General features: G+C 41.1%; 5 protein-coding genes and 4 pseudogenes across 5 annotated transcripts; 6 read left to right on the top strand and 3 right to left on the bottom strand.

The window, feature by feature from the left end:
- Positions 1–22,049: 22,049 nt before the first annotated feature.
- On the bottom strand, positions 22,050–33,266 carry LOC139022596 (protein broad-minded-like; annotated as a pseudogene).
- Positions 33,267–36,023: 2,757 nt separating this feature from the next.
- On the bottom strand, positions 36,024–70,105 carry LOC111954094 (protein broad-minded-like; annotated as a pseudogene).
- A 980-nt stretch (positions 70,106–71,085) lies between these two features.
- LOC111954391 (inactive hydroxysteroid dehydrogenase-like protein 1) lies at positions 71,086–73,551 on the top strand (annotated as a pseudogene).
- A 3,195-nt stretch (positions 73,552–76,746) lies between these two features.
- Positions 76,747–77,335, top strand: LOC111954093 (gap junction Cx32.7 protein-like; annotated as a pseudogene).
- A 540-nt stretch (positions 77,336–77,875) lies between these two features.
- On the top strand, positions 77,876–79,744 carry LOC111954423 (gap junction Cx32.2 protein). The gene is made up of 2 exons (XM_023974160.2): positions 77,876–77,965; positions 78,548–79,744. The coding sequence occupies exon 2, from the start codon at positions 78,571–78,573 to the stop codon at positions 79,447–79,449; it is 879 nt and encodes a 292-aa protein (XP_023829928.1). The 5' UTR covers positions 77,876–77,965; positions 78,548–78,570; the 3' UTR covers positions 79,450–79,744.
- Positions 79,745–80,520: 776 nt separating this feature from the next.
- LOC111954424 (gap junction Cx32.2 protein) lies at positions 80,521–83,889 on the top strand. The gene is made up of 2 exons (XM_023974161.2): positions 80,521–80,621; positions 82,065–83,889. The coding sequence occupies exon 2, from the start codon at positions 82,079–82,081 to the stop codon at positions 82,865–82,867; it is 789 nt and encodes a 262-aa protein (XP_023829929.1). The 5' UTR covers positions 80,521–80,621; positions 82,065–82,078; the 3' UTR covers positions 82,868–83,889.
- A 670-nt stretch (positions 83,890–84,559) lies between these two features.
- Positions 84,560–85,720, bottom strand: LOC111954425 (gap junction Cx32.2 protein-like). The gene has a single exon (XM_023974162.1). The coding sequence runs from the start codon at positions 85,718–85,720 to the stop codon at positions 84,965–84,967; it is 756 nt and encodes a 251-aa protein (XP_023829930.1). The 3' UTR covers positions 84,560–84,964.
- Positions 85,721–87,300: 1,580 nt separating this feature from the next.
- LOC111954090 (gap junction Cx32.2 protein-like) lies at positions 87,301–88,150 on the top strand. Its single transcript, XM_023973582.2, has one exon. It carries the CDS (start codon positions 87,305–87,307, stop codon positions 88,148–88,150), a length of 846 nt encoding a protein of 281 aa, XP_023829350.1. The 5' UTR covers positions 87,301–87,304.
- Positions 88,151–89,111: 961 nt separating this feature from the next.
- On the top strand, positions 89,112–92,923 carry LOC111954420 (gap junction alpha-1 protein-like). Its single transcript, XM_024134672.2, is given in 8 exon segments — positions 89,112–89,224; positions 91,672–92,302; positions 92,304–92,430; positions 92,433–92,543; positions 92,546–92,578; positions 92,581–92,784; positions 92,787–92,810; positions 92,813–92,923. Coding segments are annotated over 7 exon segments (1,137 nt in total). The 5' UTR covers positions 89,112–89,224; positions 91,672–91,687; the 3' UTR covers positions 92,836–92,923.
- The last annotated feature ends 51,256 nt before the right edge of the window (positions 92,924–144,179 follow it).

Here is a 144,179-nt window from a genome sequence, read left to right as displayed (position 1 = left end):
GGGCACCAGTTACATAAGAAAAGTATCCTCACAGGGGGCACCAGTTATGTAAGAAAAGTATCCTCACGTTGGGTACCAGCTATGAAGAGTACCTTATTTTTTATGGTTAATTTAGATTGGTGCATCCGGTGTTAGGATGATGTTAACAGCAGCATTTACCGATCTATCCATATCCCCACACCGGGTGCTGGAAATGAAGCACAACCCATGGAATGGCGGGAACAAAGTGTATAAACTGCTTTGAGGAGGTTTATATCTGTTTTCCTAAATGAGTTTGCGAGATTAAATAGATAGAAGGTTCTACTTTTTTCCTTAAATGCATATATTTGAGAAACCTTTCAAACCCTTTGACCATTCTTCTGTCTTTCATAACTGTTTTGTCCCGTATGGACTATATAACACAGTGTTATTGTGGCATATATGTTTAGAGAATGATTGACCAAAGTTGAGAGCTGCTCTCAGAGCTGAGATGGAAATGTAATAGAAATCATCATAATTTTCCATCTCAATAAGGATTAATTAATCAAGAGGTTGTGTGTTTTGCTCGTCAACCAGTTAATTTTCACAATAAAAATATGAATACGCTGCTGCTCTTGGCAACCGATCAGATCCGATGTTGCTCTTGAGAATATAGTCCAATGACTTGAGCCATCTTGGATTAATATTTAATTTGTGAGCAGATGCTTCAAAGGGGGAAAACAGATTAGACTGCGTACCCCTGGGATGACTTTCAAAGGAATCCCATAATGTATCTGCTCCAACAAGGTGCCCTTCTCCACTGGTCTGGGATCAGAAATGCCAACCCTTAGGATGCTGCTATAGTCTCTGTGGGTCACAGCAGGGTTACTCTGCATCAGTGTGGTGATGATCACAGGTAGAACCCCGTTGACGTTTTACACTATGTTTCTCCTCATCTTTTTTGTATTATTTTTTGGGCGGGTAATTTTCTCCAATGTCCCAAGCAAAGTTCATACAGAGTTTGTAGACTATTTGTGTTCATTGCTTCCAAAAGTCCAGAATCCAGAAAGATCTCAGATCTTATACTTGTAAGAGTGAGGAGTGAGCAGAGTGGGCAGACTGCAGTGGGTCTTGGGCCTTGTTATTCTGTGCTGTAGTCCATATCTCTGTGACTAACAGTAAGGTCTCCATTACCTCCGTGAGTTAGAGACTGAGTTAGTGACTGGACGAGGGTGAGTGCACTCAGGAGTGTAGTGTTGGAGTGGATGAGACTTCTTCTATGGCCGTGGCTTTGACTTAATCTGGCCTGAAGTTTGTCTCTCTCCTCTAACTCTTCCCGGGAGAGCTCCTCTTAAATCACACACACCATTGTGAAAATGATCCAAGGGAACCCAGGGAAGGGGAACCGACAGCCACATCTTCACTCTCCTATCCTTTGCCTGTCCATAATAGATTCCTTGTCCTGCATCCTGACTGCAGAACAATACATTACTGGATATATGAGATGGACAATTTTACATTCCCTGAATGTTTTGTTGCAGGTGATGAGGGCTGCTAAGATGCAGGCTGCGTTTTGAAAGCTTGATCTTAGTTATCAGGGCATTTTAACCTCTCTGGTACAAGTGGGACGGTAGCGTCCCACCTTGACAACAGCCAGTGAAATTGCAGGGCGCCAAATTCAAAACAACAAAAATCCCATAATTAAAATTCCTCAAACATACAAGTATTATCCACCATTTTAAAGATAAACGTCTTGTAAATCCACCACAGTGTCCGATTTCAAAAAGGCTTTACTGTGAAAGCACACCATGCAATTATGTTAGGTCAGCACCTAGTCACAGAAAACCATACAGCCATTTTTCCAGCCAAAGAGAGGAGTCACAAAAAGCAGAAATAGAGATAAAATGAATCACTAACCTTTGATGATCTTCATCAGATGGCACTCATAGGACTTCATGTTCGACAAAGTTTATATTTATATCCAAAAATCTCAGTTTACATTGGCGCGTTATGGTCAGAAATGCATTGTCTCAAACAAACATCTGGTGAAAGTGTAGAGCCACATCAAATTACAGAAATACTCATCATAAACATTGATAAACGATACAAGTGTTATTCATGGGGGTATAGATAAACTTCTCCTTAATGCAACCGCTGTGTCAGATTTCAAAAACGATTTACGGCGAAAGCACACTTTGCGATTATGTTAGGTCTGCACCTAGCCACAGAAACCCATACAGCCATTTTCCAGCCAAGGAGAGGGTCACAAAAGWCACAAAAGTCAGAAATAGCATTAAAATTAATCACTTGCCTTTGATGATCTTCATCTGGTGGCACTCCCAGGTCTCCATGTTAGACAATAAATGTTTGTTTTGTTCGATAATGTCCCTCTTCATGTCCAAATACCTCTTTTTTGTTTGCGCATTTTGCCCAGTAATCCAGTAATAAAAGGCACGTGCACTAATTCCAGATGAATTTTTTTTTTTTAAGTACAATAAAAGTTAGTAGAAACATGCCAAACGATGTTTAAAATCAATCCTCTGGTTGTTTTTGTCATAAATAATAAATAATATTTCAACCGGACAAAAGCTTCGTCAATAGGWAAGGAGAAACAAGAAAGGCGCGTTCCCAATCAGGGCGCATGGCTGATGAATGGAAATTTCCACTGGCCACTGATTGAAAGTGCTGTATCTCCCTCATTTTTCAGATTAAAAGTCTGAAACAATGCCTAAAGACTGGCCACATGTAGAGGAAGACACAGAGCTCATGAACTGGGTCCCAAGTCTTTGTATGGTGAATAGGCTTTCAATGGAAAAACAGCCTTTCAAAATAATAGTACTTCCTGGTTGGATTTTCCTCGGGTTTTCGCCTGCCATATCAGTTCTGTTATACTCACAGACATTATTTTAACAGTTTTGGAAACTTTAGAGTGTTTTCTATCTAAATATACTAATTATATGCATATCCTATCTTCTGGGTCTGAGTAGCAGGCAGTTTAATTTGGGCACACTTTTCATCTAAAATTCCGAATGCTGCCCCCTACCCTAGTGAAGTTAACATATTCTGAATGTTCCATGGTTATTTTACTTACTATGATTTTAAATGAGTTGGGAATTTTTTGATACATTTTTTATAGACACACACAGTAACCACTTTTTGAATATTGTCAGATTCACTGATGGAACTCATAAAACATAAACTTGCTGATGAATATGTACACTTACCTGGTGAAACCACGGCAAAGAAGATACAGGTAACTGCCAAAATAAAGGAAACACCAACATAAAGTGTAAATGGCGTTGGGCCACCATGAGCTGCCAGAACAGCTTCAATGCGCCTTGGCATAGATTTGACAAGTGTCTGGAACTTTATTGGAGGGATGCGACATCATTCTTCCACAATAAATTTCATTATTTGGTTGTCGATGGTGGTGGAAAACTCTGTCTCGGGCGCTGCTCCAGAATCTCACATACGTAAGTGTTTAATTGGGTTGAGATCTGGTGACACACACACACACTCTTTAAACCCCCTATGCTCATTTGAGACCCCTCTTTCAAAGTCACTGAGATTTCTTCTTCTAGCTGTGGTAGCCAAAATAATGGGCAACTGGGCATTTTATACATGACCCTAAGCATGATGAGGATGTGAATTGCTTAATTAACTAACCTGCTTTCAGTATACTTTGTATTTGGCTGTTACCTGTAATTTTTGTAAATGATTTTTTAAAAATCCAATTAGATGTGGGCAAATTCACAGGATATGCAATAAATAAAACTCTGCAATAGTCCTATTGATACTGCATTACATTAATTTGCTAGACATGAGGATGAATGACTCAAGGTTACACAATGTAGCTACAAGGAATACGCTTTGCCACTACAAGTGCAATAATATACAATCTAAATCAGTGCAGGACATCACAAAGTGATTGTTATAAAGGCATTGGGATATTATATGAACTGAAAATAGAATATTGACAACAATCTTACGCATACACATCTGTATCATAAGGCATGAATCATTTATGTTGTATTTGAACAATTCCCACAACTTCAAATATACATCTTGAAATTAAAACCTATTGGGCTGCAATTACTTTTTGTTGTTGCCTTAAAACAGTACATTTGATGCCTACATAAACAGCCTTTGGGGAAAATCCACCTTAGACGTCATTTCCCTAGTATTGGTTGCCTTAAAGACCTCTGGAGAATTCTCATACTTTCTAGAAAGTCTGTTACAAGAAATCCATGTCTATATTTAGATTACAAACTGGGTCAGTGTCCTTTGAGCAAGTTTGTTAGATTGGGGTCAGCATGTATAGGTGAGTATTTGATATATGTAGCTATGTGTCTTTTACATGAGTTTATATTGCATACTTCTACAGTTTATAGTATGCAGAGGATGGAATTTCCCCAGGGAGAGCAAAGAGTCAGAGGATGGCTTCAGTAAAACTCTCTCTCTCTTCTCCCCCCCTTCTCTCCCTCTATATCTCTTTCCTCCCTCTCTCTCTGTCCCTGGAGGATGTGGATCACTGGGATTTAGATGAGCTGGAAGCCTTAGTATGCTTTGTGATGCGTTCAGGCCGGGAAGGTACTCCGCTTTGTGCTAACTAGGGTTTCTTTATAAGCCTGTTGCTAAGCCACAAACTACTACATTCTTTAATAGTTACCCTCCAGTGTTTACTACTTTTGGATCATGATATTGCACATAACATGAGTATTACAGAGTATTGCAGTATTCAGTACAGGTTCAGTACATACAGACAAGCTGTATGCTTCAATTTAAATGCCTAAAAAACTATTTTGTAAGTTATTTTAGTACTGCTTGATCATACTTGATGTCAGACTGTGGACTCCACTGCTTATCTAGAACGTTCTTGTTCCCCTGACTGAAGGGAAAGTGTTGACTAAGATGGGTCCCTACTGTGAGAGTAGAGAAATCTCCTCTTTAAAGAGCTTCACTGGTAGAAAAACAATGCTCACCAAAAACGTAGCTTCTCAAAGTTTCGAAAGTTAGGATTTCTAAAATGGCATATCCTCCTTTGTGAACAGGATTGTTTGACACATTCCAGCACTCCATTAAAGGTCAAAATCCTGCAGTTTAACTGACGTTTATAACACGTCGTTATCATTTTATTGGGTCTGTCTGCTTCCTGTCCTCTAGTCCTAATCTTTGTATTTTAAATGAAAATGTTAAGAAAACAATCACAGCGACTCTAGCAGGAAATGAAGGCAACAATTATGCTGCTGTCCACTGTTGATATTTTTATGGCATGGTAGTCTGTGGTGTCAGAATTTCATCTTGTTGATTAAGCTGTGGATATATGCTGCACGAGCTGAATGAACAGTGGGCGCCAGCCTATCAGACTGTTTGAAGGAATCCATTAAAACAGGACAGACATTCCTCCTGGGAGTGTACTGTTTCAACAGCCTTCCACCATCACTCTCTTGCTCTGACATAAAGAAATTAAAGAGACAACAGACAAACAAAATAGATACACGTTTTTCAAACGGCCTCTGTCGTTGGAAAGGTATGATTTATTTAGAACCATTATTATTGATCAGTCAAATATGACCGTTGTATAATAAGTGGGGTGTCACTTTTCATGCTGAATATGGTTTGCGGGGACCCTGGTTATGTGTGACTGGCATTTGGAATACGAACTAGAGGGGAGAGCGGAAAAACAGCAAGCAACAGTCAGTTTACTGCCACATTTCTTTCCTGTTAATTCTTGATAGAGTGAATTAAATGTTAACCTTTTCCTGACCAGTGAATTAATCCACTTACTTTGACAGTTGACGTTTGAAAACACTGAAGTCGTTATGGAGGTGCTATTTCAGATTTCTCAGAAAATAATGAGGCAGAGATTGCTTCCATCTAATGATTTGACAGGACATTTATATGACTTTTAAAGCTGATTGAGCCTACAAATCCCCTCATGGTTTCTGCTTTACCTGGCGAGCAACAAGAGACCAGAAGAATAATTAACTGCTCAAGACAGGAAGCTTGAATAGCAAAACACCTGGCCTCTCATTATTACATAATGTCTCTCTTCAATTCTGTTGCAGAGGATTATATATATATTTTTAAACATAAACCATGTCTAGACTTGTTGACTAATAAGTCTACTGGTACATTTTCAAAAAATCGCCTGATGATCTATCATTTCCGCCTTACAATTTAATCTGTGAGAATAGGAACCTTTTCATGCCACACTTCCAGTATGAAGGGCCTTTTGTATTTGAGAAGGGATTTTGATGTCTAGACGGCCATCTTTAGCTAACAAATCCACAACCTATTCAGCTGAATACACAAATCTCTGCTCTGAGCTGCCATTTTTATATTACAGAGAACTCTGTGTGAAACGACTCACACCAATGGAAATAATGGCGTCTGTTATGCTTCCTGTGGATACTGAAATAGCTGTTGTGTTTGTGATTATTGCTCTCTATTTCAGAACGGTGATGCGACAAGTTCAAGCGGGGCTGTCAGCCGAAGACAAAAGCTGTCGGAATTATGCCAGTGCAAACGCCCGACGCGCGCACGCGCACACACACACACACGCCTTCCCTCTCAGAGTACCAGACACATCAGAGGAGACAGAGTGGTGGTGCTAGGGGCCCGAGGCCCTTCAATGACTGTTTTAGCCTGGGCTGGCTGGGACCCTGTCTTCCGCCTGTCACTGGACTCTGGTCTCAGGCACTTTTATTGGTCCATTACTGTCACCCAGATAAATGGGAGTAATGGAGATATTCTACTCCGCCACAATAACCAAGGAACAGGGACCACCGTGTCCCCATAACTGTCACTAGGAATATATATGGTGTCCAGAAAGCCCCAGACAATCAAAAAGTTGTTCTATTTCGGCCAGCTATATACACATTTATTAGGAGAGGGGAAAACTTTCCAAATAGAGGTTTGAGTGTGACAACAGCTATGTCAGAAACAAAGGTAGTTGACTCTTGCTCTAACCCCATTAAATGATACCCTTTCAAATGACACCCATTGTTCAGAAATAAAAACAGGTGTTAAAAACATCCTCACAGGTCCAATACTGTTTGCGCATCCTTTGGCAGATATGACTGTTCTACTGCTGAGCAGAAGGACCCTAGGTACAGTAAGCTAAATCAAAGCCTCAAGGTGATATAAATGCGGCCGTCAGAAGCAGCTCAGCCTTCACAAACCGGCCATCTAATCCAATGGACAGGCATGAGTGCACAAGATCGCCCCTCCATCTACAAAGACAAGTACCACTGTCAGATTAGGTGTTGAGGTGATCTATCTCCTACAGAGCCTCCAGAGGAGAGAGATAGACAGAGAGGAGAGAGGGAGGATATCATAACCTGAGCTGTTCATGATGACCCCAAGTGATGGAGTCAAGGCAGATCAATTGTGGGTGTGAAAGAAACATCACCTCCTGATCTTTACTGTGCCCATAAACCACAAACACAAATCCACTGTCCTCTCTCAGGACGATCATATTGTCATCATCAGCGGAGTCAATCACCACCTTCCGGAGACACCTGAAACCCCACCTCTTTAAGGAATACCTAGGATAGGATAAAGTAATCCTTCTAACCCCCCCTTAAAAGAGTTAGATGCACTATTGTAAAGTGGTTGTTCCACTGGATATCATAAGGTGAATGCACCAATTTGTAAGTCGCTCTGGATAAGAGCTTCTGCTAAATGACTTACATGTAAATGTAAAATCATGAGCATGGTACCGTGTTGAATTGCTCAGAGACCATGGAGACCATCTGTGCCCGTCTGCTTTTTCTACATTTGGACACAAGGCTTTCTGAAGTGACAATGAAAGTTCAAGAACAGGATGCGTTGATGAAAAGCTGAAGGTAAATGGATGAGATAAATAGATACAGTATCCTTTGCTGTTAATGGGCTCCCGAGTGGCGCAGTGGTCTAAGGCACTGCATCTCAGTGCTAGAGGCGTCACCTACAGACCCTGGTTTGATTCCAGGCTGTATCACAACTGGCTGTGATTGGGAGTCCCATAGGACGGTGCACAATTGGCCCATCGTCGTTAGGGTTTGGCCGGGGTAGGCCATCATTGTAAATGAGAATTTGTTCTTAAATGACTTGCCTAATTAAATATAAATAAATAATATAGTTCATTTCTGTTAACAATACAGCTACTGTTAACCATAAACATACATCTACAGTAGCATGACTCAGGGAAATTCACTAGCTCTACAGGGTTTCATCAAACTTTCAATCTACGTGTGCTTGGATATAATCTCTGCTCTTGTATATTTCTAAAGAGAAACACAGTGGTTCTGTGAATGTGCTGAAAGGATGCTCGGGTGGAAGTCTGAATCTCTGACTGTGTGTGTCATTCCGCATGGGAAAGGCTGAAATTATTACTGGCTTGCCGTACTCGCTCTCTCTGTAATTACTGATATTGTGCAGATGCAAATTTTGGGTGATGAATATGGAATTTAAATCAGATGAATTGCATAGTTCTCAACAGGATGCTTGTTGAGGCCTTCTGTCTTTTTATGGGATGATAATGTGTTGCAATCAATCCATAGTTTGGTGACGAACCCTCTTGAAAGGCTACTTTTGTTATATTCTTCTGCAGTATCTATTTACTGTGATCTGTCTGGAAGGTAGGAATCATATTCAAATTGTAGTGGCTGAGGTTATGCAAATTCTTATCTACAAAAAGCTCAGGTGGTAGGATCTATAAAATCGTTACGTTTGTGTGATTGCACTCAATAATGAACATGAATTCCGCTTCACTTATCCAAGTGTATATGGGGGTAATGAAGGCATACTGTGTGTGTGTGTGTGTGTGTGTGTGTGTGTGTGTGTGTGTGTGTGTGTGTGTGTGTGTGTGTGTGTGTGGTGTGTGTGTGTGTGTGTGTGTGTGTGTGTGTGTGTGTGTGTGTGTATATATACAGGGTGTGTGTGTGTGCATACAGAGTGTGTGCGTGCTTGTATGTGCACTCTGTCTGTAAATATGTGAGCTCAGAGGTTGTGGAGGGTCCAGGTCCACATCATTAATTAGAGCTGGTATAATCTGTGCCCCACTCTGAACTTTGCAGGGATTCCAGGGCTAGTGCAGCTGCCACCAAATTAATGTCAATGTCTTTGGATGGAAATGAGGGTCTTCTATTTTTGTAGTGCTCTCACAGATGGCAGTGGCTCTAATGCTCATTTCACGGTTATTTAAGAAGTAAAGCAACACTGATTGGGTAACCAATAGCACAACTATGTAAATACTTTGTAACTACATAAGTAGAAACACACTGTATACAAGGCATAGATTTAGCATCATATGAATATGGTTATGGTTATTGATTTGATATAGTATAAAAACAAGGACAGACTTTTACTATGACAACAGATGGGTTACAAGTCTACCTACAGCTAATGAATCCGTCCAGAAAATGTAGCTTTATGCTAGCTAGCTCCTCTGTGTGTTGTGTGAGGGCAACACCTCCCCTCTTCTGTCTCGTTAATGCTGGTCGTGCCGATGAGATCAATAGCGGCAGGACGAGTGTGAACTTTCCAGGGCCTAGTTAATTATGAGGAAATGGACAGGCTGCAATTACCATGCATGTCAGCATCTCTACTAAATAATGAATCCCTCCATCTCCTCGCCTCTATCGCCTCCTTCACTTCAAACCCACGTGTCATCCTGACTGACTGACCAGGAGACCTCTGCACGCAACATTATTGGATGATTTAGGTAAAGTATGTTACAATATACAGCTCTGGAAAAAATKAAGAGACCACTGCAGAAGTATCAGTTTCTCTGGTTTTACTATTTATAGGTATGTGTTTGGGTAAAATGAACATGTTTGTTTTATTCTATAAACTACTGACAACATTTCTCCCAAATAAAAATATTGTCATTTAGAGCTGTAACGACTTTCCTCTTCTTCTGACGAGGAGTAAGAGATATCGGACCAATGTGCAGCGTGGTAAGTGTCCATTTTAATATATAAAACTGAACACTACAAAAATACTAAATAACAAAGTGAATGAACAAACGAAAATCGAAACAGTCCCGTATGGTACAAACACAGACACAGGAAACAACCACCCACAAAACACAATGCAAAACAGGCTACCTAAATATGGCTCCCAATCAGAGACAACGACTGACACCTGCCTCTGATTGGGAACCATACTAGGCCAAACACATAGAAATATAACCATAGAACAAAACATAGAAAAACAACATAGAATGCCCACCCCAACTCACGCCCTGACCAAACTAAAATAAAGACCTAAAAAAGGAACTAAGGTCAGAACGTGACAGTACCCCCCCCCCCCCAAAGGTGCGGACTCCGGCCGCAAAACCTGAACCTATAGGGGAGGGTCTGGGTGGGCATTTACCGCGGTGGCGGCCCTGGAGCGGGACGAGGACCCCACTCCACCATAGTCTCGGCCCACTTCTCTGATACCTTAAGAGCGGCGACCCTCGCCACCGACCCTGGATTTGAGACCCTAGTAAAGGGCACCACTGGACTGAGGGGCAGCTCCGGACAGGAGGGCGACTCTGGCAGCTCCGGACAGGAGGGCGGCTTGGGCGGCTCAGGACAGACGGGCGGCTCAGGCGGCTCAGGACAGACGGGCGGCTCAGGACAGACGGGCCAGAGAGACAACGACTGACACCTGCCTCTGATTGGGAACCATACTAGGTCAAACACATAGAAATATAACCATAGAACACAGAAAAACAACATAGAATGCCCACCCCAACTCACGCCCTGACCAAACTAAAATAAAGACCTAAAAAAGGAACTAAGGTCAGAACGCGACAAGAGCATTTATTTGCAGAAAATGACAACTGGTCAAAATAACAACAAAAGATGCAATGCTGTCAGACCTTAAATAATGCAAAGAAAATAAGTTAATATTCTTTAAAAAAAATTCAACGACACAATATCAATGTTTTAACTTAGGAAGAGGTCAGAAATCAATATTTGGTGGAATAACCCTAATTTTCAATCACAGCTTTCATGCGTCTTGGCATGCACTCCACCAGTCTTTCACATTGATGTTGGGTGATTATATGCCACTCCTGGTGCAAAAATTCAAGCAGCTCGGCTTTGTTTGATGGCTTGTGACCATCCATCTTCCTCTTGATCACATTCCAGAGGTTTTCAATGGGGTTCAGGTCTGGAGGTTGGGCTGGCCATGACAGGGTCTTGATCTGGTGGTCCTCCATCCACACCTTGATTGACCTGGCTGTGTGGCATGGAGCATTGTCCTGCTGGAAAAACCAATCGTCAGATTTGGGGAACATTGTCAGAGCAGAAGGAAGCAAGTTTTCTTCCAGGACAACCTTGTACGTGGCTTGATTCATGCGTCCAGATCATCACCGATCCTCCACCAAATTTCAGAGTAGGTGCGAAACCTGGAGAGGCCTACAAGCCACAGTGTCTCACACCCACTGTGAAATTTGGTGGAGGATCAAGAGGAAGACACAAGCCATCAAACAAAGCCGAGCTGCTTGAATTTTTGCGGCAGTTGTCATTTTCTGCAAATAAATGCTCTAAATTACAATATTTTTATTTGGAATTTGGGAGAAATGTTGTCAGTAGTTTATACAATATAACAAACATGTTAATTTTACCCAAACACATACCTATAAATAGTAAAACCAGAGAAACTGATAATTTTGCAGTGGTCTCTTAATTTTTTTCTAGAGCTGTATATTAGTTCAAATGCATTGTCTGCAGRATGGTACCAGGGGGTGATTACAGGACTTGCTTTTACAGGTATAGAGTTATCTCTTTTGTAATCAGCAGATGATATGCTGTTGGCCGTCCGTCTGTGGTGTAAGGTCTAGCTAATAAAGCTCATGTTAATTGCATCGCTGTCTGGCTCACACCAGCCCGGCTGATTTGATGACTCCCATCTCGCTCACTAACCTGTCATCTCCTCTGCCACAAGGAGAACTTCTGCACATCCCCAGGCCAAACTAATTTACTGCTGTAGTTTCATCACACCCACACACTCAAAGTAACTGCCAAACCTCACCGCTGCTCATATCCAAAGGTGAATTATCAAGCCAGGGGACAAGACGCCATGGGAAAACGCCCTGGGTTAGCCTTCATAGCTGTTAATATGATTACATAATTATCTGCTTTTCTTTAGCTTTAGAGATTCGCTGGCGAAGAGCTTTCAATTCAGACTTTTAGTGAGTCTGCAAAGCCTTGTCATTATCAATCTAATCTCTTTGCATGACTTGCAGAGTGGACCACTTTTGACTGGGAGCTTGCAGAGTGCACTCCCGTGACATATTATGATTAATATTTGACTGGAACTGTCCCCTGGTATATTGTCTCCAACCCCCTGAGGGGACTGTATTGATAAATGGAGAGCACTAAGTTTAGCTTGTTTAATCTGCTCAGTCAAGGCTATACAACAGAGTTGTATGCCATTTAATTTGTCTCATTTCTTTCACCCGATGTTGTTTGTTACATCCCCATCAAAACTTGTGTTTATTTCTACTGCCTTATTTCACTGGGGACCAGTAAGCAAAGGTTTCTCTGTGATCACAATGCTATTGTATGGACACACCTGTTGGAGGATAACACAATGTTCAGGGTACACAAAGGTTTAGTTTTTATTAAACAATGAGTGACATCTGGCCCTGACCTTTAAAGGACGCACACGTGGAGCCATCGTTAGCCATCTCCCCTGACGTATAGCAGCAGCCGTTGACTGGTCCTAGAGTGCTCCGTTCCAAACAGCGTCTCTGGAGTTGTGACATTCAACAGCACAGAGCAGATAGCACTGTTGTGAACACTCTGACACTAGCATGACATTTCCTCTCATCAGCACAAGCTGTCAGAGACGGGGCTTTCAGCTGTACACTCATTTGAACTCAAAACACCGGAGCAGCAGGTCCATAATACAGAGAGTTAAGACTATGCTTTCTGCAGAGTTAGTTAACCTATATCCACAAGTACTATAAGGTGCAAAAAAACTAAAAGCTGATTTACTTAACTCTGTACACTGAAGGAATTTCCAGAGTTATCCATCCCTGAGACCCTTGTACATCTAAAAGTTATTTTGATCTTAGGTACAGCAGGAGTTTTTGTAAAATAGCTTTATAAACAAAAAGAGAGCAATGCATCGATCTACGAGACTTCAACGGGCCAACCTTCTTTCTGATACATAGTGTATTGATCTGCTTCCTACTATTAAGCTAGAGGCATGACATATTTATTTATTTTCTATATAAAAATGTAATTTTTTGGGGGGGGATCTTGTCTCATCGCTGCAACTCTCCAACAGGCTCAGGAGAGGCGAAAACATGACCCACCTAACCGCGCTCCTTAAAACCTCTACGGGATCGGTGTCCCTCCATCGGGACGGTTGAGCTAATGTGTGCTAATGTGATTAGCATGACGTTGTAAGTAACAAGAACAATTCCCCGGACACAGACATGTCTTATATGGACAGAAAGCTTAAATTCTTGTTGTAAGTAATGGCCCTGTCCAATTTACAGTAGCTATTACGGTGAAAAAATACCATGCTATTGTTTGAGGAGAGTGCACAACAACAAAAAAWRTTTGTCGCGGCTACTGGTTTGATACGTTCACCTCTGAAGGTAAATAATGTACTTACATTCAGTAATCTTGTTCTGATTTGTCATCCTGACGGTCCTGGAGATAAAATATAGCATAGTTGTGTATGATAAAATAAATGTTTATATTAAAATGTAGGAACTGGGTTCTAAAGTTTGAACCCCTGCTGTTTCTGGGCTTCTTCTATAGAAATAGATAATGTAGGCCCTCCTGAATGGCGAAGCTGTCTAAGGTGTTACTACAGACCCGGGTTCATTCCCGAGCTGTGCCACAACCAGCCATGGCCGGGTATCCCATAAGACGGCGCATAATTGGCCCAACGTCGTCCGGATTAGGGGAGGGTTTGGCCGGTGGGGCTTTACTTGGCTCATTGCGCTCTAGTGACTCCTTGTGGTGGGCCGGGTGCCTGTGGGCTGATGCCGGTCACCAGTTGAACAGTGTTTCCTCTGACACGTTGTAGCGGCTGACTTCCGGGTTAAGCTGGCGGGTGTTATTAAACCAGGTTKCAATACTGACCATTAAAATGAAGGGTGAGGTGTTGAGAGCTCATGTCAAAATGAGCGCATCTAATCCTTATAGTCCAGTCCATGCACGCAATATGCGGAACAGCCTGCTGTAAGGCCCTTCTAATGATGTGTCTCAAATGACCTTTCTCCGCGGGTGTCTGAGACGTCAGGAAGCATGTCTGAGACGTCTGCTTGCTGTGATGTATGGTGGGGAGCTGCTCTGACTTATTACCCTTCACTCATGTAACACAGTGCCTGACAGTCAAGTACTGCCCCTTCATTTAACGGATGCCCCTGGCACAATACGCCCTCTCWAGCTTCTCTAACTCTGCCACCCTCTTTATGTGGCTGATTTGGAGCTTGATTTCCTGTTTCATTGTTTTGTATGGATCAGTGGTCCTTGAGTGTGTACTGGAGACCTAGTGTTTGCGAGTGTGTGTGTGCGTGCAGTAGAGTGAGAATGTGTGTGTGCTCTTACTAGTGTGAGTTCCTCTCTGTATTGCAGTCAGGTCTGTGTTTCTTTGCCATTCCTCATCCATTCTCTCAGGGCTCTTGTTCAGTATTCTAACAGGACACACAGACAGACAACACACCAGTGCACATTGTGTGTTCTTTGAAAAGATGTGCTTCAACTGCAGGAGTTGTATTCCAGGGGATATAACCATAGGTACTGAGAATGTTTTTGCAAGCGCTACAGATGGCTATCATTCCGCTAATACAAGATTAGTCAAGGCCCAGTCCACTACTTTTGTGGGAAATACAGTATATACTGTATACACTGTATATACAAAAGTATGTGGACACCCCTTCAAATGAGTGGATTCGGCTATTTTAGCCCCACCCATTGCTGACAGGTGTATAAAATCGAGCACACAGCCATGTCATCTCCATAGAAAAACATTGGAAGTAGAATTGCCTTACTGAAGAGCTCAGGCCCTTTCCTGTGTCAGCATGACAATGCCCCCGTGCACAAAGCGAAGTCCATACAGAAATGGTTTGTCGAGATCGGTGTGGAAGAACATGACTGGYCTGCACATAGCCCTGACCTTAACCCCATCGAACACCTTTGGGATGAATTGGAACGACTGYGAGCCAAGYCTAATCGCCCAACATCAGTTCCCGAACTCACTAAGGCTCTTGTGGCTGAATGGAAGCAAGTCCCCCAGCAATGTTCCAGTGTATATATACAGTATATTTTTTCCAATATGATTAAATTAGTAATATTTTTTTTTACCCTCAGCACCYCTACTTCCTGCGGCTATGCTTCCAGATACAACAGAGTGCAACACAAGGTGGTGTGGAATCTGGAATCGTGCGTTAAGAGTTTAAAAAATGTGCAGGTTCTGTGGCAGCGTGTTTTGTGTGTGAAAGGGGAGTAATAAGAGCAGGGTAGCATGGGCGATTAATGTGCTATCGATCCACTCACCTCTCCGCCCAAAGGCAAGGAGTCTCCAAGCAATCTACAGGTCAATTTACAGTTCTCCTCCACAARGTCTCCCAAAGGTTCAGAGTGCACCGACTTGGATGACACGCCATGCTGCACACAGAATGAAAACCCCCTTGCAAAGCTTATTTCTCTGCCAGCCAGGGGCCACAGTTGCGCCTCTGGTCCTATCTATTTCAGTCCTCCTCCACCGACCTGGGACTTGTGAGTGGAATAAGTCCAGCGCTGTGGGAGCGTGCATCGGTTACAACTCTGACAGACACTTAGAGGGGGTGTGTTCGGTTGGGTTATCATTTACCGTTCAATCATCAGCTTCTATTCTCAAACCATTCTCCTCTCCCATGAGCTCTCTGTGCAAATCTCTGTACAAATGTCTACAGCTGCCTTTCAAATGGCAACAAACAAAAATGTGGATTAATAACCTCTAACGAGTCACAAACCCGGATCCGGGACCCCCCCCCATCAAAAAAGCTGACTAGCATAGCCTAGCCTAAAGCCACAGGGATATCATATAATAAAATGTTCATGAAATCACAAGTCCAAGACACCAAATGAAAGATACACATCTTGTGAATCCAGCCATCATTTCTGTTTTTTAAAATGTTTTACAGGGAAGACACAATATGTATTTCTATTAGCTAACTACCATAGCAAAAGACACAACTTTTTTTTCCCACCATTTTTTTCCTGCATAGGTAGCTATCACAAATCGACAAAATAAAGATATAAATAGTCACTAACCAAGAAACAACTTCATCAGATGACAGTCTGATAACATATTTATTGTATAGCATATGTTTGTTCGAAAAATGTGCATATTTCAGGTATAAATCATAGTTTTACATTGCAGCCACCATCACAACTCTCACCAAAGCAACTAGAATATCTACAGAGAGCAACGTGATTTACCTAAATACTCATCATAAACATTTATGAAAAATACACAGCGTACAGCAAATGAAAGACAAAGATCTTGTAATCCAGCCAATATTTCAGATTCTTTAAGTGTTTTACAGCGAAAACACAATTTAGCATTATATTACCTTACTACAATAGCCAACCACACAGCAGCATTGATTCAAGCCAACAATAGCGATAACGAATAAACCAGCAAAAGATATTTATTTTTTCACTACCTCTCAATACTTCTTCAGATGACAGTCCTATAACATCATATTACACAATACATATATTGTTTGTTCGAAAATGTGCATATTTAGCGGCACAAATCGTGGTTATACAATGAGAATAGTAGCCAAGCTGCCAACAAAATGTCGGGAGAAATCTTGGGAGAGGCACCTAATCTAATCAATAACTAATCATAAACTTGACTAAAAAATACAGGTTGGACAGCAAATGAAAGATACATTAGTTCTTWATGCAACCGCTGTGTTAGATTTTTAAAATTAACGTTACTACGACATACAGCGTGCRTTACAGCGAGACCGTGCCGAAATCAATGGYGGAATTATTGTTTAACATTTTTCAAYATAAATACGAATTAACAGCATAAAGACTTCTTACTATTTGTTGAGCTTCCATCAGAATCTTGGGCAAGTTGTCCTTTGTCCATAATAATCGTTGCTCGGCTGTAGAATGTCGTCTTCAACCGTGTAATTAGCAGCAAACATTAGCTATGTGGCCCAGACATGCCCAACTCTTCAAAACGCAGCACTAAGAMATTTCCGAAAATCGCAATATACTCATATAAACTGATATAACTCGGTTTAAAATAACTACGTTATGATGTTTCTAACACCTATATCGAATAAAATCAGAGCCGGATATATCTAACGCCGATAACGTGAGCTTTTCAGAATGCCATCCTGAGGTCTGCTTTGCGCCATGACGAACGTTGAAAAGGGTGCACCCCTCGTTCCAAGACCATTTATACGGCCTCAGATCTACCTAGCAACACCATTCAAATCCTCTCTGCTTACTGACATCTAGGGGAAATCGTATGCAGTGCATGTCGACCAATCGAATAATTGCAAATTAATTAACTGACCCTGGAACATAGTGGCTGATTTCAGATTTCTCACTTCCCGACAGGAAGTTTGCTCCAACTTGAGTTTTGTTTTACTCACAGATATAATTCAAACGGTTTTAGAAACTAGAGAGTGTTTTCTATCCAATAGTAATAATAATATGCATATTGTACGAGCAAGAATTGAGTATGAGGCAGTTTAATTTGGGAACGTTTTTTTACAAAGTGAAAACAGCGCCCCCATATTAACAGTAATGAAATCGAAGTGACTGTGGACTAATACAATTATGAAAGGTTAGATCATGGAGGTATTAGATTAGATGTGGAGAAAAGCATAGAGCATCCAGAGCCAACCATTTAGCCACTAAGTTGGGGGCAGTAATGCCATTACAATCTTAAAAGGCCAAGCAAAATGTTGCCTCGTGAGTATCTACCAATTCAGAGGCTGTGCCCATRAAAAATAATGTAAAGAGCACCAACTAGAAACGTAAAATCTTTCTTCAATAGTTTTTTCACGTCTTCCTCCCTTCCACCTAATTGATCTCCCTATTATACTGTCCTTTACATCCTATTCCTTCTTCCACCTCTATCCAACGAAGGGAATGGATTGTATTATTCTCTCCGTCATTCTATTCTCTCACAGAAGAGAAAACTGCCAAGCTAGGGGTTAAAGCAAGCAGGGTTTAGGCAGAGTGACTGTGGGAGTCTACCTCTTGCATTTTAATCAACATCAGTCCATTTCAAATTAAAGGAGAAGCAGCAATGGAATGGAGACACAAGCTATGAAGTTTCTACTGCTGCTTGATGCACTTTGGATCATTAAACAATTCGGCATTTCCATAGTCATTTCTATAGTCAGCAAAGAGGTGGTTGTAAAATGCTAAGTTAAGATCACTTCTTCATCTGAGATGTATCCAATGACTATACTGTGAGCTGGCTGGCCATCAATGTTTATTGATGTAATGGTGTGAGGTATTGAGCCGTTATTCCCAAACCACAYTGCTCCACACGCATGCAAGGTCAACATTATACAGCACCAAAAGGACATTAGTGACCACTGACATGCTAGGGAGGAAAAAATACATCCACTACATGACCAAAAGGATGTGGACACCTGCTTGTCAAACATCTCATTCCAAAATCATGGGCATTCATATGTAGTTGGTCTCCCCCTTTAATGCTATAACTGCTTCCACTATTCTGAGAAGGGTTTCCACTAGATGTTGGAACATTGCTGCGGGACTTGCTTCCATTCAGCCACAAGAGAATTAGTGAGTCCGGGCACTGATGTTGGGCGATTAGGCCTGGCTCACAGTTGGCATTCCAATTCATCCCAAAGGTGTTCGATGGGGTTGAAGTCAGGGCTCTGTTCAGGCCAGTCAAGTTCATTCACACCGATCTCGACAAACAATTTCTGTATGGACCTTGCATTGTGCACAGGGGCATTGTCATGCTGACATAGTAAAGGACCTCCCCCAAACTGTACAGTGAGCACTATGCATTGGGGCAGGTATCGTTCTCCAGAGTCCAATGGCGGCAAGCTTTACACCACTCCAGCCGACGTTTGGCATTGTGCATGATGATCTTAGGCTTGTGCGTGGCTGCTCGGTCATTGAAACCCATTTCATAAAGCTCCCGATGAACAGCTCTTGTGCTGAAGTTGCTTGGAACTCGGTAGTGAGTGTTGCAACCGAGGACAAATTATTTTTACGTGCTATGCGCTTCAGCACTCGGCGGTCCCATTCTGTGAGCTTGTGTGGCCTACCACTTCGCGGCTGAGCCGTTGTTGCTCCTAGACATTTCCACTTTACAATAACAGCACTTACAGTTGACCAGGGCAGCTCTAGCAGGGCAGAAATTTGACAAACTGACTTGTTGGAAAGGTGGGATCGGTACCACGTTGAAAGTCACTAAGCTCTTCAGTAAGGCCATTCTACTGCCAATGTTTGTCTATGGAGATTGCATGGCTGTGTGGATGATTTTACACACCTGTCAGCAACGGGTGTGGCTGAAATAGCCAAATCCAATAATTTTAAGAGGTGTCCACATACTTTTGTATATAGTGTGTATATTTTTTGTATATTTATAATACAAAGCCTACACCGTCTACAGTATAGGGAATCTGCTCGCTTGGCAAGGATCATGTAGCGTTGCACAGTAGCTTTATTACCACATAATCTGTGTAATTATAAGTGATTAGCAATTGAAATGACTTCCTGTCATTTAAAGTCTATCATTCATATGAAATATTAGATTGATCATTACTGTAAAGGTTGCTGTTGTCATTTCTTAAATGTAATCTAACAGCAATCTCCAGAAGACGCAGCAGTGTTGGCTGATAATGCAATTTCTTACGTAATTGAAATAAACAGCTCATTAGACAAAAATGTAATGGTTTAGTACAATGACTGCACGAGTCATACCAATAAAGAAAAGGGACTGTCAGACACTCAAACTTAGAAGGTTCAATTTTATTTAACACATGGAGATCAAAGATAAAGAAATACAAGTCTAATGACTTTTAAACCTTGCTCGAAGTGCTTACCAGGTAAACATTTTGTGGCACTGATTTCTATCACTTCTATCCACCTCTGCCCTATGTAGATGGTAATCAGTATATAATATTTAACAGCTGTTGTGTTGGAGAAACCAAAGGCTTTAATGATCTCATGAATTATTCAGAGGTTTTCATATCAGATGGTTCAGCTGAAGGAGAGAGAGGGGGTGTTTATTAATGAAGGTTTTTCACAACAACAACGCTGCCTCTCCATGGTCATCATCAACCCTCTCTATGAGGAGAGTGGTCCTGCAAGATAGAGCTACTTGGTAAGCTACACTGGTGGCACATACACAGACCCTATACCGCTCATAACGATTTGGAGCTTAGCATTGATCTCAAGGAGAGGATGTGTAATGCATTGCTGAGTAGAATTGGAATTAAAAGGGCATGACCAAACAATCATCATATTGTCTAGTGTAGGTATTAGTAGTGGTCGTATCGGATAGGAGAGGTCAGTAGGTTTACAAGTAAATATTATATGCCCTTAGAGTTGTATTACTATAATGCATCATCATAACCCTACAGAAGATCCATGAAGATGTAAAAGACAGTACATCAAGTAGAAGTTCATTATTATGTACACTGAACAAAAATATAAACGCAACATGTAAAGTGTTGGACCCATGTTTTATGAACTGAAATAAAAAATCCCATAATTGTTACATACTGTACGCAGAAAAAGCTTATTTCTCTCAAATTTTGTGTACAAATTTGTTTACATCTCTCTTAGTGAACATTTCTCCTTTGCCAAAAAAATGCATCCACCTGACATGTGTGGCATATCAAGAAGCTGATTAAACAGCATGATCATTACACAGGTGCACCTTGTGCTGGGGACAATATAAGGACACTGATAAAATGTGTAGTTTTGTCACACAACACAATGCCACATATGTCTCATGCTTTGAAGGATTGTGGAATTGGCATGCTGACTGCAGGAATGTCCATCAGAGCTGGTGCCAGAAATTTGAATGTTAATTTCTCTACCATAAGCCAACTCCAATGTTGTTTTAAAGATTTGGCAGTACGTCCAACCGGCCTCACAACTGCAGACTACGTGTGGCGAGCGGTTTACTGATGTCAACGTTGTAAACAGAGTGCCCCATGGTGGCGGTTGGGTTATGGTATGGGTAGGCATAAGCTATGGACAAAGAACACAATTACATCTTATCGATGGCAATTTGAATGCACAGGGATATGGTGACGAGATCCTGAGGCCAATTGTTGTGCCATTCAACTGTCGCCATCACCTAATGTTTCAGCATGATAATGCACAGCCCCATGTCGCAAGGATCTGTACACAATTCCTGGGATCTTAAAAATGGTCCAGTTCTTTCATGACCTGCATATTTACCAGACKTGTCACACATTGAGCATGTTTGGGATGCTCTGGATCTACGTGTATGACAGCGTGTTCCAGTTCCCACCAATATACATTAACTTCGCACAGCCATTGAAGAGGAGTGGGACAACATTCCACAGGCCACAGTCAAAAACCTGATCAACTCTATGCGAAGAAGATGTGTCATGCTGCATGAAGAAAATGGTTGTCACACCAGATACTGACTGGTTTTCTGATCCACACCCCTACCTTTTTGTAAAGGTATCTGTGACCAACAGTCATTCTCAGTCGTGAAATCCATAGATTAGGGCCTAATTTATTTATTTCAATTGCCGGATTACCTTACATGAAATGTAAATCTTTGAAATTATTGTATGTTGTGTTTATATTTTTGTTCAGTATATTTCATAACATTATTCATATCTGTTATTTAATATTTAATACATCTCTAGCACTGTACATCTTTAAATATGTAGAACAATACTGACAGATCTTAGAGGTATAAACAACATTTACAGAGAGCATACACAGTATCAAACCTTTCCTCAATCCAAACAACAGGTAGTATGAGACTCCCCAGGTACACACACTGGTTAATCCTGTCACAAGAAGCCTTTACCTTGTTATTACCAGTCCCAGTCCCAGTGCAGCCTGGGGAGTGAGGGCTGTGGTGTGTCAGCACTGCTAGCTGATTCTCTGAGAGATATTTTTCATGTCTGTCAGTACCATTGTTCTGTAACTGTGCTCCAGACCCTCCATGTACTCCAGGTAATGACTCACTCTGAAGCTCCTCCTGATGGGAAATGAGAGGAGAGAACACAACAACTCTGGTTAGGCTTCCAGTCCAGCCCTCTATGGGCTTGTTGTGTGTGTGTGTGTTTGGTGAGGAGGTTGACATAGCAATATACAACCAACAGCAACGTGAACTTTAACAAMCTGTAATAGTACAGCCAGTGTGTGGGATGGCCTAATATGCAATGACATTTTAACAACTTCAATTGGATCGAGGCCAAATTGCAAGGACAAAATACAATTTAATTTGGGCAATTTGTACAGTCAGCAATTTAATTTAAGGCGTTATAATTACTCTCGGAGTGATACATATTTTATGGTGATTCTCAAGTACACAGACAATACAAAATGAAAAACAGAGGAAATAAACTTTTATGGGTTCATTGGAAAGTCGATGTGTGCAGTGCAAGCGTATTCTGTTTGCTACCTACAGTACACAGCACCCAAAGGAGCGATATCTTAGCCAATGACACAGAACAACCCTGAGCAAACAAGTGCAATGCAAATGCCCTTATATTCACACATTAAATTATGTAGTGGCAGGGGTTAAAGCCCCCAAAAATACCATGATTGAAACTTAAGTCGATCTCAGATCAATTGCCTGGGGCCTAGTTAACCTCCTTTTATTGTAAGAAAGTCATGACCATCATGCTTTTAGGGAAAGAGGATCGTTTTGTACATGTATTAAACTGTGAGTTTGACSAATTCCAGTCCCCTTGCTTAGGGGGTCCGGGTCCTCCCTGGGATCATTTTTATGTAGAAGGACTGAAAAGCTCAGTTCTGGTGACTTTGTACTTTCATTTTTTTCTCTTTTTTTTCTACCCAATTTTGTGGTATCCAATTGGTAGTTACAGTCTTGTCCCATCGCTGCAACTCCCGTACGGACTCGGGAGAGGCGAAGGTCGAGAGCCATGCGACCTCTGAAACACGACCCCGCCAAGCTGCACTGCTTCTTGACACACTGCTCGCTTAACCTGGAAGCCAGCCACACCAATGTGTCGGAGGAAWCACCGTACAACTGGCGACCGAAGTCAGCGTCCATGTGTCCGGCCCACCACAAGGACTCACTAGAGGGCGATGGGACAAGGACATCCCAGCCGGCCAAACCCTCCCCTAACCCGGATGACGCTGGGCCAATTGTGCGCCACCTCATGGGTCTCCCGGTCGCGGCAGGCTGCGACACAGCCCGGGATCGAACCCGGATCTGTAGTGAYGCCTCTAGCAATGCGATGCTATACCTTAGACCGCTGCACCACTCGGGAGGATGTTTACTTTTTAAAAGGACATTCTAAAAAAACATAATGAAAATAAAATTATGCTGACGCTATCTAAAATATAATTTCCACCTCCAGAAATGGGCGCAATAACATATTGGTAAAAATGATTGGACCATCAGTAGTGTAGTGCTATGTTTTATAGGCGAGGGATCGCATTTTTTTATTTAACTACTAAAAGTTTGTACCGACAGATTGAATATCATAAAAAAATAGGTGCATAAAATGCATCCTCCAATTGMAACGTCTGCCTATATGCCCACACATCTTGTCTCAAGAATTATTAATATTTTTAGTACGAATTAAAGCAGATGGTGTTAACAAACTATTAGCATTTCTTGTAGGCCTATTTTGTTTCAACTAAAGCATGCGGTGCCTACTGTTGAGTTTTGGCCGCATGAGGATTTWTTTTTGACTATTCAGCTTCAGATAAGAAATGACTGAGGAGGTGTTTTTGGTGTAACATATTATAGGCCTACTATGCTACAGTAGACTTATATGGTATTATATTCCAATCCTATATTCCAAAATGTAAAATACTAATGAATCATTATGTGATCTTGCGAGACATTTATTCAGCTTTATCTAACTTTACTTAACTAGCACCATTGTGAGAAGTGACATTTGTAATATAATAATAATAAGTGATGAGTAGGACTATTAGGCGTAGGCAACATCTTGATGAGGGTGATTATAAGCGTTTTGAGTGCCCTTCGTATCGTGGTGCTGAAAGGATAGCAGTGTTGTTCTGGGTTCACTGCAGGGTGTCCGTGGAGTTTTATGAACATCAAGGCAGACACAGGGTGAATTTGGATGCTAGATCTCATTGGTGTGATGATAAGGTTCATGCATGGATCAGTTTGTCTTCATATGCAATAGAGATGGTACGTTTCTGTAAGCTAAGCACTCGGACAGTAGGGCGAGTTCAAGTGGGTCGTATAAGACCGTTATGAGAACAGAAGTTTTAGCAACCCCTGGTAGAGTTTTCGGTCTGCGGCTGTTCTTGTTCCATCGGATTTGGCCCGCTCAAAGTGGTCAATTAAATATAATTTATTTACAATTCATCAGAATATATTTTCCAGAAATAATTTTACCATGCAGCTAGGTGTATTCTCAAATTGAAAAAGTGAGGGAGCGTTACATCACTGTGAACCATGTTTATAGCCTATGCATGGTCTATATTATCAGATGTGCTATTAGCAATAAGCATCATCACCTGTAGCCCAACTGATGCAGCATAGTGGCTATAAAATGGACCCAGGCTGAAGCCATCTGCATTTTCTATTATAAAGTATGTCATTGCCCTTTTAAAACGACAATGCCCCTTTAAAAGTTCTGTTGCAACTGAGCCTATACCATGCTTGAATCTCCGGTTGTAAAACTGCATTTGTAAAACAATGCCACACGCACACAACTGAAGTAGAGATTTCTTTTATAATTTAGATTTTTCATGGGGTTGTTTCAGCACCCTTACTTCCCGTGGCTATGAACGTGGTAGCAATGTAAAACTGGGATCCCCCTCTTTTTACAACAAAGGCCAAAACTGCTTTCAAAATAAATTTGAAATAAATTCAAAAGTATTTTCTGCTTTCAAATAAATTCAAAAGTATTGAATTAGGAATAGTTGTGCATTGAATGCTAGTTGTCAGAATACATGTTTCCCTCCTATGGCTCTCACAACTTGAACGCGCCTCGAGAGGAATATTTATCTCACATAGAAAAACCAGAGATGGAAACTCGAGTCTGAGCCTCGGACTTGAGTCGCAAAATGACTTGCGACTTGAGTTAGACTCGTGATCAATTGACTTGAGACTTGACTTGGACTCTAGATGAGAGACTCGTGAACAATGCAAGTCAGTACTGGGATAAGGTTTTGTTGTGCATTCTGTCAGATAACATGGAACAGGCGGCATTGTAACACAGAGATAGTAGTTTAACACAGAGGGCTGAAAAACGTTCTAGAACGTCTGCGTCATTTGTACGTCATTGTAGTACTACAACTGAACAAGCGTAATCAGCAACAATCTCATCAGGTGGTGAGGCTTTCGTTATTACATTTGGTTACAAGAACCTGCATTATAAAGCCAGTGGCAAAAAATGCAAAAAATGAAATGCTGTTTGCAAAATTTGTGGAATTAACATTAAAGATGCAGGCCCAACTACACCCGACATTTGAAAACTCACCGCAAAAGGTCAGTTAGGCTAGCTAGCTAACAACGTTCCAATGTGGTTAGACTAATAGCAGCCTGTTTAGCAGATGGCAGCTTGATATAGCTAGCTTTCTTGTGTGTCATCTCTTTTAGGTAACTGGAAATGTATTACTGTCGAATATTTCCTTGAAAGGTTAAGAGGAGCGTTGTCAGAAAGCTAGGCCTACTTGTTAGCAGAGATTAAATCTCTGCTAACTACATCTCGGCGATATGCATATCACTCTGAGATTTAACATACTTTCTGCTGTAGCCTGGTCCTAGGAAGTAACGTAGTATAAAACGAGAGTTCAAAGCATGCAACTTCTTTGACATTTCTGCTGAAAAATCCCATAGACTATATATATATATTTGTTTGTGTGCTTGTACTTCCATCTCAAGTCAGCAACAACTATCTATCGTGTTGCTCGTCTGCAGGTTCACTGAATTCTACAAAGCAAAGGTGCAGGGACAGAAGGACAGAGCAGCATTGACTCATTCTTGACCACCACAGGTGTCCATGTGTACAGCCAGGGCCACCCCAGGCAGAAGGCCATAACAGAGGCTGTACTGCAAGACCTGATCATTTCCAGCAGTCTGCCTATGTCCTTATTGGACAACCCTCACTTTAGGCCTTTCATGTCAGTGGTAGATGACAAATATAGAACAGTAAGTAGGCCCACGTTGAACGGGCGCCTGCATGACGTAACACTGAACAAAGAGGCTACAATAAAAAGTGCCCTAGAACAGACAGAATCAGTGTCTGTCACTGTAGATATATGGACTGACAGGACCATGAGGGGTTTCATGGGAGTAACGGTCCATTACATGGCCATGGAAGAGAAAAAAAACACCCAGACTGGAGTCAGTTCTGTTGAGCTGTGATAGATTCACAGTGTCACACACTGTGGAAAGAATCAGTGATACATTTGAAGTAATATGTGATAATTTTGGCATAAAGCATCAATTAGATTATATCATATGTGATAACGCTGCAAATATGAAAAAGGCCTTCACAGTTTGTTTCCCCAATGCAAGCAATGATCATGATGATGATTTTGATAACCCCAGCCTATGGGAAGAATTTGGTGAAGAGTACAATGCTGATGTAGAAGCTAAACCAACTGCAGGCAACAGCACTTACAGTGCTTTGCCCATTCATTACAACTGGTGATTAGAGATGGACTAAAGAAAACAAAAATCATAAACAGTGTGATGGCTAAGGTAACTAAACTTTGCAGCTTACTACATACTACCTGTGGTCTGCAAGAAGCATTTGAAGCTGAGATCGGAGCCAATCGTAGTATCCCTGCTGCTGTGTCTACCAGATGGAATTCCATCCTCCGGCTTGTTAAAGCAGTCACCAATCTGAATCAACAAAGCCTCAATACTCTACTTGAGGCCCAAGGACACAAGGAGCTCTGCTTATCACCAGGGGAATGGAGCCAGCTATTGGAGCTAGTGGACATTTTGGACTCTTTTGTCCAGGCCACCGACCTTACTCAGAGGGAGAAAGTGGTGACTCAGTGCTGCCCTTCCTTGTGTACTGTCACTCAACTATCATCTGCAAAGTATACTGAGCACAAGTCGTCACCTAGTCAGTCTAGTAAAAGCACTGCAGCAGTCACTCAAATGCTGATTCCAGGGGGTGTTTGTGAATGTCAGAATGGAGCACTCGGATGAACAGGCAACAAAACCTCCATTTGGTGACAATGTATACATAATGGCTGCACTGCTGGACCCATCTTTCTGCCTGCTCTGGCTTATTCAGGATGTCCTCAAACCACATGAAGATAAAGCTCAATTGAAGGAGATTCTGATTGGTAGATACAATGCATTGCAACATGCAATGTTTTCTATGTCACTTGCATTCAAATAATAACTGTTTTTTCATGTACAATATATACTGTTATATTCTTGATCATATGTTTTGGCTGAGGCATGGAAAGTCATCGTTACGAAGAGCAGTAGTGGAGAAGAAGAACAACCACCTGCCAAAACCTCCAGACTGTTCTCTGGCCTCCGCAACAAGATCAGCAAGAAGAAAGGAGACAAAGCCATGTCAGAGCAGAGATTATTCGCTACATTCAAGTATCTTCTGATGAAAATGAAGTTGATTGCTTGGATTTTTGGACAATCCAAGGCTGCCACCAGTGCCCCAGCGGAGAGAGTGTTTAGTCATGGAGGCCTCATCATGCGCCCTCATCGTGCCAGGCTCAGTGCAAGAACGCTGACAAACTTCATCTTTCTGATATGTAACCTGTCTGCAACATAAATGTTCTCTGTCTTAGGGCAGAGGATGTAATTTGCTACTTGTTACAGGAAATTGTATTTCTGTTGTTAAGTGTCCAGGTCAGTAAGTATATTCTAGGGATAAAGGTCATTACGTTTGATATATAGGATACTTTAGTAGTGCAGTTAACAGTTGTCAGTCATTTTGGTTTACATTCATACTTGTCATTTATCTTCCCTCACCTACAGATGTTTTGTTTGTGTGACAGAATGAAGTGAAATATAGACTGTCTGCCACAAAATACCATGCACTTTAAAATGTTATGTTTGCTTTTTTCCATTTCCGCTACAATTACTTTTATTCATGTAAACTGTCTACATTTTAAAAGGAAATGTATTTTGATTTAAATAGTGCCTGATGTGCTTTCTTTCATACAAGTATAGACTAATGAACAAGGGAGTCTCTTCAAATAATTTACAAGGTTTATAGACCTAACCCACAGCATGCAGAAAGCCATTGCCAAAAGCGATTTGAGACTTGACTTAGACTTGGCCCTAAAAGATTTGAGACTTGACTCTACCTCAAAGACTTGTGAACATCTCTGCATAGAACACACAAGTCGAGAAGGTAAATAGGTAAACTATTATAACATGGTGTTGTCTGATTTTGTTTTAATAACAAACATTACATGGAAAAAATAGTAGTTCTGGAAAGTTACATCCTGAGGGATGAAGTAAATGCTTTAAATTACTTTACCAGCATTATAGACTTATTATTTCATTCCTTTAATTTGAACATCGGAATGCCAGAAACCATCATGCATGTCAGTTTAGTGCATACAGCGTAACAGAGAAAATAAAATATTTGAGAATACATTTATTTTGGAATTTCATAGACCAGACATGCTTCTATCTGTAATGGGCTAGGTCATTTCCAAACCAGCACCCCCAGCACCCTGCTCTAAGGCAGACCTGTTATCTATGTTCACGAGCACATTCACTTACTTGCCCTGTCAAAACAAGGGAGGGCTGTGGTGATAAATGTGGGATTAGCATGAAGAACACTCTACTTAATGGAGTGACATTTCTTCCTGCTCCTTCATGTTCCAAGTTGATAATGGCAATCTTTGTATGAAAAGCCACCCAAATGACCAATATAATTTTCCTGAGTCTTTATCACTTGTCACCCAGAAAAGAGCTGTAAACACCATCAAATGTGCAAAAAGTGATCTATCTAACAGATAAGAATTCATACAGCAAGTTAGGTATACCAACTGTACTGTAGCCTTGCTCCTATTGTTACTGTTAGAGAGAAGCAGGGACGGGAGAAAACATTTAGGAATGCACTTTAGAAAATATCTCAGAGCAGATAGTTGGCTGAGAACCTATGGCAGCATTGTGTAGTGACAGGCAATTTCGTTTGAATAACAAAGAGAGGCTTTAGGGGGACCATTTGATTCATGTAGCATTTGAGTCACCGGCAATGCTTTTTTTACACTCTGTCTTCCACCGCATCGAGCTGCAGACTGACATCCAGAACAATTGTAACAAGTAATTTCCATTTAAATGTTTAATTGAGATGAAATATAGATGTACTAAGCAGCTGCGGATACGTACAAAACCCAACAAACCCATCTGACTGTCTGTCTAAAACGGATCCCCTATTGTTCAAAGCGTGAATCCTCAATGAACACTTACAAAGTAGCATGTTTCACACTGTCCAAGTTGAAGCAAGGACAATGAGGAAATTGTGTAAGCATGTTTCTGTCTAGCTGTATTTGAGGCAAAATGCATGCTACAATTTATCACAACAATATCTCCAGATAAGGCCATGATGTAATATTTTAGTCAAACTACTAACAATCTGTTGATGGAGCTGGGACTYAGTTGTTATCTCTTGTGGACAAATTCACTAGCTCTAGCTGTATGAATATGACTGTACTCTATGGAGAGTGTCTCAGTGTTTCAGGGCTTTGCGGTGCCGCAGGTAGTGTGACTGACAGCCAGCCAGCCTCACCTTAAGGAAGACCTGAATGTCCTGGGACTGCGTGTACTGCAGGTGTTCCAGCACGGCCACACACATGTACACCTGGTAGTTCAGCTGTATCACCACACAGGTGGACACGTATTGGCAGATCTCAGGCCAGCCCAGGTAGTTCCAGAAACACTGGCCCAGCCAGTGCAGACACATCTGGAAAAACACCTACCCACACTAAGAATGTAAACCAGAAAATGACACAGATGAAGGGATGATATTAAGGGTTATGAATGTTTTAATCTAATCCACATGACTTGGAGAAATAAGTACTGAGGCTTTGAGATAGTGGTGCTGTGGAGCATGCTGAGTGGTTGTATGATGTCTATCATGTGCTTTACCTACAAAATTAACTGGAGAGCTTGGCTCTAACAATAATTAACTGGAGAGCTTGGCTCTAACAATAATTAACTGGAGAGCTTGGCTCTAACAATAATTAATGGAGAGCTTGGCTTAACAATAATTAACTGGAGAGCTTGGCTCTAACAAAATTAACTGAGAGCTTGGTCTAACAATAATTAACTGGAGAGCTTGGCTCTAAACAATAATTAACTGGAGAGCTTGGCTCTAACAATAATTTACTGGAGAGCTTGGCTCTAACAATAATTAACTGGAGAGCTTGGCTCTAACAATAATTAACTGGAGAGCTTGGCTCTAACATAATTACTGGAGAGCTTGGCTCTAACAATAATTAACTGGAGAGCTTGGCTCTAAACAATAATTAACTGGAGAGCTTGGCCTCTACAATATTAACTGGAGACTTGGCTCTAACAATAATAACTGGAGAGCTTGGCTCTAACAATAATTAACTGGAGAGCTTGGCTCTAACAATAATTAACTGGAGAGCTTGGCTCTAACAATAATTAACTGAGAGCTTGGCTCTAACAATAATTAACTGGAGAGCTTGGCTCTAACAATATTAACTGGAGAGCTTGGCTCTAACAATAATTAACTGGAGAGCTTGGCTCTAACAATAATTAACTGGAGAGCTTGGCTCTAACAATAATGAACTGTCTTGTTTCTCTACCCAAGATACTGAACCACACAGAGGACAATCATTATTTTGAATGCATAATGTATTGTAATCAAACTCCTATCTTGCCTACATTAAAACAATGACAACTTCTAATTCATTTTTGTAAGAACAGATTCATCCGTAAAATCAACAGTACACTTGACATCCTTTATAGGTCTTTCTAACTGTCTTTTCAAGGTCTTCTCAATAACAGTATTTTGAAGGGAAAGAAGTGACATTCAACTTGAACTATTCAGCCAGACAGAGCTAACGCCAGTCCCAGACGGATCTGCTAGCTCCTCCACCCACTCACTCCACACTGCAATTTACTCTGTATGTTTACCACAGGAGGCTGGTGAAGGGAGGATGGCTCATAATAATGACTGGAATTAAGTGAATGGAATCAAACACAAGGAAACCATGTGTTTGATGTGTCGAGACCATTCAATTTATTCCATTACAGCCATTACTATGAGCCTGTCCTCCTGAATTAAGGTGCCACCAGCCACCTGTGATGTTTACAGTCTGAATATCTCTCCTAGCAACCCCAGATGATGTGGCATAGCTGCAGGTGCACAATATCTTGCCATTCCTGATGGAGGTGACCTCATCTGAAGGTCAGTTTCATTAGTGATTCCTGCTTTGTCATGTTATCAAAACGTATTAGGGCATAATTTCATTCATGGCAAGAACATACTGGATTGATATATAGAGGTTGATTGGGAAGGTGGGTGCAATAGTTTGCACCCAATGACTTTAAATCTATACTGTAAACTCTTTAGCTTAAGATACTCAGTCCCTGATGACACATACGAGATGACAGTCAGCCTGGAACACTGAGCCAAAAGAAGATGAGATCAAAACAAGACTTTCAAGGTGAACTCTTTGTTTGGACATGAACGTTTACGTCAAGGGAATCAAGTGTGGCAAGCCGAACAGTAGAGGGATTCTGCAGCCTCAGTTCTGAACTTCTTTATAGAGAATATGTGTGGCTGTGACCTTGAAGAAAACATATTACACTGTTTCATGAAAAATCATTTCTATTCCATTTCAATGGTTGAAACCAAGGTCAAAATAGTAATTAAGGGTATCCATTTGATTATAATATAATCCTGTGAAAACAGTGGAAAGTGAAAGGACATAGGGTGATATTGTACCTGGGAGGGGGTAAAACCGGACATCCTGAAGGTAGAGAAGACCAGTGGCATTTCAGGCTTCAGCAGCATCTCTACATAGTGTGTTGTACATGAGTAGACTGGATAGATGCCAGCATGAGCAATCTCCATGTGGACGTGAACCTAAAAGGCTAATAAAATAAAAAATGTACAGAGGAGAGGACTTTAACTACAAAAGCCCAGCTCTGTAGGTTAATAGGTAAACGTGTGAAAGTAACATTCAGACAGACAGCTGCTTTGTCTGATTTTCACTCCTCATTTTCCTCAAAATAACAGAATTGTCAGAGCCTGAATGCTTTCGAAGAATGCAGTATGTGTGTGTGTGTGTGTGTGTGTGTGTATGTTCACAGTCAATTTGCTACTACTACTTAATTACTTGTCCCTGTTTTCTTAGGTATTGACAGGATCAATCGCATCAAATTTATAGAGGATTTTGCCACCGCTGTTTAGAAATTCTCCTTCATTGGCGACATGGTGTGCATACTCCCATCTGTCTGCATACATCCTGATTTGCATGCACTGCTGCTCGGATGGCAGAGCTATGAAGAACTATAATCATTTGTGCAAAATCGTCCACGGTAGCATTACCATTTCCAAGACATATTCTTACCCCTGAAACTCTATTAACTTCAGCGTATTCACCAACATCTGCAGAGAGAGATTGCCGTTTCCACATTTTATGGGGACAATGGTAATGACTATGCCACCATAATCTCATCATATTCACCATTTCCATCAAGAAAACATGAGGCATTAACAATCCCTAGTCTACAAAGATACAAACGATAACATAACTCAAAACGTGTACGATTTGGCTCGTGTTGCATAAATTGGGGCGAGAATATTTAGTATTAAAATGCAACTCATTTTTCCAATGCACAGCCATACAAATGACAGTATTTCATAATAATCCAATTGCAGCAGGATTCAGTAGAAGGTCCCACCAAATGAAAGAAGTGTTTATCTCCTCACATACTTTTCACATCCTCTTCCTTGATTACTCCTTAAGCTGCATGCAAATGGAAGGCAGAGAGAGACAGAGGAGAGACAGCAGAGACAACTAAGTTCTATTCGTCAGACTGGAGGCCTCTTGGTATTCAGTCCCTTCCTGGGAGAGCGAGGGGTGGGCTGCTGGACTCATCGATCCGTGGAGCCTAGCGGGCCAGAGGAAGGCCGATGTGAGCAGGTTTATATTTTTTTATTCAACCAGGCAAGTCAGTTAAGAACAAATTCTTATTTACAATGACGGCCTACCAAAGGTAAAAGGCCTCCAACGGGGACGGGGAATAAAATAAAATAAATAAAATAAAAATATAGGACAAAACACACATCACGACAAGAGAGACACCACAACACTACATAAAGAGAGACCAAAGACAACATAGCATGGCAGCAACACATGACAGTACAGTATGGTAGCAACACAACATGACAACAACATGGTAGCAACACAACATGGCAGTAGCACAACATGGTAGCAGCACAAAACATTGTACAAACATTATTGGTCAACAGCACAAAGGGCAAGAAGGTAGAGACAACAATACATCACGTGAAGCAGCCACAACTGTCTGTAAGAGTGTCCATGATTGAGTCTTTGAATGAAGAGATTGAGATAAAACTGTCCAGTTTGAGTGTTTGTTGCAGCTCGTTCCAGTCGCTAGCTGCAGCGAACTGAAAAGAGGAGCGACCCAGGGATGTGTGTGCTTTGGGGACCTTTAACAGAATGTGACTGGCAGAACCGGTGTTGTATGTGGAGGATGAGGGCAGCAGTAGGTATCTCAGATAGGGGGGAGTGAGGCCTAAGAGGGTTTTATAAATAATGATCAACCAGTGGGTCTTGCGACAGGTATACAGATTTACAGTTTACAGAGGAGCATAGAGTACAGTGATGTGTCCTATAAGGAGCATTGGTGGCAAATCTGATGGCCGAATGGTAAATAACATCTAGCCGCTCGAGAGCACCCTTACAAATCAGGACAGGTCATTTCACTGAGCAGCCATTACGAACACAGGCTGTAAAACAGTGATCACTAAGGTCGTTACAGAAAACACCAGACTGGTACATATCAGGATTATTTGTGAGAATAACATCAAGGAGACATCAGGTAGCCTTTGCTGGGTGTTTGGAGTCATACCTTGTGGGATTGGTAATAATCAGAGAAAGATTTAGGGAGACCCATTGCTTTAGGACGGTCAGGAGGTTTAAGCATGTCCCTGTTTAGGTCACCTAGCAGGACAAATTCAGACTTAGTGTAAGGGGCCAGGAGAGAGCTTAGGGCAGGTAGGTACAGGCCGGTGCAGATGGAGGACGATAACACCCAGCAACAGTCAACAAAGAGCTATTTGAAAGTTTAATGCTTAAAACCAGCAAATCAAATTGTTTGGGGACAGACTTGGTGGAGACAGCCGAGCACGGAAGGTTTTCCTTGGTAAAGATTGCTACACCCACCACCTTTGAAAGAACTGTTTTGCAGAAAAAGGTTATAACCAGAAAGGTTAACATCAGTGTTCAAAACACTCTTCCTTAACCACGTCTCAGTAATGACCAACACATCTGGATTGGAGCTGTGAACCCACACTTTCAACTGATCCATTTTAGGTAATAAACTTCTAGTGTTAATGTGCAGAAATCAGGCTTTTACGAGAGCAGAAATCAGTGAAGCCGATATCAGAGAACAAGTCAAAATTGGGGTTAGCAACACTAGATGGGCCAGGGTGCACATGCACATTTCCAGATATCATCAGCAGTATACAATCAGTACAATCAGGGCACGGCTGAGCACAAGGAGAGCTCTGCAGTGTTGATTTATGACATTTGAATGTGCATTAGATGGCAACAAGCAGAAAATGCCAGGGGATGGTCTCTAAACAGCAGGAGTAGGCTTCAAAGGCCTCTGGATTTAGATGGGGTAGGCTGTGAGAATCTCCTGACATTTTTGGGCTCAAAGGATTTGACACCTCTCACTTCACACCTCAGTGCTAATTGAAGTTGTATCTGTTCTGTCCTAGCAAGCTTGGTAGCCTTAAGTTAGCATTCAGTCCTTATAAAGTAAAATATATCATTGTAATGCATTTTTCTTCTTGGCTCTCAAAATAGCTTCAGACTAAACATTACTCACTCAGTTCCAAGTTGGATGGTGTTTCAGGTTTATGTTGTTTGTTTGCCAGAGTATATGCTGTATAGCTTGGAAATAGGAATCTTTGGTAGTAGGAATCTTTACAGGTAATTTTGTCCACAATCAGGTTGTTGGTTTGGAGTTTTGATTTGGAGTGAAGGTTATGTTGTGGAGGGTAGTATCCTGTATATGTCCTTGCCAAAAAAGTGTTTAACTCTAAATCTATCTTTTTTTTTAAACATGCAGAAAATTATGTCTCTCTCTCTCTCTTTCCATTTATCCAGCCATGAGGCAAACCAGTCGTGGCAGGGTTAGGCTCCCTGCAGTGTCTGGTGGGGGGTGTCAAGGAGAAGCTCTAACAAAGTGCAACATCTGGGCCTGTCTGACTGCCCCCCCCCCCCCCCCCCCCCTCTAATGTTAGGGAGAGGTCCACTACAACAACCACAACATCTTACCTAGCGCACCACAGGTCAGTCTCAGTAGGCAGCAGAAGAGAGGGGTTACAGATTGAGGGGGCTGAGGCTGGACGCAGTGGGCCTTCTCAATGTGATTGACAGGCACGTACTGCAGGGGAGTGGAAGCGGCCAGTCAGGATGCTAAACAGAGAAGTATGAATCTGAATTTAAAACAGAGCATAACCATGAGAGGTTCTTACCAGGGAATAAAGAGAGGAGTCTCGGCAGAACTACAGGTGTCACTCAGTTTCTAAAAGCCTGAGTGTTCATGATGAGTCCTGAGTCCTGAAAAAGACAGGTGTAAAATATCTCTTCTACCTCTGAGGGAGAATAATAGAGTTATCACTTTACTGACCCTGGAATTGTCTGTGGAGGCTAAGTCAGTCCCTTTGTGATTCGTGCGGGTGTCAAACATAGATAGCTGATAAGGATACAAAGCTCCGATGTGAGTTTAGTTCTCTGTTGAGAGAGGAGCTCTTGGCAACGCTTCACCAAAAGACAGAGGTCCTGCTCGAATTCATTGCTCAATAACTTCAGATATCTCCCATACCTACAAACAAACACAAACTGACACAAATTCAACAGGGCTCTACTGATCTTATTGTGTCCGTTGTCACAAAGACATCACAAAGTACGTTAGAAAATATTCAGGATTCTAGATCACACTTTGACTAATTTATTCAACAAATTATGAGGTGTGCAATCAGAACAATTAGGGTTAATAGAAGGATATAATTAGCCCAAATGAGCCTTGTTTTAATGCTCTTCTGTTCATTAGCATATTGCCCAAAGACAGTATGACATATCTTAAAGGAGTTCATAGAAAGTTGACCTATTGTTCTAGAATGTCTCTGTAATACCGCTGATCACCGTATAATTCTGTAATCGTTTTAGTTATCTTTATTGGTCGCTGAGTACCCTCTCTGAGAAAATGGCTGGTGCTTACTGGGGGGATTGAAACAAAGCTGCGAGGTTCAGTCAGACTTTGAGGATGCAGACGGCGTACCTGAGAGGCCTGAATCCCCAGCTGGTCCACAGATGACAGGCTGCCAGCCTTTACGCCGCTCTCCGATGCTATAAAACAGGCAATAAAGGAACGGGAAATTACCAGGGGTTTACACAATCGTGCTCCCCAGCCATGAATAAACATTTAAATTCAATGACTGCGGCAAAGCAAAGAGAACGTGGTTTTGCCAAAGCTCGCTCATCTGGCGAAATGACACGAACCCTAATCACACCTCTATGTGATACATTGCAGAAACGATCAGACGAGCGATCTGTATTCATCATAGAAACCAATGCATGCTTTAATTGAGAAAATGACCTTGATGAGAGTGAAGTAAACCCAGACTGACTGCTGCAGTTCTGTGGAAACTACTCTCCTCTCCTTATTAATGTCAGCGAACCCCACTTCCTGATTGCAATTACAATCTAATGGAGATGAATGACTTCTCTCTCCCGTCTGCCATTGTTGCCTCTTGATAGATGAGCCTGTGAGAAATGCCTGGGAGAGATGTGGAGAAGCTCAGAGGGTTAAGGCTCCAGAAAATGTCTCTGCTCCGCACAATGGCAGCCCCTCAACTTGAGCAAATCTCTGAGCCTATTGTTGATGTCAATCACAAGCCATGACAAGAGAGGGAAAGAGAGTCAAACCACACTGGCTATGACAGCTGCTCCCCTGATGGACCATTTTGTGAGAGGAATAACTTGAAAGAGGAAAGGAGAAAACAGGGCATGGGAGTGTGTGTGACTGAGGGGGGAGATGGAGAGTTTCTTTTGCCTTTTTCTATGATTCACCGTCCATTGTGAGCTCCAGCCCAAGAGTACAGCTCCGTTCTGATGAGCATATCTCACACAACGACTCCAGTGTTCGTTTGGCCTGAGTTAAGCAAGCGAAGCGGAGAAAGAATACATTCTGAACATATATGGTATTGATCCAGACGTCAGGACTAGAACACCTACAGGTTTCAATGAAACACTCACTGACCTCTACACCTACAGTATGTTACCAAGTCAACCATGTATTACTTCTCATTGACTAACAGAATTGTACAGGAACACATAAAGGAACATACTTAAGGGAATGGGTCTCAAAGGTTATAAAGGTATGCTATTAGCCTCTAGGTTTCAGGGAAACCATAAAACTAAGCTCCACAAAAACATGAAAATAAAGATTTAAAAATCAACACCAATGCCTTAGAAATGACAGACCATCATTGACTGGACTGAAGTTACTGAAGCAAGCTCCCATCAATAAATAATGGGCAACATTGAGGTCTCGGGGGACCCCGGAAACGTTAGTGTGTGTTGATAGCATTATGAGGCCAGTTCGGATGAAAGAGCACCAAGGCACTGAGAATCCTTTGAGCTTCAAGGGAAAGTTAAATACTGTAACTAGTGATGAGATGAGAGAATGTGCTTACAGTTTCCCTGAGTGAGGCCTCCACTGAACAGTAAATAACCTGCCTTTGGATTTCTGGACAAAGAGCCAGATGTCATGATGGAGCACTTTGTACAAGATAAATAATACATGCAAAATGATTATAACACTGGGGAAAATAACAATATTTGAGTTGCATTTAAAAGGTTTGGTTCTGTTTAAGTGGTGGATGCTGATTTGTCCTGTCATTAGATGTCCACACAGATGAGCGACACATCACTAATTAAAACACAGTTAATTATAGATAACAAAGCTGTGAAAGTGATGGGGATGGGAGCGTTTGTTCTATCATTTGCTATTTACTTGTAATTAATAAAAGTGTCACCACTGGAATAACTTCAAGCCAAAATTCAAAGAAATTTAAGATGTGATGAATTTTTAAGCAGTTTATGAATAATGAACAAAAAGTCTGCATGAAGGACTGGGAGGTCTACCGACATTTCAGTAAGGCACTTTGGGTGGGAGACTGGGAGTGGCTGTCAGGGTAATATCTCCATTGTCATTCCTTTACAAGATAAAAGGGCCCGGCGCAGGACACACACCTTTCCATATCAATTAAATGTAAAGGTCAGAGGGAGATAGTTTTCTGACATGGTATGGAAGCATGTCGACGTCATAGGGCTGCAGCATGTTCCTGCCAGGCCTGTCTTTCCTCTATGTTCCACAGACACGCCCAATGGCAGACAGTCTCTCTCGCCCACTAGGCCCAGGTAGACCCTGAGGGGCTGGGAGGGAGACAGTACGCTCCTCAGCTCACCCTGACCTTTGTATTGTGCAGGGGGGAAGAAATGCTCTGACTGCGAAGCAGAGAGGTGGCAACACAGCCTTCTCCAGTAGATCAGCCAGGACTGGTGAGGAGACAGGAAACACACATTGGATCAGCCAGGACTGGGGAGGAGACAGGAAACACACAGTGAATCAGCCAGGACTGGGGAGGAGACAGGAAACACAGTGGATCAACCAGGACTGGGGCGGAGACAGGAAACACACATTGGATCAGCCAGGACTGGGGAGGAGACAGGAAACACACAGTGAATCAGCCAGGACTGGGGAGGAGACAGGAAACAGTGGATCAACCAGGACTGGGGAGGAGACAGGAAACACAGTGGATCAACCAGGACTGGGGCGGAGACAGGAAACACAGTGGATCAGCCAAGACTTGGGAGGATACAGTAAACACACAGTGGATCAGCTAGGACTGGGGCGGAGACAGGAAACACACAGTCAATCAGCCAGGACTGGGGAGGAGACAGGAAACACACAGTCAATCAGCCAGGACTGGGGAGGAGACAGGAAACACACAGTGGATAAGCCAGGACTGGGGCGGAGACAGGAAACACACAGTCAATCAGCCAGGACTGGGGGCGGAGACAGGAAACACACAGTCAATCAGCCAGGACTGAGGTGGAGACAAGAAACACACAGTCAATCAGCCAGGACTGAGGTGGAGACAGGAAACACACAGTAGGTTTTAGGAACATCACAGAGGCCTTGGATAAGCCATTTATCTTCAATGCTACATCAGGCAAGTACAAATTGTGCTGCCTTTATTATACACACAGCAGGGAAAAGAGTAAAGTAATCAAGCATCTTGTTTATCTATTATACAAAGAAAGGAAGCTCTGTGTAGACATTTTTTCTTATTTCTAAGATACATCAAAAGCCTTCATCCTGGGTGCTTCTTTGTCTCTGAATGAAATAAGCAATCAGGAAGTATGTTACTCTATACACCGCAATCCCTTCACAACCAATAACTTAGAATGGAACTCTTTGAAGTGACATTCAGAGGAAGAAATTGAACACACAATGACACATAATCATGACGGTTTCAATGAATAGCAACCAATCAATGACATAAACACCCTCAGAGAGTGCAACAGTACAGTACATATACAGTAAATTAAAATCGTATGTGGGTAAATTAGTCATCTTTACCGTTATTTACTGTTACCCAGGCAAAGTGATCATCTATACATTTGCAGTTGTAGGCAGAGAGATAATGGTTCTTCATTATCTAGTAGTCTAGCAGCACACCCAATATGGGCCTATCATTTCATCCACTGACAAATTTATCATCCATTTATTCATGGGAATGTAATGGACTATCAAATGTTAACAAACTCTGGTCCCTGTCTGTAGTTTGAATATAAAACAGATGAGTTATAACCCAACAGCGCTATAATTCTCAAATACAGTGTGGATTGTAGCATATCGGAATGGCAAGAACATTGAAATATGGATTCCCAGGTTTTATTGATAAACTATTCAAAGTCAGTTTTTTCCCCCTCTGACCATGTGAGCTGACCAGTAATAACCTGACCAGTAATATCTTTTTTATATATTTTTTTATACATAACATCATAATATATCACCCCCATTTGCTGAGACAATGTTGGACTTGGTGGTCATGACTTTACAGTATTGTCTCCTGCAGGTATCCATCCAGCTCCCATCCTTCTCTGTGTCCTTGGTGGAGGCCAGGAAGGCACTTATCTCAGAGTCTACAGACAAAACCAAAAGACATCACTCACTCACTCATTCATATCCTAATTTMCTTTCAGGAGAGTCTATAGCCACCATTATGCAATCAGAGACATCTTTTATTTCAAAAACCCTGACCTTTTTAACAACATTGACATTGTGTCTGAATCTAAAGTACCACCTCACCTCACAGACATTTGTTTAGAATTTCAATTAGCCTCTCTAGCCTTAATCTCTAATGTCAACTAATGCTTGATGTTCCCATTCAGGCATTACATTTTTAAATGTCTTTTTTTCAAGGCCTCTACTGATTAAGGGGGTATTGTTTGTATTGAGTGCTTTGAATAGCCTACGTTTATATATTTACACGACAGGCAAAGCAGAACTGTAATGAAAGGAAAGGTTTTAAAGCATTAATTAACCAGGGGAGGATCCTTGGCACCAGGTGGAGATCTTGTGGCTGAATGAACAGCATTGTTCAAGAGACCCTGTCCTTGCACCCAACTCCACAGCTAATGACAGACATGCTCACCCAAACCCTTCATATGAGAACTTCAAACAACAAAATCTTGTTTCGCCTATTGGAAAATTATTGCTGCATAACTAATACCCTTACCATGGTCAGGCAGAAATACACTACATAACCAAAAGTATGTGGACAGCTGCTTGTCAAACATCTCATTCCAAAATCATGGGCATTAATAAGGAGTTGGTCCCCCCTTTGCTGCTATAATAGCCTCCACTCTTCTGGGAAGGCTTTCCAGTAGATGTTGGAACATTGTTGAGGGGACTTGCTTCCATTCAGCCACAAGAGCAATAGTGAGGTCTGCCACTGATGTTAGGCGATTAGGCCTGGCTCGCAGTCAGCCGACACTTGACATTGCACATGGTGATCTTAGGCTTCTGTGCGGCCGCACGGCCATAGAATCCCATTTCATAAAGCTCCCGACAAAGTAATATTGCTGAAGTGGCTTCCAGAGGCAGTTTGGAACTCAGTAGCGAGTGTTGCAACCGAGGACAAACGCTTTTTACCGTTCTGTGAGCTTGTGTGATCTACTTCATGGCTGAGTCGTTGTTGCTCCTAGACGTTTCCACTTCACAATAACAGCACTTACAGTTGACCGGGGCAGCTCTAGCAGGGCATAATTTTGACGAACTGACTGGTAGGAAAGGTGGTATTCTATGACGGTGCCACGTTGAAAGTCACTGAGCTCTTCAGTAAGGCCATTCTACTCCCAGTGTTTGTCTATGGAGATTGCATGGCAGTGTGCTCGATTTTATACACCTGTCAGCAACTAGTTTCAGGACTTCCTCTTTTTTATGTTAGGCCAAGGGGTGCGAGTAGAAGAGCACTGACCTTCTGGAGGGCCCTAGGGGGAAGTCTCCTCTCCAATAGTCCTCCAATCACACTCATATGCACCAGGATGTGGTTCCTCTCAACAGACAGACCATCAATGATGAAGATGGGGGAGGGGATACAAAAATGGGAGGAGAAATTAGGTGATCTCTAATTCAGAAACAATACTGGCGTGCTTGCAGGCACATTTATTTTGTGACCAGACAATTCACAGCATTTCAATTCATGACCAGTCACAATATCCATTATGGAGGCATTCAAAAGACACTTTTGGAAATGGCCTTTTGTTTACGCTTTATTTCATTTTACTGTGACAAGGCAAATGATACATTTCTCATTTTGTCGTGATTAGACTAACGGTGGAACCACAGCCTGTCATAACATTATGAGGCACAGGAAAACAAACAGCTTTTCAAATACACTTCACCAGACAATGTATCGGTGATGTTGTCCTTGACATTGCAACAACATGTCGTAAATGTTGTACTGTGACTTCAGATGCAGGAGGGAGTCTAGGTTGCAGCATCACACACTTAGTAATCTGAAAGTATATGAAAATACATAGATAAACAAATGTCACTTCTCAAGGACATACAATTACAGATCGTGCAGACTTAATCCTTATAAAGTTAGTTACCATTTGATTTAGAGTGCTTGCTCTGAAAACCCATTGGGTCTAGCTGCCTACAGACCTGTAATGGACAGTATGTTGTATTTTTTCCCAGGTCTTATAAAAGTTATTATTTGTTTCCGCTCGCCTGCCTTATTGCCTTGTATATCAGCAGACTCCACAGAGGGCCAAGCCAGTGCTTTGCATAATAGGGAGAAAGAATCTCTAACTGAATTGTGGAAATAGATTTCAACATTAACGCAGCAGTTGAGAGTAATACATCATGAAAGCGGATGCAGGCGGGATGTGACGGGGACATAACAACGGTGACATAAAACAGGCAGGTGGAAGTGAGCAGTAAAACAGGACAACCCTGCGTGTCATTGTTAAGTGACAGATATTTCCCTCCCTAATGGCTAATAATGATGGGATTTACTACCGAGCAGTCTGTTCATATCAGCCTTGTCTCTTTGCTGTGACAGTAACACAAGCCCATTTTATAGGGTTTGGGCAGCAACACAACATACTGAAGCTGTAATCAACCAAAATTTGCACAGCTGGGACCAAAGCAATCTTGGGACACCTGGAAGCAATTCAAGATAGCATTGTTTCAACACAGACACCAAACTGCAGGAATGCAAGTTATTGTAAACAGGAAAAAATACCAGTCCTAGAGCAGAAAGAATTCCCCTATTCTAATCATTAACTATAAGTGAAAGATTCTGTAGAAGCCAGTCAGGAGCCAGTAAACATTATACATGTTCGTCCTGCATTCAGGGAGTGAGGAGCTCCATATTTGTTCATACCATTAGAAGGCTCTGATTAGGAGTGCAGCGTGAGGGCAATTCATTATCATTACTTTAAGCATGACAACTGGGAGCCAACGTGCTGCTGAAATGAACACTGAATAAAACCGCTCAAGAAAATTACACAGCCGCGCCGTTTTGTCAACAGGAAGCCTTCCTCCTCCAAAACAACAGTCTCTTAATTGATCTATTTAGCATATTTGGTGGAGCTGAGCAGGTCTCTCCAAAGAGAATGTAGCTCAGGCTCTTTCATCTGAAGTCTCCGCCACGGCGCCAACCTCCGCGAGACACCAACACTGACTTGCGCTCCCTTTGACTGGGGCGGCCATCGCTAAGGATTCCCTTTGACTTTCACATGAAGATGGAAATGTGATCTGGTTAAGCAAGGAGAGGTGCGAGTCGTTGCCGTGATGGAGCATCCTGTCAAAGCAAAATTATTAATTTCTGTGATGCTGTGAACTGTCATCACGCCCCCAGTGTCATGGGCACCTTCAGTCATTCAATTTGATGTCCACTGGAAGACAGAATGGCTTTGTGAGTTCTGAAGGTCGTCCATTTTCCACCTCATCCTTCACTGTTTACCATTCAGATTGAAATCTAACCTTTATGGTTTCAACTAGTTTCAGCCGGAATGAACTGTCTCTAGATTCTACAGTTCTTTTCAAGATGTAGCTGTTATGTTCACTTCGGGACAACAGTGCAGAGAAACCCTAACAAACTGTGAGCTAACACCCACTCAAGCCGGTCCTTCTCCCTGTGATGTCCCGCCAGCCACTCCAGCAACACACTGACAGCTTTGACAGTTGTTGGGTGAAATGAGGACGTGAGAAGGGACAGTGGCTCAGTAATGATGACCTCTCCCCAGAGAGACAAGAGAGAGGCAGAGGCTATCCAGTGACATGTCTATAACCACTGGAAGTGTGGTTTAGTTAAAGTGAAAGCACCAGCTGTGTTTACACTGAGGCAAGTTAGTGTTTGTTTGGAGTGTGTGTGGAATACATCGCCCTTTCCAAAAGTATCCTCCGGGGAGGTTAAGCGAACCAAAAATAAGTGAGCAATATAAGCAAAATAAATGTTCACATCAAATCATGTTAAGAATGAAGAAATTACAAAAAAATAAGAACATCGTTTGTGGTAGCTTTAATAGCCATGGTGGGGTCTTATCTGTTGTAAATGCATTAGTGTTATATTAATGAGTCTTCTCTGTGTCTAAAAGAGTGACTCAGTACAGCATTACTTAATTCAACTAAGAATGCTTTTCAAAGAAAAATAAAAAAGACACGACTCAATTCTGAGAATAGCTCTTTTCATATAGCGGAATTATTATATCAGGCAGTCCATGTCGTTTAATCAAAGCATAAAGCAAAGGGTCAATCTCATATTGATCAATGGGTGACGGATGTATGAATGCGACACAACATGCTAATCAGATGGTAAACCACACAATGTATGCGCTGCTGTGCCTTTGTGCTCCTGCTCCCCATTCATTCTGAAAGGAAGATCGGAGAACAGAATTCATCTTAACTCAGGCCAAACGTGTGAGATTGCTCATAGTTGAACAGTGAATGAATTTTCACATTGAATTCACAGCAATCAGCCTATCAATCAACTCCTGTGGCAAAGAGGAACAAAACAGAGTGAAAAGGATGGAAAGATTGTGATGATGTGAAAGGTAGATAATGAATTCTTACCTAAATACTGATAACGTGCAGTAGTTATTGATTTGGCTGTCTGTAGAAACACACGTAGAACTACGTTACGATAGTCCTGTTTGCACACAGTGTAAGTATGCCCTCCTATGGTAGAACCTGGGACTGCAACCACATTTAAAAGTACCACCGTACCTTTCATATTGGCTGCATAATCTAAACTAAACATTCTTCTCTTTCACATTTTAACATATTTTAAACAACCCATGTTATTATGGGGAGCATCCTCTGAACAAACTGATGTGAAACCGTATCCAACCTAGGAGTCATACAAGTGTATGACAAGTCAAGCATTCTCCTCGTAGTGTGTGAGGGTCAGTGTTGAGGTCAAGACTCACTGTGAGGGAGATGGGCATCTCCCTTAGGTTGTACTCAGCCTTATTGGGCAGAGGCTGCTGTTCCAAGAGCTCCCACACAGCATGGGGGGAGGACAGCAGGTTGACCATGGACAGGAACGACTGGGGAGCAGGAGGTGTCAGGGCAAATCAGTCAGACATAATTTTATTGTTCTGAAAAGCTAAGGTCAAGGTTACATTAGTTTAGTTTTATGACAAGGTCAGGGTGCAGCAATTGTTTTTGTTTCTTTCCTACATTATATCAAATCAAATTTATTTATATAGCCCTTCTTACATCAGCTGATATATCAAAGTACTGTACAGAAACCCAGCCTAAAACCCCAAACAGCAAGCAATGCAGGTGTAGAAGCACGGTGGCTAGGAAAAACTCCCTAGAAAGGCCAAAACCTAGGAAGAAACCTAGAGAGGAACCAGGCTATGAGGGGTGGCCAGTCCTCTTCTGGCTGTGCCGGGTGGAGATTATAACAGAACATGGCCAAGATGTTCAAATGTTGATGAATGACCAGCATGTTCAAATAATAGTAATCACAGTGAACAAGTCAGGGTTCCATAGCCACAGGCAGAACAGTTGAAACTGGAGCAGCAGCACGGCCAGGTGGACTGAGGACAACAAGGAGTCATCATGCCAGGTAGTCCTGATGCATGGCCCTAGGGCTCAGGTCCTCCGAGAGAGAGAGAAAGAAAGAAAGAAAGAGAGAATTAGAGAGCGCATACTTAAATTCACAAAGGACACAGGATAAGACAGGAGAAATACTCCAGATATAACAGATTGACCCTAGCCCCGCGACACATAAACTACTGCAGCATAAATACTGGAGGCTGAGACAGGAAGGGTCAGGAGACACTGTGGCCCCATCCGATGATACCCCCGGACAGAGTCAAACAGGCAGGATATAACCCCAGCCACTTTGCCAAAGCACAGCCCCCACACCACTAGAGGGATATCTTCAACCACCAACTTACCATCCTGAGACAAGGCCGAGTATAGCCCACAAAGATCTCCGCCACGGCACAACCCAAGGGGGGGCGCCAACCCAGAAAGGAAGACCACGCCAGTGACTCAACCCACTCAAGTGACGCACCCCTCCTAGGGGCGGCATGAAAGAGCACCAGTAAGCCAGTGACTCAGCCCCTGTAATAGGGTTAGAGGCAGAGAATCCCAGTGGAGAGAGGGGAACCGGCCAGGCAGAGACAGCAAGCTGGAAGTAACAAAAGCATGGATTAATTTTTCTGCATCATTTTTGGACAGAAAATGTCAGATTTTTGCAATGTTACGTAAATGGAAAAAAAGCTGTCCTTGAAACAGTCTTGATATGTTCGTCAAAAGAGAGATCAGGGTCCAGAGTAACGCCGAGGTCCTTCACAGTTTTATTTGAGACGACTGTACAACCATCAAGATTAATTGTCAGATTCAACAGAAGATCTCTTTGTTTCTTGGGACCTAGAACAAGCATCTCTGTTTTGTCCGAGTTTAAAAGTAGAAAGTTTGCAGCCATCCACTTCCTTATGTCTGAAACACATTCTATCTATTCAAATGGCTTTAAAATGATTTTGAGTGGGGGAATAAGGAATTTGGACTATAGAGATTTACTCAATCCGTCTCTAGAGATTTATTCTGCATGCAAATAACCTATTTCTTCTCAACAAAAGGATGACAATTACATTCACATCTGCTACAGACAGTGATACCCCTATTGCTGTAGGGGTATCAGAGGACTGACATATTGATAGATCACCCTCAAAGTGATGCACACCAACTGTTAGACTTCAGTGCAGCTTTTGACATTATCGATCATAGTCTGCTGCTGGAAAAACATATGTGTTATGGCTTTACACCCCCTGCTATAATGTGGATAAAGAGTTACTTGTCTAACAGAACACAGAGGGTGTCTTTAATGGAAGCCTCTCAAATATATTCCAGTTAGAATCAGGAATTCCCCAGGATAGCTGTTTAGGCCCCTTGTTTTTTTTACATTTTTACTAACGACATGCCACTGACTTTGAGTAAAGCCAGTGTCTATGTATGCGGATGACTCAACACTATACACGTCAGCTACTACAGTGACTGAAATGATTGCAACACTCAACAAAGAGCTGCAGTTAGTTTCAGAGTGGGTGGCAAGGAATAAGTTAGCCCTAAATATTTCTAAAACGAAATACATTGTATTTGGAACAAAACACTCACTAAACCCTAAACCTCAACTAAATATTGTAATAAATAATGTGGAAATTGAGCAAGTTGAGATGACTAAACTGTTGGAGTAACCCTAGATTGTAAACTGTCATGGTCAAAACATATTGATGCAGTAGTAGCTAAGATGGGGAGAAGTCTGTCTATAATTAAGCGATGCTCTGCCTTCTTAACAACACTATCAACAAGACAGGTCCTACAGGCCCTAGTTTTGTCACACCCTGACTACTGTTCAGTTGTGTGGTCAGGTGCCACAAAAAATGAAAATTGCAATTGGCTCAGAACAGCGAAGCACGGCTGGCCCTTGGATGTACACAGAGAGCTAATATTAATAATATGCATGTCAATCTCTACTATACAGTATATACACATGGATTTAGTACTGTAGATATGTGGTAGTGGTGGAGTAGGGGCCTGAGGGCACACAGTATATTGTGAAATCTGTGAATGTATTGTAATGTTTTTAAAATTGTATAAACTACCTTAGTTTTGATGGAACCCAGGAAGAGTAGCTGCTACTTTGGCAGCGGCTAATGGGGATCCATATTAAATACAAATACAAACTGTGAATGCATGAGTAGATTACTTCCTGTAGATTAGTGAATACAAAAGACTGGATTTAAATAAAACATGAGAAAACAAGAGCTAGGATATTTATCTGTCAGACACCGTTATTTAATTTAAGGAATAAATCATACCAAAACAGATCTAAAAACCCACATTGTCATTCTTGCAGGTCTGGTGTCTGTCGTTTTTATCTATTGCTGGGCTGGTTCCTATCTTGTCTGAATATGGTATAGACCAGGGCTGGGCAATCACTTTATCTCGAGGGCCACATCGGGATTTCACAATTTCACAGACGGATTTGTTAGTCAAAATAAATTTGAGGTCCAGAAAAAGGGCAGTTATTTGAAAACGTAATACTGCAGGTCCATTACAATTTCTTTATACTTTTTGTATCTAGTTTTAGACGTTCAAGAGTGGCCTGGGGTGTTTTTTATCCCCAAAAATTAATTTCTCAAACCAGATTGACTGGGCAGTATGTTGCCCAGCCCTGGTATAGACCTACCATTCACACACAGCCTTTAACCATCCACCATACAGAGTTAACACAACAAGGACAATACTCACAACGCCAACGTCAATCAGAGCACTGCTCACTGACATCTGCCAACTCAGATCAGCAATTAATCCTGTTTTGAGCACACTATTGGTCTCTGTAGTAAGTCCTCTCTGACCTCATAAGGAAGGCTGACTGTGTATGTCAAGGCTGAGGAGGTATCATAAGGAAAGCATTAGTGTGGAAGCACACAGAACTGTAAAAAACTGAGAAGATCATTTACCTTCAAACAGCTCCTGTCAATGAAGTCCATGCGGGTGGACTTGGGGTGAACGACCCTCACATCCTCTCTCCCACACTCCAGAACCGACCACAGCTCCACCACTATGGCCTGCACGAAACCTGCCAGGACATACTGAGATGTAAGTCATTTGTAATGTGCAATAATTGTATTTTCAAACTGCTATCAGTGCTGTCATGTAGCAGCTAGTACCTGAGCTGTGTAAAGCCACCACACCAGGGGTTGTTGCTGCTACCTGTGTAACCATCACACCGTAGCCAAACTTGTCACATGGTCTTGCCTGGAGGAAAGTGTGATAACAGATTAAAAGTAGGCCATGATTGTTATTAGCCAAAAGCAATTTACTATCTTGCATAATCAAAAGTGTGTGTGTGTGTGTGATTGCTCATTCTTTGTGTGCAGTATATTTGTTTATTATTAAAATGGGAACACATTAGTTAGGCCAGAGGCATTATTCTATACTCTGGGATATTGAAATGGCACTCAAGTGTATAAATATATTTATGTTAATTGACGTTATGTAAATCTCTAGCTCAAACAATTGATAGAATATAAAGATAAAAGTAAAACAATATTCCAAGCACATTTTCACCACTATTGTGGATTAATCAAAGTAATGGAAATTTACAAAGAAATAGGACTAAAAGCTGAAATGGAAGATTTAAAACATTTAGAAATGTAAACACTAATTGATTTAATGTGTAAAGATCCTTAATTAATTACAAAACAAGGGTGTGATTTAAAAATAGATTAGTTTAATTAGAATACGGAGAAAAATGTATGCAAAACAAGGGGGTAATTAAAAGAGCATGTAAACAATTCTAGTCATTTAAAGCAGCAGGGATTTCTGCCCAGGTTTGCAGTATAAGATGCATACACTGGGCAGTAAAGGTACTTAATGAGAGACTAATGAATCTAATTCAGTGTAATAGTACCAGCAGATGATATACATACAGTACATAGCTAAATGCATGCTCTTCAACCGATCGCTGCCTGCACCTGCCCGCCCGTCCAACATCACTACTCTGGACCGTTCTGACTTAGAATATGTGGACAACTACAAATACCTAGGTGTCTGGTTAGACTGTAAACTCTCCTTCCAGACTCACATCAAACATCTCCAATCCAAAGTTAAATCTAGAATTGGCTTCCTATTTCGCAACAAAGCATCCTTCACTCATGCTGCCAAACATACCCTTGTAAAACTGACCATCCTACCGATCCTCGACTTCGGCGATGTCATTTACAAAATAGCCTCCAATACCCTACTCAATAAATTGGATGCAGTCTATCACAGTGCCATCCGTTTTGTCACCAAAGCCCCATATACTACCCACCACTGCGACCTGTACGCTCTCCTTGGCTGGCCCTCGCTTCATACTCGTCGCCAAACCCACTGGCTCCAGGTCGTCTACAAGACCCTGCTAGGTGAAGTCCCCCCTTATCTCAGCTCGCTGGTCACCATAGCAGCACCCACCTGTAGCACGCGCTCCAGCAGGTATATCTCTCTGGTCACCCCCAAAACCAATTCTTCCTTTGGCCGCCTCTCCTTCCAGTTCTCTGCTGCCAATGACTGGAATGAACTACAAAAATCTCTGAAACTGGAAACACTTATCTCCCTCACTAGCTTAAAGCACCAGCTGTCAGAGCAGCTCACAGATTACTGCACCTGTACATAGCCCATCTATAATTTAGCCCAAACAACTACCTCTCCCCCTACTGTAATTATTTATTTATTTTGCTCCTTTGCACCCCATTATTTCTATCTTTACTTTGCACATTCTTCCACTGCAAACTACCATTCCAGTGTTTTACTTGCTATATTGTATTTACTTCGCCACCATGGCCTTTACCTCCCTTATCTCACATTGTATATACTTATTTTTTTCTACTGTATTATTGACTGTATGTTTGTTTTACTCCATGTGTAACTCTGTGTTGTTGTATGTGTCGAACTGCTTTGCTTTATCTTGGCCAGGTCGCAATTGTAAATGAGAACTTGTTCTCAACTTGCCTACCTTGCCTAAAGGTGAAATAAAAAAATTTAATAAAAAATTAGCTGGGCGTCATAAATACTAAGTACGGAGGTAGACTTAATTTTGCCTATTCATCCCTACCATGGTGTTGATTCTCAATGCACATCACCAGTAAGCAATAAGAGTTGACTATAACATGGTAATATCTGTAGTTTCTTGGTGAACCTGGAGTATGCTGGACGAGCAGCAGGCCTTTCGGAGTGGCAGAAAAGTTCAGCAGGTTCAGGTTCAGGAAAGTCTCCTCCCAAACCACTCTGTGTGAACAGACAGCAGAAGGAAAGTATAACGGGGAACCTCATTATTTCCCATCTTATGTATCCTTCTTAACAACATGCCAGAAGGGTGACTGAAAATAAAACCACAACATCATTATCATAGATCCACAAGCACCCTTTGCCTGCAGGGGGAGACACTAACAAAACGAACATATTCTGCAGCTCCTGAGAGGATATGCCAAGGATGGCTCTGGGAACCGGGGTGGGATCTCTTTCTGACAGGGAGCTCGTCTATGATAGGGAGAAAATAACTTCAGAGTGAGCCTTTGTAATTCTCCCCTGAACCCGTACACTGAACAGCAATAATGAGGAGTTCAGCAGTGATATTAGGGGCTCTGAATCGCATTCCTCCAGCCTTTCTACCTTCCTCCATAGGAGCACAGGGCTCAAAGGGATTAGTTATTAGCAGAGTGGAGAAAGTTCTCTTCTGTTCTCCTCTATTGCCTGCCTGACACACTACATCCCTCACATAATAATGAACTTGGACAATATCTCACTGGGCACAAACAGGTTAAAACAATGTTGTTTTAACGTAATTTGTAAACGTATTGTGATGTGGAATCTACATGGAAAATACATTTTTTGAAAGTCATTAACTGTCGTTTTGAGGGTGAAATTTCAACCACAGGATTATGTCATCATGGTAACCAAATTTTAACAGACAAACCTTGTACAAAATATTTGGAATTCGTACCTTGAAAATACCAGATCTTAAACGTTATATCCACTATCAGAAGAAGAAAAAAATTGTCTTGGCAGCACCTCCTACTGGAGAATCTATTTACAGCTATCCTTTGGTCTCCCATCCAGGGTTTTAACCAAAGTCTGTTTAGCTTTTATAATTGCCACTGACTATTACCAATGTGCTATTATTGAAAATTACATTGAGAGAGCGCTTAATAACTAAATACACTGCTCAAAAAAATAAAGGGAACACTTAAACAACACAATGTAACTCCAAGTCAATCACACTTCTGTGAAATCAAACTGTCCACTTAGGAAGCAACACTGATTGACAATAAATTTCACATGCTGTTGTGCAAATGGAATAGACAAAAGGTGGAAATTATAGGCAATTAGCAAGACACCCCCAATAAAGGAGTGGTTCTGCAGGTGGTGACCACAGACCACTTCTCAGTTCCTAGCTTCCTGGCTGATGTTTTGGTCACTTTTGAATGCTGGCGGTGCTTTCACTGTAGTGATAGCATGAGACGGAGTCTACAACCCACACAAGTGGCTCAGGTAGTGCAGCTCATCCAGGATGGCACATCAATGCGAGCTGTGGCAAGAAGGTTTGCTGTGTCTGTCAGCGTAGTGTCCAGAGCATGGAGGCGCTACCAGGAGACAGGCCAGTACATCAGGAGACGTGGAGGAGGCCGTAGGAGGGCAACAACGCAGCAGCAGGACCGCTACCTCCGCCTTTATGCAAGGAGGAGCACTGCCAGAGCCCTGCAAAATGACCTCCAGCAGGCCACAAATGTGCATGTGTCAGCAAATGGTCTCACAAGGGGTCTGAGGATCTCATCTCGGTACCTAATGGCAGTCAGGCTACCTCTGGCGAGCACATGGAGGGCTGTGCGGCCCCACAAAGAAATGCCACCCCACACCATGACTGACCCACGCTTTTAGGTGACAACTAATCCAAACATCTGACATTGTTTTTACATTGGAATTTAGTTGTGCTTTAGATGTTTGAAAGCATAGTGATAACACATTACGAATTCAACTAACTTTTGGCTCATTTTGAGTGGGAGAAATTGAATATAGGTTTTCATCTCATTGATGTCACACCCTGATCTGTTTCACCTGTCTTTGTGCTGGTCGCCACCCCCCTCCAGATGTCGCCCATCTGCCCCATCCCCTGTGTATTTATACCTGTGTTCTCTGCTTGTCTGTTGCCAGTTTGTCTTGTCAAGCCTACCAGCGGTTTTCCCGTACTCCTGTTTTCTAGTTTTCCCGGTTTTGACCATTCTGCCTGTCTGCCGTTCTGTACCTTTTGGACTCTGTTCTGGATTACTGACCTCTGTATGCCCTTGACCTGTCTTTTGCCTGCCCCGTTTTTGTAATACACTTTTGTTACTTCGAACTGTCTGCATCTGGGTCTTATCCTGAGGTCTAATAATTGATCAATATCTCAACCAAATATTACTCAAATATCCACGTTGAAATGACGTGGTGTACCTAGTGGGATGCTTATGCTCAAACGTTCATGATGTTTGGTTTGTGAAGTTAAACTGTTGTTCTGGGAATTGCAAGGGCAGTTGAGAAGCTCTAACTGAGAAGTGAGACACCATGGATGATGGAGGTTTGGGATCAGCAAAACACAGCCTGTCCATCATAAAGTATGTTTTTTGGTAAACTCAAAAAATGATTCAGAATATTTTAGAGGGGCGACTCAGGTAAAAGGAAGTGGATTGCTCAGATGTTTTTCTACACCCAGTGAAATAGTTAATATTTCATTCACATGTTATGTTTGAGAGAAGACTAGTAGGGTGGAGTTTGATATGTGAACCTAGGTTAAGGATTACGTTGATCAGTTCTCTGCTGCCAATGACTGGATCGAACTGCAAAAATCACTGAAGCTGGAAACTCATATCTCCCCCACTAGCTTTAAGCACCAGCTGTCAGAGCAGCTCACAGATCACTGCACCTGTACATAGCCCATCTGTAAATAGCCCATCCAACTACCTCATCCCCATACTGTATTTATTTATTTATCTTGCTCCTTTGCACCCCAGTATCTCTACTTGCACATTCATCTTCTGCACATCTATCAATCCAGTGTTTAAATGGTATATTGTAATTACTTTGCCACCATGGCCTATTTATTGCCTTACCTCCCTTATCTTATCTCATTTGCACACACTGTATATAAACTTTTTCTACTGTATTATTGAATGTATGTTTGTTTATGCCACGTGTAACTCTGTGTTGTTGTATGTGTCGAACTGCTTTGCTTTATCTTGGCCAGGTCGCAGTTGTAAATGAGAACTTGTTCTCAACTAGCCTACCTGGTTAAATAAAGGTGAAATAAAAAATAAATATTGATAAAGGCGTAGACGATGGCTCATGATAGCCAACAGCATATCATACGTGCTAGCTGGCAAAGAGTAATCAAACTAGTAAAACTGCTGATAAACGTATCCTAAAATATTCCTTTCCAACATAAGTCTTGCTAATGTAACCTTTTATTGGTCGATAACTTGATATAGTAGTATACAGTGGTGTAAAGTACTTAAGTAAAAATACTTTAAAGTACTACTTAAGTAGTTTTTTGGGGTATCTGTACTTCAATATTTATATTTTTGGCAACTTTTACTTTTACTCCACTACATTCCTAAAGAAAATAATGTACTTTCTACTCCATACATTTTCCCTGACACCCAAAAATACTCATTACATTTTGAATGCTTAGCAGGACTGGAAAATGGTCTAATTCACACACTTAAAGAGAAAATTCCTGGTCAACCCTACTGCATCTGATCTGAAGGACTCCCTAAACACAAATGTTTTGTTGGAGTGTTCCCCTGGCTATCCGTAAATTTAAAAGACAAGAAAATTGTGCCGTTTGGTTTGCTTAATATAAGGAATTTGAAATGATTTATACTTCTACTTTTGGTACTTAAGTATATTTTAGCAATTACATATACTTTTGATACTTATGTATATTTAAAACGAAATACTTTTTTTTACTTAAGTAAGACTTTACTAGGTGACTTTAACTTGTACTTGAGTCATTTTCTATTAAGGTATCTTTACTTTTACTCAAGTATGAAAATATGATACTTTTTCCACCACTGGTAGCATATATTTATTTTTTACTGACGACAAAGCCAATGAACAGATGCTTTGAATGACTGGGTCTGATTTAGCTAAAATAACTGCCCATAACTGCAATTTGTATTGCCAAACTCACAACAAAACAAAGTACTTTAGTTGAACTGTAATATGATGGAAATATTGCTCCCTTTTTGGTAGAGTGAAAACACTACCTTTTTCCAGGCTGCAGCGATGCACTCATGCAGGCCATAGGGCCTGAGCACCTGCAGTCCTTCAGATGTATTGTACATCTGCCGACACACAAAGATGAAGGCCCCGCTCACGCCAGGGGATGTCTCTGCCTCCTGTAACAATGGCAGCTCTTTAGCCAGGAACCTCTGTGTGAACTGGAAGATCACAGATCAAATAGCCTGATTGATTACCTGATCCACCTCAAATGCTTACTTTTAAGTAACAAGCTTTGATGTTTTGGTATCAACAATCAAGAATTAAAGGCCCAGTGCAGTCAAAAACATGATTTCACTGTTTTTTTTATACACTGCATTTGGAGAGTATTCAAAACCCCTTCACTTTTCCACATTTTGTTACGTTACAACCTTATTCAAAAATGTATTAAATACATTTTCCCCTCATCAATCTGCACACAATAGCCCATAATGACAAAGCGAAAACAGATTTTTTGAATTTATTAAAAATAAAATAACTGAAATACCTTATTTACATAAGTATTTAGACACTTTGTTATGAGACTCAAAATTGAGCTCAGGTGCATCCTGTTTCCGTTGATTATACTTGAGATGGCACACACCTGTCTATATAAGGTCCCACAGTTGACAGTGCATGTCAGAGCAAAAACTGGACTAAGATACAGTGGCATAGTATAGAATACAGTATATACATATGAGATGGGTGATGCAATATTTACAAACAATTACAATGACTAAGATACCGTAGAATAGTATAGAGTACAGTTTACACATAAGAGATGAGTAATGCAAGATACGGAGATATTATTAAAGTGGCTAGTGTGTCTATTCCCTTAAAGTGGCCAGTGATTCCTAATCTATGTCTATAGGCAGCAGCCTCTGATGTGCTGGAGATGGCTGTTTAACAGTCAGTGGTGTAGTCTAGAATACAATACAGTATATACATATGAAATGGGAGATGCAATATGTCAACACAATTTAAAAGTGACTAAGATGGAGGGATCACGTGACCCCTGAACGACATGGCCGCATGAACTAAGAGCTCAGCACAAGTAGTTTCCAATTCAAGATTAAACTCCTTTAGCTTTAGTGAAAAAGTCATGGCGGCTACAAAAGGCGACACTACAGGTGACATTTTTACCCGGACTCGAGCATTAGCGACGGAAAAAGCCTCCAAGAAGCAGCTAGCTTCAGAAAAAGCTAGCGCCATTAGCCAGGAGCAAGAGGACCCGTTCCCCCCCCCCGAGGCCCAACGAATGCCAACCTTGCACTCTGTCGAAGACATCATTTCTGAGTTGAGATCCCAACGTACAGAACTCAACATTAAATTAGATGCCATTAACTCTCAGCTCAGTGCGATAGGGGGCAAGGTGACAATCCTGGAAAATGCTTTGCCTGACATCAACAACAAGATAACCATAAACGCGGGGCGCCTGGACGAGGCAGAGGGGCGAATCCTATCCACGGAAAACTTATTGACAGACGCCATGGAAACAATAGCATATGCTAAAACAAAACATTGAGCAGCTGGAAGAGAAAACAGAGGACCTGGAAAACAGGGGGCGAAGGAATAATGTGTTCTATTAAATCTGGGCGAAAAAGAAGAGGGAAACATGCCACTGATCCGCTACCTGCAAGACAAACTTCCCGAGTGGCTCCACCTGTCCACCGACAGGCCCATAGAACTCGAGAGCTCACCGAGCACTGAGGCTCCCACCAGCAGCCAGACAACCACCGCGCCCAATCACCATACGTTTCCTGAGATTCACCGACAAGGAACGAGTCCTACAGGCGGCGAAAACCAACACCATTACAGTGGGAAACGCCAAACTCACCTTACACCAGGACCTGTCAGCTGGAATATGCCGAGAGTTTGACGAGGTGAAGAAATACTCCATTGACCGAGGCATCTTTAGGAGATTCAAATACCCAAACGAGCTCAGGATTCTTCACCAAGGAGCCCTGCGACACTTCAAAACTCCCGAAGAGGCAAAACGTTTTTTGAAAGACAGTCCCGTTCAATGAGAAATGGACCAATGACTAAATGCGATTACAGTTATTACTAAAGGAGGTAAGACAACATATAGCCGATATCCAAAGACCCACCCGCCCCGCTAAATGTCATTATAGCCGTCTAATCTATATTTATGTTCCTTTAGCTGAGAGGGATAGGCTCTATAGCATAACCTGGGCCTACTAACGTTTCAGCCTACTTTTATTTACTTTTTTGTTGTTGTTGCTATTATTACTTGTGGTTCCCTATGTCCCTCGGGGGAGGTATATGTAGGCTGGGCTATTGATTTTATTTTCTCCCTCTTTTAATGTGGTCTGGACGGTTGTCGTTTACTCAATGCGGTGCGGAGAGGATGAGGCATTTCTTTGGTGGGGGGGGGAGACGTTGTGCGTTGCTAACCCTACTTAAGTCTCAGAGCAAGTGACGTAACTGATTGAAATGCTAGTAGCGCGTACCCGCTAACTAGCTAGCCATTTCACATCCGTTACTCACCCCCCTTTCAACCTCCTCCTTTTCCGCAGCAACCAGTGATCCGGGTCAACAGCATCAATGTAACAGTATAACTTTAAACCGTCCCCTCGCCCCGACACGGGCGCGAACCAGGGACATTCTGCACACATCAACAACGGTCGCCCACGAAGCATCGTTACCCATCGCGCCACAAAGGCCGCGGCCCTTGCAGAGCAAGGGGAAACCCTACTTAAGTCTCAGAGCAAGTGACGTAACTGATTGAAATGCTAGTAGCGCGTACCCGCTAACTAGCTAGCCATTTCACATCCGTTACACTAGTACCTTAAATCTATTGACATGGAACTGCCATTGTCTAGGTCATGCAATAAAACGGAAAAAGATACTATGTGCTCTATAAAAAGGAAAAAGCAGACATCGCGCTATTRCAAGAGACACACCTCTGTGATGACGAACATGCCAAACTCCACAGAGCTTGGGTGGGACAGGTGTATTTCTCATCTTTCAAATCAAACAGTAGAGGTACAGCCATACTTATCCATAAGAATGTTCCATTCATAATTGACAAAAACATATCTTATCCGGGAGGGGAGATTTATTTTGATAACTGGGTCACTGTATGGGCAACCAATTACTATCTTAAACATATACGCCCCTAACACAGATACTCCTGCTTTAATGTCGAAAATGATAACCCTGTTCAATGAGCATTGTGTTTCCTTTGGAGTGCTGGCTGGAGATTTTAATTGTACCCTTAACCCAACCCTGGACAAATCATCTCAAGTCCCCACCACAAATCCTAGATCTGCAAAGATGTTGAACTCTCTTACTAAAGAGATGGGACTGATAGATATCTGGAGAGAGACCAATATCTCATCTATGGACTATACATACTACTCTAATGTCCATAACACCTACTCCYGTATAGATKWMATTTTTATCCCAAAGAGTTTCATAAATTCAKCCACGTGTASAATCGGACCCATAGCRCTTTCGGATCACGCCTTTGTCCACCTCCGCTTTGACCTCTGCAAAAACATCCCGAGGTCAAAGAGCTGGAAATTCAACACCTCCATGCTATCAAACGAAGCGTTCCATACATTGGTAACTACATGGATAGACAACTACACACAAGACAACAAAGATTCTCCTGTTTCTCCGGCCACAATGTGGGATGCTGCTAAAGCTACATTTAAGAGGTCATCTAATTGCATATTCTTCCTCTAAGAAAAAAGCAATGGAAGCACACAGGCTAGATCTTGAGAGGGAGCTGGAACGCTGTGAAAAAGTACATAAACAATCCCCAGACAGCACCTCCTGGAGTCAACTTAAAGCAGCCAAAGCCAAACTGAATTTGGACTATACTCGGGAGATTAAAAMAAATGTTTTCTTTACTAAACAGAAATACCATGAGTATAGCAATAGGCCTAGTAGATTGCTTGCTTATCAATTAAAAAAAGAGCAGTCAGAGCGTACAATTATGGCTATCCAAACAGCAGAGGACGAGGTCACATATGACCCCAAAAAATATCAATTTCACTTTTCATGATTTTTACTGCAAACTATATACCTCTGAGAGAGAACACACGGAGGCAGAACTCCACTCCTTCCTAGAGGGAATCTCGCTACCTAAACTATCAGAGACCGACCAAGAAGATCTCAAYTCCCCCTTCACTCCTGAGGAGATCCTGGAGGCAATTACCTCCATGCCACCTAATAAGTCCCCAGGCTCAGATGGATTCCCCAGAGAGTTCCACAAAGCTTTTTGGCCCCAGCTTAGCCCTATTTTCATGCCAATGCTGGAGGATTTTTGCAAAAACTGAGTTCTCCCAGACTCAATGCACACAGCTCGCATTACAGTGTTGCTCAAAAAAGACAAGGACCTCCTATCCTGCTCCTCCTTCCGGCCCATAAGCTTGTTGGATTTCGACTACAAAATAATTACCAAATTGCTCGCCAAAACACTCAACACTCTTCTTCCCAAAATAATAAAAGCGGACCAAACTGGATTTATTAGAGACAGATGCTCTTCTGATAACATTCGCCGTCTTTTTGATATTATTGATCAAGTAAATGCACAGAAGACCCCTGTCCTGCTGGCTTCACTGGATGCTGAGAAGGCGTTCGACAGGATGGAGTGGAGCTTTCTGTTCTCAGTCTTAGAAAAGTTCAACATGGGCCCAAACTTTATTAAATGGATTAAGTCCCTATACTCTCATCCAAAGGCCATGGTGACTACTAACGGACTGAACTCTGACAGATTCCCTTTGGGACAGGGCACAAAACAAGGCTGCTCGCTGTCCCCCCTGCTCTACTTGTTGGGGGCGGAGCCTCTGGCAGAGTTGATAAGGAGCAATCCAAGTATTATAGGTGTTTCTGCAGGCGGCCTGCAGCACAAGATTTCGCTTTACGCGGATGATGTCTTGCTCTACATATCCAACCCTGAGAAATCCCTTCCTCCCATTAGACACAATTGCTCAGTATGGCACGTTTTCAGGTTATAAGATCAATTTTAACAAATCCACTGTCTGCCCTCTCAATATTACACTCACCAGCTCTATGAAGACACAGGGGTTTCAATACCTTCGGATCTTCATAACACCAGATCTGAATAGCCTTTTCAAGGAGAATTATCTTCCACGCCTGGACCACTATCGAATCAAGAACGATCTCCAAACCTGGATCTCCCTCCCAATTAGCTTAGTAGGAAGAATTCATGTCATCCGTATGAACATCCTCCCTAGACTGAACTATTTATTTCAGATGCTCCCATGCTATCTCCCAGCTTCCTTTTTCAAAACAACTAACCAAAGAATCACCAAATTTATATGGGGCAATAAAAAACCTAGGATCAAGTTCTCCACTCTATCGAAACCTGAATCTAAGGGCGGTCTTGCCCTTCCCTCCCTTCAATTGTACTACTGGTCTGCCCAAATCCGCAACATGCTAACATGGATCACAAACAGACAAGAGTCAACGTGGATTCAGATAGAAGCCCAATCCTGTGGTTCATTGCCACTAAGCTCAATTATATTCATTAATAACTTTAGTGAAGTGGGCAACATAGCCAAAACCTTTGTGATTTACAGCACCCTACTGGCGTGGAGGGACTGTAAGAAATACCTGGGCATTTCCTCCCAAATATGTTCTCACTCGCCTATAGTAGGCAACCCAGACTTGCCAAAAGCCCTGAGGGATGCCAACTTTAATCTTTGGCATACTCTAGGAATCAGGACCTTTTCAGACCTATTTCATCAGAAGACCACTATACTGAAATCCTTTCAAGAGCTCTGCAGTGAATTCAATGTGCCAAGATCCCATTTTTTTAAATAAATATATTCAAATTAGACATGTAATTTCCTCATTTACTTCCAAGAGGAGGTTTAGAACTCAGTTGAATGAAGTTGAAACCCTGCTTGTCACAGCACAATCCATTAAAGGCAAAATATCTTATATCTGTAGACTCCTTTCTGAGAAAGGAGGCTCCTCCTTTACTCCTTTGAAAATAATCTGGGAAAAGGACCTTGGTCTGACTATCAGTGATGAGTTATGGGCGGAGGTTTGAGACAGGGTATACTGCTCCTCTACTAATGTAAAAWTGAAAGAATCTAATTACAAATTTTATTACACTCCCTTGAGACTCCATAGAATGAAAACAGACATTTCTCCTAACTGTAAAAGATGTACCTCTGAAAGTGGAACCTATATGCATGTATTTTGGAGCTGTAGAGAGATTGACAGATTTTGTCAATCTATACATAATGCTGCACAGAAAATACTAGATGTACAGTTTGATATGACCCCGTGTATCTATCTTCTTAATGCCCAGCAGGACTTTGTTCTTGATCCTGACAGAGAAAATTTGCTTATGACCATTACATACTTTGCTAAGAAATGTATTATTTTATTGTGGGCCTCTAATACCTCTCCTACATTTAAAATGTGGATTGACCAGATGGTTGACTTTCTCCCTCTTGAAAAGCTCACTTATGACCTCCGCAAGAGACAGCCCAAGTTTGATAGACTCTGGTCTCCACTACTCAACTATATTTCAAATTGGACAGAGTGAATGGGGTGATTAGGGAGATGAGCAGATGCATGTGGTATAAGGTGCTGTAAAATCTAAAAACGAATTATTTGCTCGTTGTCTCACCTAAAGCTGGAAATAGCTAATAAGAACCTTGATAGTGCTGCTGCAAGTTTTATATTTAAAATTTTGTAATAATTATTCTTTGTGTGTATATATAACTCTTTTTATTTTATTATTATTATTATATATTTTTTAGATTTTTAAAGTCACATCTGTGAAATGTGTTTTGTTGGTTGATTGAAAAACAAGAAAACTTAATAAAACTTTAAATTGAAAAAAAAAAAAAGTGACTAAGATACCGTAGAATAGTGTGGAGTGCAGTTGATATATATGAGATGAGTAATGTTAGATACGGAACATTATTCAAGTGGCTAGTGATCCATTTCAATAACAGCTAGATTTCAAACCACTCCCAGACAGTCCTATCAAAACACTTGTTTGAGAAATTGCTCTTGCTAAGAATCACAGTAAGGTACTTAATTGTTACCCAGAAATTATTTGGTATTGAGTTGCAGTTGACCTTTAACAAGCCAATATCCTATTTGTGCTCTGCAAGTACACGAGAAAGAGCTTCTACATACTTTCTTAGTATACTGAAAGTGTAATATTCATAATAATAAATAAACACCTTGTGTACTGTATAAAGTCCGTTTTAACTTACCCTTCACTCTCGGCAGAAACTAGATTTCTTTCATATAAGAAAAGCGACAATCCTCACTCCGTGGTGGCAATTCTTGCGAGAGTGTCTGCTATATGAGTGCAGTTTCTGGGGACTTTAATTTGGCCTGTGACACACAAATTGAATTGAAATGGCTTTGGGCACATTGCGGAATGAATAGAAAATGACACAGACAACTCATCAGTGCATATGTAACTCTTGACATACCATCAACAGATTAGACACACATCCACATGGGTCAGTTCAGTTTCTGCAGTGTAGAATTGCAGCATAAATTCTACAGCGTAAATTCCTAAGTAACAGTTATCATTATCTGAACAAAGATAACGAACGATATGGCTGTTTTTAGCTGTAAACTAGTTGTAAACTAGCTGTAAACTAGAAGCACAGACAAAGGATATCCTGTGAGACAGGGAAGGTACATTATTATTGATCTTTTGACTGGAATAAAGATAGTGTAGTGTTGGTCAAGAAAATGAAGGGGAAATAAAAGAGGCGTTGCTGTCACCAACTGAGACAATGTTTAATGGCTCAATACAAGGTTATGGCACGCCAGTGAATCTCAGTGATTTTGTTACGTCTCATCTCAGTGAGTATCACAGTGTTCTCTAGAGTCGAGACAAAATGTCTGACAGAATTAAAGTGGGTGTACTCTAGAACACTATATCGAGATAAAGGGCTGTCATAAAAACTAAGACACATACTACAGTATCCGTTACACCTTCTTTCATAGTTAATTAATAATCTTAAATCGGAAGCTGGGCAGCATGTGTAAATGAAGGCTTTGTCGTGAGTCAAGGGATGGGAGAGGCAACGTGAACCACACCTGCATGTAACGAGTCACTGTGAGGAGGCTTGGGGTGTTGGTACATGATGCCAATCAGAATGACAACCAGGTCTGTCAGACTGACTGGATCTGTAATACAGGAAAATTACAAATTGATCAGACAGTTAGGCTGGCAACCTAGAATAATGGATTGCAACAGCTGTACCTCAAGGATGGGGTCTACGTAACTTCTGTGAAATAACTATCTAACTATCTAAAATGATAAGACAACTGTTTAAAAAAAACTTTTTATTTCTGCTCATACCTTTGCGTTTCCCCACTTTGATGGGAAAGAGCTTTCTCCCATTAATGTACATGAGAAGCCTTCCAAGCACACATAATGAGTGAACAAAATAAGTGTATTCCAGCTTTTTGGCTGTGTAGAGTACTTTTAGCAATGCCTGAACAGAAACAAGATAATACAACAGTGGGAACATAATATATAAAATGCTGTCTAGACCCAATTAACATCTGATCAGGTAAAACTGATGTGTAACAAATAGCATACTGATGTAATTTCATACAATTTATTCACAAACCTATCTTTTAGCATATGCTAAAACAATTAAAACACACAACGGGCAGTGCTGACACTACAAAGGTTTTGTATAATTTCAGCCAGTCATTTTGAAAGTAGCACTAACGAGCCAAAACTAGTGCTCAAAATTGTGTACAGTTGTGTACGTCAACTATTTTGTATATATCTTCCGTCCTGCAAAACATAAAACAAAAAATGCGTTTGATGTTACGTATTCCAATTTGTACAATATGTTACAATTTTTTAAGGGACAAAAAAGCCTTTGTGCAATCACTGACAATGGGGTCAGTTTATCTGTGCTCATCCAATGCAAGGTCAAGAACGCAACCTCACTCTACGCCAGATAACACGAGGCACGTTCCGGAGAAATACTCCCTCCTCTCTGACGATAACACAGCTATCTGGGCTCAGGAGACAGGCAGGGAGGGAATAACACCTATGTTTAAAAGGGAACTATACAGCATAGAGAGGTATTAAGCGTCTCTTTTTCACTAGGCCTTCCATATCATACATGAGGCTGTGGACATTTGTACTGTATTCAGGAGAAACAATGTATGGAGAAAAATAGTGTCTCAATGGATTTAGCATGGGAGAGAATAGAGAAGCTAGTCTGAATTAGAATACAGGTGTAGGATAAGTAATATGTTCCGTCCTAACCAAATGACAAAACACCTAAGGGATTCTTAAATACTTTCTGCATTTCCATAATCCAGTCTCCTTTACTTAATTACCCCGTAGAATGATATAGCCTACCACAAGTTATTTAGCAAAATTATAGTGAGCTCTATCTAGTCCACACATAAACCATTCGTTTTATCGTGGACTAAATTATGTATACATATTGCATGGTCATAGACAATCTGGGCTTTTCAAGACTTTTCAAGAGCCCTGTACTACCTGAGCTTGACCAGTCAGTGATTTCCTACATCCCCACCAACACTATGCAGCTCCTCCCCAGACTATACAGTATACACAGTGGTCATCTCTATCAGTGCACTCCTCGACTCTGGCGATAGATAGTAGAGGAGCCATTGGGCCTGGAGAGGAGGAGGACAGACTAAGACCACAGAGGAAAACAAACCAGCGGCTGCCTGATAACTCCTGATACGGTCCGCCTAAACAAGACTTGACTTATTCAGCATCTAAACACCACAGAGTGGGATAAGGAGGTGTGTGAACTAGATCAATAGGGAGAGATGGAGGCAAGCTGTGAGGGGTGGCCTCTGGCGCCTGCATCAAGTTCTCAAGGGATATAGAACAGGTGAAATAAATAGACATTTTGACCTCCAACAACTAGATATGAAATTGGCCTACATGTCAATTGTTGGTGTTGTGCTACAGTAAATCTTGGTTTTAATGTAATTGAAATAGAATAGAGAAATACCTGTGTAGATTAAAGTTGAACTCACTGATGTGCTGGTTCTCGATAGAGTGGATGACCTCAGCCGTCTCGTCTATGAATAGGTCACAGGACTCAATAGATACACTGCTGAAGAGCTGCTACAATCTGGGATAGAACAGCACTCATTACAATCATCAAAGGGATGTTTTAAACACTGAAAAAAAGACAACTGAAGACCAGGAAATTACTTTGTTTTAAGTTAATTCATTTTAAGTTAATATATTTTCCAGAACTCTACCTCAGAATATAACTATGAATAGCAAGTGTAATGTCTTCATCGTCCATCAATGTCATACTGTACGGCAAGCATTACATGTATGGCAAGGTTTTAATAGCTATAAAGGCAAGGAATTTAATATTAATCAAACTGGGAACTCATTTCTAATCACGAAGGAGGAGAATCAGAGACAGACCCTTGAGATTCCTGGAGTGGTCAATCATCAGCTCATCATCAATCTCACCACCACCCTCATTTCCAGTCCACTCTCACTGCCACAGAACAGAACCATTAAGATTAGTCATCACTCACTCACCAGAGACTTGTACTTCATCTCCAGAAGCCTGTAGACCACGGTCCTGCTGTAGTAACCATGCTGGAAGAGACAGGACTGACATCATTTATGGGCGGGGGGGGTTGGTGTCTTGTAATGTTTAGAGAAGCAAGGTAATATTGTGCTCACCATCCACTTATTAAACCAGGTGGCTTTGATATCCAGTAAGGCAATGAGGTGCAAGGCTTTCTCTGACACTTGTGTGCCTAAGCCATGTTCAGGGTGTAAGGACAGGAGGGAGAAAGTACTCTATTATCTCCTCCATGTACCTAGTGAGACAAAGAAGATACCAAATTACATTTTAGACTAAACTATTACTTTGCAAATGCTGATCACGGAATATACTGTAAAATAGAACATCTCACTTTTCTGGGTTGCGAATCAAAAAGATTGTCACTTCCTTCTGAAAATCATTCATTAGTCTCATCTGGTGGTAAAATAAATGTAAATAAAAACTATATCATATTCATATGGGTATAACTGCCATGCAAGTATCACATTACAGACGGTGCATTCTTGTTTTAGAAGACGGGTAATGTCCGGTCTGTTTACATCATTCCAACCAATCCAGTCAGGAGGCTCAGTTTATTTATATTTTTACCTTTATTTAACTAGGCAAGTCAGTTAAGAACAAATTCTTGTTTATGCCTCAAGCACAGATGCAGTGCCTTAGACCACTGCGCCACTCGGGAGCCCCAGTTTAAGGTACATGAAGTCAGACTCCAGACTTTTAGCTATTTGTCAGAAGGCAAAATATACATTATTCACATCATTATCCACATCAGACTTTGAATAGAAAAAGAAACAAGACATTTCAGAAACATATAGGAGAAAACTAATGAATTACCTAGACTGTTGTAGATCTCTCGTTACATTCAGTGGAGAAGAGAATGTTTTTGATAAAAAAGCACAGGACCTTATCCTGAATAGAGGATGAACAAAACTATAAGACTCATGCAGGTGTGAATTTTTGCAATTTCACTGTGTGACAAATGTTCATCAGACCAATAAAAAACGAAAGTTGTTTACAAAACAGAGTACACAAAATCCCTAGGGGGTGAATTCCCATATTAGAGTATCCTATTCTATTTAGCCCATTACATTCTAAGCCATGTCTAAGCTGGGGTAAGGGGTTTTACTAAGGTTTATTGAATTGTTTTAAGAAGGTCATACGTAAGATAATTTTGCTATTTGATTTTGAATTTTAAGACCCCTTGAAGTATCAAAAATATTATTTAAAAAAGTATTTGATGAACATTTTATTCGGCCTTACTGCTATTTGCCCATACAAACGCATTGAATAACAGATTCACTACATGGAATAACAGATAGTCCCAAAAATTTTATAAAAAAGGAAGTTTGTTCTGAAGTGTCTGTCCTATATCTGAGAGATATAAGAAAGATCAGGAAACATTTTTTACATGTATTTAAACCCTTATTTTTGGCACTTAACAGGCTCCATACATACTTCCATCCATTTTTTCAAATGGTACCGGGGGACCGTCAGACAAGTCTTGTGAGGCCTGTGGGCATCTTAGAGCAAAACAACCCACATGTATTTGTTCGGGAGAGTCTCACCTTTCCATATTATCGTGTAAACCAAACTGTTCGGACGCTACAGACGATTTTGTGAGAAGACTGATTTTCGGGATGTCTCATTGTCTGACAAACACCATCCTAGCTCTGTAACCTTTCACCGCAGATGCGGAAGTGCGACATCGGCGGAAGTGCGACATCGGCGGAAGTGCGACATCGGCGGGAATGTGAGACATCGGCGGAAGTGCGACATCGGCGGAAGTGCGACATCGGTGGATGCGGTAGATCCAATGCAAAAAAACAGATATCTTTAGCTTAAATAGACAGATTTTTATGGTGATTTTTTTATTCGATTTCCGCGGGGTGAGGAAATCGACTCTAAGGGGTTTTAAAGACCTAGTATAAAGACAGAGATTTTAAATGTCTACTCTAAGAATGCCTACAAGCGTTGTTGCCAATGTTTAATACAGTATGAAGATGGCCTATTTTACTTTGAGTTAATCTATCAGACATCTTCAGTTGCCAAACTAAGCTGTCCAGCTCTTTACCTTTTAACATTTTGTTGTATAAGCAAAACCAGGATGACTGCATTCCTTTGAGTAGTACATTAATATTACTTTCTAAGTTACATAAGAAAGGCATTTCGCTGAGAGCATGTTATCTCCATTCATAAGTGCTAACTTTTGTGTGAGCATTTTTCAGTGACTTACACTGAGGTCAGGGTCTGGGTCAGCAAGGGCAGCTGAGAGGTTCCTACGCAGGCTGCTCCAACTCCCACAGCTCAGCACATCCGAGGGCTATGCACCACACAGACCGAGGGCTATGCACCACACAGACCCTGCATGTCCTCCCAGTGCACTTGCACACCACTGTCACTCTCAGAGACCACACAACATTGGATGCAATTAATAACATTTTTACCAATCTAGTAATAATCTAGCAAATTATACAGAATAGAAATCATATTGAAATCCTTTTAACTCTTTAGGCCTACTATGGTCCAACCTTTCAGCAAGTACTTGCAGCTGCTATTGTTTGATAAATACTTAACCCTAAGGAAACATTTGCAACTGTAGTTAATGTGTATTTACTGTACATTCACTTTTTTGTGCTCGTGAGTTATAATTAGACAGCATAACTTACACTGATTGCAAACTCAACTCAGAGGCAACACAAACAACTAAAGCATATAATGTAATGATTTACAAGTATAATAGTATTACTTATCCAGATCAACAAAATATATGTTTATACGGTATAATGATACTGGTCCGGTAGTGTATAAAAAGCCATTCAATGGATAGTTGGGTGGATCCTCACTTTGCAAGAGTAACTTGTAGGCTACTTCTTTAACATGGTATTACCTGATTGAAGCAAGAATCACTGTCGGCTCAGTTGTCTGTGTAATGGCTGTTTGACTGATGATGTTGGCTCTCCCTGTGCAGCTCCTCCCTTCTCAGTTGGTCCTCTTCAAATGTATTCATCAATGGTTCAACAACTACCATCATTGTGTTCTTCAGGTTCTGCATCATTTGCTTGTATCTATAAATTACACTGTAGAGGTTAGAAATGTATTTAAGTGTCATTCCACAATGATACAATAATTTACAACACATATTACAGATTTATTTTTTACCACAATGTGGACCACTCAGGTAGAGCAACAAACATAGTCAGACATGGTACAGTGGCTCCTTTCGCGTCATGTACATTACATTATCTACATTATTGGTAACAGTTATTATACATTAGGTCATCTATACACATGTATTAATAAACACAGAAACAAAGTACAGTAGATAAAAGGACATTTAGGCACTTATCACGAAACGTATCCGATGGAGGATAAGATTGCAGGCTTTGGCGCAGGAATTTACATTATTGTTACCTGATGAAATTTTACACAAAGTAAATGAGACAGGTAAATACAATGAAAGATCTAGTCTACACTAAGGGAAAGGGGGATACCTTGTTAGTTGTAGAACTGAATGCATTCAACTGAAATGTGTCTTCTGCATTTAACCCAACCCCTCTGAATCAGAGGTGTGCGGGGGGCTGCAATAATCCACTTCCACGTCTTTGGTGCCGGGAACAGTGGGTTAACTGCCTTGCTCAGGGGCAGAACAACAGATTCTTACCTTGCTGCTACTGCTTCAAGATTGTATTCATTGTGAAGCACACAAGCGCATAAGCTTTAGACTCCCTAACAATGGCATATTCTGTGAAGTAAGTGACGAGCCATGTTGGGAATATAGTAAAGGATAAAGTTAATCAAAAGTCACTTGTGAGAAGTCTTCACTGAGAATGCTTTATAGAGACACCATACATACTCTCCAGATTCTCTAGTCCTCCTTGTAACAGCATGAACCAAGGTGTCCTGACCGGACCCAACAGCATGTCCCTCTCCTCTGTTACATCTCTCTGTCTCCTCCTCGATAACTGCTCCCAGAGAGCTTTCCACATACTGCCGCAGGTACTTAACAAATTCATAACTGAAAAAGAGACGGGTATTAAACAAGCGTTAGATAATAATGGATATAATTTACTACAGATTTGATTGTAGCAAATGAGAAGGTATTAAATTCTGCATACTTATGGAAGTTCTTGTCCATCTCCTCCAGATTAAGCAATATTTCCTCTGCACATTCAATTGGTAGATGCACCTGAGATTCTGTCTTGATGCTTTTTAGCAGTTGCCTCAACAGACTGAAGTTCAGACTCATCCTCAGCTGAGATCTGAGACATGGTCCTAATGTGGATTCACTCTTCTCATCAGAAATATCCACAGAATGGAGATTATCCAGTGGAAACTCAGTTTGCTCGCTAGCTACAGTGCTACTTTAATGTAACAACTAAAATCGAATCAAATGGAATGTGTCACATGAGCCGAATACAACAGGTGTAGTAGACCTTACAGTGAAATACTTACTTACAAGCCCTTAACCAACAGTGCAGTTTTAAGAAGAAAACAAATATAACAAATATAGCTAGACAAGCGATGCCATTGTATTAAAACCTGGGCATGCATTGTCTTGCCATGTAACGTTACTGGAGCTAGTTGACGTTATGTTTGTTGACATGGTAGCTAACGTTAGCTTGCTAGCAACGAAGGTAAGGAGATAAAGTCCTTTGCATGACAGACCTTGGTTAAACATTTTCGCAAAACCATTGCAAATGTATCACATTGTAATAAACAGTGTACGACTTCCATACCGTACTGCTCATTTCGCCAATATAGTTATGCAGTATAGTTAGCAAAATTTCCAACCTCCTGCAGAAACATGGACACATGTAACAGTACTTTGGAAAAGGGGTGCAAACAAACACCATATTTTTTTGTTTGTTAACACTGACAATTATGATATACAATAAATTCCAGCTACTCCTGTTATTTCAAACCAAAGTGTTCATGCAATATGCTTTTTCCTGTGCCTTTAAATCACTGTCCGTTAGATGTCACGTGGTCCCCCATGTTTACACTCTTTTCCGGGAAAGGAACGTCTGTCAAAAGCCAAATCAAAGACAGAACTGTTATGAAGACAGGTTAAAAAAGGGCCAGTCTTAAACTGCTTCTCTAATCGAAATTTCCTACCGTACGTGTAGGCGAGGCCATGAAGGCGTTGGCTAGCTAAACTCATACGTAGAAACACGTCATCGGGTCTAATGGTCATCTCGCGTCGAACTGCCCAAATGCAAGCCGTCAAATCAAAGGCGCTCCTTCGATATAACGTTGTTTGTGACGAAAATGACAACGTATCTGTTTGTCACTTTCATGAGGTTGTTGTAATAACGTTTAACTACTTAAGACAGTGGCACAAATTTTTGATTTCGAGAAAATGAACAACTATGGAATAATGTTAGACTCTCATTTGGGCTCCAGAGTGGTGCATCTGGGTGCTAGAGGTGTCACTACAGGCCCTGGTTAGTGGCCCTGTATCACAACTGGTCATGATTAGGGGTCGCATAGGGCGGAACACAATTGGCCCAGCGTTGTCTGGGTTAGGGTTTGGTCATGGTAGGCCTTCATTGTAAATAAGAATTTGTTCTTAACTAGTTAAATTAAATAAATACATAAAATTGACTTCTCAAACCCGAAGCCCAGGCCTGGTCTGTTGGTCTATATCTCAAGCATTCCCACAAAGCTTGCAATGTTGCGCCTCTGGGTTTAGAAACTCTGGCCAAACCAGAGACAGAAGAGGAAGCGAGACACAACACTCACAGTTTTTTTCTGGTACAATGAAAGTCAATGAATTAAGTACACTAGACCCAACTGCTATTGCATTGGTGTCTATGGGAGAGCCACCCCGTTAAGCATGGTAAACGACCATCTTTGGCAAACTAGCTCAATATTGCGCCTGTCAGAACTGCTGTGTAGCTAGATTACAAAATACTATGCACAATTTAACTTTAAGCTATAAGTATCAAGTAAAGTATATAATCGGGAAAACCTTAGCCAAGTAGTACAGATTGGCTAAGATTAGGAAACATTGTTTGTAGCTTGCTTCAGTTTAGCTAATTACCAACCTGTGACTGCTATGGCTGGTGTTGACAGTTTTGAGCTTTTGTACAGAGAAATTGCTCGGTCATGCACTTCATTTGTGGAAACCCTAGCTGTTATGGGTGCTCTGTGTACAGCCAGCAAAGGTGCGGGACTGCTACAGCTTGGTCAGGGTGCATTTCCTTCCTCGACTGACGCAAAGCACTCGCCTTGGCCACCGTTTTGGTGAATGGGGTGTCATTTATGGTAAGGTACAGTGTCAGTGACACAGCCAAGGCCATCTCTGAAACTCCTGGAGTGGATACAATGGTGCTTGTGGCTAACTTCAGTCAGAGCGACACAGGTTGCAAGCCTGTCAAAGACGCCTTGAGGGGACAAAAATATAGGCTTTCTGGTTAACTGTGTGAGTGACTGCCTTGGCAACTCACCAAACTTGACTGGCCTGCCTGAAGACCAGTTGTGGGACGTACTCCAACACACATTGCTGTCACCACACTGATGACACGCCTGGTTCTACTTGGCATGGTAGAGAGGAAACGGGGAGCAGTGGTGAACATCTCTTCTGGGGCATGTTATAGACCCTCTCCAAGCAAAGCTCTCTCACGTTCTACGGTCAGATACTACTCACACACACACACACACACACTGATTATCCTTGACGTACATGTTGTTAAATGCATTGTGATCTTGTCATCCTACTGATTCGTTTTAATAAATGCCTGTGATTCTTTTATTTTTTTCTCAGGCTTACCTTGATAACTTTTCCGGTGCTCTGCACCATGAATATGGCCCTCAGGGAATCTTTGTGCAAAGTCTGGTACCTTTCGAAGTGGCGCCCCATGGAGCATCAGCAGGTGGCTCGCTAGTACCACAGTCAGATGTTTATGCCTGTCATGCCATTTCCACCCTGGGCATCTCACACAGGACCACAGGCTATTGTCCCCATAAACTGCAGGTTCACAGATCAGTGATGATTAAAATGGTGTTTGGAAGGGGTGACAGATAGACATTTAGTAGTCCATAGTCCATTTTAAACTATAGGCTAACCATGACCCTTGTTTGTGTTATCTTTTCTAGTTTGGACTTGTGCAGTCAATGCCAGAATGGATTTGGGTTTTTCGGTCATGTATGCTCACAATCTCATGCTGAAAGGTCTCCTTCATACAGAAAACTGAACTCCAGTCACTGAACTCATGACAACAAAGTTATGCCTAGCTAATACAGGCATCAAACAGATGATATTACACTAATGTGTGAATGAGTGTGCGTAATAATTGTATCTTAAAAATCTATATTTATTCAGTGAATGTAATACTAAATAATCTTCAGGAGTGTAGGTCCCAAATTATGTTGCTGACGTCTCTGAAATGCACAGATATGTGAGGTGATGGAGATCTTTTTTGCAGTGATTTGAGATGTCTCTTTGAGGAACTGTGGTCTTTGAGGTGTTCAACTGGTGGTCCTATGTAAAGCCAGTTGTTTTGACAACAATTTACAGTATACTCGAGAATACATTTTGAAATGAGTTATTTTTTATTTACTGATGGTGCTGGGATTCTAATTATTGGTGATATGATTGCAGAAATAAGTTGTGTGCTTGTGAATGACTTTCCATCTGGTTTATGCTTGGTGAATATGCATATGTTATGCATAGCACAATACAAAATGTAGCTCAATAAAGATAATCCTTACTAAATAATTATTTGTTGATGTACTTTATGAGGATTTCATTTTTGAACAAAAATCTGTTTTTGTCAACAAAGACAAGATAGTTTAGTAAATCATTTACACTTAGAAGGACCAACACTGTTGACATATTCTTTCGGAAAAATTAGGTCAGACATTGTTTGTAATCTTCACAATAACATGTGAAGCAAAGTCTGCTGTTAAAAACAAAACAATTGATGGAACAATTAGAAAGTAACTATTGACAAAGAAATTACAACATGTCTAATCATTAGACACATAAAATGCATGTTGTGTATGAAAATCAATACTTGATCTATAGACAAATAAATCTTGTTGCGGGTTGGCAGTGTCTCTGACTTTTAAATAATTTGTCAAACTTAATTTCTTGAATATTGACATACCCTGCCTCTATGTTTGGTATAGCTGTACACTAGATATCATAGGAACCTAAATGATCACTTTAAGGTTTCATCTTGGGCCACAGCACTACCACAGGTCATTGAATGGTGTCATGCCTAAGAGGTGGGATATGTAGTCTTTGTTGTGGTTTGGATGGTGCCTCGTCCATAAGAGGGGAAGGTTGAGAAGGTTCTCGTCTTCACCCTGACATCACCATCCTGAGAGACTGAGCTCGGACCTTTCTTCAGGCAAGTCCCTTGGTAAGTTGAAAATTCACTTATGATAATTACATGATCAAATACCAGATTTGTGAAAATTGCACTCATGACATTAGAAAGTGAGATGTAATGGTTAATTGCCTCTGGTTAGTTGTTGGTATTCGACAATCATAATGCCTAGACAGTGAGGTTAATCAAATGAGCTTTACATTAGAGATCTATCACCTGCTTTGTAAGGATGGATGGGATTGCTGACGTTGACAAAAAGTAATAGATAATTAGATAATTAGATAATAATTAGATAATTATAACAGATAATTATAACATTATGTGACCATACCAGTTTACCAATAGACTATGCATACAGCCTTGATGAAAAGTAGACTACTATCTGCAGTGGGAGGTTTTTCCTAAAGAAAACTTTGATAGGCAAAGATTTAATTTTGAGTATGTATTCAATAAATGTTCCTGAAGGAAATAGTGGCTCAGCAAACTGACTGTAATGAAAAGGTAGGAAAAATAATCTTCATGTCTTCTTGTGCCTTCTGAATTAAACAATCAATGTTTAAAGATTGAACAAGGTCAGGTCCTTGGTTCCCACCAGATTGGAAAGCTCTGTTATTGGAATGGCTATTGATATCTGGGCCTCATGGGCCTTCACGTATCAATGTACTCACTGGTCCAAATGAACAGATAAAGAGGATCCTTGACTGGGCGCTCATTGGTACATTTCAATTAGTACATATTAATTAATGCTGTTAAGAGATCTATTCATTCTCTAAAACTTTGCTTCAAAAATGTAATATCTTATACAGTTCTTGTCATAACTGATAATCCCCCCAGGTGATAAATATATACCGTTGAAGTCGGAAGTTTACATACACTTAGGTTGGAGTCATTAAAACTCATTTTTCAACCACTCCACAAATTTCTTGTTAAAAAACTATAGTTTTGGCAAGTCGGTTAGGACATCTACTTTGTGCTTGACACAAGTAATTTTTCCAACAATTGTTTACAGACAGATTATTTCACTTATAATTTACTGTATCACAATTCCAGTGGGTCAGAAGTTTACATACACTAAGTTGGCTGTGCCTTTAAACAGCTTGGAAAATTCCAGAAAATGATATCATGGCTTCAGAAGCTTCTGATAGGCTAATTGACATCATTTGAGTCAATTGGAGGTGTACCTGTGGATGTACTTCAAGGCCTCCCTTCAAACTCAGTGCCTCTTTGCTTGACATCATGGGAAAATCAAAAGAAATCAGCCAAGACCTCAGAAAAAAAATTGTAGACCTCCACATGTCTGGATCATCATTGGGAGCAATTTCCAAACGCCTGAAGGTACCACATTCATCTGTACAAACAATAGTACACAAATATAAACACCATGGGACCACGCAGCCATCATACCGCTCAGGAAGGAGATGCGTTCTGTCTCCTAGAGAAGAACGTACTTTGGTGTGAAAAGTGCAAATCAATCTCAGAACAACAGCAAAGGACCTTGTGAAGATGCTGGAGGAAACGGGTACAAAGTATCTATATCCACAGTAAAACGAGTCCAATATCAACATAACCTGAAAGGCCGCTCAGCAAGGAAGAAGTCACTGCTCCAAAACCACCATAAAAAAGCCAGACTACAGTTTGCAACTGCACATGGGGACAAAGATCATACTTGTTGGAGAAATGTCCTCTGGTCTGATGAAACAAAAATATAACTATTTGGCCATAATGACCATCGTTATGTTTGGAGGAAAAAGAGGGAGGCTTACAAGCCAAAGAACACCATCCCAACCGTGAAGCACGGGGGTGGCAGCATCATGTTGTGGGGGTGCTTTGCTGCAGGAGGGACTGGTGCACTTCACAAAATAGATGGCATCATGAGGCAGGAAAAGTATGTGAATATATTGAAGCAACATCTCAAGACATCAGTCAGGAAGTAGAAGCTTGGTCACAAATGGGTCTTCCAAATGGACAATGACCCCAAGCATTCTTCCAAAGTTGTGGCAAAATGGCCTCAAGGACAACAAAGTCAAGGTATTGGAGTGGCCATCACAAAGCCCTGACCTCAATCCTGTAGTGTGTGGGCAGAACTGAAAAAGCGTGCGCGAGCAAGGAGGCCTACAAACCTGACTCAGTTGCACCAGCTCTGTCAGGAGGAATGGGCCAAAATTCACCCAACTTATTGTGGGAAGCTTGTGGAAGGCTACCCGAAACATTTGACCCAAGTTAAACAATTTAAAGGCAATGCTACCAAATACTAATTGAGCGTATGTAAACTTCTGACCCACTGGGAATGTGATGAAATAAATAAATGCTGAAATAAATCCTTCTGTCTACTATTATTCTGACATTTCACATTAAAATAAAGTGGTGATCCTAACTGACCTAAGACAGGGAATTTGTACTAGGATTAAATGTCAGGATTTGTGAAAAACTGAGTTTAAATGTATTTGGCTAAGGTGTATGTAAACTTCCGACTACAACTGTATATATATTATTTTTTCACAGTAAACTGTCCAACTGGACTATCGAAATGGGTTAATGGGACTTGCTGGGCCGGCTGCTGGACAAAGTGCGAGATGAATAAACAAGTACAGTATGAGAAGGCCAATAACTTCCTGAAGAAGGGCTACACAGTCCCCAAGTACAGCAACGTCAATGAGATGATTAACCTGCATGGCCTTCTGTTATGTAGTGCACATATTGGTGAAGATCCGGTTAGATCTGGGGTTCTTTGTGGGTCAATACCACCTGTATGGATTCACCCTCCAGGCTCGCTTTGTCTGCAGCCGCTTCCCCAGCCCTCACCAGGTGGACTGCTTTCAGTCTAGACCCACAGAGAAGAGACTGTCTTCATCTGGTTCATGTTCAACGAGCTCTTCTACTTGTTGGTCAAATCGGTCAAAGAGTGTGGACAGGAAGCAGGACTACACGGTGACCCTGGTCACCCCTGTCCTGAAGAGAAAGGCCTTTGAGAACAGGGACCAGATGATCCAGAACTGTGTCAATCTGGAGTTGGAGCTGCATGGGAGGAAGCTGGGCAGTGGGGTGATGAAAAGTGTGGCTTCTGAGGACAACATTGCTAATATGGAGGAGGTCTATATTTTACCTGGCAGCTTCTGTACACATTCCTTTTTCACACAACCTGCGTGTATGTTGACCCAATAAGTCTGGTGCCAGGCTAAAACCATATGTATAAAATTACCTTATTTGTGTGCCTGACAAAATGCCTGGCATTTAAAAAAAAAAAAATCATCGAATAGAGGATGTCTTTGAGCTTGTGCCACAGATAAATAATATAAATGTGTATATTTCTTTGGGATTTGTATTATTGGTTGTGACATTGCTTGTTTGAGTTGATGTAATGTAATTCATATATAATATATAATATATATATAATAATCTTGATTTAATAAATTACTCTTTTATAAGGAATCTATTCTGGCTGGTATCATTGTGTTTGGTTTGATTCCTCTTTTGTTATTATAAATGAGTCTCAGAATGTCTGTCTCCATGATGCCGATTTCATGAACAACTCTGAGCTCTGTGTTATTAATTCAATGCAATATAAAAACAGATGTGTTCCTGTTTAATCTGTTGTTGGAATCTATCTGTCAATCATTACGCGGAACCTTCCAGTCAGTCCCAAGGGTTAACTTTTAAAATCCAATTTCCCTATGATGACTGTGACTGTGAACCTGCAGATGGGTTACACAATCCTTACCACCAGCCCTAAAATCTCAAGGTCCAACTTATGTTAACATCAGTTGGCCACAGTCTCCATAGGGTCAGGACAAGGTAAGAGGCAACATTTTCTTTTTACATTTAATGAAAAATGAACAGAACAGTAGTTCAATTTGTTCTAATGTTTGATATAAGGATTCCACTGTAAATATTGTCTTTGGAGTTTACTGAATAACAGGCATTATCATCAAATGTTTAAATATAATTGATTCCAAAGTTATACCAACATTTTATCTCAGAATGTTTACGTTTACATTTAATACTATACATTTACTATCAAATAGACTGTCAATCAGTGGTTTCTCTACATTTGACAAACTGCTTACATTTGATTTATTTTTGGTTTTAATAATTTTTGGATACACACGGAATTAGAAGACAATGTTTTGTAACAATCATTTTCTTATTAAAGGTCAATTAAAGCGATTGAAGGGATATCAGTTTTAGGCACTTGGCTTGAGGCTATTGTGTGCGTTTCCCAATAGTCAGATTAATGATTAAGGCTGAAAACTGAGTGAAAAACATTGAAAACTTGACTCATTGATAAGATGGCCCTTGTGTACTGAGCCCCTCGTGCCCATTCTGCCCTCATATTCATAGACAGTAACTTGTTTCATGTCTTCTTCTTTACTCTAGAAAGCCATTGAACATCAGCAAACATGGGGGACTGGGGTTTTCTTTCCAAGCTACTGGACAAGGTGCAGTCTCACTCAACAGTCATCGGAAAGATATGGATGAGTGTCCTGTTCCTGTTCAGAATCATGGTCTTGGGTGCCGGAGCGGAGAGCGTGTGGGGCGATGAACAGTCTGGTTTCATATGCAATACGCAACAACCTGGTTGTGAGAATGTGTGCTACGACCATATCTTCCCCATCTCACACATCCGCTTCTGGGTCATGCAGATCATCTTTGTCTCCACCCCAACTCTTCTATATCTGGGCCATGCCATGCATGTCATCAGCCAGGAGAACAAACTGAGAGCCATACTGCAGAGCCAAGTTGACAATGGCACATTGAAGAAGCCCAAATACAGCAACGAAGCAGGGAAGATAAAAATTAAGGGGAATTTGCTGGGCAGTTACATGACCCAGCTGTTCTTTAAGATCATTATAGAGATCACGTTCATCGTGGGTCAATACTACCTGTATGGGTTTGTCATGGTCCCCATGTTCCCCTGCTCAAGATCTCCCTGCCCCTTCACTGTCGAATGCTACATGTCCCGTCCTACAGAGAAGACCATCTTCATCATCTTCATGCTGGTGGTGGCCTGTGTGTCTCTGGCTCTGAATGTGATTGAAGTGTTCTATCTGCTTTGTACAAGATTAAGATGTGGTTGCTCCAAAGGCCGCAGGTATCACACTACCTCAACAGCGAACCCAGCCACCCTCCCTCATCCTGGGTGGTCTGGTCACGTAGATACTGAAATGGACGCCCTGAGACAGAACAAGATGAATCTGGAGTTTGAGAGTGGCCAGAGTTTAGGGGGTAGTCTGGATAGAGCTAAGGAAGAGAAACATTTGCTGGGTGACAACCACTAAAACATTTGAATGTTAATTTGCCTTGAATGTATCTTAATCTCTTGTATTGTTGAAAATCTGAATGAATACACTACCTTTTTTGTCTTCTTATTTTTATTTGTTTTAGGCACAGTGCACTAGTAGTGTGTATTAAGTTTCAAAAATTGTCCTTAAGTTATGGCAACTACCAGCTGGGGTCTTGAATTGAGTTGTAAACTCACACTTGAATGCCTACAGTTGAGATATTTTCTATCATGTGATACAATAAATGTGTCAAGATATACAAGTGTATTAAAAAAAGAATAATTAAAACATAGTGCCAAAGTTAGTAGTGTTTTATTTGTATCAATGGTGCCTGAATGAAAATGAGAGACTGAAAACCCACCAATAAAATGACTGAAACATAGCAAAATAACACACATTAGGAAATAGTTGATTATCTTAGGACACCATTTATGGAAATATGTCTATCAAATTAACATCACTGAACATAAGACATCTGGTCTCCAAACGCTAAAATAAAGGGGCTTGTAAATAAACTCTCCTTTTTTACCAGAACTTTGTCAAACTACCAATCCAGACAAAATGTTCTAGAAGTGAGAGTATGAAAATATGTCTATAGCATCATTTGAAAATAAGGAGCGCCCGTCCTCCAACCCATCACAATAAAGAGGCATAGACGAGTGGTATGTCTCCCAACCCCTCACAATAAAGGGGCTTACAGGTATAATATAACAAAAATATCCTTGTTTTGCCAGAACTGGATTAACTACAGTACCAACCCAGGCACATATTCTGAGAGAGTATATTATATTTAAAAAAATTGATTTCAGATTTCATGACCTCATATTACCTTCTACCTACCTGGACCACCCACATTTTCAATTAGAAATCCTTAGCACAGAACATGGCTTAGACTACAATGCTCTTTCATGGTTATTACTGATTCAATTGTAATAAATAACTTTATCATTGTGTTGCCAATTATTAACCTTCACAATCACCCCAGGTACAGCCAAATTCTAAACAGCAGACTTCTCATTTCAAGATGTCATGCACAACGTGCCACCTTGCACAACAAGCAAATTGTGCAACTTAATAGGTAGACGATTGTAGGCTACTACGTAGAATTTGATCATTTGTCTCTACAGCTGGTGGCTGTTGTGTTCTGTCCAGAAACGGTCTCTTTAAAGGTAAAGCATTTGTTTTACTTATCTTTCTACTTCTTTTTTATGTTGCCTATAATTATGAATAATTGCATTGTTTTCATCTAACATGAATAGACATAAGAATGAAAATCTAATATCATCAAAACCAAAATGATTTATTGATAAGCTTGAACCATTCTAAGATGGACAACCTAAGTGAAACATAACCTACAAATTATTATCTGAAACAAGTGTAATAGTTTTTATTTAAATATTGATTTTGTGGTATTTGGGACATTTTACTTTGATATCCTCGTGCCGTTTACTTGAAGCAAGTAAATCATTGATGCAGACTAAACACACAGACCACCTATACTGGTATACTGACCTCATAAGAGCCCCGTGAGGCTTACAGCATGGAAAAAATATCACATTTACTCACTTTCCCAATGTTTTTGGGCATATCATAAAACTAAATTAATAGAATTTGTAACAAAATGTTATCACATGGAAATAGAATACATACTGTAGGTATTAATAAGTGATATATACTGAGTGTACAAAACATTAGGAACACCTGCTCTTCCCATGACATAAACTGACCAGGTGAATCCAGGTGAAAGCTATGATCCTTTATTGACGTCACTTGTTAAATGCACTTCGATCAGTGTAGATGAAGGGGAGGAGACAGGTTAATGAAGGGTTTTTAAGCCTTGACCAATTGAGACATGGATTGTGTATGTTTGCTATTCAGCGAGTTAATGGAAAAACAAAAGATGTAAGTGCCTTTGAATGGGGCATAGTAGTAGGTGCCAGGTGCACCGGTTTGAGTGTGTCAAGAACAGCAGCGCTGCAGGGTTTTTCACATTCAAAAGTTTCCCGTGTGTATCAAGAATGGTCCACCACCCAAAGGACATCCAGCCAACTTGACACAACTGTGGGAAGCATTGATGTCGACATGGGCCAGCATTCCTGTGGAATGCTTTCGACACCTTCTAGAGTCCATGCCCCAACGAACTGAGGCTGTTCTAAGGGCAAAAGGGGGTGCAACTCAATATTAGGAAGGTGTTCCTAATGTTTTGTACACTCGGTGTATTTTGCTCCCGAAATACTGAATTCCAATGTTAGATGCTGAAAGATGACATATTAGATTTTGACAAAAAAACAACAATCTGGTTGATAACAGACAGCATGGGATATGTCTCCTGTTATGCGATATGTTTTATAGCTCACTTGGCTCTAGGAAATAACCTTACTATCACATACACAGCTTGTGTTCTTATCTCCACAACACAGACTGTTCTCTGTTGAGCTACTTACTGTGTGTGATTCTGCTTTAGTCATTTGATATTTAGTCATTTCATTTTATCATAGATTTTTCATCATTTATCAGAATGTTGCAAATATTGTAACTCAACTTGTACATTTGTTTTCCCAAACATCAGCATCACATTTATCATTCCTATGTTCATATTTCTTTCCAACCAGAACAATCCGCAAACATGGGAGAGTGGGGATTCCTGTCATCACTGCTGGACAAGGTGCAGTCACACTCCACGGTCGTGGGTAAAGTTTGGATGACCGTCCTGTTTATCTTTAGGATCATGGTCCTGGGTGCCGGGGCAGAGAAGGTGTGGAGCGATGAGCAGTCTAATATGATATGCAATACCAAACAGCCCGGCTGTAAGAACGTGTGCTACGACCACGCCTTCCCCATCTCCCACATCCGCTTCTGGGTCCTTCAGATCATCTTCATCTCCACCCCAACGTTGGTGTATCTGGGACATGTCATGCACGTCATCCACAAGGAGAACAAACTGAGGCAACGGCTAAGTCAGGCAGGCAATGAGATGGGGAAAATGCCTAAGTATTCTGATGAGAAGGGTCATGTCAAAATCAAAGGTGACTTGCTGGCCAGTTACATGGTCAATATCTTCTTCAGGATTTTGCTGGAGATAGCATTTATAGTGGGTCAATATTACTTGTATGGGTTTGTGCTGGACCCCAAGATTGAATGCAGCAGAGCTCCCTGTCCGTTCACTGTAGAATGCTTCATGTCACGACCAACAGAGAAGACCATCTTCATCATCTTCATGCTGGTGGTGGCGTGCGCATCTCTGCTGCTGAATGTGGTGGAGATATTCTATCTGATCTGCTCCAAGTGTGGTTCTGGCTCAAGAAGACGAGCCAAAGCAGTTCCAGCCATCGCAATCCACAGCTGTCTGGATGGAGGCAGTATGATGCAGAACGAGAAGATGAGTCTTCATGCAACTGGTCACAGCACAGCCTGAAGTCACTGATCACCAATCAACTATTGTAAACACTATTGACATTTCTGTTGATATACAGAGGAAGAATGCCACTGAAACTGTCAGCCCTACAATAATGCAGGGTCTTAAAGGCCCAGTAAAGTCAAAAATTGGATTTACCTGTGTTTTATACTGTATGTATTTTCACATTATGAGGTTTGACTAATGCAGTGAACTTGTGAGAATGATGATAATGCCCTTTCATTGTAAGAGCTGTTTGAAATGGCTGCCTGAAATTGGAGTTTGGATGGAGTTTTGACCTTCCACAGTGACATCACCATGCGGTAATTAGTTAAATAGACCAATAAGAAAGAGAGTTCCAAACGTCGCTGACAATAACAGCTAATTTTCAGTTTTTCCCTCCCTACTCAGACCATGCCCAGACAGTCCAAGCAAAATTATTGTTTGAGAAATTGCTCTTTGCTAAGAAGTTATTTTTGTTTCTTTTTGACCATTTACATTGAAAACAATCACAGTAAGGTACTTCATTGAAATGATTTGATAACGAGATAAAAACAGCTGCATTGGACCTTTAAGATTATTGTTAGGCTTGGCTTGATTCCGTAAGTTTATTAATTTAAATTTTACCTTTATTTAACTAGGCAAGTCAGTTAAGAACAAATTCTTATTTTCACTGATGGCCTAGGAACAGTTGATACAAGTAAGGGTTAATACAATACAGTAGGTGTAGCAGGACTGATGCTTTGAGCTTTGCTTCATTGTCTTTTATTTGTTCATGATGTGCACTAGGAGCAACCTAGTTTTCAGCAGTCTTGTTGTCACTCCTCAGTGAGCTAGTCACCGCAGGGTCTTTCTCTAATGAGGTGTGGACCTTGATATAATGTGATTCATCATACATTGTTTTGGTTATTGAACCCACACTGTCCTAAAGTGACACAAAAAATTGTTTCAGAAAATATTTGTATCTTCATCATGTGAATATGTCAATTTGATTTTGTAATTTATTTATGTTTTTGTAAAAATAAAAGAAATGTGAGGGTTGACTTGAGTGTATTTTATGTTATAAGATGAGGAAAGATGAGAAATAATATAAACAGGGGACTGGTGAGATGTTTTTTCTCTATATGTACATCATATATAAAAAAGTAAATTGTGCAGCAAAACAGGACTTGATGTGTACTGTATATTATATCAGTGATTTAATTGACTCAGACCAAAACATAAAACGTATACACAGCATAGTCTTCATGGGTCAAGAGGTCAAACAAACTTGTCATGGTAATTGACCATAACAAATATGTGTACAATGAGGCTGTCCACTGGGCACACACTGGTTGAATCTCCACGTCATTTCAATTCAATTACGTTGAATTGATGTCTGTGCCCAGTGGCTGTAGTCTACACACTGTATCTGCAGGAATGTACAATAATATTGAGTCAATTATGGTTGAATTGTAGGAGATGCAATTATAAGTACTTCATCAGTTAGATTTCGATGAGGTGACATTTTCAAACGTTAATCATCTATGTACCAATCAGTGAAAGTTTGCTTTTGCTACATTTTTGCTACATTTTTGCTACAAAAATGTGTCAGTCTACAGCTGCATATGTGAAGAGAAATTATGTAACATTATAAAACTCAGTGAACTCAAATTTGATGCTTGATATATGACTGCATGGATCCAGACAAGCTAATCTGTGTATGCAACAAATCAACTTTGATTTGATTTGTTGTATTTTTTGAAAAGGCACGTCCTTATCAAATGCACAGCACTATTTGATGATTCATATCCCAAACAAAAAACGCACAAAAAGAACCAATTTGGTTGTCAGTAGTAGCCTATGCATCTAGTCTCCTCTAGTACTCGTCAGACATCAGAGATACTTTAGTCACAACTCAGCAATGTCTTAGAATTTGTTAGAACATCCCAGTTTTTACTGCATATTAAACATATAGGCAGTACATTCAATCAATTTTACACAACAGAGTAAGAGAGCAGCGGTAAAAACAACAACGTATTGTATTCGGGATTTCTTGTTATAATTGTGAGGTCAATGGCTCTCGTCATACTGTACACGAGAAAACAAATTAAGATAGACAGTGATTCAACTGAATATTCAGCAGAATGACTCTTTATCAAATTGCTTGTGTTTATCATGGAGTGCATACCTCTCAGCTGCAGGAGGTTGTCTGTTACGCCCCTGCCTAACCTTTGATCCAATCAGGTGGAACATCTCCACCACATTGAGCAGCAGAGACACACAGGCCATCACCAGCATGAAGATGATAAAGATAGTCTTCTCAGTGGGCCGCGATATGAAGCACTCTACATGGTCTCCCTTACATGGGTATCCACTGCATTTAATCTTATTGGGCAATACAAAGCCATACAGGTAATACTGGCCCACTATGAATCCAACCTCAAATAGAATCTTAAATAACACATTTGACATGTAACTGACAAGCAAGGTCCCCTTTATGTGAACTTTGCCCTTGTCGTCAGTGTATTTGGGCACTTTCACAATTCCATTCTTTCCTTTTGATTGTTGTCTTCTCAGTTTATTCTCCTTGTGGATGACGTGCATGACGTGTGCCAGGTAAACCAGAGTTGGGACGGAGACGAAGATGATCTGAAGGACCCAGAAGCGGATGTGGGAGATGGGGAAAGCCCGGTCGTAGCACAGATTCTTACAACCTGGTGACAGTGTGTTACAGACCAGACGTGATTGCTCATCCCCCCATACTTTTTCTATCCCTGCAACCAGAACCAACAGTCTGAACACAAACAGGACTGTCAGCCAAACCTTCCCGACAACTGTAGAGTGGGATTGTACTTTGTCCAACAAGGAAGCAAGAAAGGACCAGTCCCCCATTTTTCAGGTGTGGCTAAATGTTCGAAGAAAGATTGGATAATAGGAGATAAAACATGATTAGTGTTGTTAGTACTGTATCTACTACATATGAATCTTAGTTTGATCGCTCTGTTGTTGCTGAGATATGCAGATAAGCTTTGTGATTGACATAAATCCACTGACACAAGGTGCAGTAACTAACCACGCTAACACAAGGTTCTATTAACAGAGCTTTTCATGTAGCCTACTTTTGGACAGCTAATAGCCTAACCACTGATCAAGCAACATTATGGACTAAACGTTAAAATCCCTTTGCTGCAGGATTGTTTTGCTGTGAAAACACAGGTCAAATTAAGATCATACATCTGTATACTCTATGAAGATAGAGCAGTAGTCAGCCAATGTTCTATGTAACACGTTTTGCTGCAGCGTAAACTAAATTACATGGTAGTTTGCTGAAATGTTGAGTATATAAAGCAGCTTTCTTACCTCAGAGGTGAGCACAATCTCCCCACACCAGTTCTTCTCTACTGTGGGGAATTCTCTCTTAATGAATTGAACTCTCCCCTCTTATAGTTTGACATCAGTTTGAATCATCAGGTCAACCCCATCCAGCCCCATACTCTCTGACAACTTGCACGTCGTTCATTCCTCTTTAAAGATGTTTAAACCAAGGAAGGCAGAAACTCATGACTGCCCCCCCCCCAAATATGTCATCATTGGTCAGTCACCACCCAACGCCTCATCCTTGTGAAGCAATCAAATGACGGTAAATCCAAAAGGTCATGGTGGATTCAGGGATGATATCAAACACGATCCATGGCATTTGGTCCCTACCTGGAGGGGTAGGCTACTATTCATCTCTATGTTTGTGTTGATATCTCCTTTGAGACTTTCCAAAGATGCCTTACTTTAACAGATGAGTTTGCTCATGGAGAATCTCAGCTGTGTACAATAATTTAAAGTACTGACACAAAAATCCAGTAAGAAACAAACTTTCTGTAGAAAATACGTCAGAGAGGGTTGAATGACTCTACAAAATGTGTTTGTGATAGTTCACATGTTTAGATTGGGAGTTCAAGCACATCTTTTGTGCTGACATTAACATGAGGAGGGGGTGGGATGTCAAAAGGTCAACCCACTTTAGAGGAAGAGAGAGATTAAGTGAAATTATGAAATTGTTGCATGGAAGTCTGATTGGTGTATAAGTGTTACTACAAGCACGTAGTATAACTGTGAGTCAGGCTGACCAAACCCATCAGGTTTATAAGAATGGGCTAGTCTTTGAGTATTTCAATATCCTAATCCCATGTTCACGAACGCTATTCCTTGCCTCTGGCTTATTGATGATAAACATTTCTGATCTGAGCAATATAACAAGTGAGTAAATCTCTTTATTTTTGTACAAACTGAAGATAATATCTCACGGATATGTAGAAATAAATAGCATTTAATTTTGAAATAGTGCTGTGAAGCCAATTTACTTTTACAGTCTTTTCACAGCTCACTACTATTAATTATCTCAGTATGTTGTCAATTTTTCTCTAAAATGGTATTCATGAATGAAATTTGACTTGTTTTCCACAGAGATAATAATCAGTGACAATGGGGGACTGGTCATATCTTTCCAAGTTACTGGACAAGGTGCAGTCCCACTCAACGGCCATCGGAAAGATATGGATGAGTGTCCTGTTTATCTTCAGGATCCTGGTTCTGGGTGCAGCAGCAGATAGCGTGTGGGGAGATGAACAGTCTGATTTCTACTGCAACAACAAAGAACCTGGGTGTGAGAATGTGTGCTATGACTGGGCCTTCCCCATCTCACACATCCGTTTCTGGGTCATGCAGATCATCTTTGTCTCCACCCCAACTCTTCTATATCTGGGCCATGCCATGCATGTCATCCAACGGGAGGATAAAATGAGGGAGGCACTGCAGAGCCAGGTTGACAATGACATGTTGAAGAGGCCCAAATACACAGATGACCGGGGGAAAATCAAAATCAAGGGTATTCTGCTACGTAGCTACATGACCCAGTTGTTCTTTAAGATAGTGTTGGAGCTCGCTTTTATTGTGGGACAGTACTACTTATATGGGTTTGTCATGAAACCCATGTTCCTCTGTCAACAACAGCCCTGTTCCAGACTGGGTGCTGAGTGCTTCATGTCCCGTCCCACAGAGAAGACCATCTTTATCATCTTCATGCTGGTGGTGGGCTGTGTGTCCCTGCTTTTGAATGTGATCGAGGTGTTTTATTTGATTTGCACCAGAATAAAATGTGGAAACAAGAAACAATACCCACTGCATATCACCTCAGTTGAGAACCCAATCACGCTTTACTGTCCTACATCAGAATGGAAAGGTAACCTGGATGGACATGAAGATTGCTCACCCCTTCACAACATCCAAAGAGAAGCTGAACTAATGGAGGAAAAGAAAAACACTCCTTAGGTTTGCAATAGATTTCATGTGATGATATTCTGACATGTGAATTGATGTAATCGTATCCAATTAGTTGACTACACTTCCAGTAAATTAGGGAAACAAATCATTCCAGAGTGTATTGAGTTTTGTTTGTCAAATAGACTACCTTGTTACTGAATGTTGTAAATATTACAGCTTGTTTCTATGCTGACACTGTGATGACAAATGTTTTGTAGGATATACATATCTTTGTTAAAAATAAAAGTACTGGAAAAAGAAACTTTGAAAAATAACTCGGACGCGCATTCACAGGGCTTACACTAGATGGCAGCATAAACTTGGTGATTGAAATCACATTTTACCAGCACCAGTGGTCAGACTTTGTTCCGCAGAATAGGCTATAGTCTTATCTAAATGTCTAGCTCTATGCTTATAAACACATGCAACACAAGTTACCTTTCATGTCAAAGTTTCATATTATCAGTGCAACATAAAATCGTTAGGCGTCTTGATGAGTTATTCTCATCATGATTAATGTTTGACACTTTTGGTCTGTCATTACAACTAACAAGAAAAGGTGACAGTCAAACATGTTAAGCAACTATCTTTGGGCTTTGATCTACATACAATAGATATTATCTAAAACAATTAAAACATAGTCCTCAACTAGGCTACTGGTTTACGGATTGGCGCACAGGACCTATCAACGGAACGCTCTAGCCTATCATATGCTGTAGACTTGGTCTCGGTGAAGCTTTTAATTCATAGTGATCTGAAAAAGTTACGGTTAATCTTGTTATTTAAAGAAAAAAAATCTATGACACAACTACATTTAAGTAAAAAAAAAAAGATACAGAAACCGAGCGTAAGGAGGTCTAAGGCTTGACGTAGGGGTCAGGTGACTCCAAACTTTTCTCTCCATCGTTTTTTTTTCTCTCCCCCCAGCCTGTATGTGGACTGTTATAAGGCAAGCAAAGTTTGACAAGTCAGTCTAAGTTTCTCCCTGGTCCCAAACTTGGATTTCAAGAAAGTGGTGACTGTTTAAGAAGTGACAGGGAAAGTCCCTAAGGGCGCTCTTCTTACTGCTGAGTAACTTTCCAGGTAAGCGTTGCGTTCAATTCCAGTGCCAATATTGATCTGAATAAGTATTTGTATATATATATATTACACAGGAATATATATATATTTGCCGAGAAACTAAATTGCTCAGAATCTAGATGCACTGTGCCAATACAGACGCATTGCATTAATATAGGCTATCTATCCGCTATAGTATGGTCCATAATATATACTTTTAAATTTTTTATTTCTTTCTGTGTTTAACAAGGAAAAGTTGAAATTATCCTCCAGGAAAGATTGAGACATTGATTAATCTGTTACTTTTGATGTTTTCCTTTTATAATTTGGTGTGGCCATTGTTTATGAGATACACGAGTAACCTGGGTCCAATTACTCTAAAAGCAGCATGTGATGTCAAGTTTATAGAGAATTGCAACCGAACTGCTTATAAGCTGTAGACTGGAGATAGATTTGTTTTCTAAACTTAATCCTAACCAAGCATATTGACATGCTTATTTATAATTTTTTTAAATGAAATATTGGCGCATTTGGCTACTCAGATTTGTGAAGTTCTTCCTTGCATCTGGGAAGAGCAGTTTAAAATACGCTTCCACTAAGGAAATATTGAGGTTGAACTGATGTACTTATTACAATCTTATACATTGTGATATTCGCTCAACGTTTAATTTAATTGCTGTAATAACATCATTACAAGATCAGATATCTTAAACTTTAGTGGGTAATCTTACTCTAGATCAGAATTGTCCTCGTGGACGTTTTTTCTTCTTCTTCAAGTCACGAAATGGTTCTGTTATATTAAATAGACCTATACATTACCCAGTGAAATTGATTAAACAATTTTTCTTGAATTACAAATTATTTATTTGAAAAGTCTTTTATCATGGTACCATCCTTGTTGAGTAAGAAGCAGTCCTTAGATTGATGTGTTATTTTTCACTTTACTGTAGTGCTTTGAGAAGTGGGGCCACAGGTGAGAATCATTTAGAAGTTTGGTGGGAGTTTAGAAGTTTTCCTGCATGCTAAACATCTAAATTGAATGACAATTAAATATTGAATGACCATTTTGATGTTCCTCAAGGTTAGGGTTAGGCATTAGGGCTCATGCATGTGAAACCTGCATGTGAAAGGTTGTTTGTGATGTGAAGTTGCAAACTCTAGTACAGCATGTCTACAGTATATACAGTACATTATTAGCTAATTGAAGACACATGCTTTTGTTACACCCTCCTAACAGATGGCTTCTACTTAGCCATGTTTGTTCATTGTGCAGTCATTCTCGGAACTTTATTTGTGTACTGGCATCGTTCAGAATCTTTATTCAAATGGTATTCGTGTTTACAAACTTGAATCTCATATGACACGCAGTGTGAGTTTAGTATCTGTGAGAGTTGGGTCTCTGTAGCGGAGCTACAGTAGGCAGGTCACTAATAAGCGCGCAATGAACGGGGCCCTGTGCTGTAGTCTCAGAGCGCAGACGGACTGTCTGAGTGCGCTCCAGACACTCTTGCTATTGGCCCCAGCAGGAGAGCCATTGTTCCCCAATCTGAGGCATGCTCTGAGAGCAGAGAGCTATTAGGCCTTAGTAAAGTAAAGTTTGTACCTGGATGTGGAAGTTGGTTCAATTCCATCTCCAGCTTTTAGGAACAATATTTACTGAGGATTATACTTAATGAGAATAAAAATGATATATCCAGGATAATCAGAATGCAAATAGATCTTGCATTCTGAAGATCTTATAGTTATTTTCTCAGCTGACTAGTAAATTAATGTATTTTGTGAAGAACAGTAACTTTGTCTGAAACTGTGTGTGACATTTATTTGATACTTGGGGGTGTTTGCATAACAATTCTTCAATTACACTGTACAACACAAGTTAACATTGAGAAATGCTCACACACACCCTACTTGACATATTTTTAACAACCCTAATAAACATGAAACAATGTAGAAATAAGGCATGCGGACCAAATTAACAAACAATGGTTTGATGAGAAACAGGTCATGTTTTTATAGCCTGCCGATGAAGGGGAAACAAATGTTTGTGCTTGTGTTTCAAAAACCTGGGCTCTATCATCTACCATTACACTATTCACTTACTCAGTTTTCTAAGAAGTACCATCAACACTTGTAGGACCACACAATGTGACTTTCCTCTCATCACTTCCAATTGGAAGACAATAGCTATCAAATTCACTTTCCGGATTGAAGATTCATTAAGCATAACATAAGGGATTGACATCTTGTGGTCAATAAGACATTGGTCTAGTCCATACAGAAAGTGGATTTCACTCCAGAGCCAGGAAAGAGCCATCACAAGACTTGTGGTCATTCCACTTTTTCATAGAATGTTGAGATGTGTTTGATTAGAATCAAAAATGTTACTTGAGAAAGTGATATATAAGCATGTTTACTGTATATAGGAATGTTTATTCATTTATTGCATTCAATTATTTTCTGTCTAATTGCAGCTAAAGCCCCTTCATCATGGGTGACTGGAGTGCTTTGGGGAGGCTCCTGGACAAGGTACAGGCTTACTCTACGGCTGGAGGGAAGGTGTGGCTCTCTGTCCTCTTCATCTTCAGGATCCTGGTGCTTGGGACGGCTGTGGAGTCTGCCTGGGGGGACGAGCAGTCCGCCTTCAAGTGCAACACCCAACAACCTGGTTGTGAGAACGTGTGTTATGACAAATCTTTTCCTATATCACATGTACGGTTCTGGGTGCTACAGATTATCTTTGTCTCGACGCCGACTCTTCTCTACCTTGCCCATGTGTTCTACCTGTTGCGAATAGAGCAGAAGATTAACCGGCAAAAGGAAGGGCTGAAAACCATCCAGAACGACGGAGGCGACGTGGACATACCTCTAAAGAAGATTGAGTTAAAAAAGCTCAAGCATGGGCTGGAAGAGCATGGGAAGGTTAAGATGAAGGGAGCCCTTTTGAGAACCTACATATTCAGCATTTTTTTCAAGTCCATTTTTGAGGTTGGCTTCCTGGTCATACAGTGGTACATTTACGGCTTCAGCTTGGCTGCTGTCTACACCTGTGAGAGGTCCCCCTGCCCACACAGAGTCGACTGTTTCCTCTCCAGACCCACTGAGAAAAACCGTCTTCATCATTTTCATGCTGGTCGTCTCTCTGGTCTCCCTGCTTCTGAACGTCATTGAGCTCTTCTACGTGATGTTCAAGAGGATCAAGGACCGCGTGAAGGGGAAACAACCGCCCGTCCACTCCCTGGCACCGGGACATTAAGCCCCACTCCCAAGGATCTCTCCACCACTAAGTATGCCTACTATAATGGCTGTTCCTCTCCCACTGCCCCCCTGTCACCCATGTCACCCCCGGGTACAAGCTGGCCACTGGGGAGAGAACCAACTCCGTCGCAACTACAATAAGCAAGCCAATGAGCAAAACTGGGCCAACATTAGCACGGAGCAGAACCGCCTGGGCCAGAATGGCAGCACCATCTCCAACTCCCATGCACAGGCCTTTGACTTTCCTGACGACACCCAGGAGAGTAAGAAACTGACCCCAGGGCACGAGCTGCAGCCGTTGGCCTTGATGGACCCCAGGCCCTGCAGTCGGCCAGCAGTCGCATGAGTAGTCGGCCAGGCCAGATGATCTAGATGTCTAGCCCCCCCCCCCCCCCCCATTTGGTGCCAGAGAACAGAGAGCATAATTCTCAAAGTGCTGAAGCGGGTGGGGCATAGCCCATTCACTGTTCTCACTAGAGAATCTAGTCAATAAAGAGACATTAAAATACTTACACTGTTGGAGGTACTATACATTTATTGATGACTTTCAAACTAGTGGAGCTAACTAGCTTTAAAAAGAAAACAACTAGTTGGTGAAGAACATGTGACCGTGTTCCGATAACTGTGCCCAACAGTCCCTCATTTCACTTTAGAAGAATATGCCTTGGTGATGTGTTTGGTTTAGTTATCATGTTTTTACCTGTAGGTTTCATTACGCAGGATGGCATTTATTGTCATGAATCTTGTCCTGGAGGCAGCTCTGCTGAGTGGTCACTAGCTGGCACAGCCACAAAGTCATACAATTTAATTTTGTGTCTAAAATGTCTAACCCTAACCTTAAATTAAGACCAAAAAGCACTTTTTAAAAATGAATTTTTATGATATAACCAATTTTGACTTTGCAGGTGCCGGCCCATCTAGCAGAAATTGCTCAGTTCTGCCTCCAGTGCAAGATTTATGACAATAAACTTCAACCTGCTTCCACCATATGGCCACACACAATGACATTACATTTAGAAAGATTACTCTTCAATATAATAGCAATGTGTCTTTTTCCATGCCTTGGAAGTAGTTTGAAAAACACTTGGCTTTTAAGTCTCCGTCACACTCATCCTCTGTATGACTTCCAAGTATGTCTTGTTAAACTGGGTTGTGAGATGGATGCTCAAATTCATGAATAAAGATTTATTTATTAGTATGCAGGACATCCACCACTAGAAAAAGATTGACTACTATCCAAGGTCATGTCCATACACCCAACTGCATATTTATTGATAATAATCCAAATTACAGCAGTACAATTTGTTCAACAAATAAGAGGTTGATTTTATTATTGTGGACTGTCATTTCCTGATAAACTTTGAATTTATGTGGTTGATTTATGATATATGTTTGTTTTTTTGTTTTTTGGGGGGGAAGAGGTTGTTGTCAGATGGTGGACTCAAGCTGCTGGAAGAGAAATACAGAGCAACAGTTTTGTATTGCAACAGGTGTGTCTCGGAAGCATCTTTGAAAGAAAGGCTTTATATTTTTCTCATTTTAAAGTGTGTGTTTGTTTTTTAATGTTGTTTCCTGTTGGATGGTAGAGGAGGGCAATAGAATGATTTTTTTGTTTTGCCTTTTGAGTGAATGATTTTTTTTCCCAAACTCAATGTAATCTTTGCTGCTTGAGAGATAGATATTTAGTACTGTAAATCAAGCTAACTGTGTCACAAATGTGAGTTTGTAGAAGACTGCTTATAGAGCCGGACTAATATTTAGTCAAATATATTAAAAGGTATATGCCAATGTAGCTCCACACCTACCATACACTTGTAAATGGATTTTCAATTGGAAATGTTCATGTTTTCTTTCCGTTTTTTTTCTCAAACTTTGCATTATAGTATTTCGGTACTCAAACAGAGAGTTTCATGGGTTTTTCAGCTACGATGGTGTTTGCACTGAGATCTTGACTAGGGTTTAATAGGATTAAAAAAGTGGCAAGTGTTTTCGGATATGCATGTTACTAATTTATTTTACAACACCAGGCAGAAATCACTACAGTACATACATTCAGACAGTGCTTTTGTTTGACCACTGGTTTCAATGATCTTGCAAGGCTAAAGCAAAGGGCCTCCATACAGAGTACAAGACAAACTTGGGTGTACATTTGTTTGATAACGTGGTCAAATAACGCCATTCCATGGAAATCCACTGTTGTACAGTGTGTAAGTGCATGATAGCAAAAAACCTCATTAATCATATCTGTGAAAAGCTATTTTAACCCAATAAAGATTTTTTCTTTCTTAAGATTGTTTTCTTTACAAGTCTGTTATCATATGCACTTAATTTTGCCTTTGTCCGTCTTGATACAGGCTATGTGTCTAGTCCAGCCTCCTCAGTGAAGGACCTACTGTTTAATAGGTATCAAACAGATCAATGTTATGGTTAAAATATACATTTCTCATGTTTTGAGACTACAGTAGCTCACACTTTCCTCTTTTATAGGAAACAAAACCTAAACAATGAATCATATATGTTAGTCAGCTTGGGGATATTGAGAGAATGACAAGAGTTATTCAGTATTATGTACTGAAAATGCCTCGGAGACTTTGAAAATGTCATAATATGAAAAGACTCAGCGCTTTTCTCTTATCCAAGTTTCCTATTTAACCTTTCCACAAAGCTAAATAAAACCACATGTTTGGACCCAATCTGTAGACCACATGTGGCTGAAGCAGAACGGAAAAAAGCGATACTTTGATCCAATGCTAATTAATCTAGATTTTTAATTTAACGATGAGTTTTTATCAGGACTTTTACACAAGACTTTACTGTAAGTACAACTGTCAACACAAAAATGGTTAAAACACACACCATTTCTACGAAAAATCTATATTACATAATGTATTTACATAACAGAAGATATCATAAAAATGAAGAACTGTGCCGAGTGTGAAAACTAACAATACAGCAGTTCACCTAATTAAGATAAAGTTTTCTGAAATATGTTTTAAATGTTGATTCTCTGTGTGAGTGAAGCAAAGACATGACCCCTGATACTGTGGAATACTAAATAGTAGAAATAGTTCAAAGTCCATTAGCAAAACTATATCACAGAATTGTCCAATTTAAAATAGTAGTCCTAGTACATTTTAAAGCATTCAGAAGGTGACGGAAAACAAAATGCGATACTACAACTTCTGTCTCTAGTGCAGATGCTAACCACATGAATACTTGATAAATGTCAAATAAAGTCCTGTAACTGTACTTGGTGCAGTGGTTAGGTTAGAGTTTTACTGTGTTTGTGCATGCTTATTTTTAGACAACGAGGATTCAAATGAGTACAGCTTTAATTTCTCCCAAAGACTACTGGAAACCTCAATGTCTGAGTTACATTTCCGCTGTCTGTACAACCACTCAGACCACAAGGCCAGGGCGGTGCTACCAATGCATGGTAAATCTGCTAACCTTAACTAAAAATGCTAGATTAACTTTTCATCATGACGTCACCACAGAGTTAACAGAAACAGCTGGTGCTTGGTGTCGACTTCTCATCACAGAATAAGCTTTATTCCTTTTATCATGTCAGTGGGGTGGAAAATAGTTGTATTAGGCGTCTTTGACAGATTAGCCATTCCCTGTCCTCTAAAGGAAAGACAGCTTGCAAAACTACAGATAAATGAGTAGCACAACACATCAAAAGTGAATTCAACTATCTACTGTACATGGTAGATATATCATTCACCTCTCTCTGCAAAGTTTATTAGTAACTGAACTGTCCTATGGAGTCTATAGCTATAGGAGTCTATAACCATTAGCGTCACTAACTTGGACCTAATTGCTGTTTATTTTTTATATGCTCTTCAGTTTTTGTTAGGGCAAACCTGTGGATTCATAAGACAGACTTGACCCTATTTACTTTGTGGTCACCATTACTGGGTCAGCTAACCAGTGGTGACCCGTCATTCAGGGCAGAGCCCCGCCTGTTTAGAGCCGCACATTTTTAGCTATAATTTTTTTATAAAAACATTTGTTTAATTCTGGGTTGCCTGTTTTGCATGTTATTTCGGCATTAATACATGTCACATATCAGTTTGCAAACAATGTAAAAAATCTATAATAAATCATAAGGGTGGCCGAAAGGTTGCTGGATCAAATCCCTAAAAATCTGTCATTCTTCCCCTGAACAAGGCAGATAACCCACTGTTCCCTGGTAGCCTGTCATTAGAAATAAGAATTTGTTTGTAACTGACTTGCCATGTTAATTAAATAAGGCTGCATACAAACATGGTCTCTTTTTTTGCTTTCTTGAATAAGGCAGCTCCAAATCGCAGATGTTTCAGCCTAGCTCAGTGCTTTCTGTGGTGGTGGGGCAGCCAGCGGAAAATACGGAGCGTAGGGGTTGGTAATGTATTTGCGCTGTGATTGGCTCAGTGTTCTGTCACTCATGGGGACACTACGTCACCGCCAAATCTAAGGGTAGAGCTCGAAAATTCAAGCCCCTTGGGTGCTGCCATAGAGTTACATTAGAAGTGCCAATCCAAGAAGGCTCAAGGTCATTGGCCACAGACAAAATTATGTCAAATCACGTTTTATCTACAGTAGCTTTGATTGGACTGATCATGTCAACATCATACTTTCAAAATAGCTAGCAGTCATCATCATGAATCAAGTCAACAATCTACTGGCAAATCATTTTTAATCCTTGTCATATGAAGATAAATAATTAAGAGAAATTATAGCTAAAACGTATCGGTGCTTATCGGCCATCGGACATAAACATTACAGAACAAGTTGGAAATTGCAAATTCAACAATGAGTGGTTAGGAAGGAATTAGTGACTAACTGCAAGCATTGCAAAGCAATCACTAGTCTGATATTCAGTGGAGTGGCTGTGTGGTCCCAAGTCTGGCTCTAAGGGTCTCTTTTCCAAGCTTAAAATGATAAACATTCAACATTGGTTGTGCTGCCAATCCAGCATAATTTCTGCCGCGCTCAAAACAACTGAGTTCAAGACAACTGGGAACTCGGAAGTAGCCTATATCTGCTGAACAATTAATCAAAGGGCCACCGGACTATTTACATTGACAACCCCCCCCCCTCCATTTGTTTTGTACACTGCTGCTACTCGCTGTTTATTATCTATGCATAGTCACTTCACCCTTACCGACTGGGAAAATACATTTTGAACGGTCATCCAACTAAGTCGGGAACTCGAGCCTCATTCTAGAGCTCCGACCTGCAGATCACTGGCGTCATCATGATTCGATCTTGTTTGAAAGCACCATAAATCCAGAGAATACCAGACTTTGATGACAAAGATTGATGACAAAATTTGCCCACGAAGGGCCACCTTCCTGTTCAAGTGAGCACAGCACAACAAGGTGACTCCAAGAATGTCTTGTATGCTGCTGCATAAATTATGTAATATGCCAGGGAGATATGTATACTGTAGCTAAGAAGGTAATACTAAGTGTATTTTGTGTAGTAAGCTGTTAGTAGCCCATGTGCCTCACCTTAATAATTTGATCTATTTTCCCCTCTTCATTTCACCTACTGTTCTGACTTGGTGGTGCACATGTAGCCTATAACCTGTTTTAGAGAAATGTAATCATTGAATATTGTAAGCGCTTTCATTGTCTGCTTATATGTCCCCTTTAATAATCCTACAGTTCTGACTTGATGCACAGGGAGAATACTGTAAGAATGGCCCATGTTCTGAATTCTGCCGCTGTACATTTCAAAAGTGCTGAACAAATAGTTATATTGACTACGTCTGTCACGCTCTGACCGTAGATTGCTTTGTATGTTTCTATTTTTTGTTTGGTCAGGGTGTGATGTGGGTGGGCATTCTATGTTTGTATGTCTAGGTTTTGTATTTCTATGTTTTGGCCAGGTATGGTTCTTAAATCAGGGACAGCTGTCTTTCGTTGTCTCTGATTGAGAACCATACTTAGGTAGCCTGTTTTCCCACTGTTAGTCGTGGGTGGTTATTTTCTGTTTAGTGTTGGTTGCACCTTGCAGAACTGTTTCGGCTATTCTTTTTGTTATTTTGTATTCACTGTTCAGTCAGTTAAGCGAATAAAGATGAACACGTACCCCGCTGCATTTTGGTCTGACGATTCCTCTTCTTCTTCCGATGAATGCCGTGACAACGTCCGTCCGAGCTCGCTCATTAATGTCTTAATCGAAATTACGGATTGGCTCTTATCCGCTTGTCGTCCCCTTATGCCATAGTTTGTATATCTCAATTGTCAGTAGAACCCACATTGTTTAAGCAAGTCAGCCATATCAGCTATATTTATTTAAAAGGCAGTAAATGACGTTGACTGAACTGTTTTGCTGCCAGACAAGGCTCCGCTGATAGCCAGGTGTAGCAGTGGTAAGATGTTGGGACTGCTGTTTGGACTCTGCTGTTGGGACAGCTTTATGTGGGCCCTAACAGTTTATGGGCACCATTTGTCATTGGTTTAGTACAATTAATGTATTGTTTAGTGTTGTGTTGTGTAGTGGCTATGCTGGCATGCATCCCCCAAAAAATGTTGGGCTTTGCCCCACCAAGATTTACATGCTAAAATCGCCGCTGCAGCTAACCAACTTTGGCAAGCAGTTCTGGCAAAATCACTGCATGGAAATATCCCACCTGTTGCTAGCTGGCAGCGGCCAGGATTATTGGTGAAACAGAACATCATATTTCATCCCTTCAAGCAGATCAGACTCAAATAGAGCATGGAGAGTAAGGGTAAACCCAGCCATTCCACATGTGTGGGAAAAAATGTGTGAGATCTCATATGATTCAGTGGAAACTAAAGTCAGGATGTGTGCTACATGTGAATTGCATCCACAGATGTTCTTTACCGTGCAGCTCTATAGTGAGTGCGGATATTATGCTCAGTCATGTTTCCTGAGCTGTCTACCCGCTCCCAACTGTTTATATAAGCAGAAATAAAGGAAAACAATCGGAAACTTCACATTTTAAATGGCAAGAGTAGCAGATCTTTCAAAAAAAAGAGTAGCAGATTTCAAAAGGTGTCTCAGCTTTCTTTGCGGTTACAATTAGATTCATACCCAATCCATTTTCTTAGAATTTTGCCACTTATGGACAGAGGCCGTCGAACTGTGGTTATATTAAACACGGGAAAGCTCCTCTAAGCATGTCTAATGAACATGTGGACTTGCGCTGAGTCAAAGTATGTTTGTGCTAATGTACTTTTACTGTCAGTTAGACAAGCACACAGCACCATGCCCAATCTATTAGGGAAGTGCCTTGGAAGTGTCCACCATAACTGAAGCCATAGCAGGATGTCTGTGCTGAAATGTGGGGTGCCAGAGCATGGGTGCATTTGACCCCAGGGTTTCCTCCCATGGAAAAGGACTCAAAACACAAGGTAAAAAGAAATGTATCTGAACTATGTGTTAATATTGGTAAATTGTTTAATGAACTGACATAATAAGAAAAGTTAAATAATTGTTGAAACTTTTAACCAGATTAACAAACACTGAAAGCTAAAAGCATTCTTGGGTTCTTACCATAGTATCAGCCATAAAACATCACTTCATTCAATTTAAAGGCCCAGTCCTCTAAAAAATTTGATTTTTCTGTGTTTTATATATTTATATATATATTTCCACACTAGGAGGTTGGAAGAATACTGTGAAATTGTGAATATGATGATAATACCCTTTTAGTGTAGGAGCTGTTTCAAAAGACTACCTGAAATTTCAGCCTGTTTTGGTGGGATGTTTAGGCCTGCTTGGTGACATCACCAGTTGGTAAATTAAATTAGACACCAATAATAATTAGAGACCAAACCTCTCTGCCAATAACAGCTTGTTTTCAGTATTCCTCTCCCCACTCAGACTACTCCTAGCTAAATTCTAGCTTGAGAAATGTCTCTTTGCTAAGAAGATGTTTTAGTTTCTTTTGACCATTTTCAAACGGCTGAATTGGTCCTTAAACTCATACTTTTTAATCTTTTCATCACACACACACACACACGCACGCACGCACGCACGCACGCACGCACGCACGCACGCACGCACGCACGCACGCACGCACGCACGCACGCACGCACGCACGCACGCACACACACACACACACACACACACACACACACACACACACACCTGTCTCTTATACACATCTAGATGTGTATAAGAGACAGCACACACACACACACACACACAGAGAGAGTCAATTCATATTTGTACGTGCCTGTATTTCAAGGCACATAAACCACTGATTGCGAAAAGCTGTGTCCCAGACATTTTTGCTTTTGAAGTCTGTGAGCAGCACATTAGGCATATGGTTCATGAGCTTCCTTGTACCAAACAACTGGAGCCTGGGGCAGGGAGAGACACAGAGAAGGAAGCACTGAGCAGAAAAACAGGGTCTCAGAACAGATTATGGTAAAGTGCAGGGGCAGGTAACTACAGTACAATGGTTTCTGTAACATGAAAGGTGTCCAAGTTAATTTAAGTATTATAAGCCAGTTCAAGCCACTGCCTATGAAACAAGACACTTGGATTTAGATGGACAGGACTGGAACTATCATAAAACTGGTGAGGCTAAAATGACAGTTTTTGACAGCTTTTAATTCTCTGAAAGGTCATAATAAAGAAACTATGTAGCAGGCAGAGAAATGTAATAGCTAATTGTACTGGCACACAAATTATTTCCACATCTCGCTAAATAATGTTCTGTGTAGTTTCTTCCACATCAGCATCCACTAACAATGCAGCCTGGTCGGTGCGTTGGCAATGCTGGTTAGTCTATATTTGGCCAGTTGGGTCCTGGTTTACCATGACAAGATCCAAATCTCGAAAATCAAGCCAGGAGTATTCTAAGAATGGCGAGTCCTACATTATTTTTCAGATACCTAATATGCTTGCGATTGAATCACTTGCGCAAGATTCTTTTAGCAATGCTGTACATATTCGCCATAGCAGTAATTTCCTCGGGAAAGGTCTGTACGCAGTTATACACTTGCTCTCGCAGAGGGAACAGAGTGAAATAACCAGAGGTAATGTGTGATGAATGGCTCAGACAGTCACTGGGTAAGGCCCAAAGTCAACCTCTCTCTTGCGTAACAAAATGAATGTAGCCATTTGGTTCAAGATCCTCCTGTACATACACCACCTGGCTTCTTGTGCAAATGAAAAGAAACAAGACCCCCCAAATCATAGTAACATATTATTTCTATTCCCAAAGCAAGTGATAAGTTGGATGGCTGTAGTGTAGACAGTAGGAGGACAGAGCAGAACAGACTGCCAAGTGGAAACTGTTACTCACTGGTAACTGATTCAAATCTACTTTAGGAAAAAAATGGTTTCTGATTATCATTACCCACTTGGCACACACTAGTTGAATCAACGTTGTTTCCATGTCATTTCAATTCAATTACGTTGAACCAATGTGGGAAACATGTTGAGTTGACATCTGTGCCGAGTGGGTATGTTGTGATTGATGATCAGAACCAGTTAAATCTGGTGTTTAAGCTAGATCTGGATTTGCACTCGTAACAATAGATAAAGCTTACCTGACCATAATGACTACAGTCCTCAGTTTGCCCCAGTATCCATCACCACAGTAGCCTATATCTGCTGAACAATTAATCAAATGGACACCGGACTATTTACATTGACAACCCCCCCTTCCATTTGTTTTGTACACTGCTGCAACTCGCTGTTTATTATCTATGCATAGTCATTTCACCCCTACCTACATGTACAAATTACCTCAACTAACCTGTACACGCTGACTCGGTACCGGTACCCCCTGTATATAGCCTTGTTGTTGTTATTTTATTGTGTTACTTTTATTGTTTTTTACTTTCGTTTATTTGGTAAATATTTTCTTAACTCTTCTTGAACTGCACTGTTGGTTAAGGGCTTGTAAAGTAAGCATTTCACGGTAAGTTCTACACTTGGTGTATTCAATGCATGTGACAAATAAAGTTTGATTTGATTTGATCACAAGATACAATTCACAAGCAATTACACCAATATGGGCTAACCAGAATGCAAACCCTTAAACCCTTGACACGTTTGTTTTCATATTACTCTTTGAACATTTTACAGAACATGTTTGTTAGTTACTAGATCCAGTAGATTAGTGTGGACTGTAGGCTACAAATGACTTTCAGAGGCCATTACAACAAGCTGGGTATAACATAGCACCCCTTTAACAGCTGTGGACTTATTCAACAAACAAGTTGAAGAGCACATCCACCAATGTCAAAATATTGCCTGTTTTCATTGGTGAGCTATTTTCCCAATATAAGGCTATGTACATGAGACGCCGATTATGTCAAAGATTTTTGATGCAGGGAGGACTGTGTGGTGTGTGATTACTTACTAAACTATTCCGTATGTCGAAACATATACAGTAACATTTGTCTGACAAATGGTTGTTTTAAAGTTAAAAATACTTCAAGTTTCATTACTTTGCCTTAGGATTTTAGGCTCCCGTCTCTTACTGGGCATCTGAAACACACACGAGGGATGCAGTCTCTACTTTTTCTTCTCTCTGAATAGGTAGATTGAAATGTACAGATGAAAGGCTACTGTCTTAGCCTGATGAATACCTCTCAAGAGACATTTGAGATCATAGAGAGATATTGTGAGTTGTAGTAGATTTATCGGGGGCAGTGTCACGGTTACTGATAATGAGTCTAGCATGCTTAGAGGGTACTGCTTTTCCCATTAGTGTACAAACCTGCGCAGTGGGAGCTTGGGCATTTAGCCGGATAAAGCAGAATGAAGCAGAATGAAAAGTAGCATATGCAACTCATGTAGAAAAGGAGACAGGCCTCTGAGGAAATTGAACAGGAAGTGGAGGTATGTGTGCTTACCAACAATAGGGACTGGACAGGTTTTTGCAAAGCAACATGAAAGAAGACTGAGGATGTTGATCCTGCTTGTTCCTGGATACCATCCAGACCCTCAACATTAATTTCCCCCTTTGTTCAGTAAAAAGGGATTCTCAAAATGTTCACATTGTGATAGAAAGGAGACAATCACAAGTTTCTTTGGACAGGACAAAAATACCCAGTGTGGTACAAACTATTATGTTCAAGAGGTAGGGAAGGAGGGAAGGACGTAGCAGAACAAATGACTAGGATTAAATGGCATTTATAACAAAGGACAAGGTAATGTGCTATTGCCACTACTTTGGGCCAGTGGTGGTGATGAGATATCCAAACATCAGAGATACTGACATATTTCCTCTCCATTGTCCCAGACAAATGGTAATTGTACTCAGGACTAATGTCATAATCCATTTGGTTTATGTCCTTAAACGAACTCTAAGCCATTTTCCAATATACTGCACATGTTCTGTGTACTTAAACAGATACAAATACCAAATGTTTCATTAGACAATTTGTAATCTTTTACACAGCATCTTGAGTTGGAAGTACTAAATCACTCTCACGCATCTTCGCTCGTTCCTTGTAGCATAGCGCCTCAACAAATGGATCTCCACGGTGTTGAATCCCTGGTTGTGTTACTCGTCCTCCAACTGGTCGGACCATTTGGCTCTCGGTCTTCCTCCTGTGCATGGCCAGTTGGAGGATGGCTCCTTGAGGATAAGGGCAGGCTCCAAAGGTGGGTTTGATCTGACCAGGTGACCAAACAGTCGGAGTCAGGCGGCTCTGACCAGGGAGGAGACGGGAGGTTGATCCGTATTGGGGAGTCAAAGGCGTCCAGATGACATGTAAGGTCCAGGGTGAGGGTCCAATCCAGAGGGGGGCAAAGGTACAGGTCGGCATGCAGGCTCAGGGTCAGGGGCAGGCAGAGTGGTCAGGCAGGCGGGCTCGGAGTCAGGACAGGCAAGGGTCAAAACCAGGAGGGTGAGAAAAGAGAGACTGGAAAAAGCAGGAGCTGGTGTATATTGTCCAAGAGCTCGGCAAGGATTGCCACATCGTCCGCATATTCCAGGTCAGTGAAGCTGAGGCTGCTTTAACTGGTACCACACATGCTTCGGGTAACAGTCCTTCCCATTACGAAGTCGATGGTTGTGTTAAAGGTGGTAGATGCCAGAACACAGCCCTGTCTAACTCCACTGTTGATATTAAAGGTGGGGGAGGTTCGCCATTTGACCCAAACTCAAGAGATGGTGTTCCTGTACAGGAAGAAAAGCAGACCGGTCAGCTTCCCTGAAACTCCTAGGATCCTTAGGAATTTCCAGAGGGCTTCCCTGTGCATCCTGCCAAAAGCCTGCTTTAGGTCAACTTAGGCAACGTATAGTGGCTTCCTGAACTCTCTTTTCTGCAAGAAGTCTGTAGGAGAAGACCTGGTCGGTAGTGGAGAGACTAGGGGTGAATCCGCTTTGTTCACAGCTCTGTTTTTGCAGAAGTAGGGGGCATATGCATTTGAGGAGTATGTGGGTGAGTGCTTTTCCTGCGACGCTGAGGAATGTGATGCCTCTGTTGTTGTTGCACTGGTCCTTGGGACCCTTCTTTCAGTAATCACCTTTGAGTGTGGACTGTATTATTACGCATACTGGATGGACTGGTTACCTTATGCTATGCTCCAAATGTTCTATCCATGAGTATGGGAGAGAACTAATAGGCCTAGGCGATGCTGTTGGTTCACTGACTGTGCTGGGTGGCTTATAGAGTAGTTTACAATTATAATGAATTTGTATATTATGTTGAATAGCCTAGTAATCACACATCACCTTTAGCTACAGAATATCTCACCACCGTGCGTTTCCATCTCCTCCCCTCTCTCCTTCCTTCCTTTCTCAAGCTTGCAGAGAGGAGCTATCAACAGTTTAATGAAATATGTTTCCTTGTGAAAACGTTGATGTTCCCGAACAGATCTCTCTTGGTTTCGCAAATGAAACACTGGGTAGCTGCAGGAAAAGGGTTGGAGAGCCCATGGCATACATAGTTTTAGTGGAATACCACCTGTCATGCAGAGAGAGGCTGCATGCTCCTCAAACAATGGTTGATGCTTGGAGTGAAAGAGCTGGAGTAGCATACTCTGGATGAAAGTGAAAAAGTGGCCTCGACTCTCTGTTCCAGTGCATACAGATTACATATATTTTTTCTCTTGCCCCTGTTCCTGCCCATTTGATAATATATGGACCATTCTAAATAAAAGTAATTTGACATACTAGTAAAGACAAGATTAAATTGAGAATAGTCTGATGGATAAAAATAAGATAACTTGATGAAAGAATAGCGTGTGCAGCCTAAGGCAAGGAACAGCAAGCTTTTTTTGGTGATTTTCTCAAATCATCAATAGCCTATAGTCGCATCATGCAGCCCATATACGTTATGATTTCTAAAACATTCTCATATTGGCTGCTAAATGAACAAACCTACAGTCTATGGCAGGTTTCCCCAACTGGCGACTCGAGGGTGGTTTTATTTGGCCTCCCAAGTTTTCTGAGCATAAATAAATACATGTAAAAATAAATAAATAAGAAGAATTCATTGGGGCGGCAGGTAACCTAGTGGTTAGAGTGTTGGGCCAGTAACCAAAAGCTTGCTGGGTCGAATCCCTGAGCTGACAAGGTAAAAGTCTGTTGTTCTGTGCAAGGCAATTAACCCACTGTTCCCTGGGCCCCGTGGATGTCGATTAAGGCAGCCCCCCGCACTCTGATTCAACATTTCAGTTGAAGGCATTCAGTTGTACAACTGACTAGGTATCCCGCCTTCCCATTGTTGGACATAAAAGACAACACCAGGAAATCAGCTCCAAGTGATTTTCCTTTTGAAAAAAGTATATAAAGTATTTCCACGCATAATAGAGATCACCATAATAGAGAGACACGTGATCGTATACAAATGTAAGCAAGGTTTGAAATGATTATGTTTTAGTTAAATATTATAAATGTTCGAGCTTCTTGTGGTCAATTTGCAGTCTACAAATTATTTGTAATTATGATCTGGCCCCCCAACCATCTGCTCAAGAAAATATCTGCATAAAATAAATAATGGATTTATTGTGATGGTGTATATTAAATTGATTTATAGGGCTAGACTTATTTTAAATGTAGGCTAGATGTTCCAAAGGCGCGCATTAGCAGCGCATGAGGCTTGTATGAGGTTTGTATGTGTGGAGGCCTAGAGACACTAAACGTGCTTATGTTACTTAACGGTCAATTACCATTGGACTGACAGCATTTTCCATGAGAATAACCAGCTGACAAAATGTAATGACCCCCACAGCCGTAACCCTGCCCCAGTGGTGTATTGGTGCCTGAAGAAGTAGGTATAATCGAATTTTGCAAAAAAATAATCTAAATGGCCCGCCCGCAGAAAGAAAAGCGCCCTATGTGAAATATTCTATGAGAAACAGTGACATACACTATGAATGACCTAAAATGGTACATCTCATATTGGTCTTCACAGTCAGGCCAACCCGAGCTGTACTCTGCAGTAGGTTAATAGTAGGTCTACTATTGAAACAGAAAAACTGAATCAGAAATTTTCCCGGAATCTTTTTTCAGGTTCTAGTTCAGTCACACTTTTAAAATATTTTTATTGGGGGGGGGCAACAAAATTGTGCGTTCTAAGTCCATAACAATGCTTAAACCACATCGGGAGACCACTTTTGAGGCCTGGGAAAAACATAAGACATTGACATTTGGGCGTAGTTACCTTTTAATTCAAGTGTGCAGGCACCTATCACTACTGTTTGATTAGCAGTGTTTCTGTAGCACATGAGATGGAGTTTGCAAAAGAAATGTCCACTGGACTGATGCTAATAATCACCATGATATCATTCTGACAGGTAGGCATGGGCTACTTGTAGCTAGTTAACATTTAATAGAGAAGGTTTTGGGGAAAGCCTTTCCATCTACCAGAAGACGGTTAGGCTATCATTAGCATTGCTAAATTGTTCCTGTTTCTTTATTGTTTGAAACCTGGACGTTTTACTTCACATTATGAGGCATGTCTTAATTAATAATTAGCAAAGTCCACTCACATAGAACTATTTGGAGAGGCTTGGAAATGCTAAGCAGAACGGACTTTGCCACCCTATAACTGCCCATGGTAGCCTGGTAGTCGTATCCAAGACATAGCTTTCGCTTAGCCTGCCATCTGCCCAAATCTAATCTCAATCAGGTGGATAACACAGTGAAGATAATGGAGGATTTGTGTCCAGTCATAAAAATAAAAGCAGTTTCGATAGATCTAATATGTTCATTTTTCTGTTATTTAGAAGTGAAGCTATTGAGGTGTTACCTCTGCGACACCCAGCATCTCCAAGTGTACGCACTGGATTAGGCCTGGATGTAATGACTAATACAAACAGGGATTGAGGACAGAGCAATAGGTACCACTGCAAGCAATGCACCTAACTCCTATTACAGGATTCAGCGGAGACCTCAAATCCTTCACTTAGACTTGAGTACAGCCAGAGAGAGATACTTTCTCACCCAAAGAGTATTGGCACATTTCTAATGTTCCAACCCAATCCCACTGCCAGAGCTAATCAACTGAAAATGCTGACAGATTCTAAATGATGCTGACAAATAAAACCAAGTCCTTACTGAAGGGGTGGTCCATTCAAAGTCTATTTACTAACTGTTTATCCAGGCACACACTCAGGATTTATACTTCACTTACATGAGCTCTCATTGCCCTTTGACAGTAGCATGTAAAGTGACAGACCTAATTTATGAAATAAATGCAAGTAGTTAGTCTCAATGTTTTTGACAGAATCACAACTGCAAAGACACCCTCCCACACATGCAACTAAATGTGTTTTTCTTTTTCAAAATTTCACTGCATGAGCCCAATTAAGGAAGGTAGTTCCTGCGCAACCCCGCCTCTGCTTCACACGTCTCCGAATGCTTGGCTGTCGGTCTTTGTGATATTGGCAACAAAGAGTTACGACACATACTTAAATGCAGTGCCATGCTCTGGAAGCTTTTAAAAGAAACAGTCCAAAAGTGTTTAATCAGTGTTGCCTATTTGTACAGCAATTATTATTTCTGTGGGTTAAGATATGCACAGCAGAAGCAATGATCTCACCTCATCTAGAGAAGTGGATATAATTAGGGCATGACCACATCTTTATGCTTCAGTCATTGTTATGGTCAACAATTACGTCAGCTGTAGTATTACATACACTCCTAGAAAAAAGGGTTCCAAAAGGGTTATTCGGCTGTCCCATAGGAAAAGCCTTTTTGGTTCCAGGTAGAACTATTTTTGGTTCCATGTAGAACCCTCTGGGGAAGGGTTTTTACATGGAACCAAAAGGATTTCTTCAAAGATTTTTTTCTATGGGGACAGCTAAAGAACCCTTTAAGGTTTTAGATAGCACCTTTTTTAAGAGTGTATACTTTCAAATACTTTCTCAGAAGAAAAAATAATTTAGGATATAATTATGTGAGAGTAAGATTAAGCAGTGGTGGAAAAAGTACCCAACTGTCATCCTTGAGTAAAAGTAAAGATACCTTAATAGAAGATGCCTCAAGTAAAAGTAAAAGTCACCCAGTAAAATTCTACTTGAGTAAAAGTCTAAACGTTTTTGGTTTAAAATATACTTATCAAAAGTAAAAGTATAAATCATCAAAAATTCGGTATATTATGCAAACTAGATGGCACCATTTAAAAAAAATGTTTTTAACGGAAAGCCACGAGCACATTCCAACATTCAGACATAATTTACAAACGAAGCATGTGTGTTTAGTGAGTCTGCCCGATCAGAGTTTTTAGGGATATGGGATAAGGATAGGGATGTTCGGTTGATAAGTGCGTGAATTTGACTTTTTTCCTGTCCTGCTACACGTTCAAAATGTAACGAGTACTTTTGGGTGTCAAGGAAAATGTATGGAGTAAAAAGTACAATATTTTCTTAAGGAATGTAGCAAAGTAAAAGTAAAAATTGTCAAAAATATAAATGGTAAAGTAAAGTACAGATACCCCCAAAAACGACTTAAGTAGTACTTTAAAGTATTTTTACTTAAGTACTTTACACCACTGAGATTAAGTACTATTTAACTAACAGGTAATGGACTGAAAGTTCACCCCAGGTGACTGGGTGGGTTCATCTCCCCCACATACTGGAGTGCAATACGCTCCTGATGTCTGCACCTCTTTGTACCAATATAGTCCACATGCAATAGAAAGTGTGAAGAATGGTAACCATAGCAAAGCTGAGCAGCAACAGACAAGTGTTTAATTTGGCTCTCTGTCCCTTTCACCAAACGTTATGTCCTTCCTTCCTGTCTGTACAAGCACTCTTTCCAATGTTCTGAAAGTCTCTAGGTCTAGCCTAGAGAAATTCCTGTCAATTTTTTTATGATTTACTTCAGATCATAAAAATACTATTTCTCATTAGACTGGTGAATAAGAAAGTGCACAGAGGATGAGAATAGGATATAGCTTATATTTAGCAAATATAATACATTTATAAGAGAGTATTATGAGAATGGATTGCAATTGCAATTTAAAAAACCTATACGATCTGGTCTTAATCAGAAAATAAACACTGTATCTTGGAAAATAGGATTGCTCTCCTCACACTTCTCGTAATTATCTGAAATTCAAATCCCACATGAAACCTCAGGGATTCTTGAGATTTGCTGATCTTTTGTTTTTCAAGGAGACTAAGCCCATTTTTTTGCCCGCAACATTTGTTTCTAATGAAAAGAGTATGGCATTGCACTATGATGTTATGTTCATGAACTTGCTACCCAGACAAAGTTTACTCCATGATTATGAAATCATATGTTATGCTGCCAATACACAATGTGTTTCTATGTATGGTTACGGTCTGTTTTGTCTAAACATAATTATTGAGGAAATTATTATTTACACCTTTTCAGTTTGAATGTTCCCACCATTATGTTCCCATGGTGTTTCAGATGAAGTCAGTCAGGTGGGCATGGCCAAGTGTCTTGTAAACACATTCTGTCATGTTTTGGGGTAAAATAATGTCACCCAGTCACAGTATCCTGGTTCAGTATCATACATTATTGGTTTGGAAAAACTTTTTGAACCTCTAGCATCCCTATCACCAACATTGGAGCTGTATCAGACAGTCAGTTAAGTCGAGCAAGATGGAGGACAACCATACAGTAATCTGCATACTAGATATGTTTGTCCAACAATCTTTCGTTTTTGCTGGGCTCAGCGATAAGTAATGAAAATTAAAGCAGTTCAGCATTTATATGCTGTAATTAGGCGTACTGGACTGTTTGGACTGGGTCTCTCAGACATAGACAGGGCCTAATAACCCTCTTCTTGGGTTTTACTGCCCACAAAACAGCTTCATTAACAGTAGCTACCAGTATCACCTGCTGGGTGTGTTTGGCCCGTGGACAGGGGGGCCAGCCAGGGGCAGTGTGGCTGCGCCACAAGGGGAGCTCCCTGTGGGTCCCCTCCAACCCCCCCGTCACCATCACCACAGGCCCTAGATGAGTCTCACATTTCAACCTTTTTTATTGGACCAATACGCCTGGGTGATGGTACATTGTTTATGGTGCAGCTGCGTCACTTTCTTCAAAATGGAGTGGTTGTAAAGTTGTAATAAAATCTCAAATGTATTAATAACCCATTATTAACAACTTGAAAGAAAGATGTGATGATTTAGAAGTAGATTTAGTGGAAAACTATGAACTTTGTGTAAAACGGATGTACTAAAAATACAGTAGGTGTGCTTTGCACTGTGTCCCTCCCATTAAAAATGGCTCATAAGGTAGAGTAGGCACCAGTAACCGTTTTGCTTTTTCAAGTTAGTCTTCATTTTAGGAGGGTTGTATTGGCTACCTGAATACTTCTAGTGATGTGTCCCCTAAGGGGGAGTATCTCTGATTGAACAAAAAGGGGATTGACGTTTGGGCTATTCCTTTCCTTCTGCAGTCTCTTGGGTGACCAAACAGACACAACGATTACTCTCTCAGAACTACTCCTTCTGAATGACATTCTACTCTACAATGTAACGTTTAAGCCATTTTCACCATACAGAAAAGAGCTCACATCCAAAATATGCCTGTATGACATGACTCAGCTGCTGTAGAAGGGTGATATACTGTAGAGCTGTTGGACTTGTTCACTTCCTGCCTCTTATAGAGGAGTGTGTGAGTGAGGTCAGTTTATTAAAATAGTCTTTGGTATAAAGTTTACATGGCTTTAAATTAGGGATCAACCTACAGTATATGCATGTTTGCTCCTCATGTAATGAGTTATCAAGTCTCTGTGAAAGGAAGAAAACCCTAGCAAGTGTATATGTGATTGCATCATCAATATACAGATACATAGAGAGCTACAGGTTTCATTTAAACGTCCCTGCATACTGCTACCTAAGTAACTATTCTTCACTGTAAGTATATTTGACAAACTTTATAATAGAAAGTTGGTACTCTGAAGGCATCTTTTTATATTTTGTATCCTGTACGTCTTTCTCTGAGACAGAGGAACAGATCTGTGATTCGGTCCTTGGACGTTTCCAGGAAACCAGAGAGATTATTTCCTCCTCATTAGTAGGCAGGTCATCAATGAAGGGCCGATGTTAGCTTTTCACTGTTCCTTGTAGTTAGTGATGTCAACGGGTAAATCTAGTGATTGCAACTACCATGAAATCCTTATAAAATATAAGCTTACTTCACAATAAATTATTTATACCTTGAATTGAATAGTTAGTTATATGGTCATTAATGCCTGTTGATGTAAAAAATGAAACCCCCAAAACTAAAGCCTGTGTTCATAACAAATGCTATATTATTTGGTGCCTGAACCTGTAAAAAGGTCACAATGCACTGTGGGGTCCTATATACTGTAGCTCTGAAATTCACCCTGTATGCCTGGTGAGATCTTTGTCTTCTGTTCTTACATAGCATTTGTCCGAGCCACTTATGTATCAGCTGGTTTTGGGACTGCTGCATCAGTTTAGCATTGTTTAATACCACTATCATGAGAAAGCAGGCGGTCACACGGAGGAGATGGGCTTTTTGGTTAGCACATCAAACAGCACAGTAACTCTCATGAATGGCCAAAGCAATCAGGCCCTGATTGCCTAAGCCATCCGAGCTCTTATTATGTGCAATCTTTTGGTAATGTTGCAGACAACCAAGAGATCTGACGTCTTCATTTTGTCCTTTCCAACCTGGCATTAAGGAGGGTGTTGGTAAAGGCCCATTCACACGCACTACACCACACTACAATGCTGGTTCGCCAAGTGGTCATATCAGATCTACACAAAACAGATTATCATCATAAGTCATCTGTTATATTTGAGCTAATTGAATCCTCAAAAAATTTAAATGCTTCTGAGAAATCAGACTCAACTTCACTTATCGAGACAGTGTCTGAGACTGAGTTTGTTACTTTCACTGGGGTGATGCCCATCTATGTCCCACAATGCTTCATGCTCTCTGGTTATGTGCAGTTCACATCTTGGGTCTTTCTGAAGAAGTCAGAATTATGTTTAAAATAGTTGTTTTTTTGTTTCCACTGAGTGCAGTCAGTATGAAGCAGAAACAAAAAAGTATCCCTTTAACACTAAGTGCTCTTGGCTGTTGTGTCCATAAAGCTTTCTCCCAATGTTACTGTTTTTCAAAGAGCTGACTCTAAAGACATACAAACCATCCATCACTCTGTCAGAAGGGTTTATCTTCACACCTAAGGAAGGACACTTATCTGAAGGGTGCTACATTAGCATGGTTGCTCTGCACATACTGCTCAGAATAGAGGAACATACAAGTCTTTTGAAGGGAAATCAAGTGTTGAAGACACTGTAAATGGATGCTTATTGCAATTTCTGATTAAGTTTGTCCTAGACAGATCTGTCCTGTTTCAGTTTTATGTGGATGATTAGCTAGCTGGTGAAACCCTGTATTGTATATTCTTCTGCTCATGATGACTCAAATGAACCTGCTGGAACTCCAGACTGTAATTTCAGCTTGCAAAAACACTGTAAGAGGATGGAGGCATCCTGTCAGATGTGTATTAAGGACTAATAAGAACTGTTTTAAGTATGGGAGCACTGAAATATCTCTAGCATGGCACTAACATATTTGCCTTCACCTGGAGGCTGGCGGAGTATGGGACAGTATGAAACTTCCATCTCCCAGTCTTGGTTGGTACATAGACCTCCACCACACCACCTTAATTCCTACTGAAGGAAAGCACTCTCTAACCTTTAATCTACCATTAAGTCAAAAAGTATATTTTCAAGGATGACCTAGATTGTTTTCCATCTTTAATAGTAATATTTATACTTGCATAGAACTTGTCAGTGCAAATAGATATTTTATAAATAGTTAAAAGGGCATTTGGGAACAGACCACAGGCATTATGGAACCTTTCGTAATTGATGCTGGAAAGACTTTGAAAGCTAAACTACATAGACAGCTCTTCTCAGTGCAACGACACAAAAGCTCAAACAGGTCCTATTTGGATAGTGTTCCCCTCAGAAGCGTTATTGAATAACATGCAAATTAAGATTTGAAGAGAACACATGACTTAATTTTGCCAAACATCATGAATTGAGGAATGGTCACAGTGTTTTACATAAGCTCAGAAAAGCAGCCTTTTTTTCAGGTCAGGGGCAGAAACCCCACTTGACATAATTGTGGCCGTGTATGGCTCTAAGAGAGCCCCACCTAGTGCACTCTATCGCCCACAGATCATAAACAAGTCGTCTCAGGGTCTTGTAAAGTGTTCTGTCGCAGCCATTAAAAAAGCTTTAACTTGAAGGTGTTATCCTAATTCTGTTAGGTCTTCCTTGTGGAGGAAAGAAAGAAGTTGAGGCAGAAGAATAAGTATGTCAGGAGGAGATAATTCACCCCTCCATCCCTCCAACGTGTAAGTATAGCATGGAACTGGGCTTTCACTCTCCACAGCTGACCACCTGACCACACTCCCGTGCTATTTCAGCTAAGATAACATCAGACCTCTGAGAAAGTAAATGGTATAAATTCAAAATATGTTATTATCACCTACCTATCGCGCTTACTGAAGATGTGTGTAGAATACCTGAACAGTAAACTAAATGTTGCAATAGATTAATCAGAAAACATTTGTATATTTTTTAACATTATTTTAGCTGTGGATGTTGGGGGAGCTTTCTCTGGCTTCATTTTATATCAGGGCATTGTTTGGCCTAAATAAAGGCAGGCAAAAGTTATTGATACTGGTTTCAAAGCCTTAAACAGAGGAAAGAAAAGGCAGAGACCACATCAGACACAACAAACTATGCCTGCAACTTGTAATTATGTTTGAAATGCGGTAACTAGAAATCGGGATTTCCAATTATTTGCAAAGTCTTTTGAGATATAAGTCTGCTTCACATGGTTCCACTTTACAAGCTTGAGGAGAAACAAACAAATTGCACCTCATTTGGTTCACTAGGGTATTTTTAACTGCCTTTGGCTAGCGCGGCTGCAGGACAATCAATAACGTGCTGGAGACAAAAACTGACTCTGCCGAAAGCTTGAAACCGTGTACAGTATGTAGTTGTTAAATATCATGCAGCTAACCCACTGAGGGAGAATAGAGAGACACCATAGGCTTACCCTGACATGCCAAATGAAGACCTTGTCATCCGTGACAGAGAAAGGAATGATTAATGTCTTTGAGATGATAAGCACAACTATAGTTTTATCTCTCTGAGAGAACAAGTATAGCTCAAGAGAGTATGGCTCATGTCTTTACTTCATAAGTGTCCTGCTGCAGCAGCTAAGGTGTTCTTGAACCCCACATTACTTTGTTCTCGTTTTGGCATGGACTTCAGAAGATGTGTAGGATTTCAGAAAGCAAAGTGCTTTGTTCTTTTCATTGCTTAGAAGCATCCTCCAATAGTGCAGCTTTTCTAGTGTAGCATAGTGGGGTGTTTGTTCGTTTGCTCCTCACAAGCAGAGCCAAGCTGGCGGCGTGAAGAGAGGAACCCATAAAAGGCTGCTAGCCTGGGTACAGAAAGCATGGTGTTAGTGCTCCTCTGTAAAAGGAGGCTGCGGTTCATACAGAGACCGATTTGGAGAGCTGCAGACTACACCCCCCCCCCCCCCCCCCCCCCCCGCTCTGCTAGCAGCTGAGTGGAGAGCAGACAGACACACAGACACCACACACACACACACACAACACACACACCACACACCACACACACACACACACACACAACCACACAACACACACACACAACACACAACAGACACACAGACACACAGACACAGACACAACACAGACACAGCAACACACACACACCACACCACACACACACACACACACACACACACACACACACACACACACACACACACACACACACACTGGAGAATGAGGTTTTCAATAAGAATACATTTATCATATGAATAAACAATTTATTCTTTGTCACCAAGAGGACAAGTAAAAAGTGTCATCCCTGAAAATATAATTTGCAATACTGCTATGAGAGACTATAGCTGGTAGATAAGATGTTATGTGAAACAGGCAGTGCCTCAGCACAAGTAACTGATTCAGTTATGTTTGAGAAAATGTACAGTATTCCAAAATGCTACCAGGAGTCAACAAATGAACAACAGAACACAATACAGCTCAGTGACTGCATTATTAAGCAAAGGATATAACTCACAAGACTGAGATTACACATTGTTATTTCACTCCCATAAAACTTTATTAGTTTTACACAATAAATGGCCCAGTTATGCTGAAGTTTTTCATGAAAACAGAAGAGGCCTCTGCCGCCCTCTTAAAAGAAACGGTAGACACTAAGCAATTATGAAAGCAAGTGGTGGGAGGAGGAGGGGAGATGTGGGTAGTGATGGCGAAAGAGCTTTATCCCTCTTTAAAACAAACTGGCAATAACTATCCCGTGTTATAATGGACACTTCATGAACTGTTCACTGTATTCATTTATTTTTAAAAGCTCCTTTGTAAACAGGAGAAATGGTCGACTTCACACTAAAAACTGTCCCATCCATTTTAATTGGAGAAAAGAGTCCCCGTCAGACAAGTCAATGCCTGCCGCTCCGTTTTTGAACTAATCCCCTCTAATTAACACGTGATTGGCCAGTGAGGGAGCGTCAGGCAGACAAAGTAGTTCCGTCGTTTGGAAAACTATTTGATGGTAGACAGGAAGGAAAGTTAGACATAGACCTGTGGTGCATGTTAATAATCTAAGATGTTTATTTATTTGTAATCTAAATCTAACTGTTGATGCTGAGCATAATGAGGTACAACTGTTTGTAACTATATATCAATCTCATAAATATAGGAATGATTAAGGAAACCTAGAGCGAACAATACAATGATAGAAAGTTTAAAACTTGGAGAAATTCAAACAAACAGCTCCATATCTATAAGCATACTATCTCGGTGTGTTTGAATTGGAATTCCTCTTGACAAAGTTGGCTCTGTTGACATTCTGTGGTCACTCCATGCAGAAGCAGCAGCTGACTGGTCTGATAGAGAATAGAGGGAAGAATAGATGGAGAGGAGAAAGAGAAGAGAGGGAACAGCTGTTTTCTCCATAGGGATCTCAGGGCTAAGCCCTCTTTTAACCGCGCTTCTTGCTGGATTGTGGCCTAAAAAAATTATTTCCACAAAGGCCATTCTGCTGATGGCTTGGGCGCATTGTTCCCATACTGGTGGCGTCATGTCTAATTTGGAGGGAATGTATGGTTACAGATGCTAAGTGCTGACCCCGTGCAGTGAAGGAGAAACAGGGCCGGCAGCAGTCAGTAGCTGTATAGTCCCCCTTCTTGGCCAATCAGAGGAAAGGAGGTAGAGTATCCAAACCCCCACCCGCGCCCCCTCCAACTACCCACCATCCCCTATCCATGTTACCTTAACTGTGACCTTAATTAGGAAAACAACACACATTCAGTTAGAGAGTATGTGACACATATGGTATTTAGCACAATTAGTATGCAACGCGGTCACTCACACAAGGAGAAGCATGTCTCTCCCTGTAAACAAACAGGATGCTGAATGGGATGCAGGGTGTCAGTCCAAAGTTTATTTTTTGTTTTTGACAAATGTCATGGAATTTATAAACGGAAACAGTTGCAGACAACGTTTTCTGCACATGTGCTGAACTGAACCTCCACCAATAACCATGAGTTTGTGTTTTCGCTGGGGACCAGCCTTCGCTGTGTTTTGGACACTGGTGACCAGCAACGTACTGTACCAGCATATGTTGGTCACCTGCAAAACCTGCAATAAGTCACATTATACTGGCTTGCGAAGTGATGTTGAATTCCTATTGGAATCCAGCATGAGTGGGGATATCCAACAATTTGAACTTTTATTCAGCCACAAAATGCATTCAGAATGACTGCCAGGGTTAGAAAGAAAGATGAACAAAACTGCCTAAACCATCTCAACTGGAACAACCATTTCAGTAACGGGAGCAATAAATCCGACTAACAGATTGGATTAGTTTAGAAAAATGTATGTTATTTATCTTTGTGATTAATTAATCAATCAATGTACATGCAAAAATATAGATATTGAAACAAACAATTCTACAAATCAAACTGCAATAGAGCATGCTGGGAAAATATGATAATGATCGGCATGGTTTTGCGGACCAGCTGGACCAGCATACACTAAAGGTGAGGGTGATATGTGTAACCAACCATCAGGAAGGGTTCTTTACTGGTGTGATAGTTATTTCCCTCTCCACCATGTTTTCCTTTTATGCCATGAAATGGTACACTGTTAAAAAGTTCCTGTAATTTTATGGTACACAACAAGTGACTTAATTTATACTGCTGAATGAAGGTATTATTGAGGTAAAAGAACAGTATGCTGCTGAATGCAGGTTACTTGAGACTATACCTCACCTGGGATTTGACTCACAACCTAATGACCTGAATGTCCTGCTATACCACCAGGTCTGTGGGCATGGCAGAGATTGGCACAGATTTAATGGCAAGAATAAATTTCTGCACTTTGGAAAAAGTTGATTAAGAATCAAGTCAATAATTGTCAGATTATCTGACAACACCAATGTAAAAATAGCAGTGCTCAGCGACTTGATGTTTTTTAATTCATTTTTTATTTTTAACCTTTTTTAAAGTAGGCAAGTCAGTGAAGTGTGTAAAGTGTGCATGAATGCTTTGCAGATTTGACCTTGCAAGTTTTAGGCGGCAGTGCCAACAGGCAAATCTTTAATACCAACAACATACAGTGGGGTCTGAAATGATTGACACCATTGATAAAGATGAGCAATAAAGACTGTATAAAATAATTCAAATACTGAGCTAAATTGTATTCTCCAAATACTATCACACTTGCTCAGAGAAAGTGATTTTGTTTAACAAGTAATGCTTTTTTTTAAATCAAAAAGGTAGGAGAAACACATTTTGATGATTCCACATAAAATGCTGAAAAGGGGTATTTCAGAATGCTCTCCAGAGTATCCCCACCCTGCTGGAAAAACCCCCATACAGTAAGAAAGGGAAATTGAATTGAATAAATGGGGAATTTCTATCTGAACAGAGTTCCAGTAATAGCTAGTAGCAGGACTGAAATCGTATAAAACTGCCTCACGCCAATGGTCGCACGAGTTAGTTCCTGCCTTAAGATAATCATCCACACCATTAAGAGTTTCATAGGTACTGCCAAGACACTTAATCTGCAGAGTTGAGAGAGAAAAAAGTCAGCCAACACTTTAAACAAATCAAGTATATGCCTGCTTATCTTGGAAAGTCTAGGAGAAATAGTTAATTACTTAGGAGAAAGACTAATGTCTGCCGAACCATAACTGTTCAAGCTCAATACTGTTATTTAAAACACTGTTGGATGATTACGCGATGCAGTAACCAGCTCTAAGGGGGTTTATGATAACCATGACGTAGCAGACCCGGCTATTTTTCCAAACAATGTTACATAATCTATTCTAGGATGCATTTCATGGAGGCATGAAATAGCTCCAATGGTGCCATGTATTGATTAGGATGCTAAAATATGGCACACATACAATACTATTCAATGAGTCATTCAATTTAATGTGATTATATACATCCAGATTCCACACCCCGGTCTGAAATAACTCTCCATATAATGCATAGAGCTACAGTATTAGATAGTAAACCTGGCCAGCGATGTCAGAAGTGTAACACCAGTGCACCGTGTTCATGGACACAAGTTCCCATGTCTTGAAGGAGGTTAGTGGCACCTTAATTGGGGAGGACAGGCTCATGAAAATGGCTGGAGCGGAATAGGTGGAATTGTATCAAAGACATCAAACATGGTTTCCATTCGCTTCGTTCCAGCTATTATTATAAGCGGTCCTCCCCTCAGCAGACTCCACTGTTGTCCATGTGGGTCACGTGTATTTGTGCCATTGTGGGAAGCGGATGGTTCGTCAAGTGCAGCGGCATATCAACAAGAAGAGGAGACGAGGTCAGGGTTCACCCTTATGTGTGGCTGTGACCTCATACTGTAGCAGCATATACTGTCCCCGTTTGTTCCCACTGGACATTACCCAGCTAGTGCATTTGGTTAATTGGAAGTTGTGGGAATGTATGTTTTTGGTTTCACATTGGTTGTGTGAACAAAGCCATACATTTCCCGACCGTTTCTTTTTTTAATTCTAAGAACAGAAGTGAACCTTTTGCCTGGTCTGTGAACGTTTATTTTTAGGTTTCGAAGCTGTTAATTTCAGTCTATTCAAACAGAGCCCATTTCAATGGAAACAAGCACTCATTAAGGTCAGGTGAGGCCAATTAGTGGAGGCACCTGAACACATTTTACAAGATAGAGGATAGAGAGAGTTTTGTTGATGCTGTGAACGGAGACACCCATCTGTCAGAACCTTCCCCCCACTCAATCACAACAAACAAACCTCCTGCAGGATGAGTTTAATCACTACTTTACATGCAGATGCACTGGTGAGATGCCGGAGGAAGCTTTGAATAGGTCAGTAGCCTACAGAGTAATATGAGAATACAATTTCTGAATTCATGTAGATATTCTAAACTAAATGTTTTGATAACTTTTAAATGTAGTAACAGGTCCATGTAGATATATATATATATTTTTACATAATACCATAGAAGAAGTGTTCTGCTAATATAACAATGTGCATCTTTTCATTTTCATTGTCATTCCTACTGTGCCAATTGGAATTTTGTCTGGTGGTAATGGTGGTTATGGTGTCCCATATACAACAGGAGTTCACTGATCCTGGTGCAGAATACAAAGGGTTTCTCCCTCCCCATATTGACTGATACCATTTAATTCATGAATAAAAAAGACAATACAAGTAAAAGTTGTCTATTCCCAATGTCAAACCAGCTGCAGAACGTTCCTAGAACATTACCAACATGTAAAATTCAATGTAGCCGTTTGAGCTTTTAGGAAACGTTCTGTTAAAGTAATGAAATACCCCAAAATACGGCCCTGTGTTAAATGCTTAGCTGTGTTGCATGCGTAGTGAGTGACTGACTCTATTGCTCAAACTGCTTGGCTCCCACCTCCGGCAGTAATGGGTGGCTGCTAATAAAACCGCAGTCACAGAATTGAAGTGGAACGTTAATAAAGCCACAGCCACACTGAGATAGAGTTGAGTGTGACTGGAACTGAATAGGGGGAATCATTTCATTTGGATCTCAGTTTACAGCTTGTCAACACGTACGTAGGACCCCATTTCGCATCCAGTATAAAAGTCAGCCAGGCACTGGAAGGGGGACTACTAAACACATCCCTTCAATGCATTAACACTTGACTGTCGGCTTAAAGTGCTGGCCTCTCCCCTGCCACGACCTGCTTGGCTTCAGCGTGTGACATTCCCGTTGTGACGTCTTTGAGCATAGCAGCAGCCACCTCTAGTAAGATCATAGGGAAAACACATGGTTTGCAATACAGTGTTGACAACAGTTACTGAGGGGTAGGAGTGTGAAAACTGAAGCAATTAGTGGGCAGAACTGATATGTTGGCACTTTTAAGTACAGTATTTACCATTGATTTAATAACCGAGACTGTGATGAATAGAAAGGCCATGACAGCCTGTTGTTATTGTGTCTGAAAAGAGATGTTCCCCACTCCGAAGCATGTTTTCTTTTTTGTTTTTTTTCTGGACCCATTCAATGTGGTTTCCATTTGCTTACGTTGCAGAAAGCCAGTCATGAAATATTTTGTGCTGAACTGCCCATTCACCCACACAGTTAAAGTTTTTGTTCATAAACTGACTCACCCTATTCAAATGTAGTGCAATTCTACAGTATGACTGAGTTGTTATGGGCCCTACAGGATGTCATGTTCTTACGCTGTGAAATTCTGCCTTTCTTCACGTGATCTAAATAGTAAAATGTATGAAAAAGTAATGCCTCTGTTACTTTGGTAACTAATCTGTGTGACACAGAAGAAAATAGAGACTGCAGAGGACATGCACATTAGGCCTGTATTTTTGTTTTCAAGCACTCAACAAGCAATTAGTTATGACTCCCAAACTTTATGGTGAGAAAAAGTTGTCATAAAAAGCACTGGTCACTTTCATTTAAATCTGGAGTGGCCAAACAAATATTTTAATTACATTTCCATCGCTAGTTAAAAGAAGTCAAAAACAGAGACAATACTTTTTGTTGGGGAAACATAATGTTTAGAATGTGCTTTGCTTGGCCTTGATGGCTGTAAAACAGTAAACACACTTATTTTTTTCTCAAGAAAAGCTGGTCTGACCTCTAATTCCTCAATGTTAGGGAGCTTCTCCCATGGCTTTTGATCAGCCCAGAGCTATTTTTCTTCCCATAGCCATGCCACTGGCGGAAGTGGAGCCATTTGAGGACATTGGGGACAAAGGAGCAACGTGCAGGGATTCAGGGAGATGTCACAGACACACAGGCGGACATGCACGGTCACTCACACACAGGCACACAGACACACAGACACACAGACACACAGACACACAGGCGGACATGCACGGTCACTCACACACAGGCACACAGACACACAGACCACAGACACACAGGCGGACATGCACGGTCACTCACACACAGGCACACAGGCGGACATGCACGTCACTCACACACGGCGACATGCACACAGACACACAGGCGGACATGCACGGTCATTCACACACAGGCAACAGACAAACAGAACACACACACAGGCGGACATGCACGGTCACTGACACACAGGCACACAGACACACAGGCACACAGACACACAGGCGGACATGCACGGTCACTCACACACAGGCACACAGCACATGCATGGTCACTCACACACAGGCGACATGCAGGTCACTCACACACAGGCGGACATCACAGGTCACTCACACACAGGCGGACATGCACACAGACACACAGGCGGACATGCACACAGACACACAGGCGGACATGCACGGTCACTCCACCAGACACACAGACACACAGACACACAGACACACACGGACATGCACGGTCACTCACACACCAGGCACACAGACACACATTATGTTTCCCCACCAAAAAGTATTGTCTCTGTTTTTGGCTTCTTTAACTAGCGATGGAAATGTAATTAAAATATTGTTTTGGCCACTCCAGATTAAATGAAAGTGACCAGTGCTTTTTATGACATGCACGGTCACTCACACACAGGCACACAGACACACAGGCGGACATGTACGGTCACTCACACACAGGCCACAGCACACATGGACATGCACGGTCACACACACATGCACACAGACACACAGGCGACATGCACGGTCACTCACACAAGGCACACAGACACCACGACACACAGACACACAGACACACAGACACACAGACACACATGCGGACATGCACGGTCATCTCACACACTAGGCACACAGAACACAGGCGGACTGCACGGTCATCACACACAGGCACACATACACACAGCGGACATGCACGGTCACTCACACACAGGCACACAACACACAGACACACAACACACACAGACACCATCACACACAGACACACAGACACACAGCGGACATCACGGTCACTCAACACAGGCACACAGACACACAGGCGGACATGCACGGTCACTCACACACAGGCACACAGACACACAGACACACAGACACACAGCGCGGACATGCACGGTCACTCACACACAGCACACAGACACACAGGCGATCATGCCGTCACTCAACACACAGACAGTCACAACAGACACACAGCGGACATGCACGGTCACTCACACACAGCACACAGAACCACAAGACACACAACACCACAGCGACAATCACGCAATCACACAAGCACACAGTCACACAGCGGACATTGCCGGTCACTCACACACAGCACAAGACCACACAGGCGGACATGCACGGTCACTGACGACACATTACACACAGCACACAGGACACACAGGCGGACATGCACGGTCACCACCACACAGACACACGAGTTTCAATTGTCATGGTGAAGTTGTAATGTCAGCGTACAACAAGACAGGAAATGCTTTCTTACAATCAACAACCCAACTAATGCAATAACAATAATTACGACATGGAGACCACAAATAATGTACGCATGGCAGACCACAAAGTGTGTTTCAAAAATCGTCAAAAATAATTTTAACCTAGAGCAGTTAATAAAGACATTATATAGTACAATAGTATTGCGAGAATTCGAAATGAGAGGTGTGATCTAACATGTAGGAAACGGATTCATAGCGCAGTAATTGAATGAGGTGTATGAGGCTTGAGTGAGGTGTTTCATGAAGCTTACCAGTGGAGACAGATTTACTGAGAAGACAAAAAAACAATCAATCCATTGATGTGTGTAATAACATGATTGTTTTTGTGTATGTGATTGACTCTAGGCATACGTAATGAGAGAACATTATAAAGGGTACTCACAGTGCTTGGAAGGAAACTTCACGTGCCAGTGGATGAGCGGCCATGCAGACCGGCTTCATTCATGTCAGGAGAGATTGACAATATAGTGAGTGGAGTGGTCATCACCTCTTAATCAGGGAACAGGAGGGGATTTAGCTGTAAATACTAATAGCAGATACATTCCATTACAGCTGCATCATCGTAGGTTTGAACATGATGTTAAACTCAGACATCTCAAAATTCATGAAGTCAAACACAGACTGCGCATCTCGCCCACTTGACACATCAAGGTAGCTCAAGAAACGTTCCTGAATAAAGCCCTGATCATCCACATACCTGATGATAACTAACAACTGCAATGCAAGCAGTCTGGTGGCACCACAGGTCCCAGAGTGGTGGGGAATTTTTTACCTCCTGGTGCCTGGAGTTTTTCCTTATCTGTTAACCTGACCAGAAAAACTCTGGACCCTATAAGGTATGACAGTGATTAATCAGTTGTTAAAAGGTTTTATATGGGCTATGATGGGACAGGTTCTTCCTAATCAAGTCACATGGTTTAAAAAACTCCTGGCTCTGGGGGGATGAATCCATTCAAACTGCAGCTACCTTATATTTGTTCATATACATTATATTTAGACTAGATTAGGAGGGGGATTTCCTTTACCCAGACACAGACAACAACTGATAGGTAATAGAACTCACAGGGCTGAGCTTGTTTTTTGCATGTTTGCAACTGTAGGCCTTATAAAAATGTACTCACATCTGTCCTCACTATTATGTTGACTGATTAGTTCCAGCTCATCATTTTGGATTGAAAACATATACGCAGCCTAGCCAGCTCAATCTTGAATATAAACAACATTTTATCACATTCACATTTTCTCCTGACACACAAATAGACTATAAATACATAACATTACCAATTAGTTACCCTGACCTGATGGACAGAGCACATAGGTTGTATACAGCTGCTCTTATTAGTAGTCTTCAGTTGATCAGACGGAAAAATGGTCTCATTTTCATCCCACACAGCATGTATAATTTCTAATGTTTAGGTGTCACCTAGGCTGTTGCAACATTTATGTCATGAGTTTTTGCTTGTGTCTGTCTGGAGTGACTATGTGTTATCATCTTTGCTAAATAAATACCGGAGGAAAGCCAAAAAAATGCGCTGTGTCAACCTCTCTTTTTAATCTACATTTTAATGGATGATGCGATGGAAGCTATCAAATCATTCAGAATTGTTTTCTACTTCCTAGAAAAGACAGTCGAAAGTTCGATATGTTCAGCAAGTAAAGCATAGTAACGTGCAATAACCTCTGCAAGCTCCTTGTAGTTGCCCTTGTTGGCGGAACTTTCCCTCTCGTCGTGTCCTACCAATGCAGCTTTTCCCCTTTTTCCCTTCCCATCTTGAATCTGATGTGGGCATTTATATGCTCCCTTCTTTTGTTTTGCCGTTTAGCTGAACGATCGATGTTCTTCAGGTCACTGTAACCACCTTTTGACCAAGGCTCAGACTTTCCAAAAAGCAGGCAAGGCCAGCAATACAGGCGGCTTGATGAAAGGCTCCCTGTTAACCAGCTATACTTTTGATACCAGTTGATATTGAACGTCCGCACCTTTTCATCCTTCTACGTGAAACTGATGTCAGGCGAAGGTCGACCCTTGCTTTTAATTCACACCTTTTCCGTGTACCTCAGAGAATGAAAGGGGTTCTTCAACAAAAAGTCCACAACATTTTCGTCAGCGTTGGCCATTCTACCATTTTGGCAGAGAAAACTGCACCCTCGCGCTGGTAGCTAGCTAGCTACTAAAGTCAGCAAGGCTAACTTATATATWTTTTTTTTAATAAATTGCCCTAACTGGATACAAAAATTAAATTCTAAAACCAGGGTATATACCTACTTCGTCTCCTGTAATTTGAAAAAATGAATTTGAATTGAATAATATCCCAAAAATGCTCAACTATTACTCTTCACTCTTAATCTCTATCCAACAATGTCACCAAGATTCTCAACAGATAGAACCCACATAATGCTCTGTGGCACAGTCCCAATACAACACACTAGGATCGTTCTCTGATCCTAATTCGATGATTAGATGAACAACATGTTAGTTCATACTGCAAAAGCTTTGAATGGTTGGAGGACGTCCTCTGGAAGAGTTCATAATTACCATGTGTGTCTATGGAAGGGGGTGAGGCCTACAAGCCTCTTAGGTTTTGTATTGAAGTCAATGTAGCCAGAGGAGGACGGAAGCTATCTGTCCTCCGGCTACACCATGGTGCTACCCCAGAAGTTACTGTAGATCTTCATTGCAAAACAAKCCGTTATTTGGTGACATACGAATATATTTAGTATAGTTTTATCTAAAAATGTGAACTTTTTTAATGTTTCTAATGTTTTTATTTTTATGAAATTTAACTGAGGAGGATGGTCCTCCCCTTCCTTCTCTGAGGAGCCTCTCATGGACGCGCGCGCGCGCGCACACACACACACACACACACACACCACACACACCCACACACACACACACACACACACACCACACACACACACACAACACACACACACACAACACACACACACACACACACACACAGCACAGCACAGCACCGCACCGCACCGCACCGCACAGACACAGACACAGACACAGACACAGACACAGACACAGACACAGACACAGACACAGACACAGACACAGACACAGAGCTAAGCTCTGTCTTACTACACAAGGCTCTGTGAGGCAGACGGATAATTATGATTCCAAACGTCCACCTTGCAATTGAAACTTGTCTGGAGTAGCTCCAGAAGACAGTGCTGAAGCGCACAGCTGAGGAACTGCTGATGGACAGTGCACACTCCCCAGAGGCTTTCACAGACACGTTACGTACGTCAGCACTCAGTCACAACCAGAGACGCAGGAAATCAGACACATGATTGCCACGTCTGGTGTGTTTACAGGCTGCAAAGATACCACCTCACTTTTCTCTTTTCTTTGCATCTCACAGACGAAAAAAACCACGAGATGATATATTGTATAAGTACATCCACAGTCTGTGTATCAGAAAGGAATCCTATCTGCGTGCTACTGTAACCATTTCAGTGTCCTATGCAGCAGCCCTGGAATATGTTGAGCCACAGTGAAGCCATGAAACATCCCAAATCCTTCTATTCCATAGAGGTATCATTGTGAATGGCCTCCCAGGGAACTATGCAAGCCAGGAATGTTGGGAGAGTTATGACCGAGACAGAGTAAGGGTGAGAAGGTGCTCTCCCCTCCTGATAAGATCTAATGGAAATTAGTTATCAATAGTGTTTACTTTCAACAGAAATATGTCATTGTTCAATTTGGTAATGCACAAAATGTCTCAGCCCTCATAGAGTTATTGCAATGGTGGTGACATGTATTGTGCTAGATATTAATGCAATTAATTAAAAGCACAATGTTGTCATTAGTCCACACCATTACACATAATAACAATTCAATTCTAATACCCATAGTGTGGCATATTGTTTTTACAATCATAAAATGACAGAAAATTGCTACAAACACATCGCTGGCTGCCAAAAGTAGTTTTTCAGGCCCAGTAAATATGATTTGATTTTATCTGATTATTTACAGCCCAAATAATCCATTAGGGAATGAATCTCATTCTGATCTGCTTTGGACTGGCAGAGACCGAAGGAGAGTCGTTGTAACAAAGACACCCAACACGCAGAGTAAAAGGGTGCAATATCAGCCTATGTTTATGAAACAGGCTACCCTGCTGTAGGATAACTGTTTTCACAGTGATATAACAGCAGACGGGTGGATCCCACCCTCTCTTAGGCCGTACCAGGATGACTGGGGTCAGTGTTATCATGTTGATTCACATTTCTCCCTGTTATTTCATATCCCTGATGCCTGTTGGCTGCAGCACCAGGGGGCAGGGATACTGAGGGACAGATCTGCCATGCCCAGTAATATGAAACAATATTATTCAACCACATATTTCTTTTTAGAACATCATCCATTGTTCAGTCATGAGTAGGGCCAGGAGTTTTGCTGTCCACGTAACATGTAACCTGAGGACATACACACTTTGAAAAAAGCTGCTATCTAGAACCTAAAATGGTTCTTCAGCTGGCACACATGTAGAACCCTTTCCCAAAAGGGTTCTACCTGGAACCAAAAAGAGTTCTACCTGGAACCTAAAAGGGTTCTGCTATGAGGACAGTCGAAGAACCCTTTTGGAACCCTTTTTGTCGAAGAGTGTAGCCAATAGCTAATGCCCATTCTGGTCAGCTCACACGGTCAGGAAGAACTCTTTCAGTTCTGGATACTATAAACTGACAATTAGTGGCATTGGCTGAACGTGGATGAATGTGTTCTTTTCTAGTTGCTGTTGGTCTTGTTTTGTTGTTGTTTATCTGTGTGGTTTATGGTTTGCTTCTTTTAGAAGCAATATCCACTTCATAATCACGTTTCTCTCCCATCAAATGAGAACACGGAGCCTCCGCATCTGTCGCACCCTCCTCTTATTAATGTCTCCTGATCTGTTATTTGTGGCATTTATATCTTCCGCAGTATAATTGCATCTTATGATATGGGTGACTTTGCAAAGCTTTATTTATTATTTTAAGTCCAAAATTGTCCATATGCTTTAGATTTGCTATTTATACAATTTTTTGTACCAGGTTTTGTCTCAGTGATTTGGTAAATACCATAGTCTTTGCCTTTCTGACTCTCAGACCTCACTTAGAGGGCCAGAGAATAATGATAATCATGGTGACACTCATGACAGTAATAAGTGTTTTGTACTAACATTTCAAATGACTTGGCATGTGCAGGTATTGTGGTAATTGTCGGTTTGAGTCTGAGGAGGGTAATTCACATCAAACTAGCTCTCTGGAGAGTATCACGGCCACCCATAGCTGATTTAACTGTGTTATTACTGACAGCTAGCAGACACAAACACAGACACAGAGCTCAGCTTAAACACACCCTGAGCATGGGATATGTCACCAAGAGCTTTCAACACCCTTCTGAAAGGTCATTTTCAGTACCTTGTGTTGTGACAATTTACAGGAAAACGTAGGAGTTATGGCACCTACCCTGAAAACCAAAATGAGTCGTTAGGACTCCCCCGGAACGTCCCCGAGGACATTTTTAGGATGTCCCCGAGGACGTTTTTAGGATATTCTTGGGACATTGTGTCATGATCCACTGGAGGTTTTTGTGTAGTTCCCAGGTTGTCCCGTGGACGTCACCTGATGATCGCAAAGAAACTTCATTACACATCATCCCTTGTAACTATTGCCAACCCCATCAAGGCCATGATTGGTGACCCACTGAGACATTCACACAGCTCTTTGTCTTTTAGCAACGCTAGGCACACACAAACAGTGCTTTAAACATAGTGTTTTCAACGTACATATTTTACGTACTTTGATATACGACTACAGTCCTCACCTGGGATTTGAACTCACAATCTCTCAGTTCACGGCATTCCAAACCTCCTGCTACACCACCATGCCTGTATCAATGACTGATTTCACCTGTAGGCCTATTCCTACTCTTTGGACTTCAAAGTAAATCTCAACTCTGTTAAAAATACATTGAAGAAAAACGATTATATTGATCATAGTGATTCAGGAGTAACATTAAAACAGAATAATAGGCCCCACCAACATTAGACAACTACAGTATACTGAAAACCCAAACTCAAGTTGCTCAAATAAGTACATGAAATCAATGAAATAATAGTCAGATTAACTGAAATAGCTGTGTAGGTGGTACTATTTTGCTGAGTGCAGATGGGTAATGAATGTGTAAGGGAAATTCTACAGACTTTATGGTTCAGCAGAAAGATCAGTATACTCCAAATCCAGAGGTTATGAGTTCAAATCAGTACTAAGATTAAGTCAGTACTAAGATTAAATATATTTACACTATTTTAGCTGAACAGCCTACCACTTACCTTAAACCCCCCATACCATTTCATTACTTTACTTTTAATGGTTTGGGACACCTGGGAACATCACGGGACAAAAATATCCAGGGGACCATGACACAACGTCCCAAGAATGTTCAGAAGACCTTCAGGGGACCATGACACAATGTCCCAAGAACGTCCTCGGGGCAAACTGGGAACGAGATAAAACCTCCAAAGGACCATGACACAATGTCCCAATAAAGTTAAGGGGATCTTCAGGAGACCATGACACAACGTCCCATGAACTTTCTACAAACGCTCTCAGGGACGTCCCCATGACAAACCGGGAACTATACAAAACCTCCAGGGAACCATGAAACAACTTCCCAAAAACATCCTAAAAATGTCCTTGGGAACTTCCCAGGGATAAACCGGGACTTCGACAAAACCTCCAAGGGGCCATGGCACAATGTCCCAAGAACGTCTTAAAAACATCCTCGGAACAACAGCCACGCTCAAGGTCCTAAACGACATCATAACCGCCATCGATAAGAGACAGTACTGTGCAGCTGTACTCTTTTCTCTGTATACATCAAGGATGTCGCTCTTGCTGCTGGTGATTCTCTGATCCACCTCTACGCAGACGATACCATTCTGTATACTTCTGGCCCTTCTTTGGACACTGTGTTAACTAACTTCCAGACGAGCTTCAATGCTATACAACTCTCCTTCCGTGGCCTCCAACTGCTCTTAAATGCAAGCAAAACTAAATGCATGCTCTTCAACTGATCGCTGCCCACACCTACCCACCCGTCCAGCATCACTACTCTGGACGGTTCTGACTTAGAATATGTGTACAACTACAAATACCTAGGTGTCTGGTTAGACTGTAAACTCTCCTTCCAGACTCATATTAAGCATCTCCAATCCAAAATTAAATCTAGAATCGGCTTCCTATTTCGCAACAAAGCATCCTTCACTCATGCTGCCAAACATACCCTCGTAAAAGTGACTATCCTACCAATCCTTGACTTCGGCAACAAAATAGCCTCCAACACTCTACTCAGCAAATTGGATGCAGTCTATCACAGTGCCATCCATTTTGTCACCAAAGCCCCATATACTACCCACCACTGCGACCTGTATGCTCTCGTTCACTGGCCCTCTCTTCATATCCGTCGCCAAACCCACTGGCTACAGGTCATCTATAAGTCGTTGCTAGGTAAAGCCCCGCCTTATCTCAGCTCACTGGTCACAATAGCAGCACCCACCCGCAGCACGCACTCCAGCAGGTATATTTCACTGGTCACCCCCAAAGTCAATTCCTCCTTCGGCCGCCTTTCTTTCCAGTTCTCTGCTGCCAATGACTGGAACGAACTGCAAAAATCACTGAAGCTGGAGACTCATTTCTCCCTCACTAACTTTAAGCATCAGCTGTCAGAGCAGCTCACAGATCCCTGCACCTGTACATAACCCATCTGTAAATAGCCCATCCAACTACCTCATCACCATATTATTTATTTTGCTCCTTTGCACCCCAGTATCGCTACTTGCACACTCATCTTCTGCACATCTATCACCCCAGTGTTTAATTTGTCATACTGTAATAATTTCGCCACTATGGCCTATTTATTGCCTCACCCCCCTTATCCTACCTCACTTGCACACACTGTATATAGACTTTCTCTATTGTATTATTGACTGTATGTTTGTTTATTCCATGTGTAACTGTGTTGTTGTTTGTGTCGCACTGCTTTGCTTTATCTTGGCCAGGTCGCAGTTGTAAATGAGAACTTGTTCTCAACTAGCCTACCTGGTTAAATAAAGGTGAAATAACATAAAATAAAAAACAAACCAGGAACGAGAAAAAAGGTCCATCAGAGAACGTTTCTGTTGGACCATCATGCAATGTCGTAATGACTAGAAAAAAATGAAAGTCCTGAGAACATCCTAAAAAGGTCCTGACATGGTCCTGATATGGTCCTCAGTGATGTCCTGGTAATTTACAGGAAACTAGACAAAGGTTCCACAGAGAATGTTCCCTTGGGACCCTCAAACAAGGTCCTAAGGACGTTGTACCGAAACCCTTAATAAGGTACTTAATGGGAATGTCGCCGAATGTCCTCAGGATGTCCCCTGTTTGGTTGGTAACTCATTTGTCATGTCTATATTTATTTTTTAATGTTTTTAGCTGGGTACTTTCGAACTGAAGATTTTGGATGTATTTTAATTTGCCCAGTTATAGTCTGTTATAAGTTATAGTAAGTTATAGTCTGGCTTTGTTTATTTGCATTATCTTTGACTTGAGGTTTTATGAGCATCAACACCCTCTAATTATAGCCTGTCATTGATGCTACAGCCTTCTGTTGATTCATTCATGGCTTTTTCTCAGACTTTGCCCAAAACGAGTGTGATTGTTTCCTGGAAGTCATCTCCACCCCTAGAGAATGTAACTTTATTTGAGTACAATTTAGATAACTATTATTCACAGGCCAATGTGTCAGAATACAGGGGGTTAGGACATATTTTTTAATATAAATCTAATAATAAAAGTTATATTTGTTTAACTCTTCCCTGCACTCAATGACCAAAAAACGCCCTCTCTGGCCTCATGGGTGGAATGTTATTAATATTTTTCATAATTTCATAATTAATAAAGTTGTTTTTTTTAACGATGAAAATCCGGTGTTTCTGACATCTACTTTAACAAAGTGCAGGACAAACAATTGACCATGATATATACAATCTGGAGTATCAGTCGTTATCTGAAACAGATGTTGTTTTAGCTCATTTTCTTTTCTTAACAACAATTTTGGACTCGGTTAGTGTTTGAACTTTGACCTTTCAGTCTTTGTCAATGTGCTGCCTGAGCCAGAGAGACATGCAGCACTTGTTGCTGGGGGGGATTGTTTGGCCTTATTTGTTGCAGGAGGTCCTCCTCAAGGCCTTGCTTTGAGAACTGTAAACGCAGACACTGGTGACTTCCTGGTGTAATTACTTTCCCGACTCCCTGCGTCAGGAACTTCCAATTCCGGGTTATTAATAGCTGTGACTGTTGAAAGGCATCATTAACTAAGAACAAAGAGGGAAGGAACAACACACTGTGTAGATGTTTTCTTTTTAACAATGAGAATGTTACAGTTATACTGAGTGGCAGATTCCACAGGGGGTTGTCATTGTCAAGAGGTGATCGACGTGGGAAATAAGGTCGCAACAGTACACTGTTTCTGCATGACATGTTGTCTGTATTTAAGATAACATGTTCTGTGTAATGAAAAACGTTATTGTGCTCTTCACAGTCATGAACAGCTGAAGTCGGAAGTTTACATACACTTAGGTTGGAGTCATTAAAACTTGTTTTTCAACCACTACACAAATTCTTGTTAACAAACTATAGTTTTGGCAATTCGGTTAGGACATCTACTTTGTGTATGACACAAGTCATTTTTCAAAACAATTGTTTACACACAGATTATTTCACTTATAATTTACTGTATCACAATTCCAGTGGGTGAGAAGTTTACCTACACTAAGTTGACTGTGGCTTTAAACACCTTGGAAAATTCCAGAAAATTATGTCATGGCATTAGAAGCTTCTGATAGGTTAATTGACTAATTTGAGTGAATTGGAGGTGTACCTGTGGATGTATTTCAAGGCCTAACTTCAAACTCAGTGCCTCTTTGCTTGACATCATGGGAAAATCAAAAGAAATCAGCCAAGACCTCAGAAAAAAAATTGTAGACCTCCACAAGTCTGGTTCATCCTTGGGAGCAATTTCCAAATGCCTGAAGGTACCACGTTCATCTGTACAAACAATAGAACGCAAGTATAAACACACTGGGACCACGCAGCCGTCATACCGCTCAGGAAGGAGACGCGTTCTGTCTCCTAGAGATGAACGTACTTGGTGCGAAAAGTGCAAATCAATCCCAGAACAAAAGCAAAGGACCTTGTGAAGATGATGGCGGAAACAGATACAAAAGTGTCTATATCCACAGCAAAACGAGTCCTATATCGACATAACCTGAAAGGCCGCTCAGCAAGGAAGAAGCCACTGCTCCAAAACCGCCATAAAAAAGCCAGACTACAGTTTGCAACTGCACATGGGTACAACCTTTTTGGAGAAATGTCCTCTGGTCTGATGAAACAAAAATAGAACTGTTTGGCCATAATGACCATCGTTATGTTTGGAGGAAAAGGGGGAGCTGCTTGCAAGATGAAGAACACCATCCCAAGCGTGAAGTATGGGGGTTGCAGCATCATGTTGTGGGGGTGCTTTGCTGCAGGAGGGACTGGTGCACTTCACAAAATAGATGGCGTCATGAGGAGGGGAAATTATGTGGATATATTGAAGCAACATCTCAAGACATCAGTCAGGAAGTTAAAGCTTGGTCGCAAATGGGTCTTCCAAATGGACAATGACACCAAGCATACTTCTAAAGTTGTGGCAAAATGGCTTAAGGACAACAAAGTCAATGTATTGGAGTGGCCATCACAAAGCCCTGACCTCAATCCTATAGAAAATTTGTGAGCAATCTGAAAAAGCGTGTGCTAGCAAGGAGGCCTACAAACCTGACTCAGTTACACTAGCTCTGTCAGGAGGAATGGGTCAAAATTCACCCAACTTGTGGGAAGCTTGCGGAAGGCTACCCGAAACATTTGACCCAAGTTAAACAATTTAAAGGCAATGCTACCAAATACTAATTGAGTGTATGTACATTTCTGACCCACTGGGAATGTGATGCAAGAAATAAAAGCTGAAATAAACCATTCTCTCTACTATTATTCTGACATTCACATTCTTAAAATAAAGAGGTGATCCTAACTGACCTAAAACAGGGAATTTTTCCTAGGATTAAATGTCAGGAATTGTGAAAAACTGAGTATAAATGTATTTGGCTAAGGTGTATGCTGTACTGTCTTGCCTGCAGTCTATATTCCATCAGGCCTGCTCAGTGCTGGGTGGATTCCAATGTATGGAAAGATAGAGAGGAGATTTCCTCTTCTAGGGTTTTATTCAAGGGGGCTAAACAAACACTGTGTGTACTCAGCGTCTGGCTGCATATTAACAGTGTACGAAAAACATGGCTCATAAGGAATCACAGGAGCTTAATGTAGACTGGGTAATTTGTGGCTGGCTCCAGACAGTGGACATTACATCTTCCAGCCCAGTGACCGCATTGACGCATGTGTGGAGGCTTTGTTATCCTACCCTGGCTCTGCTGCTTATGCCCTGTGAATACAGTAAAGTTGGGCCGCATTATGTACACAGTAAGCAAACAATTACTAAGACAGCAGTATGAAGCCAGTAAATGTATTTGTTTTGTGTTTGTTTTGGGATGTGGGATTTAAACATGATATACTGTATTTTGTGCTGTGTTTTGTCTTATTATTATGTATTGAAAGATCAGTCACGCACAGGTGTACGCACACACACGTCAACACTCTCAGAGACACACAGACATAGGCAAGGAATGTCGTCCAGGAGTCTTCCAGAATCATTAAATTATAAAATTCACCCCCCCCGCAGTGTACAGTGTGTCGTTTGCTTGACCTCTCTGTAATTTTCCTGAAGGACATCCTGAAGAGGAACAATAGCGGAGAACAAAGTGGAGCAGCCGTTCCCAAGCTTTCCACGCCATTGTTCATCTCACAATGGTACCACTCAGTCCACAGCGCCATGACACCTGCACTTCAGAGTAAATCCCATCAAACAGTATGCCACACATTCAACACCACCCACTTCACGAGAATTTGAAAAGGGGGAAAAATATTATGAATTTAATGTAAAGTCCTGGCTGGGGAAACAGACAAAATGTCAAAGTCAGAAAGGCTTACAGCAGGTCCACTGCAAGGCAGAGTGTCTGTATCCCTAGGGCAAATGCTGTAAGTAGTGATAATGTAAATCCTGCAATCGCTCAAACAGGCAATAAACCTTCAAATAGGATATAGATGGATATGTTTTCCCTTGTTTATTTTCTGATGTGCACTGCTGGGCTTCCTCCCCAAAATGTACAGTACACATTGTTCCGGTGGTTGATCCGTTGACAAAACTCCAATCTGTTTACAATAAAATGTAACAAACCACCCATAATTCTGTCCAGAGCCACGTCTATTTGTCAGCACATGTTTGTGAGTAAACAATCAGGACACCTCTGGTGGAAGCTAAACACACACATGCCTGGAAACAGCTCTCTGAGCCGGAGGAAGTGAGGGAGGCATGACCGCACTGCCACTCCCCTGAGCTCTGGGATCTCTTTATAAACTACCAGGGAAGTCTGCATGCCTCCCTGACATAGGCAACTACCACACTGGAGACCATTAGATTAAGCTAAAATGTACCCCCGTATAATGCTCATGGGGAATGGACCAGTTTTGTTTTTAACAATGTAATAGCTTTGTTTTAAGAACAAATGACAAATGTCTTATTAATTGTTGTTTCCTGCTTATAATTATTATAAATGTTCTCAAGAGATAGGGCTATAATGGCCATCATTGTAAATGTTTCCCACCTGGTTAAACAAGTTCCAAAAGGTTTATTGATATCAAGATAGACCCGTTCTGGCCGAGAAGCACATCAAGCAATGTTCAAATAAAGGTTCACAGAAAGGTGAATACTTGAAGTGACTTGAAAAACATATTTGGGTTATCCAACTTTGCCCCTGCACAATACTGAACAATGTGCACTTGATCTGGCCACGCAGCATGTGGACCCATATGGAGAAGACGGACAGCTGTTCTCACAGTCAGAGAGGATCAAACATAATATATACAAGCTATTAGGTTCCTGTGTTGATAATACCACATTGAGAGATGTAGAGGACATCACCTTATATAAGGTCTTATGGCATTTTTTTGCAATCCTTATATGATTATATGACATATTTTGTAGCTTACCTCTCTAGAAAATACATATTTTACACACTATTTAAGTAGCTTCTGTAGGTTATTACCCATCTCCGTTACAGCCACACATATCCTGAAGAAATCAACTTGGGGCCTCTGAGAACGAACTGGCAGGAAGGATAAGAAAGTTAATTTGCTTCCTCTGTTGTTATCCTTCACAAAGGCTTTGTGAGCAGGCAGAATGTTGAGACCACAGACAGGGACAAACAGTAGGCTTCCCATTATTGTTTTTCAGGGTGAGACACTGATCCACGTCCCTCCGTCACCCCCAGGGGCCCCTGCCCTCCGGAACCCCAGGTAGTGACCGTGAGAGGCACATTTTTTAATTCTGTTCGGACAAAAGGTCGGGTAGAGGAATTCCCATTGGAATCCACACACTCATTCTGTTGATCTCAGCTGTGTATGATTGTCTTTCTTTCTCCTTACTGTGCGAGGGCGGCTTTCAATTTTAATCTTCTCTTCAGCAGGCATAGGTCCAGGGAAAAGGGGCTCACAATGGTGGGGGATGACCATGCTGGCACAAAAGCCAATATAAATCCAAATACACACAGCCCATCTGGGTTCTGCATGCCATTGAGCACTTCTTTCTCCCTTTTCTCTCCCTCAGCATTTCATTCTGATTCAGCGTAAATCATGTTTAAAGTACCGAGAGAGGATAGGCACAGCTGTCAGATTAAACTGCCCTTTTTCATTTCACCCTGACAATCTAGGGAGGGGAGCCTGGAGACTTTCTTATGTTAAGTTAAGAAGAGGATCACCATTGTGTGAGGTAGGCTAGGCCTCTCAGGGGTTCACTGCTGGCTGATCGCATCACCTGTCCAGTAGGAGCGGAGCAAACCCGTTACATTGGCTGACTCTCAGGTTTCCACAGCAACACAGCTTGAATTCCATCACAGAAGCTCTGAACTTTCTTTTTTATTCATGTGGGTTAGATCTAGTGATGCATTTTGGGGATGTTGGTACGTTTTAGGTTGATTTAGGCATTTCAATTGCGATGTGAACCTGAGTTATACTTGATTCACATCTTTTATATTTTTTATATTTGATGATTAACAAATCAAGATACAATAGAGCAATCTAACATGCTTGTTCATGTTCAGCCATTGAGGAGGCTGTATTTCATCACTTGGATTGTTCAAAATCTTTAATGTGAGGGATTAGAAATGGCTCAGCAAACATTTTCATGGGAAATTGAACTGAGAGAAGTAGGTACAAAACCTCCATTGACACAAGGTTTTCTCTGCTGGAGATAGATTGTGGGTTCTATCAATGTAATTGTTTGCAGTATTTCTAATTCCACATTTTTAAATATACCCCCCCAGCCCTACCATCCCTACCCTGATTGGAAAAATGAATGGACAACAATACTTCATGTACACGGTAAATAATGTAAATAATTATACATTGACCCTTTTGCCGCTAATCCATTCATCTTTAACCCCTTATTGTTATCATTAGATCAGATTTTTAAAGCTAACACTTCAATGGCCTTAATAAATAGGTATGGTGACAGAGGGCAACCTTGTTTTACGCCTCTTGACAATTCAAAGCTCTCAGAGAAGTAACCGTTATTTATTATTTTACATAAAGGATTGTTATACATTACTTTTACCTATTTTATGAGAGATTCTCCAAAGTTGAAAAAGTCTAGGCACTTATAAACAGATTCTAGACGTACTGTACCAAAGGCTTTCTCAAAATCTGCTATAAAGATTATACCTGGTTTCCCTGCCTTCTTATAGTTTTCCATTATTATCTTATATTATCTCCAATATATCTTCCTTTTAAGAATCTGATCTGATCGTGATGAATAATGTCCGGAAGTACCTTTTTTATTTTATGAGAAACCATCCTTGATGTGGAGGATGTGGACAATGTGTGACTACACTCACAATTTGTTTAAAAACATTTTTACTTCACCTTTATTTAACCAGGTAGGCCAGTTGAGAACAAGTTCTCATTTACAACTGCGACCTGGCCAAGATAAAGCAAAGCAGTTAGACAAAAACAACAACACAGAGTTACACATGGGATGAGCAAACGTACAGTCAATAACACAATAGATAAATCTATTTACAGTGTGTGCAAATGTAGTAAGATTAGGGAGGTAAGGCAATAAATAGGCCAAATAGGCAAAATAATTACAATTTAGCATGAACACTGGATTGATAGATGTGCAGATGATGATGTGCAAGTAGAGATTCTGGGGTGCAAAAGAGCAACAAAAAAAATACAAAAAATAACAATATGGGGATGAGGTAGTTGGGTGTGCTATTTACAGATGGGCAGTGTACAGGTACAGTGATCGGTGAGCTGCTCTGACAGCTGATGCTTAAAGTTAGAGAGGGAGATATAAGTCTCCAGCTTCAGTGATTTTTGCAATTCGTTCCAGTCATTGGCAGCAGAGAACTGTAAGGAAAGGCGGCCGAAGCAGGTGTTGGCTTTGGGGATGACCAGTGAAATATACCTGTTGGAGCGCGTGCTATAGGTGGGTGTTGCTATGGTAACCAGTGAGCTGAGATAAGTCAGGGATTTACCTAGCAAAGAATTATAGATGACCTGGAGCCAGTGGGTTTGGCGATGAATATGTAGCGAGGGCCAGCCAACGAGAGCATACAGGTCACAGTGGTAGGTAGTATATGGGGCTTTGGTGACAAAACAGATGACATTGTGATAGACTGCATCCAATTTGATGAGTAGAGTGTTGGAGTCTATTTTGTAAATGACATCGCCGAAGTCGAGGATCGGTAGGATAGTCACTTTTACGAGGGTATGTTTGGCAGCATGAGTGAAGGAGGCCTTGTTGCGAAATAGGAAGCCGATTCTAGATTTAATTTTGGATTGGAGATGCTTAACGTGAGTTTGGAAGGAGAGTTTACAGTCTAACCAGACACCTAGGTATTTGTAGATGTCCACATATTCTAAGTCAGAACCATCCAGAGTAGTGATGCTAGTCGGGCGGGCGGGTGCGGGCAGCAATCGGTTGAAGAGCAACCGATTTGATCAGTTTGATCATTTGGCCAATTTGTTTCGTGTCAAAACAACCCAATCACCTTATCTGACCTGAACATGTTTTGAATATTCATACGCAGGCGGTATGGGCATCCTAAATTTATATCACATTGTTCAGATTACAAGACATCTTAAGATCTAAGCTTGATCTAAAGCATCCACCAATGCAGCAAAACTTGAACAAAGACAAAAGCTAACCCAAAATCCCTCTGGCCTGGCTGTTTGTTTAACTCCATGCCTCACACCTTTCTGATTTTTGGAGGCGTGTTTTAACTTTGTCCAGAGGAATGTTCTGATGAGCCAGAGACACAGAAATAACACCCACATTCCTCCCATCTACTGAGGAGGAGAGAATGCAATTAGCACATATTAGAGAGAGTGGAGCAAGGCTGTCAGGACACAGGCTGGCGTACGGTACAGTAAGTCCACAACCCATCCTCTCAGCCCGCCACTCTGCTCCACTCTGGCCCCATGGGCCCCAGAGAGCAGTGGCTCTGCATGTCCCTGCACACATTGTAGCCTTTCTGCTGGGGGAAGACTGAATGATTTGACCCTGGAGGAAATGTGAGCTAATGCTCTGCTTCCTTCCAAGCCCTCAGTCTGTAATTAAGTCTTCAAAGACTGCGTTCACATGACAAATAATGTATATGGGTCAACATGGACTTTACAGTCATCAAAGGCGTGTGTTTTTAGGAGCCCCCCCCAGCCCTCCTTGAAGAAAGTAGGAACACATTGATTTTGATGCCAGTTCAACTCAATCAGCTGGTGTTTTAATTATAACCACACACTTCTGAAATTTAGATCATATGTTTAATTTAAAAAGTTTTATTCCATTTGTTACTTGAACTTGTATCTGTGATTTCATGACATAATTTGTCCTCCCAATTACAGCAGCAAGATAGCCAGAATCCAACAGAAATAGGACTAAAGAACTATTACTCCGACCACTGTCACTGGCCACAAGATAAGTGTATTTGGGTGGTAAAACATGCCAACACAATTGAACCCAAGCAACTCACACCATTACCCAATGCAACCAAGCACACAAAACAAATCAACTCTTGCTTTGCAATTTGATGTGTGAAAACATTGACTCCTATGTTTGGGGATTCAGTGTATTTACTGTGGCTTGTTAAATGTGAGAGGCCAAATTGAGCACCTGATAGATCCTTGGATAAGGCTGCAAAACCCATATCTAATGTTCTATGACCACCATCCCTTATGATTCATCACTACAAAGCATCAACGCTTAGTGAACTGGATTTTCCATGTAACGCTTGAATATGGAAAGGAACAGATAGCCACATAATATCATGAGTTATTATATTGAAACACGTGTGGATAGCAACACTGTTTACTGTCTTGTTATGGGTGTTGGCTCCAACAAGACTTACCATATCATCACCTTGTAGGAGCCGTGGCCCACTTCAGATCGGAAACATCTGTCTCAAAGCAACGCGTTGCGTGTTGCCGGGGGTAAACATGCATATTTATGAAATGTGGCTGTGCTTGACCTTCTTTAAGGGGAATTCATTATTGGTGAGATGTCTTGAGGAGATGCCCATGTGGTGATGTGTTTGTTCACACTTGTAAACACAGCTGGGAAGACCAAACAGCAGACAGAGAATTCCCCGTCTTCCCTCTGTCTCCCATCCCGCCTGCTTACCTTCACTAATACACACACATACTGCACACACACATAACATGTGCACACATGCATACTGACTCCGCACACACTCACAAACACACTTTCATACTGACAACATAGGCTGCTGCTACTGTCTATTATCTATCCTGTTGCCTAGTCACTTTACCTCTACCTATATGTACATAGCTACCTCAATTACATCGTACCCCTGCACATTGACTCGGTACTACTACTTCCTGTATATAACCATGTTATTTCTACTCGTTATTGTCATTCACTGTGTATTTATTCCTCTTCCCTATTTTTATTTATATTTTTTTACTTTATCTTTAACTTTGCATAGTTGGAAAAGGACCCGTAAGTAAGCATTTCACTGTTAGTCTATACCTGTTATTTATGAAGCATTTGACAAATGAAATGTGATTTGATTTGAAAGCCATGCCATGTTGCTTTTGAAAAGATGCCACGTCATTTTGGAGTCAACCTACTTCAAGATTGATGTTAGGGAAAAAGGCCTTGCACCTTGTGTGTTTGGTTAACTTAAGGACCCACTACAGACTCCCTATTTACTTAGTGTAGGATGTCTAAACTCTTAGGGTAAGGTTCCCCTGTTCCCTCTGAGGTGCAGTTTCAAAAGGCTGGGAGACAGCATAGCCCTTGGATTCTCATGATCACTGTGCCCCCCATAAACAAACACAACATGCAAGGTCCAGTAAACCGAGCGGCAGCCACCTTGCCAAGGTCCTTAATAAACTTAGGCTTTAAGCAAATTTGTCAGAAGCTTTTAAATGACTGCTAAATGTGTCTTTCCACACAGGAGGGAAAACTTATTCTCGGAGTGTATTGTAATTCTTTCCAAATCCTGCCTGAACCTGATTACCGTTAAATTATTTATTTCTATAAATCCTTCTGTTGAAAATCCACATCCACACTTCCTAATTTAATATTTTCTATGTAATCTGATGAAGAGCAATCTGGTCTGTATACATGGATTAGCTGGCTCTAAACCCCTCTGAATCTCTCTAGGTCAACAACAAAAAATTGTGCTAATGGTCCATTTCCCATTCCAAAGAGAAATCTGTTTTAGTATATCGGAAGATGCCATGTGCAATCAGTTTATGGATTATTTGTGGAGGAAAAGAACATACGCTAGACATAAAGCATAACGTGTCTCCAGTATCTCTGTATCCATAGAGCGCAGGAAGCAAACCTATTTGGCAGCATTATACTTTGAAAAGTTCAATGGACACTGATGCTCAGTATGGCAAAATGCCAAAACAACTGCTGAGAACACATGTGGAATTGCACACACACTGTCACGCCCTGACCGTAGAGATCCTTTTTATGTCTCTATTTTGGTTGGTCAGGGCGTGAGTTTGGGTGGGCATTCTATGTCTGGTGTTCTATGTTGTCCTTGTTTTGTATTTCTATGTGTTTGGCCTGGTATGGTTCCCAATCAGAGGCAGCTGTCTATCGTTGTCTCTGATTGAGAACCATACTTAGGTAGCCTGTTCCCACCTGTGTTTGTGGGTGGTTATTTTCTGTTTAGTGTTTGTTGCACCTTTCAGAACTGTTCGTTGGTCGTTTTTGTTGTTTTTGTTCGCGTGTTCATCTTTATTAAAAGTATTATGGATACGTACCACGCTGCACTTTGGTCCTCCTCTCCTTCTTCCGACGACAATCGTTACACACACGTGCATGCACACACAGACACACGCTTCAGAACGCATACACGCACAGATACATACAGTGGCAAGAAAAAGTATGTGAACCCTTTGGAATTACCTGGATTTCTGCATCAATTTAACATAACATTTTATCTGATCTTCATCTAAGTCACAACAATACACAAACAGTGTGCTTAAACTAATAACACACAAATTATTGTATTTTTCTCTATATTGAATACATCATTTAAACATTCACAGTGTAGGTTGGAAAAAGTATTTGAACCCCTAGACTAATGACTTCTCCAAAAGCTAATTGGAGTCAGGAGTCAGCTAACCTGGAGTCCAATCAATGAGATGAGATTGGAGATGTTGGTTAGAGCTGCCTAGCCCTATAAGAAACACTCGCAAAATTTGAGTTTGTAATTCACAAAAAGCATTGCCTGATGTGAACCATCTCAGAAGACCTAAGATTAAGAATTGTTGACTTGCACAAAGCTGGGAAGGGTTACAGAAGTATCTCTAAAAGTCAGTCCACAGTAAGACAAATTGTCTATAAATTGAACAATTTCAGCACTGTTGCTACTCTCCCTAGGAGTCGCCGTACTGCAAAGATGACTACAAGAGCACATCGCAGAATGCTCAATGAGGTTAAGATTTACAGAAATCTCTGGAAGATGCTAACATCTCTGTTGTCGAGTCTACAATACGTAAAACACAAAAAAAGAATGGTGTTCATGGGAGGACACCATGCAAGAAGCCACTGCTGTCCAAAAAACCATTGCTGCACGTCTGAAGTTCGCAAAAGAGCACCTAGATGTTTCACTGCGCTACTGGCTAAAAATTCTGTGGACAGATTAAACTAAAGTTGTATTGTTTGGAAG

The sequence above is a fragment of the Salvelinus sp. IW2-2015 genome, linkage group LG28, assembly GCF_002910315.2.
Source record: "Salvelinus sp. IW2-2015 linkage group LG28, ASM291031v2, whole genome shotgun sequence".
Classification (NCBI taxonomy): Eukaryota; Metazoa; Chordata; class Actinopteri; order Salmoniformes; family Salmonidae; genus Salvelinus; species Salvelinus sp. IW2-2015.
Note: the sequence above shows the minus strand (reverse complement) of the source record. Positions and strands in the feature narration are given on the sequence as shown.

What these genes read in the sequence shown, in the direction of transcription:
- LOC111954423 (XM_023974160.2), top strand. Translation starts at nt 78,571, where the DNA reads ATGGGGGACTGGGGTTTTCTTTCCAAGCTACTGGACAAGGTGCAGTCT.
- LOC111954424 (XM_023974161.2), top strand. Translation starts at nt 82,079, where the DNA reads ATGGGAGAGTGGGGATTCCTGTCATCACTGCTGGACAAGGTGCAGTCA.
- LOC111954425 (XM_023974162.1), bottom strand. Translation starts at nt 85,720, where the DNA reads ATGGGGGACTGGTCCTTTCTTGCTTCCTTGTTGGACAAAGTACAATCC.
- LOC111954090 (XM_023973582.2), top strand. Translation starts at nt 87,305, where the DNA reads ATGGGGGACTGGTCATATCTTTCCAAGTTACTGGACAAGGTGCAGTCC.